The sequence below is a fragment of the Taudactylus pleione genome, unplaced genomic scaffold (genome assembly GCF_031769625.1).
Source record: "Taudactylus pleione unplaced genomic scaffold, aTauple2 ptg000802l, whole genome shotgun sequence".
NCBI lineage: Eukaryota > Metazoa > Chordata > Amphibia > Anura > Myobatrachidae > Taudactylus > Taudactylus pleione.
Genome location: NW_028285204.1, coordinates 202,392 through 346,570, shown reverse-complemented (window position 1 = coordinate 346,570; position 144,179 = coordinate 202,392). Strand labels below are relative to the sequence as shown.

At 46.8% G+C, this 144,179-nt stretch overlaps 1 protein-coding gene across 1 annotated transcript; it reads left to right on the top strand.

Annotated features, from left to right (window-relative positions):
* The first annotated feature begins 42,812 nt into the window (after nucleotides 1–42,812).
* Nucleotides 42,813–140,190, top strand: LOC148474891 (zonadhesin-like). The gene is made up of 4 exons (XM_088458024.1): nucleotides 42,813–42,993; nucleotides 108,573–108,764; nucleotides 125,470–125,649; nucleotides 140,015–140,190. The coding sequence occupies exons 1-4, from the start codon at nucleotides 42,813–42,815 to the stop codon at nucleotides 140,188–140,190; spliced, it is 729 nt and encodes a 242-aa protein (XP_088314150.1).
* The last annotated feature ends 3,989 nt before the right edge of the window (nucleotides 140,191–144,179 follow it).

Below are 144,179 nucleotides of genomic sequence, written 5' to 3'. Positions count from 1 at the left end.
TTACTTATGACACAGGCGCACGCTTGGCACTACTTTGTTGATGCACGTGCGGCTACTGCGCACACAATTCACAAACACAGAAAATAATTTTTTTTTGGTTTGGACTGGAGTGTACTTTCGGGGGTTACAGCACCCTTTAACGGTCAAGCCAGCCGGCCCTTTACTTATGACACAGGCGCACGCTTGGCACTACTTTGTTGATGCACGTGCGGCTACTGCGCACACAATTCACAAACACAGAAAATAATTTTTTTTTTGGTTTGGACTGGAGTGTACTTTGGGGGTTACAGCACCCTTTAACGGTCAAGCCAGCTGGCCCTTTACTTATGACACAGGCGCACGCTTGGCACTACTTTGTTGATGCACATGCGGCTACTGCGCACACAATTCACAAACACAGAAAATAATTTTTTTTTTGGTTTGGACTGGAGTGTACTTTCGGGGGTTACAGCACCCTTAACGGTCAAGCCAGCCGGCCCTTTACTTATGACACAGGCGCACGCTTGGCACTACTTTGTTGATGCACGTGCGGCTACTGCGCACACAATTCACAAACACAGAAAATAATTTTTTTTTGGTTTGGACTGGAGTGTACTTTCGGGGGTTACAGCACCCTTTAACGGTCAAGCCAGCCGGCCCTTTACTTATGACACAGGCGCACTCTTGGCACTACTTTGTTGATGCACGTGCGGCTACTGCGCACACAATTCACAAACACAGAAAATAATTTTTTTTTGGTTTGGACTGGAGTGTACTTTCGGGGGTTACAGCACCCTTTAACGGTCAAGCCAGCCGGCCCTTTACTTATGACACAGGCGCACGCTTGGCACTACTTTGTTGATGCACGTGCGGCTACTGCGCACACAATTCACAAACACAGAAAATAATTTTTTTTTTGGTTTGGACTGGAGTGTACTTTGGGGGTTACAGCACCCTTTAACGGTCAAGCCAGCCGGCCCTTTACTTATGACACAGGCGCACGCTTGGCACTACTTTGTTGATGCACGTGCGGCTACTGCGCACACAATTCACAAACACAGAAAATAATTTTTTTTTTGGTTTGGACTGGAGTGTACTTTCGGGGGTTACAGCACCCTTAACGGTCAAGCCAGCCGGCCCTTTACTTATGACACAGGCGCACGCTTGGCACTACTTTGTTGATGCACGTGTCGCTACTGCGCACACAATTCACAAACACAGAAAATAATTTTTTTTTGGTTTGGACTGGAGTGTACTTTCGGGGGTTACAGCACCCTTTAACGGTCAAGCCAGCCGGCCCTTTACTTATGACACAGGCGCACTCTTGGCACTACTTTGTTGATGCACGTGCGGCTACTGCGCACACAATTCACAAACACAGAAAATAATTTTTTTTTGGTTTGGACTGGAGTGTACTTTCGGGGGTTACAGCACCCTTTAACGGTCAAGCCATCCGGCCCTTTACTTATGACACAGGCGCACGCTTGGCTCTACTTTGTTGATGCACGTGCGGCTACTGCGCACACAATTCACAAACACAGAAAATAATTTTTTTTTTGGTTTGGACTGGAGTGTACTTTCGGGGGTTACAGCACCCTTAACGGTCAAGCCACCCGGCCCTTTACTTATGACACAGGTGCACGCTTGGCACTACTTTGTTGATGCACGTGCGGCTACTGCGCACACAATTCACAAACACAGAAAATAATTTTTTTTTTGGTTTGGACTGGAGTGTACTTTTGGGGGTTACAGCACCCTTAACGGTCAAGCCAGCCGGCCCTTTACTTATGACACAGGCGCACGCTTGGCACTACTTTGTTGATGCACGTGCGGCTACTGCGCACACAATTCACAAACACAGAAAATATTTTTTTTTTTGGTTTGGACTGGAGTGTACTTTCGGGGGTTACAGCACCCTTAACGGTCAAGCCAGCCGGCACTTTACTTATGACACAGGCGCACGCTTGGCACTACTTTGTTGATGCACGTGCGGCTACTGCGCACACAATTCACAAACACAGAAAATATTTTTTTTTTGGTTTGGACTGGAGTGTACTTTCGGGGGTTACAGCACCCTTTAACGGTCAAGCCAGCCGGCCCTTTACTTATGACACAGGCGCACGCTTGGCACTACTTTGTTGATGCACGTGCGGCTACTGCGCACACAATTCACAAACACAGAAAATATATTATTTTTTTAGCACTTGGGGGGAGCGCCCCTGATGGACAGAGCACCCCCTGGACAACACTACAGCTCTCCTTTAGGACTGGGACACTGCACAGGACTTTGGAGTGGACACAGCCCCTATGGAGAACTGACTGCACAACACAGTCCAGCCAGCCCCTATGGACTTTGAAGTAGTGGACACAGCCCCTATTAACAACAGCAGCACAGCACAACACAGCCAGCCCCTATGGACTTTGAAGTAGTGGACAACAGCAGCACTACACTACACTACACTACACAGCCCTAACTCCCACCCTCCCTCTTCACTGTCCACAGCCGAGTGAGAAAATGGCGCCGACGCGGGTACCTTATATAGGATCCAAAACCCGCGAGACTCGGAAGGCGGGATGATGACGTTTTGCCTCGATTTCAGATCCGAGTCAGGCGGGGAAAGTCGAGCCTGACTCGGATCGGACTCGGATCGGGGGGGCTCGGGGGGGTTCGGATTTCAGAAATCCGAACCCGCTCACCCCTACTTCATACACAGTGACTCTGGTTCTGATCAGAGATGGGCGCTATAGCGCAGCTGCTTCATCTTCATACGCAGAGACTGTGGGTCTGATCAGAGATGGGCGTGATAGCGCAGCTGCTTCATCTTCATACGCAGTGGCGGTGCGTCTGATCAGAGATGGGAGCTATAGCACAGCTGCTTCATCTTCATACACAGTGACTGTGGGTCTGATCAGAGATGGGAGTTATAGCGCAGCTGCTTCATCTTCATACACAGTGACTGTGGGTCTGATCAGAGATGGGCGCTATAGCACAGCTGCTTCATCCTCATACACAGTGACTGTGGGTCTGATCAGAGATGGGCATTATAGCGCAGCTGCTTCATCTTCATACACAGTGACTGTGGGTCTGATCAGAGATGGGCGCTGTAGCGCAGCTGCTTCACCTTCGTACGCAGTGACTGTGGGTCTGATCAGAGATGGGCACTATAGCGCAGCTGCTTCATCTTCATACACAGTGACTGTGGGTCTGATCAGAGATGGGTGCTGTAGCGCAGCTGCTTCATCTTCATACACAGTGACTGTGGGTCTGATCAGAGATGGGCGCTATAGCGCAGCTGCTTCATCTTCATACACAGTGACTGTGGGTCTGATCAGAGATGGGTGCTGTAGCGCAGCTGCTTCATCTTCATACACAGTGACTGTGGGTCTGATCAGAGATAGGCGCTATAGCGCAGCTGCTTCATCTTCATACACAGTGACTGTGGGTCTGATCAGAGATAGGCGCTATAGCGCAGCTGCTTCATCTTCATACACAGTGACTGTGGGTCTGATCAGAGATGGGCGCTATAGCGCAGCTACTTCATCCTCATACACAGGGACTGTGGGTCTGATCAGAGATGGGCACTATAGCGCAGCTGCTTCATCTTCATACACAGTGAATGTGTGTCTGATCAGAGATGGGCGCTATAGCGCAGCTGCTTCATCCTCATACACAGTGACTGTGGGTCTGATCAGAGATAGGCGCTATAGTGCAGCTGCTTCATCTTCATACACAGTGACTGTGGGTCTGATCAGAGGTGGGCGCTATAGCACAGCTGCTTCATCTTCATACACAGTGACTGTGGGTCTGATCAGAGATAGGCGCTATAGCGCAGCTGCTTCATCTTCATACACAGTGACTGTGGGTCTGATCAGAGATGGGCGCTATAGTAGCACAGCTGCTTCATCTTCATACGCAGTGACTGTGGGTCTGATCAGTGATAGGTGCTATAGCGCATCTGCTTCATCTTCATACACAGTGACTGTGGGTCTGATCAGAGATGGGCGCTATAGCGCATCTGCTTCATCTTCATACACAGTGACTGTGGGTCTGATCAGAGATGGGCGCTATAGCGCAGCTGCTTCATCTTCATACACAGTGACTGTGGGTCTGATCAGAGATGGGCGCTATAGCGTAGCTGCTTCATCTTCATACACAGTGACTGTGGGTCTGATCAGAGATGGGCGCTATAGCGCAGCTCCTTCACCTTCATACACAGTGACTGTGGGTCTGATCAGAGATGGGCACTATAGCGCAGAAGCTTCATCTTCATACACAGTGACTGAGGGTCTGATCAGAGATGGGCGCTATAGCGCAGCTACTTCATCCTCATACACAGTGACTGTGGGTCTGATCAGAGATGGGCGCTATAGCGCAGCTGCTTCATCTTCATACGCAGAGACTGTGGGTCTGATCAGAGATGGGCGCTATAGCGCAGCTACTTCATCCTCATACACAGTGACTGTGGGTCTGATCAGAGATGGGCGCTATAGCGCAGCTGCTTCATCTTCATACACAGTGACTGTGGGTCTGATCAGAGATGGGCACTATAGCGCAGCTGCTTCATCTTCATACACAGTGACTGTGGGTCTGATCAGAGATGGGCGCTATAGCGCAGCTGCTTCATCTTCTTACACAGTGGCTGTGGGTCTGATCAGAGATGGGCGCTATAGCGCAGCTGCTTCATCTTCATACACAGTGACTGTGGGTCTGATCAGAGATGGGAGCTATAGCGCAGCTGCTTCATCTTCATACACAGTGACTGTGGGTCTGATCAGAGATGTGTGCTATAGTGCAGCTGCTTCATCTTGATATGCAGTGACTGTGGTTCTGATCAGAGATGGGCACTATAGCGCAGCTGCTTCATCTTCATACACAGAGACTATGGGTCTGATCAGAGATGGGCGCTATAGCGCAGCTGCTTCATCTTCATACCTAGTGACTGTGGGTCTGATCAGAGATCGGCGTTATAGCGCAGCTGCTTCATCTTCATACACAGTGACTGTGGGTCTGATCAGAGATGGGCGCTATAGTGCAGCTGCTTCATCTTCATACACAGTGACTGTGGGTCTGATCAGAGATGGGCGCTATAGTGCAGCTGCTTCATCTTCATATTCAGTAGCTGTGGGTCTGATCAGAGATGGGCGCTATAGCGCAGCTGCTTCATCTTCATACACAGTGACTGTGGGTCTGATCAGAGATGGGTGCTATAGCCCAGCTGCTTCATCTTCATACACAGTAACTGTGGGTCTGATCAGAGATGGGCGCTATAGCGCAGCTGATTCATCTTCATACGCAGTGACTGTGGGTCTGATCAGAGATGGGCGCTATAGTGCAGCTGCTTCATCTTCATACGCAGTAACTGTGGGTCTGATCAGAGATAGGTGCTATAGCACAGCTGCATCATCTTCATACACAGTGACTGTCGGTCTGATCAGAGATGGGCGCTATAGCGCTGCAGCTTCATCTTCATACACAGTGGCTGTGGGTCTGATCAGAGATGGGCGCAATAGCGCAGCTGCTTCATCTTCATATGCAGTGACTGTGGGTCTGATCAGAGATGGGCGCTATAGCGCAGCTGCTTCATCTTCATACACAGTGACTGTGGGTCTGATAAGAGATGGGCGCTATTGCGCAGCTGCTTCATCTTCATACGCAGTGACTGTGGGTCTGATCAGAGATGGGCGCTATAGCGCAGCTGCTTCATCTTCATACACAGTGACTTTTGGTCTGATCAGAGATGGGTGCTATAGCGCAGCTGCTTCATCTTCATACGCAGTGACTGTTGGTCTGATTAGAGATGGGCGCTATAGCGCAGCTGCTTCATCTTCATACGCAGTGACTGTGGGTCTGATCAGGGATGGGCGCTATAGCGCAGCTGCTTCATCTTCATACACAGTGACTGTGGGTCCGATCAGAGATGGGCGCTATAGCGCAGCTGCTTCATCTTCATACACAGTGACTGTGGGTTTGATCAGAGATAGGCGCTATACCGCAGCTGCTTCATCTTCATACACAGCGACTGTGGGTCTGTTCAGAGATGTGCGTTATAGTCCAGCTGCTACATCTTCATACACAGTGACTGTGGGTCTGATCAAAGATGGGCGCTATAGCGCAGCTGCTTCATCTTCATACACAGTGACTGTGGGTATGATCAGAGATAGGGGCTATAGCACAGCTGCTTCATCTTCATACACAGTGACTGTGGGTCTGATCAGAGATGGGCGCTATAGCACAGCTGCTTCATCTTCATACGCAGTGACTGTGGGTCTGATCAGAGATGGGCGCTATAGCGCAGCTGCTTCATCTTCATATGCAGTGACTGTGGGTCTGATCAGAGATGGGCGCTATAGCGCAGGTGCTTCATCTTCATACACAGTGACTGTGGGTCTGATCAGAGATGGGCGTTATAGCGCAGCTGCATCATCTTCATACGCAGCGACAGTGGGTCTGATCAGAGTTGGGTGTTATAGCGCAGCTGCTTCATCTTCATATGCAGTGACTGTGGGTCTGATCAGAGATGGGTGCTATAGCGCAGCTGCTTCATCTTCATACGCAGTGACTGTTGGTCTGATTAGAGATGGGCGCTATAGCGCAGCTGCTTCATCTTCATACGCAGTGACTGTGGGTCTGATCAGGGATGGGCGCTATAGCGCAGCTGCTTCATCTTCATACACAGTGACTGTGGGTCCGATCAGAGATGGGCGCTATAGCGCAGCTGCTTCATCTTCATACACAGTGACTGTGGGTTTGATCAGAGATAGGCGCTATACCGCAGCTGCTTCATCTTCATACACAGCGACTGTGGGTCTGTTCAGAGATGTGCGTTATAGTCCAGCTGCTACATCTTCATACACAGTGACTGTGGGTCTGATCAGAGATGGGCACTATAGCGCAGCTGCTTCATCTTCATACACAGTGACTGTGGGTATGATCAGAGATAGGGGCTATAGCACAGCTGCTTCATCTTCATACACAGTGACTGTGGGTCTGATCAGAGATGGGCGCTATAGCACAGCTGCTTCATCTTCATACGCAGTGACTGTGGGTCTGATCAGAGATGGGCGCTATAGCGCAGCTGCTTCATCTTCATATGCAGTGACTGTGGGTCTGATCAGAGATGGGCGCTATAGCGCAGGTGCTTCATCTTCATACACAGTGACTGTGGGTCTGATCAGAGATGGGCGTTATAGCGCAGCTGCATCATCTTCATACGCAGCGACAGTGGGTCTGATCAGAGTTGGGTGTTATAGCGCAGCTGCTTCATCTTCATACACAGTGACTATGGGTCTGATCAGAGATGGGTGCTATAGCGCAGCTGCTTCATCTTCATACGCAGTGACTGTGGGTCTGATCAGAGATGGGCGCGATAGCGCAGCTGCTTCATCTTCATACACAGTGACTGTGGGTCTGATCAGAGATGGGCGCTATAGCGAAGCTGCTTCATCTTCATATGCAGTGACTGTGGATCTGATCAGAGATGGGCACTATAGCACAGCTGCTTCATCTTCATACACAGAGACTGTGGGACTGATCAGAGATGGGCGCTATAGCGCAGCTGCTTCATCTTCATACCTAGTGACTGTGGGTCTGATCAGAGATGGGCGTTATAGTCCAGCTGCTTCATCTTCATACACAGTGACTGTGGGTCTGATCAGAGAAGGGCGCTATAGCGCAGCTACTTCATCTTCATACGCAGTGACTGTGGGTCTGAACAGAGATGGGCGCGATAGCGCAGCTGCTTCATCTTCATACGCAGTGGCTGTGCGTCTGATCAGAGATGGGAGCTATAGCGCAGCTGCTTCATCTTCATACACAGTGACTGTGGGTCTGATCAGAGATGGGAGCTATAGCGCAGCTGCTTCATCTTCATACACAGTGACTGTGGGTCTGATCAGAGATGGGCACTATAGCACAGCTGCTTCATCTTCATATGCAGTGACTGTGGGTCTGATCAGAGATGGGCGCTATAGCACAGCTGCTTCATCTTCATACGCAGTGACTGTGGGTCTGATCAGAGATGGGCGCTATAGCGCAGCTGCTTCATCTTCATATGCAGTGACTGTGGGTCTGATCAGAGATGGGCGCTATAGCGCAGGTGCTTCATCTTCATACACAGTTACTGTGGGTCTGATCAGAGATGGGCGTTATAGCGCAGCTGCATCATCTTCATACGCAGCGACAGTGGGTCTGATCAGAGTTGGGTGTTATAGCACAGCTGCTTCATCTTCATACACAGTGACTGTGGGTCTGATCAGAGATGGGCGCTATAGCGCAGCTGCTTCATCTTCATACGCAGTGACTGTGGGTCTGATCAGAGATGGGCACGATAGCGCAGCTGCTTCATCTTCATACACAGTGACTGTGGGTCTGATCAGAGATGGGCGCTATAGCGCAGCTGCTTCATCTTCATACACAGTGACTGTGGGTCTGATCAGAGATGGGCGCTATAGCGCAGCTGCTTCATCTTCATATGCAGTGACTGTGGGTCTGAACAGAGATGGGCGCGATAGCGCAGCTGCTTCATCTTCATACGCAGTGGCTGTGCGTCTGATCAGAGATGGGAGCTATAGCGCAGCTGCTTCATCTTCATACACAGTGACTGTGGGTCTGATCAGAGATGGGAGCTATAGCGCAGCTGCTTCATCTTCATACACAGTGACTGTGGGTCTGATCAGAGATGGGCACTATAACGCAGCTGCTTCATCCTCATACACAGTGACTGTGGGTCTGATCAGAGATGGGCACTATAGCGCAGCTGCTTCATCTTCATACACAGTGACTGTGGGTCTGATCAGAGATGGGAGCTATAGCGCAGCTGCTTCATCTTCATACACAGTGACTGTGGGTCTGATCAGAGATGGGCGCTATAGCGCAGCTGCTTCACCTTCATACGCAGTGACTGTGGGTCTGATCAGAGATGGGCACTATAGCGCAGCTGCTTCATCTTCATACACAGTGACTGTGGGTCTGATCAGAGATGGGTGCTGTAGCGCAGCTGCTTCATCTTCATACACAGTGACTGTGGGTCTGATCAGAGATGGCGCTATAGCGCAGCTGCTTCATCCTCATACACAGTGACTGTGGGTCTGATCAGAGATAGGCGCTATAGTGCAGCTGCTTCATCTTCATACACAGTGACTGTGGGTCTGATCAGAGATGGGCGTTATAGCGCAGCTGCTTCATCTTCATACACAGTGACTGTGGGTCTGATCAGAGATAGGCGCTATAGCGCAGCTGCTTCATCTTCATACACAGTGACTGTGGGTCTGATCAGAGATGGGCGCTATAGCACAGCTACTTCATCTTCATACGCAGTGACTGTGGGTCTGATCAGAGATAGGCGCTATAGCGCATCTGCTTCATCTTCATACACAGTGACTGTGGGTCTGATCAGAGATGGGCGCTATAGCGCAGCTGCTTCATCTTCATACACAGTGACTGTGGGTCTGATCAGAGATGGGCGCTATAGCGCAGCTGCTTCATCTTCATAAACAGTGACTGTGGGTCTGATCAGAGATGGGCGCTATCGCGCAGCTGATTCGCCTTCATACACAGTGACTGTGGGTCTGATCAGAGATGGGCACTATAGCGCAGCTGCTTCATCTTCATACACAGTGACTGTGGGTCTGATCAGAGATGGGCGCTATAGCGCAGCTACTTCATCCTCATACAGAGTGACTGTGGGTCTGATCAGAGATGGGCGCTATAGCGCAGCTGCTTCATCTTCATACGCAGTGACTGTGGGTCTGATCAGAGATGGGCTCTATAGCGCAGCTACTTCATCCTCATACACAGTGACTGTGGGTCTGATCAGAGATGGGCGCTATAGCGCAGCTGCTTCATCTTCATACACAGTGACTGTGGGTCTGATCAGAGATGGGCACTATAGTGCAGCTGCTTCATCTTCATACACAGTGACTGTGGGTCTGATCATAGATGGGGGCTATAGTGCAGCTGCTTCATCTTCATACACAGTGACTGTGGGTCTGATCAGAGATGGGCGCTATAGTGCAGCTGCTTCATCTTCATACACAGTGACTGTGGTTCTGATCAGCGATGGGCGCTATAGCGCAGCTGCTTCATCTTCATACCTAGTGACTGTGGGTCTTATCAGAGATGGGCGCTATAGCGCAGCTGCTTCATCCTCATACCAGTGACTGTGGGTCTGATCAGAGATGGTTGTTATAGTCCAGCTGCTTCATCTTCATACACAGTGACTGTGGGTCTGATCAGAGATGTGCGCTATAGCGCAGCTGCTTCATCTTCATATGCAGTGACTGTGGATCTGATCAGAGATTTGCACTATAGCACAGCTGCTTCATCTTCATACACAGAGACTGTGGGTCTGATCAGAGATGGGCGCTATAGCGCAGCTGCTTCATCTTCATACCTAGAGACTGTGGGTCTGATCAGAGATGGGCGTTATAGTCCAGCTGCTTCATCTTCATACACAGTGACTGTGGGTCTGATCAGAGATGGGCACTATAGCGCAGCTGCTTCATCTTCATACACAGTGACTGTGGGTCTGATCAGAGATGGGTGCTGTAGCGCAGCTGCTTCATCTTCATACACAGTGACTGTGGGTCTGATCAGAGATGGCGCTATAGCGCAGCTGCTTCATCCTCATACACAGTGACTGTGGGTCTGATCAGAGATAGGCGCTATAGTGCAGCTGCTTCATCTTCATACACAGTGACTGTGGGTCTGATCAGAGATGGGCGTTATAGCGCAGCTGCTTCATCTTCATACACAGTGACTGTGGGTCTGATCAGAGATAGGCGCTATAGCGCAGCTGCTTCATCTTCATACACAGTGACTGTGGGTCTGATCAGAGAAGGGCGCTATAGCACAGCTGCTTCATCTTCATACGCAGTGACTGTGGGTCTGATCAGAGATAGGCGCTATAGCGCATCTGCTTCATCTTCATACACATTGACTGTGGGTCTGATCAGAGATGGGCGCTATAGCGCAGCTGCTTCATCTTCATACACAGTGACTGTGGGTCTGATCAGAGATAGGCGCTATAGCGCAGCTGCTTCATCTTCATACACAGTGACTGTGGGTCTGATCAGAGATGGGCGCTATAGCACAGCTGCTTCACCTTCATACACAGTGACTGTTTGTCTGATCAGAGATGGGCACTATAGCGCAGCTGCTTCATCTTCATACACAGTGACTGTGGGTCTGATCAGAGATGGGCGCTATAGCGCAGCTACTTCATCCTCATACAGAGTGACTGTGGGTCTGATCAGAGATGGGCGCTATAGCGCAGCTGCTTCATCTTCATACGCAGTGACTGTGGGTCTGATCAGAGATGGGCTCTATAGCGCAGCTACTTCATCCTTATACACTGTGACTGTGGGTCTGATCAGAGATGGGCGCTATAGCGCAGCTGCTTCATCTTCATACACAGTGACTGTGGGTCTGATCAGAGATGGGCACTATAGTGCAGCTGCTTCATCTTCATACACAGTGACTGTGGGTCTGATCATAGATGGGGGCTATAGTGCAGCTGCTTCATCTTCATACACAGTGACTGTGGGTCTGATCAGAGATGGGCGCTATAGTGCAGCTGCTTCATCTTCATACACAGTGACTGTAGGTCTTATCAGAGATGGGCGCTATAGTGCAGCTGCTTCATCTTCATACACAGTGACTGTGGTTCTGATCAGAGATGGGCGCTATAGCGCAGCTGTTTCATCTTCATACCTAGTGACTGTGGGTCTGATCAGAGATGGGCGCTATAGCGCAGCTGCTTCATCCTCATACCAGTGACTGTGGGTCTGATCATAGATGGGGGCTATAGTGCAGCTGCTTCATCTTCATACACAGTGACTGTTGGTCTGATCAGAGATGGGCGCTATAGTGCAGCTGCTTCATCTTCATACACAGTGACTGTAGGTCTGATCAGAGATGGGCGCTATAGTGCAGCTGCTTCATCTTCATACACAGTGACTGTGGTTCTGATCAGAGATGGGCGCTATAGCGCAGCTGTTTCATCTTCATACCTAGTGACTGTGGGTCTGATCAGAGATGGGCGCTATAGCGCAGCTGCTTCATCCTCATACCAGTGACTGTGGGTCTGATCAGAGATGGTTGTTATAGTCCAGCTGCTTCATCTTCATACACAGTGACTGTGGGTCTGATCAGAGATGGGCGCTATAGCGAAGCTGCTTCATCTTCATATGCAGTGACTGTGGATCTGATCAGAGATGGGCACTATAGCACAGCTGCTTCATCTTCATACACAGAGACTGTGGGTCTGATCAGAGATGGGCGCTATAGCGCAGCTGCTTCATCTTCATACCTAGTGACTGTGGGTCTGATCAGAGATGGGCGTTATAGTCCAGCTGCTTCATCTTCATACACAGTGACTGTGGGTCTGATCAGAGATGGGCACTATAGCGCAGCTGCTTCATCTTCATACACAGTGACTGTGGGTCTGATCAGAGATGGGCGCTATAGTGCAGCTGCTTCATCTTCATATGCAGTGGCAGTGGGTCTGATCAGAGATGGGCACTATTGCGCAGCTGCTTCATCTTCATACACAGTGACTGTGGGTCTTATCAGAGATGGGCGCTATAGCGCAGCTGCTTCATCTTCATATGCAGTGGCTGTGCGTCTGATCAGAGATGGGCGCTATAGCGCAGCTGCTTCATCTTCATACACAGTGACTTTTGGTCTGATCAGAGATGGGTGCTATAGCGCAGCTGCTTCATCTTCATACGCAGTGACTGTTGGTCTGATTAGAGATGGGCGCTATAGCGCAGCTGCTTCATCTTCATACGCAGTGACTGTGGGTCTGATCAGGGATGGGCGCTATAGCGCAGCTGCTTCATCTTCATACACAGTGACTGTGGGTCCGATCAGAGATGGGCGCTATAGCGCAGCTGCTTCATCTTCATACACAGTGACTGTGGGTTTGATCAGAGATAGGCGCTATACCGCAGCTGCTTCATCTTCATACACAGCGACTGTGGGTCTGTTCAGAGATGTGCGTTATAGTCCAGCTGCTACATCTTCATACACAGTGACTGTGGGTCTGATCAAAGATGGGCGCTATAGCGCAGCTGCTTCATCTTCATACACAGTGACTGTGGGTATGATCAGAGATAGGGGCTATAGCACAGCTGCTTCATCTTCATACACAGTGACTGTGGGTCTGATCAGAGATGGGCGCTATAGCACAGCTGCTTCATCTTCATACGCAGTGACTGTGGGTCTGATCAGAGATGGGCGCTATAGCGCAGCTGCTTCATCTTCATATGCAGTGACTGTGGGTCTGATCAGAGATGGGCGCTATAGCGCAGGTGCTTCATCTTCATACACAGTGACTGTGGGTCTGATCAGAGATGGGCGTTATAGCGCAGCTGCATCATCTTCATACGCAGCGACAGTGGGTCTGATCAGAGTTGGGTGTTATAGCGCAGCTGCTTCATCTTCATATGCAGTGACTGTGGGTCTGATCAGAGATGGGTGCTATAGCGCAGCTGCTTCATCTTCATACGCAGTGACTGTTGGTCTGATTAGAGATGGGCGCTATAGCGCAGCTGCTTCATCTTCATACGCAGTGACTGTGGGTCTGATCAGGGATGGGCGCTATAGCGCAGCTGCTTCATCTTCATACACAGTGACTGTGGGTCCGATCAGAGATGGGCGCTATAGCGCAGCTGCTTCATCTTCATACACAGTGACTGTGGGTTTGATCAGAGATAGGCGCTATACCGCAGCTGCTTCATCTTCATACACAGCGACTGTGGGTCTGTTCAGAGATGTGCGTTATAGTCCAGCTGCTACATCTTCATACACAGTGACTGTGGGTCTGATCAGAGATGGGCACTATAGCGCAGCTGCTTCATCTTCATACACAGTGACTGTGGGTATGATCAGAGATAGGGGCTATAGCACAGCTGCTTCATCTTCATACACAGTGACTGTGGGTCTGATCAGAGATGGGCGCTATAGCACAGCTGCTTCATCTTCATACGCAGTGACTGTGGCTCTGATCAGAGATGGGCGCTATAGCGCAGCTGCTTCATCTTCATATGCAGTGACTGTGGGTCTGATCAGAGATGGGCGCTATAGCGCAGGTGCTTCATCTTCATACACAGTGACTGTGGGTCTGATCAGAGATGGGCGTTATAGCGCAGCTGCATCATCTTCATACGCAGCGACAGTGGGTCTGATCAGAGTTGGGTGTTATAGCGCAGCTGCTTCATCTTCATACACAGTGACTGTGGGTCTGATCAGAGATGGGTGCTATAGCGCAGCTGCTTCATCTTCATACGCAGTGACTGTGGGTCTGATCAGAGATGGGCGCGATAGCGCAGCTGCTTCATCTTCATACACAGTGACTGTGGGTCTGATCAGAGATGGGTGCTATAGCGAAGCTGCTTCATCTTCATATGCAGTGACTGTGGATCTGATCAGAGATGGGCACTATAGCACAGCTGCTTCATCTTCATACACAGAGACTGTGGGTCTGATCAGAGATGGGCGCTATAGCGCAGCTGCTTCATCTTCATACCTAGTGACTGTGGGTGTGATCAGAGATGGGCGTTATAGTCCAGCTGCTTCATCTTCATACACAGTGACTGTGGGTCTGATCAGAGATGGGCGCTATAGCGCAGCTACTTCATCTTCATACGCAGTGACTGTGGGTCTGAACAGAGATGGGCGCGATAGCGCAGCTGCTTCATCTTCATACGCAGTGGCTGTGCGTCTGATCAGAGATGGGAGCTATAGCGCAGCTGCTTCATCTTCATACACAGTGCCTGTGGGTCTGATCAGAGATGGGAGCTATAGCGCAGCTGCTTCATCTTCATACACAGTGACTGTGGGTCTGATCAGAGATGGGCACTATAGCACAGCTGCTTCATCTTCATATGCAGTGACTGTGGGTCTGATCAGAGATGGGCGCTATAGCACAGCTGCTTCATCTTCATACGCAGTGACTGTGGGTCTGATCAGAGATGGGCGCTATAGCGCAGCTGCTTCATCTTCATATGCAGTGACTGTGGGTCTGATCAGAGATGGGCGCTATAGCGCAGGTGCTTCATCTTCATACACAGTTACTGTGGGTCTGATCAGAGATGGGCGTTATAGCGCAGCTGCATCATCTTCATACGCAGCGACAGTGGGTCTGATCAGAGTTGGGTGTTATAGCACAGCTGCTTCATCTTCATACACAGTGACTGTGGGTCTGATCAGAGATGGGCGCTATAGCGCAGCTGCTTCATCTTCATACGCAGTGACTGTGGGTCTGATCAGAGATGGGCGCGATAGCGCAGCTGCTTCATCTTCATACACAGTGACTGTGGGTCTGATCAGAGATGGGCGCTATAGCGCAGCTGCTTCATCTTCATACACAGTGACTGTGGGTCTGATCAGAGATGGGCGCTATAGCGCAGCTGCTTCATCTTCATATGCAGTGACTGTGGGTCTGAACAGAGATGGGCGCGATTGCGCAGCTGCTTCATCTTCATACGCAGTGGCTGTGCGTCTGATCAGAGATGGGAGCTATAGCGCAGCTGCTTCATCTTCATACACAGTGACTGTGGGTCTGATCAGAGATGGGAGCTATAGCGCAGCTGCTTCATCTTCATACACAGTGACTGTGGGTCTGATCAGAGATGGGCACTATAGCGCAGCTGCTTCATCCTCATACACAGTGACTGTGGGTCTGATCAGAGATGGGCACTATAGCGCAGCTGCTTCATCTTCATACACAGTGACTGTGGGTCTGATCAGAGATGGGAGCTATAGCGCAGCTGCTTCATCTTCATACACAGTGACTGTGGGTCTGATCAGAGATGGGCGCTATAGCGCAGCTGCTTCACCTTCATACGCAGTGACTGTGGGTCTGATCAGAGATGGACACTATAGCGCAGCTGCTTCATCTTCATACACAGTGACTGTGGGTCTGATCAGAGATGGGTGCTGTAGCGCAGCTGCTTCATCTTCATACACAGTGACTGTGGGTCTGATCAGAGATGGCGCTATAGCGCAGCTGCTTCATCCTCATACACAGTGACTGTGGGTCTGATCAGAGATAGGCGCTATAGTGCAGCTGCTTCATCTTCATACACAGTGACTGTGGGTCTGATCAGAGATGGGCGTTATAGCGCAGCTGCTTCATCTTCATACACAGTGACTGTGGGTCTGATCAGAGATAGGCGCTATAGCGCAGCTGCTTCATCTTCATACACAGTGACTGTGGGTCTGATCAGAGATGGGCGCTATAGCACAGCTACTTCATCTTCATACACAGTGACTGTGGGTCTGATCAGAGATAGGCGCTATAGCGCATCTGCTTCATCTTCATACACAGTGACTGTGGGTCTGATCAGAGATGGGCGCTATAGCGCAGCTGCTTCATCTTCATACACAGTGACTGTGGGTCTGATCAGAGATGGGCGCTATAGCGCAGCTGCTTCATCTTCATAAACAGTGACTGTGGGTCTGATCAGAGATGGGCGCTATCGCGCAGCTGATTCGCCTTCATACACAGTGACTGTGGGTCTGATCAGAGATGGGCACTATAGCGCAGCTGCTTCATCTTCATACACAGTGACTGTGGGTCTGATCAGAGATGGGCGCTATAGCGCAGCTACTTCATCCTCATACAGAGTGACTGTGGGTCTGATCAGAGATGGGCGCTATAGCGCAGCTGCTTCATCTTCATACGCAGTGACTGTGGGTCTGATCAGAGATGGGCTCTATAGCGCAGCTACTTCATCCTCATACACTGTGACTGTGGGTCTGATCAGAGATGGGCGCTATAGCGCAGCTGCTTCATCTTCATACACAGTGACTGTGGGTCTGATCAGAGATGGGCACTATAGTGCAGCTGCTTCATCTTCATACACAGTGACTGTGGGTCTGATCATAGATGGGGGCTATAGTGCAGCTGCTTCATCTTCATACACAGTGACTGTGGGTCTGATCAGAGATGGGCGCTATAGTGCAGCTGCTTCATCTTCATACACAGTGACTGTGGTTCTGATCAGAGATGGGCGCTATAGCGCAGCTGCTTCATCTTCATACCTAGTGACTGTGGGTCTTATCAGAGATGGGCGCTATAGCGCAGCTGCTTCATCCTCATACCAGTGACTGTGGGTCTGATCAGAGATGGTTGTTATAGTCCAGCTGCTTCATCTTCATACACAGTGACTGTGGGTCTGATCAGAGATGTGCGCTATAGCGCAGCTGCTTCATCTTCATATGCAGTGACTGTGGATCTGATCAGAGATGGGCACTATAGCACAGCTGCTTCATCTTCATACACAGAGACTGTGGGTCTGATCAGAGATGGGCGCTATAGTGCAGCTGCTTCATCTTCATACCTAGAGACTGTGGGTCTGATCAGAGATGGGCGTTATAGTCCAGCTGCTTCATCTTCATACACAGTGACTGTGGGTCTGATCAGAGATGGGCACTATAGCGCAGCTGCTTCATCTTCATACACAGTGACTGTGGGTCTGATCAGAGATGGGTGCTGTAGCGCAGCTGCTTCATCTTCATACACAGTGACTGTGGGTCTGATCAGAGATGGCGCTATAGCGCAGCTGCTTCATCCTCATACACAGTGACTGTGGGTCTGATCAGAGATAGGCGCTATAGTGCAGCTGCTTCATCTTCATACACAGTGACTGTGGGTCTGATCAGAGATGGGCGTTATAGCGCAGCTGCTTCATCTTCATACACAGTGACTGTGGGTCTGATCAGAGATAGGCGCTATAGCGCAGCTGCTTCATCTTCATACACAGTGACTGTGGGTCTGATCAGAGAAGGGCGCTATAGCACAGCTGCTTCATCTTCATACGCAGTGACTGTGGGTCTGATCAGAGATAGGCGCTATAGCGCATCTGCTTCATCTTCATACACAGTGACTGTGGGTCTGATCAGAGATGGGCGCTATAGCGCAGCTGCTTCATCTTCATACACAGTGACTGTGGGTCTGATCAGAGATAGGCGCTATAGCGCAGCTGCTTCATCTTCATACACAGTGACTGTGGGTCTGATCAGAGATGGGCGCTATAGCGCAGCTGCTTCACCTTCATACACAGTGACTGTTTGTCTGATCAGAGATGGGCACTATAGCGCAGCTGCTTCATCTTCATACACAGTGACTGTGGGTCTGATCAGAGATGGGCGCTATAGCGCAGCTACTTCATCCTCATACAGAGTGACTGTGGGTCTGATCAGAGATGGGCGCTATAGCGCAGCTGCTTCATCTTCATACGCAGTGACTGTGGGTCTGATCAGAGATGGGCTCTATAGCGCAGCTACTTCATCCTTATACACTGTGACTGTGGGTCTGATCAGAGATGGGCGCTATAGCGCAGCTGCTTCATCTTCATACACAGTGACTGTGGGTCTGATCAGAGATGGGCACTATAGTGCAGCTGCTTCATCTTCATACACAGTGACTGTGGGTCTGATCATAGATGGGGGCTATAGTGCAGCTGCTTCATCTTCATACACAGTGACTGTGGGTCTGATCAGAGATGGGCGCTATAGTGCAGCTGCTTCATCTTCATACACAGTGACTGTAGGTCTGATCAGAGATGGGCGCTATAGTGCAGCTGCTTCATCTTCATACACAGTGACTGTGGTTCTGATCAGAGATGGGCGCTATAGCGCAGCTGTTTCATCTTCATACCTAGTGACTGTGGGTCTGATCAGAGATGGGCGCTATAGCGCAGCTGCTTCATCCTCATACCAGTGACTGTGGGTCTGATCAGAGATGGTTGTTATAGTCCAGCTGCTTCATCTTCATACACAGTGACTGTGGGTCTGATCAGAGATGGGCGCTATAGCGAAGCTGCTTCATCTTCATATGCAGTGACTGTGGATCTGATCAGAGATGGGCACTATAGCACAGCTGCTTCATCTTCATACACAGAGACTGTGGGTCTGATCAGAGATGGGCGCTATAGAGCAGCTGCTTCATCTTCATACCTAGTGACTGTGGGTCTGATCAGAGATGGGCGTTATAGTCCAGCTGCTTCATCTTCATACACAGTGACTGTGGGTCTGATCAGAGATGGGCACTATAGCGCAGCTGCTTCATCTTCATACACAGTGACTGTGGGTCTGATCAGAGATGGGCGCTATAGTGCAGCTGCTTCATCTTCATATGCAGTGGCAGTGGGTCTGATCAGAGATGGGCACTATTGCGCAGCTGCTTCATCTTCATACACAGTGACTGTGGGTCTTATCAGAGATGGGCGCTATAGCGCAGCTGCTTCATCTTCATATGCAGTGGCTGTGCGTCTGATCAGAGATGGGAGCTATAACGCAGCTGCTTCATCTTCATAAACAGTGACTGTGGGTCTGATCAGAGATGGGAGCTATAGCGCAGCTGCTTCATCTTCATACACAGTGACTGTGGGTCTGATCAGAGATGGGCGCTATAGCGCAGCTGCTTCATCTTCATACACAGTGACTGTGGGTCTGATCAGAGATGGGCACTATAGCGCAGCTGCTTCATCCTCATACACAGTGACTGTGGGTCTGATCAGAGATGGGCACTATAGCGCAGCTGCTTCATCTTCATACACAGTGACTGTGGGTCTGATCAGAGATGGGAGCTATAGCGCAGCTGCTTCTTCTTCATACACAGTGACTGTGGGTCTGATCAGAGATGGGCGCTATAGCGCAGCTGCTTCACCTTCATACGCAGTGACTGTGGGTCTGATCAGAGATGGGCACTATAGCGCAGCTGCTTCATCTTCATACACAGTGACTGTGGGTCTGATCAGAGATGGGCGCTATAGCGCAGCTGCTTCATCTTCATACACAGTGACTGTGGGTCTGATCAGAGATGGGCGCTATAGTGCAGCTGCTTCATCTTCATATGCAGTGGCTGTGGGTCTGATCAGAGATGGGCGCTATTGCGCAGCTGCTTCATCTTCATACACAGTGACTGTGGGTCTGATCAGAGATGGGCGCTATAGCGCAGCTGCTTCATCTTCATACACAGTGACTGTGGGTCTGATCAGAGATGGTCGCTATAGCGCAGCTGCTTCATCTTCATACACAGTGACTGTGGGTCTGATCAGAGATGGGCGCTATAGCGCAGCTGCTTCATCTACATACGCAGAGACTGTGGGTCTGATCAGAGATGGGCACGATAGCACAGCTGCTTCATCTTCATACGCAGTGGCTGTGCGTCTGATCAGAGATGGGAGCTATAGCGCAGCTGCTTCATCTTCATAAACAGAGACTGTGGGTCTGATCAGAGATGGGAGCTATAGCGCAGCTGCTTCATCTTCATACGCAGTGACTGTTGGTCTGATCAGAGATGGGCGCTATAGCGCAGCTGCTTCATCTTCATACGCAGTGACTGTGGGTCTGATCTGGGAAGGGCGCTATAGCGCAGCTGCTTCATCTTCATAAACAGTGACTGTGGGTCCGATCAGAGATGGGCGTTATAGTCCAGCTGCTACATCTTCATACACAGTGACTGTGGGTCTGATCAGAGATGGGCGCTATAGCGCAGCTGCTTCATCTTCATACACAGTGACTGTGGGTATGATCAGAGATAGGGGCTATAGCACAGCTGCTTCATCTTCATACACAGTGACTGTGGGTCTGATCAGAGATGGGCGCTAAAGCACAGCTGCTACATCTTCATACACAGCGACTGTGGGTCTGATCAGAGATGGGCGCTATAGCGCAGCTGCTTCATCTTCATACACAGTGACTGAGGGTCTGATCAGAGATAGGAACTATAGCGCAGCTGCTTCATCTTCATACACAGTGACTGTGGGTCTGATCAGAGATAGGAACTATAGCACAGCTGCTTCATCTTCATACACAGTGACTGTGGGTCTGATCAGAGTTAGGCACTATAGCGCACCTGCTTCATCTTCATACACAGTGACTGTGGGTCTGATCAGAGATGGGCGCTATAGCGCAGCTGCTTCATCTTCATACACAGTGACTGTGGGTCTGATCAGAGATGGGCGCTATAGCGCAGCTGCTTCATCTTCATACACAGTGACTGTGGGTCTGATCAGAGATGGGCGCTATAGCGCTGCTGCTTCATCTTCATACGCAGTAACTGTGGGTCTGATCAGAGATGGGCGCTATAGCGCAGCTGCTTCATCTTCATATGCAGTGACTGTGGGTCTGATCAGAGATGGGCGCTATAGCGCAGCTGCTTCATCTTCATATGCAGTGACTGTGGGTCTGACCAGAGATGGGCGCTATAGCGCAGCTGCTTCATGTTCATTATGCAGTGACTGTGGGTCTGATCAGAGATGGGCGCTATAGCGCAGCTGCTTCATGTTCATACACAGTCACTGTGGATCTGATCAGAGATGGGCGCTATATCGCAGCAGCTTCATCTTCATACACAGCGACTGTGGGTCTGATCAGAGATGGGCGCTATAGCGCAGCAGCTTCATCTTCATACACAGCAACTGTGGGTCTGATCAGAGATGGGCGCTATAGCGCTGCTGCTTCATCTTCATACACAGCGACTGTGGGTCTGATCAGAGATGGGCGCTATAGCGCAGCTGTTTCATCTTCATACACAGTGACTGTGGGTCTGATCAGAGATGGGCGCTATAGCGCAGCTGCTTCATCTTCATACTAGGGGTGAGCGGGTTCGGATTTCTGAAATCCGAACCCCCCCGAGCCCCCCCGATCCGAGTCCGATCCGAGTCAGGCTCGAATTTTCCCGCCTGACTCGGATCTGACATCGAGGCAAAACGTCATCATCCCGCCTTCCGAGTCTCGCGGGTTTTGGATCCTATATAAGGTACCCGCGTCGGCGCCATTTTCTCACTCGGCTGTGGACAGTGAAGAGGGAGGGTGGGAGTTAGTGCTGTGTAGTGTAGTGTAGTGTAGTGCTGCTGTTGTCCACTACTTCAAAGTCCATAGGGGCTGGCTGTGTTGTGCTGTGCTGCTGTTGTTAATAGGGGCTGTGTCCACTACTTCAAAGTCCATAGGGGCTGGCTGGACTGTGTTGTGCAGTCAGTTCTCCATAGGGGCTGTGTCCACTCCAAAGTCCTGTGCAGTGTCCCAGTCCTAAAGGGGTGCTGTAGTGTTGTCCAGGGGGTGCTCTGTCCATCAGGGGTGCTCCCCCCAAGTGCTAAAAAAATAATATATTTTCTGTGTTTGTGAATTGTGTGCGCAGTAGCCGCACGTGCATCAACAAAGTAGTGCCAAGCGTGCGCCTGTGTCATAAGTAAAGGGCCGGCTGGCTTGACCGTTAAAGGGTGCTGTAACCCCCGAAAGTACACTCCAGTCCAAACCTAAAAAAAATTATTTTCTGTGTTTGTGAATTGTGTGCGCAGTAGCCGCACGTGCATCAACAAAGTAGTGCCAAGCGTGCGCCTGTGTCATAAGTAAAGGGCCGGCTGGCTTGACCGTTAAGGGTGCTGTAACCCCCGAAAGTACACTCCAGTCCAAACCAAAAAAAAAATTATTTTCTGTGTTTGTGAATTGTGTGCGCAGTAGCCGCACGTGCATCAACAAAGTAGTGCCAAGCGTGCGCCTGTGTCATAAGTAAAGGGCCGGCTGGCTTGATCGTTAAGGGTGCTGTAACCCCCGAAAGTACACTCCAGTCCAAACCAAAAAAAAAATTATTTTCTGTGTTTGTGAATTGTGTGCGCAGTAGCCGCACGTGCATCAACAAAGTAGTGCCAAACGTGCGCCTGTGTCATAAGTAAAGGGCCGGCTGGCTTGACCGTTAAGGGTGCTGTAACCCCCGAAAGTACACTCCAGTCCAAACCAAAAAAAAAATTATTTTCTGTGTTTGTGAATTGTGTGCGCAGTAGCCGCACGTGCATCAACAAAGTAGTGCCAAACGTGCGCCTGTGTCATAAGTAAAGGGCCGGCTGGCTTGACCGTTAAGGGTGCTGTAACCCCCGAAAGTACACTCCAGTCCAAACCCAAAAAAAAATTATTTTCTGTGTTTGTGAATTGTGTGCGCAGTAGCCGCACGTGCATCAACAAAGTAGTGCCAAGCGTGCGCCTGTGTCATAAGTAAAGGGCCGGCTGGCTTGACCGTTAAGGGTGCTGTAACCCCCGAAAGTACACTCCAGTCCAAACCAAAAAAAAAATTATTTTCTGTGTTTGTGAATTGTGTGCGCAGTAGCCGCACGTGCATCAACAAAGTAGTGCCAAGCGTGCGCCTGTGTCATAAGTAAAGGGCCGGCTGGCTTGACCGTTAAGGGTGCTGTAACCCCCGAAAGTACACTCCAGTCCAAACCTAAAAAAAAATTATTTTCTGTGTTTGTGAATTGTGTGCGCAGTAGCCGCACGTGCATCAACAAAGTAGTGCCAAGCGTGCGCCTGTGTCATAAGTAAAGGGCCAGCTGGCTTGACCGTTAAAGGGTGCTGTAACCCCCGAAAGTACACTCCAGTCCAAACCAAAAAAAAATTATTTTCTGTGTTTGTGAATTGTGTGCGCAGTAGCCGCACGTGCATCAACAAAGTAGTGCCAAGTGTGCGCCTGTGTCATAAGTAAAGGGCCGGCTGGCTTGACCGTTAAGGGTGCTGTAACCCCTGAAAGTACACTCCAGTCCAAACCTAAAAAAAAATTATTTTCTGTGTTTGTGAATTGTGTGCGCAGTAGCCGCACGTGCATCAACAAAGTAGTGCCAAGCGTGCGCCTGTGTCATAAGTAAAGGGCCGGCTGGCTTGACCGTTAAGGGTGCTGTAACCCCCGAAAGTACACTCCAGTCCAAACCTAAAAAAAAATTATTTTCTGTGTTTGTGAATTGTGTGCGCAGTAGCCGCACGTGCATCAACAAAGTAGTGCCAAGCGTGCGCCTGTGTCATAAGTAAAGGGCCGGCTGGCTTGACCGTTAAAGGGTGCTGTAACCTCCGAAAGTACACTCCAGTCCAAACCAAAAAAAAATTATTTTCTGTGTTTGTGAATTGTGTGCGCAGTAGCCGCACGTGCATCAACAAAGTAGTGCCAAGCGTGCGCCTGTGTCATAAGTAAAGGGCCGGCTGGCTTGACCGTTAAGGGTGCTGTAACCCCCGAAAGTACACTCCTGTCCAAACCTAAAAAAAAATTATTTTCTGTGTTTGTGAATTGTGTGCGCAGTATCCGCACGTGCATCAACAAAGTAGTGCCAAGAGTGCGCCTGTGTCATAAGTAAAGGGCCGGCTGGCTTGACCGTTAAAGGGTGCTGTAACCCCCGAAAGTACACTCCAGTCCAAACCAAAAAAAAATTATTTTCTGTGTTTGTGAATTGTGTGCGCAGTAGCCGCACGTGCATCAACAAAGTAGTGCCAAGCGTGCGCCTGTGTCATAAGTAAAGGGCCGGCTGGCTTGACCGTTAAAGGGTGCTGTAACCCCCGAAAGTACACTCCAGTCCAAACCAAAAAAAAATTATTTTCTGTGTTTGTGAATTGTGTGCGCAGTAGCCGCACGTGCATCAACAAAGTAGTGCCAAGAGTGCGCCTGTGTCATAAGTAAAGGGCCGGCTGGCTTGACCGTTAAAGGGTGCTGTAACCCACAAAGTACACTCCAGTCCAAACCAAAAAAAAAATTATTTTCTGTGTTTAGCCGCACGTATATATCAAATCGATATAACATAAATGGAGGACCAAACTTTCTCCGATAAAAATAAAATAGAGAAAGATCAAGAACCACTTCCTCCTAGTGCTGAAGCTGCTGCCACTAGTCATGACATAGACGATAACATGCCATCAACGTCGTCTGCCAAGGCCGATGCCCAATGTCATAGTAGAGGGCACATACAATCCCAAATGGCAAAGTTCAGGAAAATGACCTTGAAAAAGACATTTAAATCAGCTGAAGAGAAACGTAAACTTGCCAATATGCCATTTACGACACGGAGTGGCAAGGAACGGCTAAGGTCGATCCCTAGTATGTTCATGACTAGTGGTTCAGCTTCACATGATGATGGAAGCACTCCTCCCACTAAAAAAATCAAAAGAGTTAAGCTGGCAAAAGCACAGCGAAGAACTGTGCTTTCTAAGAAGATATCACAAATCCCCAAGGAGAGTCCAAGTGTGGTGGTGGTTGCGATGCCTGACCTTCCCAGCACTGGACGGGAAGAGGTGGCTCTTTCCACCATTTGCACGCCCCCTGCAAGTGCTGAAAGGAGCACCCACAGTCCACTTGCTGATATGCAAATTGAAGATGTCACTGTTGAAGTACAACAGGATGAGGATACTGGTGTAGCTGGCGCTGAGGAGGAAGTTGGCGAGGAGGATTCTGATGGTGATGTGGTTTGTTTAAATCAGGCTCCGGGGGAGACAGTTGTTGTCCGTGGGATGAAAAAGCCCATCACGGTCATGCCTGAGCAGAAGACCAAACATTCCACCTCTTTGGTCTGGCAATATTTCTATCCAAATCCGGACAACAACTGTCTTGCCATATGTACCATATGTAAAGGTGAAATAAGTAGGGGTAGGGACGTCAACCACCTAGGAACATCCTCCCTTATACGGCACCTGCAGCGCGTTCATAAAAAGTTACTGTCAAGTTCAGAAACTTTGGCTCAGACCGTAAGCAGTCCAGGGACACCTAAATCCCGTTGTCCTGTTGTATCCAAGCGCCTGCAAACCACACCGTCAACTCCCTCCTCGTCAATTTCCTCCTTAGTCAGGATCGGAAGTAGTCCTGCAGGCCATATCACTGGCATGACTGACTCTCCTATCCGGGATTCCTCCGGAGGATCCTGCATTGCTACGCCTACTGCTGCCGCTGCTGCTGTTGCTGCTGCTGCTGGGAGTCGTTCATCATCCCAGAGAGGAAGTAGGAACACCACTACTTTTACTAAACAATTGACCCTCCAACAGTCCTTAGCGAGGAGGATGAAGTACGACAGCAGTCATCCTGAAGCAAAACGTATAACTGAGGCCTTGACTGCTATGTTGGTGTTAGACGTGCGTCCGGTATCCGCCATTAGTGCAGTGGGATTTAGACAATTGATGGAGGTAGTGTGTCCCCGGTTCCAAATCCCATCTAGATTCCACTTCACTAGGCAGGCGATACCGAGACTGTACAGAAACGTCAGAAAAAGTGTCCTCAGTGTCCTGAAAAATGCCGTTGTACACAATGTCCACTTAACCACGGACATGTGGACAAGTGGAACAGGGCAGACTAAGGACTATATGACTGTGACAGCCCACTGGGTAGATGTATCACCTTACGCAGCAACAGCAGCAGCGTCACCAGTAGCAGCATCTCAGAAACGCCAGCTCGTTACAAGGCAGGCTACGCTGTGTATCACTGGTTTCAGTAAGAGGCACACCGCCGACAACCTCTTAGAGAAACTGAGGGAAATCATCGCCCAGTGGCTTACCCCACTTAGACTCTCCTGGGGATTTGTGATATCTGACAACGCCACCAATATTGTGCGGGCATTACATCTGGGCAAATTCCAGCACGTCCCATGTTTTGCTCACACAATAAACTTGGTGGTGCAGAATTTTCTGAAAAGCGACAGGGGAGTGCAGGAGACGCTTTGGGTGGCCCGAAAAATTTCTGGCCACTTTCGCCATTCAGCGACTGCGTGCCGAAGACTGGAGCGCCAGCAAACACTCTTGAACCTGCCCCGCCATCACCTGAAGCAAGAGGTTGTGACGCGGTGGAACTCAACCCTCTATATGCTTCAGAGGATGGAGGAGCAGCAAAAGGCCATACAAGCCTATACATCCACCTATGACATAGGCAAAGGAGGGGGTATGCACCTGACTCAAGCGCAGTGGAGAATGATTTCCGTGTTGTGCAAGGTTCTTCAGCCCTTCGAACTTGCCACACGTGAAGTCAGTTCAGACACTGCCAGCTTGAGTCAGGTCATTCCCCTCATCAGGCTTTTGCAGAAGCAGCTGGAGAAAGTGAAGGAGGAGCTAAGACGGAGCGATTCCGCTCGGCATGTGGGACTTGTGGATGAAGCCCTTCATTCGCTTTGCCAGGATTCCAGGGTGGTCAATCTGTTGAAATCAGACCACTACATTTTGGCCACCGTGCTCGATCCTAGGTTTAAAGCCTATGTGGTGTCTCTCTTTCCGGCCGACACAAGCCTGCAGAGGTGCAAAGACCTGCTGGTGAACACACTGTCAGCTGAAGCGGAACGTGACACGTCAACGGCTCCTTCTTCATTTTCTCCCGCAACTGGGGCTGCCAGGAAAAAACTTAGGTATCCTAAGCAACCCGCTGGCAGTGATGCAGGGCAGGCAGGACCAAGTTTGGACATCTGGTCCGGACTGAAGGACCTGGCAACAATTTCTGACATGTCTACTGTCACTGCATATGATACTGTCACCATTGACAGAATGGTGGAGGATTACATCGGTGACAGCATCCAAGTAGGCATGTCAGACAGTCCATACCTGTACTGGCAGGAAAAAGAGGCAATTTGGAGGCCCCTGTACAAACTGGCTCTATTTTACCTGAGTTGCCCCCCCTCCAGTGTGTACTCCGAAAGAGTGTTTAGTGCAGCCGGGAACCTTGTCAGCGAAAGGCGTAGGAGGTTGCTTCCACAGAATGTGGAGAAGATGATGTTCATCAAAATGAATTATCAGCTCTTCCAGGGAGACCAGCCTCCAGAACGTACAGAGGGACCTGTGGTGGTGGATTCAAGTGGGGACGAGTTAATACTTTGTGAGGATGAGGATGTACACACTGAAGAGGGTGAGGAATCGGTGGATGAGGAGGATGAGGATGACATCTTGCCTCCGTAGAGCCAGTTTGTGCAGGGACACATTAATTGCCAGCTTGTTTTGTGGGGGCCCAAACGAACCAATCATTTCAGCCACAGTTGTGTGGCAGACCCTTGCGCTGAAATGATTGATTTGTTAAAGTGTGCATGTCCTGTTTATACAACATAAGGGTGGGTGGGAGGGCCCAAGGACAATTCCATCTTGCACCTCTTTTTTTCTTTGCATTATGTACAGTTTGGGGCCTAGTTTTTCTAACTGCCATCCTGTCTGCCACTGCAGTGTCACTCCTAGATGGGTCACGTGTTTGTGCCGCCCACTCGTGTCGCTTAGCATAGTCATCCAGCTACCTCGGTGCAACCTTTTGGACATAAAAACACTATTGTGAGGTGTGAGGTGTTCAGAATAGACTGGAAATGAGTGGAAATTAAGGTTATTGAGGTTAATAATAGCATAGGAGCAGAAAAACCTACAAATTCTGTGATTTTAGCTGTTTTTATGCTTTTTTTCAAAAAAATACAGATCCAAAACACAAAACCCAGAACCCAAAACACGGAAGGGTGGTTTTGGCAAAAAAAATCCAGATCCAAAACACGAAGAAAGATCCAGATCCAAAACCAAAACACAAAACACGAAAAGTGGCCGGTGCACACCCCTACTTCATACACAGTGACTGTGGGTCTGATCAGAGATGGGCGTAATAGCGCAGCTGCTTCAACTTCATACGCAGTAACTGTTCGTCTGATCACAGATGGGCGCTATAGCGCAGCTGCTTCATGTTCATACGCAGTGACTGTGGGTCTGATCACAGATGGGCGCTATAGCGCAGCTGCTTCATGTTCATACACAGTGACTGTGGATCTGATCAGAGATGGGCGCTATAGCGCAGCTGCTTCATCTTCATACACAGTGACTGTGGGTCTGATCAGAGATGGGTGCTATAGCGCAGCTGCTTCATCTTCATACGCAGTGACTGTGGGTCTGATCAGAGATGGGTGCTATAGCGCAGCTGCTTCATCTTCATACGCAGTGACTGTAGGTCTGATCAGAGATGGGCGCTATAGCGCAGCTGCTTCATCTTCATATACAGTGACTGTGGGTCTGATCAGAGATGGGCGCAATAGCGCAGCTGCTTCATCTTCATACGCAGTGACTGTGGGTCTGATCAGAGATGGGCGCTATAGCACAGCTGCTTCATCTTCATACAGAGTGACTGTGGGTCTGATCAGAGATGGGCGCTATAGCACAGCTGCTTCATCTTCATACACGGTGACTGTGGGCCTGATAAGAGATGGGCGCAATAGCGCAGCTGCTTCATCTTCATACACAGTGACTATGGGTCTGATCAGAGATGGGCGCTATAGCACAGCTGCTTCATGTTCATACACAGCGACTGTGGGTCTGATCAGAGATGGGCGCTATAGCGCTGCTGCTTCATCTTCATACACAGTGACTGTGGGTCTGATCAGAGATGGGCGCTATAGCGCAGCTGTTTCATTTTCATACACAGTGACTGTGGGTCTGATCAGAGATGGGCGCTATAGCGCAGCTGCTTCATCTTCATACACAGTGACTGTGGGTCTGATCAGAGATGGGCGCTATAGCGCAGCTGCTTCAACTTCATACGCAGTAACTGTGGGTCTGGTCAGAGATGGGCGCTATAGCGCAGCTGCTTCATCTTCATACACAGTGACTGTGGGTCTGATCAGAGATGGGCACTATAGCGCAGCTGCTTCATCTTTATACACAGTGACTGTGGGTCTGATCAGAGATGGGCGCTATAGCGCAGCTTCTTCATCTTCATACGCAGTGACTGTGGGTCTGATCAGGGATGGGCGCTATGGCGCAGCTGCTTCATCTACATACACAGTGACTGTGGGTCTGATCAGAGATGGGTGCTATAGCGCAGCTGCTTCATCTTCATATGCAGAGACTGTGGGTCTGATCAGAGATGGGCGCTATAGCACAGCTTCTTCATCTTCATTCGCAGCGACTGTGGGTCTGATCAGAGATGGGCGCTTTTTCTCAAACCTTGAATATCCTCAGCTATTACAGTTTGTGGCCTGGTTGGTAATCCTTTGGTTGGTATTAAAATCACACTTCAAACTCTGCCAGTTTGCTTGCCTATAGGCTCACTATGGCCCTCATTCAGAGCCGCTCGTTAGCGGCAGTACGCTCGTTCCGAGCGATGTTTGCACATCTGCGCATGCGTACGCTTTTTATTACGCATGCGCGAACCAGTCAGTGCGGCCGAAAATCGTTTGTACGCTATATAGCGAGTGCCTGCTATTTTGAGTGACAGAATGAGGCGTATGTGGGTGGTAACAGGGGAAGGTGCTTGAAAATGGGGAGTGGAGATCCGTACGCAGGCGTGCTTAAAGGTCAAAACGGGCGTTTTATGGGTGTGTATATTTAAAACAGCAGCGTCAATGACCACGTCACTGGGTTATTTTAGAGCCAGAACTGCTCGCAAATTTGTGGTAGCAAACACCAACCACAAGAATAGCGAGCAGTTCATACGCTGGTCGATGTACTCGATTAATCTAATAAATAGCGGACATGACGTATGGTGCGAGCGGCCAGGGGGCGTTTTTAACAAATAAACGAGCGTATGTTTTGCTCGTTCGTTCAGACTTAGAGGTGTGAACAGACTGCAATGTGCGTACGGATCATTTGAATAGCCACCCCTTGTTTTTAAACGAACGACCGCAAATAGCGAACGGCTCTGAATGAGGGCCTATATTCCAAGCATTTAACCTTTTTCCTGATACCTGTCCCACAGTTCCTCTTATTCTGGGCCATCCATGGCTTCTTCACCATAAATTCACCATCAAATGGAATTTAGGTGACATTGTCCATTGGAGTACAGGATGTGCTGCCACCTATTAATCCTTACCGGTTCGGGTTCTTCATCATACTCCCGAAGACCTTCCTCATCCTTATTATGATTATTTGGACAATTTCTCTGAAAGCAAAGCACACTCCTTGCCTCTGTAACAGAGTTATGATTGCACCATTGATCTAATTCCAGGGCCAAATTACCTAAAGGGAGCCTCTATGCCTTGTCAGATCTGGAGAATAAGACTATAGATGAATATATTGAGGATAACCTCCATAAAGGGTTTATTAGGCCTTCCGAATCCACCACTGGCGCAGGGTTCTTTTTGTTTCCAGAAAAGATGGGAGTTTGCGACCATGCATTGATTACAGAGATCTGAATAAATACTGTTAAAAATAGCTACCCTTTACTTATGATCTCAGTTCTCTTTGACCAACTTAAGGGCACCACCAACTTCTCCAAGATTGATCTCTGTGGAGCCTACATCCTTATTCGCATCAAGGAGGGTAATGAGTGGAATACACCTTTTAATACCCAATCAGGCGATTATGAATATTTGGTCATGCCCTTTGAGCTAAGTAATGCTCCAACAGTCTTTCAGGACTTAAAAAATGATTTTCTATGAGATTTTCTTGGAAAATTCATCGTCATATTGCTAAATGATATCTTGATTTATTCACGGCCCACAGATCTCCATTGTTGCCATGTTACACAGCATCATCTGCTCACTAAGCTAGAAAAATGCAAATTCAAAGTTTGACAGGTCGCATTCCTGAGATATTCCATCACCCCAGAGGGCTTTGCCATGGACCCAAGCAAACTTCAGGCTATATTTTATTAGGTTCTTCCCACAAATTGAAATGCAATCTAGATATTCTTAGGGTTCACTAACTTTTATAGGCTATTTATTTGCTCTTTTTCTGTTCTTGTTGCTCCCATTACTGCTCTAACTAAAAAAAGCAGACATCTCCAGTTGGCCTCTTCAAGCTTTTGAAGTCTTTGATAACTTGAAATGAGCCTTTGTTTTAGCCCCTGTATTACAGCCTCCAAATCCAGAGTTACCTTTTATTGTTGAAGTAGATGCCTCTCAGGTGGGGGTCAGAGCTATTCTTTCTTAAAGAGATGTCTTCAATGATAAGTTGCATCCTCTTGTTTTTCCTCTCCTGCATGTTTTCTTCTGCTGAGCCCAACTCTAATAAGTTGGCCTTCATAGACTAGGGTCGCTGGTTAGAAGGAGCTATGCCTACAATCATCACTGATCATAAAAATCTACTTTATATTGAGTCAGACAAAAGAGTCAACTCCAGACAGGCATGTTGGTCATTGTTTTCTATGCAGCTTAAATTTGTGATAACCTATAGACACTGCTCTGTCCTGCAGTTTTCTTCCTAGTCATGCTTCTACCCAAGGGCATATTTTAATGGGTGCAGGGTGTGCGGGGCACATGGGCCCCTGGGTCCAGGGGGGCCGCACTGCATACCCTGCACCCATAAAATGTACCTCTATGGAGTCCCACATCGTTTCCGGTGTCTGCGCCTGTAAAAATGGCTGGAAAATGGCTGCAATGGCCATTTTCCCATTGTTTGTGCATGCGCAGTACAGGGACAATGGGTGCCATGGCCATTTTCCCGGTGACCTGCGCATGTGCTATAGACTCTGGGCACACTCTAGTGCCCAGCCAGCCTCCAGACAGAGAGGAGGTGGCTCATGATGGAGACTGCACACGGGCCCCCTCCTCTCTAGAAATGCCCCTGCTTCTACCTCAATTAATCTGCCTATTGTTCCTGTCTCAGCCATTCACGCTGGCCTGGCATTGGACTTCTCTTCACAACTCTCTCATATTCAGGATCATGTTCCTCCAGATGCTTCTACTGGATTAATGTTTGTTCCTGAATGATTTATGGGTTCTGTTTTGTCTGATTTCCACTCAAGTAAAGCATCAGGGAATCCTGGAATTTCCAAGACTCAAGAACTCCTGGATTCTTCTGCATGGTGACCTACCATTATTTAAGAGGTTAAAGAATTTGTTCAAGCATGTGAAGTCTATGCCAGAAACAAATCACTCAGAAGCACACATCTCAGTCAAGTTTTGCTCATGTCAATACCTAGAAGACCTTGGACCGATGTCTCAAAGGATTTTATTGTTGACTTACCTGTCACTACCGGTCATAATACTATCTGGGTTGGAGTTGACCAATTCAGTAAACTAGCTCATTTAATTCCTCTCACCCAGTAACCCCATGCTCAGTTATTGGCCTCACTATTCATCCAACACATCTTCAGATCACACAATCAGCCTGTTGATATTGTCTCTGATAGAGGTTTCACAGACTTCCATGATCCTTAAGAATTCCCAATATCTTGTTGGTCCTACTGTCCTAAGAAGTTGCCTCCAGTTGTGATTGATTTGATGAACATAAAATATATATTGTAGAAAAGATTCTGGATTCTAAGAAAGTACAAGGCCAAATTCACTTCCTAGTCTACTGGAAGGGCTATGGACCAGAAGTGAAGACTTGGGTTCCAGAGAGGCATTTACATGAATACATACTAAAATAGGCCTTTTTCAAGTCTTTACCTGATAAACATGTACCTTAATGCCTCCTCAAAGTGGAGGTCTACCGTTATGAGCCCCTTGCTGGCCATGACAACTCACACTTTCCACCTTGCCCTGGCCATTGGTAGGCGACCAGGATGCTGTGTGGCACTGCACTACATCAGTTGCACTGGGCTTCTGTTCCCAGCTGTTGCCTAGCAGTCAGGATGCTGGACGGCTGTGGTATAGTTACACCCAGGTGTCTATATGATTAGTAGGCTGCTGATTGGTGCCTGTGCAGGTAAAAGGTAAGGAGGCCTAGCCTCCTTGCTGGTTAGGGCATCCTTGCCTGACCTGTTGCATGAAACCTCTTGCAATTGTTGATGACATCCAGAACTCCCAGTCATATTTTTACTCAGCCTACATGCTGATTCCGGTCCCTGCTCCTAGTCCCTGATTAGCTGTACTAGTTTCTGGACTTAGGTTACTTTGCTGCCTGATACCTACTCCAGCCTAACTCACTGCTGCCATTTGGTTTCCTACATAAGCTTCTATATTCTTGAGTATAAGTCCTGGGATCATCCAAGTACCTGTGAAAGCAAACATCTCTTTGGGAATGGTGGCTGCTATAGGTGAAGACCTCTGTAGCCTGATTCTAGGAGCTCATGTGGTTTTCTGGGTGTGTCACAGATCTATTAAGTAAACTTTTCCCTGACATTCCAGATCCACTTCTTCTTTTATTCATCATTTCCCCAAGGCTAGAAATGCAACTAAGGGGGAGGGGGGGCATACCCCATAATAAGATTGAACTATTACAGTGTAAAGGAAGTGGTCCTCAAGGCATCTTTAAATTCAACATTAGGGTTGGGAGAACTGCAAATTTACAGCGATGTCTAGAAAGCTACATTGACCAAGAAACTTTTTTTTTTAACATCACGATGGCCTTGAGAAAAGGACTGATCCCATATTGGTGACACTTCTCTACCAAACTATATTTATGGGTCCATTTGGATCTAATAGTTGGTTACATAGGCTTGGTGTATTATGCATCTCTATCTAAATCATGTGTTAAAGATTATGGCAGCAGGGAGAAAACTGCAGGACAGAGCATTGGCTTTGAGAACCTTAGATCCGTGTCTATAGGTGATCACAAATATAAACTGCATAGAAAACAATGACCAAATGTGTTTACATGCAATTCAAAACCAGCGTTCGTTTTTTAAATCTGAGTTCCAAACTGACTGCAAAACCGAACCGGGACTCGGTTCACCTTGGAACCCCTAAGTTTTGGTGTGTTTGTATTTCAGGAAAACTGAACCGTATATCTCTACTTTACAGTATTTTCAGAGGATTTGCCTTTCCGTGGTCTTATCAAGCCAGAAAAGTTTCTCATCAGACACAAAACTGTCTACTTATGCATTATTATAGGGCTGCAAATTCAGGATCTGAATATATACACTGATGACCTAGAGCAATGCACAGCTTCCTGAATGTTTGCTACAAACAACATCTCAGGGCATTATGACCCATTCTAGGATCATTCCAGGTTTAATTCATGTAGATACATTGGATTGTACCAATGCTCAGCTGTAGAAGGGGGCAGGTGTGTGTGTTTTTTGTTTAGATGCTCTAGAAAAAAAGGTTAGTACTTAGCTGTTTGTGGAGCTCTCTGAGTGGTGTGTTTATGTCTCTAGATGGATTAGTGATTATAGTTTTATTCCTCTTAATTCCATTATAATATCAATGCAACTTCTTCAAATGCTTTAACATTTTCACTTATCCTTTCCTCAACGCTCATCTACTCTATTTACTACCGTAAATCTCCTTTCTTATGCCCTTATCTACTTAGCACTGCAACTATTACATAAGCTTCCAGTTTGGTTCATATAGAGATTGATGCACGTTTGCACTGAACATAAGCAGGAGAAGGTGCACGCATAAAAAATTCCACTTCATGAATGCAATCAGATGTATGTAATGATTTGTCACTGGCATATGTGCAAGTTTTGTGTTAGAAGTAGAGCGTACGGATAATGCAGAGATCGTGTAGGGAATGAGGATTCACAAGAGCAAATGCAAAAGTCACATTACCCTAATTGTACAAATTATAAGTTTTGATATATGCTAACCCTTAACCCTAACCATAAAATATTAATAAAACTAGAGATGTGAGTTGATCCCCTGTGTTTTTGTTTTAATTTTGGATCACGATTTATATTCTTGTTTTGGTTTTAGTTTTAAAAAAACACCCTAAGGAATTGGTTTTGGATCTGTATTTTGTGTAAAAAACAATTATAAAAACAGCTAAAATCAAGTAGTTTTGGCCTGTTATTGTTCCTATTAACCTCAATTTCCAGTAATTTCCAATCAATTTTGATTACAACAAAATTGTTCACTAATATTGTCCAAAAGCTGGCTGGCTAAACTAAGCAACAGAGCAGCAACACAAACACACAACAGTTTAAAAGAGTATAGAACATATATGACACATTATCATATAGCAGTGGCAGAGAGGATGGCAGTTTAATAAACTATATGACCCCATAGAAGGAATGTTTTCATTAATCAAGAACTAGATCAGAGGCCCAAAGACAGTATATTGAAATGGAGGTGGATTATGTATGTAGTGGAAGGCAGGTAAAGGAAGGAATGATTAGTTAGTTAATTTTTTTATTTTATATTTTTATTATGACTCTTTAGCACACAAAGAGAAGTAATATACAATTTTGTACATTTATATAAGTAGAACACATAACATCCCCGTACAGCATATAATAAAATTTTGATACCATACAAAATTCCAACAGTAAAACATAGCACATAACTTTGATAGTTATTTTTTTTTCAGTTTCTATACTAGCAGATTACAATTATTAAATCTTGCCACCGTGCGGATAGAGGCCCCCTCCCTTTACATCAATATTGGTGGGTCATTATCCACCATTCTTAGTTCGAACCATGATGTAGGAGAAAAGCATTTGTGAAGCATCTGCCTTGTACTCAGTGGCAGAGTGTTCACATAGCTCTCCCACATTTCAAAAAACCTACCAACCCTACTCTCCCTCTCCAGGGAAGCCTCTATCCAGTCCATCCTGAAAAGATAGAACAACTTCTCTCGAAACAGACTAAAAGGAGGGTTTTCAGGCTGAATCCACATCTGAAAGATAGTTTTCTTTGCTGCGGCACTTATTGCCAAAAGAAGTTTCCGCCCTCCCCTAGATATCCTCTGATCTGCTGGTAATATGCCCAATATGGCCCACTCCGCAGTAAAGGGTAAAAAGTTCACTAGGTGGTCAATTGCAAATTTCCTGACACCCAACCAGAAGATTCTCACTAGAGGGCATGCCCAGAGACAGTGAAATATATCTGCATTGTCTTCCTGGCATCTATAACATCTGTGTGAAGAGGAAGACCCCATCAAAAAACTTCTGTAAGGGCTTATATATGTCCTATGAAATATATTCAAAAATAATTCTCTGTAAGAACTAGCAGGTATGAAATAACAAGATTTTTCTAATGCAGTAAGTAAATCATCAGTTGACAATTCCGGAAAATGGTCCAACCAATGAGATAGCTCTGTTTGAATATTCTCATAATCAAGATTTACTCGTAGAAAATTATAGTGAATAGAGATGGCCTTAGATATGGGTGGAGGATTGGCCAATAAGGGGTCAAAAGAATTGGACCAATCTTGTGCAGAAAAAAAACTAATAGTTTCACTAACGTAATGTTGGGCTTGATAGTATGCAAATGGAAAAGATAAGAGAAAATTATATTTACCCACCGCCTGTTGGAACGTGAGAGGCCTCTTTGTATTATAGTCTAATAAACATCCAACTGATCCAAGTCCATTTGACGCCCATGTGGTAAATGGGTGGCCAGCCTGACCTCGTTGAAACTCAGGACTAAGCACAAAAGAGTTAAAAGTTGATCTGTTAGCATTTAAATTTGATATGTGTCTCAAAATACTCCACAGTTTGCGCGTGCTCCATAGAAGAGTATTTTCCCTCAAGTTGGGAAGGATCTCATGGTCTGACATGTGTAGGAAAGATACCAAATTACAATCAGGGAGGAAGCCACCCTACAAATAAGAGTTAGTATATGTGTCTGTGCAATGCAGCCAATCTCGGAGATGACGTAAAATAGCCATGTGGTTATATTGAGTAACATTACGGAAGTTTATTCCTCCATTTGATTTCAATTGTTGTAAACGGACAAGGCCTATTCTACGATGCCCCTTATTCCAAATAAAATTTACAAACTCTGTATTTATCTTCTTGGTATCCTCTAAAGACAGCAGGAGAGGAAGGGACTGCAGAAGATACATTATCCTAGGAAAGGACACCATTTTTAGCAGACTAGCCATGCCCAAGTAAGAGAGCTGGAGACTACCCCACCCTCCCAACTCTCTGCGGAGTCCCGTTAGAGCTCTAGTGATGTTCATACTGTAAAGAGATGCAGGATTTTTGGTGATCTGAACTCCCAAATACATAAAGCTCTTTTTTGCACACACAAAAGGGGTATTAGCATGCCAAGAGGGGCGCATGTAGCCCTGCCGAAGATATAAGGCAGTCGATTTTTCTGAGTTAATCTGCAAACCCGACACAATTCCAAAATCTTGAAGCAAATTCAGTAGATGATTTAAAGAAGAAGAGGGTCTAGAGATATATAACAATATATTATCTGCAAAAGCAGTAATTTTCAATTCTCGGTTGCCTATCAAAATACCCCGGATATCTAAATTTTGTTGAATTAGCCATAATAGCGGATCAAGGGATAGATTAAAGAGAAGGGGGGATAGGGGGCAACCCTGATGGGTTCTCCTAAACATTTCCACTGTTCCCCCACGCACCCCATTTACTAGTAAAGAAGTCTTAGGAGATGAATAAAAATAGCGAATTAAATCTATGAAGTCCTGGCCAAAAACTCGTTGTGCCAAGACTCCACAAAGGTGAGGCCAGATAACAGTGTCAAACGCCTTATGACAGTCTAGGCTGAGGACCATATTATTGGAGGATGGGTTACCAGAGGAGACTACTGTAGCTGCTATCGCTGCTCTTATGCCCTTTACGGAATGCCTACCCTGTGCAAAGCCTAGCTGGTGAGGAGTAAGGAGATCAGGAAGTATACTTTGCAATCGTGTGGCCATTATTTTGGCCAATATTTTAAAATCAACGTTAAGCAACATGATTGGTCTATAAGAGGCCACTAACTGGGGATCTTTATCTGGCTTAGGTAGGAAGATTTTATATGCTGAGTTAAAAGTAGCATATAAAGGAGCATGTTTGTGTATACGCCTATAAAGTTCCAATAGTGTGGGGGCTATATTATGGTATTTTTAGTATTCTCCTGAAAGACCATCTGGGCCCGGAGTCTTGTGAGTTTTAAGGCTTGAGATAGTATCATTGATCTCAGTAGGAGATATGTCTCTATCCAGCTTATCTTTCTGCTCTCTGGTCAGTCTAGGGAGGCGTGCTTCACTCAGTAGTCTATCTTGAAGACTCAAGTCAATAGGTCTGTCTTCTTAAAGGTGTTCATAATATTTCTGAAATTGTTTAGAGATTAAATCTGTTTGAGAATATGAGATCCCAGAGGTTGGATCCCTAATCATATGTATGAAGCTCCTCCCACCTCTAGCCCTGGACATGGTGGGCCAGCAGTTTTCCTGGTCTATTTCCCCATCAAAAATATTTATTTTTGGCGTAGTCTAATTTACATTTGGCTTGGGTAAGTAAGAAGGATTCCATCAGTTTACGTGCCTGTTTATAGATCTCGAAAGTCTCTCTGACTGGATTAAAAATATATAGTTGGAAGGCCGAGGACATGGCCGCTTGTAGAGAGTTATGTTGAATATTAGCTTCTTTACATTGTTTAGAGACATAATTAATAATATGGCCCTGCATCACCACCTTTGAAGCCTCCCAAAAGAGCACAGGGTCATCCCAATGCTCTATATTGTCATCAAGATATTCATTCCACTTGGTTGTTAAGAAATGACGAAAATCTTCTGATTTGGACAAGTATGTGGGGAAGCGTCAAAGGCGGGAGGCAGCTACCAGAGATGTATTATACAGGGAAATACTGATTGGGGCATTATCGGAAATGACTATATAACCCAAGTTTATGTTTTGTATTTTTTAAAATAATGCATCCGCCACTAAAATATAGTCAATATGGGATAGAGTTCTGTGGGCTGCAGATAGATGTGTATAAGTTCTATCAGTAGGATTTAGGATCCTCCATGGGTCAATTAGGCTATGGAGAGATTCAAATTGTGCCAGATGTTACCAATAAGCTGAGAGAGGTCTCACCGGAGGGGTAGATCTATCCAATATTGTGTCCGCAACTGTATTGAAATCACCTCCCACTATTAAATTCGGAGTATTTCTTGTCAGTAGAAATTGAGAAAGATCATTTATAAAGTCGGCCGGAGTGTTAGGTGTGTAAAGATTCCGTATAGTATTTTTAGTGTGTAAGATAGAGATGTCTAGAAGGATAAAACGCCCCCTGGATCCAAGTATTTATAATGGATCACATACGGTAAGGCCCGGTGTAATAATATTTCTATCCCTCGTGATTTATTTCTAAAGGGAGCAGATATACACTCATTTATCCAGGAATCTCTCAACATGGAATCGTCTCCAGCCCTCCAGTGCGTCTCCTGCAAAAACACTTTAGAAGGTTTAAGCTTTTTAAGAAATGTAGTAACCCTCTTTCTTTAATAGGTGTATTGAGGCCTCCCACATTCCAAGAAATTATCTTTAAAGTATTATCTATCTGGGGAGGTGAAAGCAAGTGTGACGCCATAAACCTATACCTAATACATAATATATAATATATAATACATATACAATATATAATACATAATAAGAAAAACAAACATCTCCCCATCCCAGCCTTTGAGGATATATCGTTGAGGGGGGCCGTCCGCATGGTAGACCAAACATTTGCAAAAATACATCACATTCAATATAAACAAAACATAAAAAAATTTGCTGTACAATATAATCAAAAAACAAATAAATATATGTGCCTTTGAGTCATCATTTTTTTCTTTTTTCCTTCCATAACCTTTTGTACATTCTCCAAAAGAGGGAAACATACCGAAAAAAATAGCAATAGAAATGAAGATTACCAATAATATCAGTTTACACAATTTCTGCGGACCAATAAGGAATGCCAGTAATAGTCAGCGAACACGGGGACCAGCCACAAGTTAATCCAAACAATTGTTAACCCAATACACCCTTCATACTTCTCTAAGGTCTTTGATTTGGAGACCTCAAAGGAGAGTGCCTATTTAGAAAATGAGCCTTGGCCTTGTCAGGATCATCAAAGAACATAGTGCGGCCATCTACTTCTACACGCAATTTAGCAGGAAACATGAGGGCAAAGCGTTGATTATTCTCCACCAGGAAGCTGCAAACTGGAGAAAAGGCTTTCCGTTTTTGAGCCACAGAAGCAGAAAAGTCCTGGAAAATCAAAATTCTGGTATCATCTACTTGTAGCTGAGGAGACTTTCGATAGGCCATGAGAATCTGCTCTTTGACTCTAACATCCAAGAATCGGGTAATGACCGGCCTTGGGCGACCTGCAGCATCATCTCTCTGGTCCAATCCTGTGGGCCCTTTCTATTTGTGGTGGGGCAGATCAGGAGATAGTTTCAGAGTCCATGGCAGGGTGGTAGAAAGATATTCCATCAGACATTGACCTTTCACCGTTTCAGGAACTCCGATAAATCTTAGGTTGTTGCGCCTATTTCCGTTCTCGAGATCATCCAATTTCTCCACCAGTGCCCCCGAGGAGCGAGAGCAGGCATCAAGGCTAACTTGCAAAGAATGAATTGTGTCCTCCGCATCGCTCAACCTCTGCTCCATTCCAGAGATACGGGAGGTATTGGCATCAATCTTTGCATGACATCAAATTTTTTGTCAATCTGGGGTAGAATTGTTCTGGAAATTGCCTCGATCATATTAGCAATAGACGTCTGGGCTACTATAACCCCCTGCTCATGACAGGAGATGTCTAATGGGCCTGACAGGGTCTCTGAGATTCCATTTGGCATGGAGGAGGACTTGCTCCCCACTGGTCTATCTCTACCCATCTTAGAAGGAGTAGGTTGTGAAGAGTCTCCCGACTGTGGTGATCTATCCAAATATCTGTCCATTACCCGACAGTCAAAAATTAAGAAAGAGGCTTACATAAAAATAGTAATGGGTATTACAATATGCAATATTCTACGAGTAGATTATACCCAGTGGAATATACACACTAAAAACCTGTGGCTAGGTCCCCTTGCACACCGAAAATAATCACATATATCCACAAAAGTCACCCATTAAGAATATACTGCCACAAGATTCCGATTAAAGAAAACTACCACTAGGTGGCAACAGTACTTAAAATATAACAGCAGAAAATGGTATCACACAGCCTGAGATTTCTAATCGGCAGCTAGCAATGTTAACAGATAATATAAGACTTAATCCACAATATGAAACAGAATTAAGCAGTTGTAAATAAAATTGTATTTAAGTGAAAAGGAGTGACTCAGTTAAATAACCACAGGGTGTTCAAAATAAGCAGATAGGATTAGTTTGTCACATAGAGTTTGCAGTGTCCTACAATAGTAGTATTCATTTAGAGCGTCCCCATACACTCTTATTAATTAAGGGTGACTGTATAGTTGCAAGGATAGGGGAGTGAACAAGGAGAAGATAAAGAGACTGGGGACGGTATAGGTGGGTAATGGAATGAAGAATGGGACATACAATAGGAGGGGACAGAACCAAGAAAGGAGATAGAAACAGGGATGAGTCAGAAATACAGAATATTAAGGGAGGGGGAAAAAATAAGATGATATATACAAAATTAGTACCGGGGGTAGCAATGTAGATCAGCAAATTCACAGTCTGGCAGAGAGGCAACTCCAGGAGTCAGCGTTTTTTTTTCTTTTTCCAAGCAAGCATCAGCCATCTTCGGTAAACAGGAGTCGTGGTATTAAAGCAGGGAGAACAATTGTGTAGGGAAGCAGCCACCAGGTGACTGAGAAGCCAACCAGCAATCACCTCCGTCTATCCTTAAGGGGAAGCCACACACCTCAGCTCACACAGGTAGGAAAAAGATAACACCAAGCAGCTGGCTCTCAGCAAAAGGAAGTATCCAGCCTCTATAGAGAAAAATCTTCAGCCGCACGGGGGCCATGTAGAGCAGCTCCAACCGGCAGATAGCAGCAAGCGTCAGGTCACACAACTCCCTTCCACAGCAACCTCTGCAGGAGAGGTAAGTGAATCAGGCTCCCAGCTGTGTTAGACAGGTCTCCTCCTCCAGCCAGAGACACCGCGCGGGGGCACAGCTATCGGCCACAGTTAGGGATACAGGGGCAAAGAGTTCTCTGCAACGGAGATATGAGTGCCCTGCAGCAGGTCCACCGGTTTCAATGTCTCCGACACTCTTTAGAGACAGATGCTGTGAACACTGCTATTGAGGGCCGTGTGGCCACAAGTTCACCTCTATGACAGTGGCCGTAGGAAAGTGCCAATGGACAACTCCAAAGGTCAGCGTCCCCTCACCAGCCAGTGCGGGCTGCCCCCACCGAGCAAGACACACAGAGTCAAAGCAGGGAGGACAGTCAGTGAAGGGAAGCAGCCACCAGGCGTCTACACAGCAGACCTGCGGTCACCACTATCAATCCCCAAGGGGGTCCCCCCGCACAGGAAAGCGGAGTATACCACAGACTGCTGGCACTCTATGGGGGAGAAGTCCGTTCTCAGTGGAGATTATAAGTTCACAGCCGCATGGGGCTATGCAGGACAGACTCTCCCAGCAGACAGCAGCGATCAACGGGGCTCACAGTTCCTACCAACACCGAGTCCCAGCAAGAGATTGCCGTCCAGCAGTATAACAGCCCAGGGATCTCCAGTATCAGAGGGCCATTGAGGACGCCGCCTCCAGGGGACACAGAAGGGTCTGTAGCAGGTAACTCTGCCATATAGAGGGTGGGAAAGTCGGGACACCAGCTCCAATAGGTAGTTCTCCCTCAATTAGAGACACTGCAAGGGGTCCTGAGCAGCAACTGTGGCAATAATAAAGGAGTAAGTTTCCTTAAATCCGCTACGGCGCCAAATTTGCGTGCCAAAACGCAGCGGGACTCCGGGGCTAAAATAATGGGCTACTCTTCTGCCCACAAGAATATATTTTTGAATCTGCAGAATTCCAACAGCCAAATCCACTGTTTCTGTCTCGAATTAGAGCCTTTAGTTGCAGGATGGCAACAAATTTTAAGAGGACAGAGAAGAGCCTCAGTAAGATGCGGCCATCTTGGATGGAACTGCCTAGTTAGTTAATTTAAGTTGTTTAATTGATTGACTAAGACATTTTTTTTAGTGAGGAGAGGGGTAATATGGCCAGCAGGTCAAACTCCTAATAATGTGTTCTCCAACCCTTGTTGGGAATCTTTGGTTATTAACATTGCATTATTATTATTATTTCATTTTCAAAAAATGTGTAGTGATGTATTAGAGCAATAACCAATAAAAATGTTTGTCTATGCAAAAAAGACTGTCACTAATCCACCCATTTATTTATTTACATATTTATTACCAGTTATTTATATAGAACACACATATTCTGCATCTCTTTACAGAGAATACTTTTATAGAGATATTCACTATATCAGTCCCTGTCCCAGTTGAGCTAAAAATCTATATTTCCTTTCATATGCTTACACACATACACACTAGGGTTATTTTGTTGGGAGGAAATTAACCTATAAGTATATTTTTGGGGTGTGGGAAGAAACTGGAGTACCCGGAGGAAGCCCATGCAAGCACAGGGATCATATACAAACTCCACACAACTGTAGTGGGAATCAAACCCACACCCTCAGTGCTGTGAAGCAGTAATGCTAACCATTACACCATCTGTGCTTATGAAAAGAAAAGTGATGCTAGATGGATTTTTCCTTTGGGACCTCGCACCCACCCCTATGTTAATTTTTAATAAGGACATGCACAGTTTTTCAAACCAAGCATTTCAGTGACAGGGGCTGGGGCTGAAGTCCTTGGTTTTGTTGGGCCCCCACAAAATATTTTTTGGAAGGACTACTGCCAATTATTAATGAGGAGTTTGGTTATGAAAGTGTTGGTAGTGGAGATTGCATGTGCTGGTCTAACTGCTGGAAGCTGAAATTGGAATGCTTGTTATTATTTTACAAATTATTATAATTCTGTTAAATACATTGCATGAACTTGCTGCAAATGAAATAGCAGGGAGGAGGAAGTTTATGTCTCTACCTCTACTAACTTTGGCCTCACAAATGGTACAGATGTCTTCACAAATGTTGGGAGGATTTGGGTAAAAATAATTCCACATCCAAGAGGTGGATTTTCTGGTCTTATGCCCAGGCAGGACAATGGCTTTCTTTATATCATGAACTGCTGCCAATGGTAGCTGATTTACACAAACAACATCCACATCATCAATATCCTCATTAGTGTCAGGAAGGACACAAATGTCCCCCTCGCCCTACTTCCACACTACAATCCTCATTTTCTATTATGTCACCATATTTATTTGTACTGCTCATCCCCACATTTGCAGAGTGTGCAGAAATTGTGGAAGGAGGCTTCTTTAAGAGTACAGTGTAAGATATGTCAGACTCACACATAGCTAATGTGAACACCACTAGATGCTTCAGGAATTTGTGAACACAGAGTTTGTTCTTCAGCCTTAGTGTTCTTATTTTTCGGGGGTGGCACTGATTTGTTTATTTATAGAAGACTCCTCTACTAGACTCAAAGCGAGAAGGTGTTGCAGTATCACCATATTATGAGATTACAGAAGAAGATGCCTGTCTGCGTTTGGCCCCGGCTCCCACAATAGGCATTCTTCTAGTGCATGAAACAGCAGGAGCACTAGCAGGGCCACCCCTTGCAAATAAAGGTCGTGGCCTGAGCATTTCCTTCTCACTGCATGTGGTATATGGCATGTTGAAAATGAAAAAAATGTTTACACAAATATTTTGCTTTTTTATTAGAGGTGCTGTTTTCTTTAACACTGTGAAATATTTAGATTTCAGGTTCCCTTTTTTATACTTTGTGTCCCCTGGACCACCTTTAGTAGATGTTGACGTACTATAATAACTGGCTGCAGCCACAGCACTAGTACTGGGTTGGTGATCCTGCTATTCTATCAACTAATCCATGTCGACTCACAGTGCTCCGAGTAATGGACGGTGGCATGGTACCTACTGAACATTATTTTTTAACACAGTGTCACTGCCTGAACACACACAAGAATTATTACCTTTTATTGACAAGAGTCACAGTGCTTATATTAATGGTGGCACACTGGCACCTAATAAACATTATTATTTTACAATACGATGCCTGAACTTCAACAACTCACACATTGTTTTATATTTATTTTTTTACAAACTGCTGCAACATAATATCATTTAAATTTTTTAACATGGAGCCAGCACTGAATAACACTGTACCTCATAGTGCTTACACCCCCCAGCCCTTCACTGACACAGTCTTAGTGCTACAGCCCATAGCCCCTCACCCTACCCTTCAGTTTCCTATGTGAAATGGTGCCGCGATTATGAGGGAGGGACTTTTATCAAATCCTAATCACGTGAGATCTGGCGCTGGGAAGATCAAGTTTCGGCGGGAAGACCTGAGCCAGCAGGGAGTTGGCGGGAAATAAACGTGTTCAAAATCCAGAAATCGGAACCAGCACATCTCTGATTACATCCAAACATAAATACAAAAGAAAAACAAATTAAATTAAATTCAAGATTAAGGTTTTTTTCCCACTTTAAAAATAAACTGGGAATTAGCTAGAGGGGTTTATCCTCAATAAATCAGATAGCGGCAGTGTATCTGTGTGTGTAATGCTATAGGGGCAGTGTGTCTGTGTGTGTGAGGCTATAGGGGCAGTGTGTCTGTGTGTGTAATGCTATAGGGCAGTGTGTCTGTGTGTATGAGTCTATGGGGCAGTGTATCTGTGTGTGTAAGGCAATAGGGCAGTGTGTCTGTGTGTGTGAGGCTATGGGGGCAGTGTGTCTGTGTGTGTGAGGCTATGGGAGCAGTGTGTGTATGAGACTATGGAAGTAGTGTGTGTGTGTGTGTGTGTGTGTGTGAGGCTATGGGGGCAGTGTGTCTGTGTGTGTGAGGCTATGGGGCAGTGTATCTGTGTGTGTATGAGGCTATGGGGGCAGTGTGTGTGTGTGTGTGTGTGTGTGTGTGTGTGTGTGTGTGTGTGTGTGTGTGTGTGTGAGGCTATGGGGGCAGTGTGTCTGTGTGTGAGGCTATGGGGCAGTGTATCTGTGTGTGTGAGGCTATGGGGCAGTGTGTCTGTGTGTGTGAGGCTATGGGGCAGTGTATCTGTGTGTGTGAGGCTATGGGGGCAGTGTGTCTGTGTGTATGAGGCTATGGGGGCAGTGTGTCTGTGTGTATGAGGCAATGGGGGCAGTGTATCTGTGTGTGTGAGGCTATAGGGCAGTGTGTGTGTGAGACTACAGAAGCAGTGTGTGTATAAAGGCTGCTATGGGGCAGTGTGTGTGTGTGTGTGTAAGGCTATGGGGGCAGGGTGTCTCTGTGTGTGTGTGTGCGTTTATGTGTGTGTGTGTGTATGAGGCAATGGGGGCAGTGTATCTGTGTGTATGAGGCAATGGGGGCAGTGTATCTGTGTGTGTGAGGCTATGGGGGAAGTGTATCTGTGTGTATGAGGCTAGGGGGCAGTGTGTCTGTGTGTGTATGAGGCTATGGGGGCAGTGTGTCTGTGTGTATGAGGCTATGGGGGCAGTGTGTCTGTGTGTATGAGGCAATGGGGGCAGTGTATCTGTGTGTGTGAGGCTATAGGGGCAGTGTGTGTGTGTGTGTGTGTAAGGCTATGGGGGCAGGGTGTCTCTCTGTGTGTGTGTGCGTTTAAGTGTGTGTGTGTGTGTGTATGCGTGTGTGTGTGTGTGTGTGTGTGTGTGAAGATATGGGGTAGTATGTGTGTGAGACTATGGAAGCAGTTTGTATATAAAGGCTGCTATGGGGGCAGAGTGTGTGTGTGTGAGGCAATGGTGTCAGTGTGTCTGGGTGTATAAGGCTATGGGGGCAGTGTGTGTGTGTGTGTGTGTGTGTGAGGCTATGGGGGCAGTGTATCTGTGTGTGTGAGGCTATGGGGCAGTGTATCTGTGTGTGTGAGGCAATGAGGGCAGTGTGTCTGTGTGTGTGATGCTATGGGGGCAGTGTATCTGTGTTTGTGAGGCTATGGGGGCAGTGTGTCTGTGTGTTTGAGGCTATGGGGGCAGTGTGTATGTGTGTTTGAGGCTATGGCGCATTGTATCTGTGTGTGTGAGGCTATGGGACAGTGTGTCTGTGTGTGTGTGAGGCTATGGGGGCAGTGTGTCTGTGTGTGTGAGGCAATGGGGCAGTGTATCTGTGTGTGTGAGGCTATGGGGCAGTGTGTCTGTGAGTGAGGCTATGGGGGCAGTGTGTCTGTGTGTGTAAGGCTATAGGGGCAGTGTGTCTGTGTGTGTGAGGCTATGGGGGCAGTGTGTCTGGGTGTATGTGGCTATGGGAGCAGTGTGTCTGTGTGTGAGTCTATGGGGCAGTGTGTCTGTGTTTGAGGCTATGGGGGCAGTGGCTCTTTTTGTGTGAGTCTACGGGGCAGTGTGTCTGTGTGTGAAATGCTATGGGGGCAGTGTATCTGTGTGTGTGAGGCTATGGGGGCAGTGTATCTGTGTGTGTAATGCTATAGGGCAGTGTATCTGTGTGTGAGGCTATAGGGGCAGTGTGTCTGTGTGTGTAATGCTATAGGGCAGTGTATCTGTGTGTGAGGCTATAGGGGCAGTGTATCTGTGTGTGTAATGCTATAGGGCAGTGTATCTGTGTGTGAGGCTATAGGGGCAGTGTGTCTGTGTGTGTGAGGCTATGGGAGCAGTGTGTGTATGAGACTATGGAAGTAGTGTGTGTATAAAGGCTGCTATGGGGGCAGTGTATCTGTGTGTGTGAGGCTATGTGGCAGTGTATCTGTGTGTGTGAGGCTATGTGGCAGTGTATCTGTGTGTGAGGCTATGGGGCAGTGTATCTGTGTGTGAGGCTATGGGGGCAGTGTGTCTGTGTGTGTATGAGGCTATGGGGGCAGTGTGTGTGTGTGTGTGTGTGTGTGTGAGGCTATGGGGGCAGTGTGTCTGTGTGTGAGGCTATGGGGGCAGTGTATCTGTGTGTGTGAGGCTATGGGGCAGTGTGTCTGTGTGTATGAGGCAATGGGGGCAGTGTGTCTGTGTGTGTATGAGGCTATGGGGGCAGTGTGTGTGTGTGTGTGTGTGTGTGTGTGTGTGTGTGTGTGTCTGTCTGTGTGTGTGTGTGTGTGTGTGTGTGTGTGTGTGTGTGTGTGTGTGTGTGTGTGTGAGGCTATGGGGGCAGTGTGTCTGTGTGTGAGGCTATGGGGGCAGTGTATCTGTGTGTGTGAGGCTATGGGGCAGTGTATCTGTGTGTGAGGCTATGGGGGCAGTGTGTCTGTGTGTATGAGGCTATGGGGGCAGAGTGTCTGTGTGTGTGAGGCTATGGGGCAGTGTGTCTATGTGTGTATGAGGCTATGGGGGCAGAGTGTCTGTGTGTGTGAGGCTATGGGGGCAGTGTATCTATGTGTGTGAGGCTATGGGGGTAGTGTATCTGTGTGTATGAGGCTATGGGGGCAGTGTATCTGTGTGTGTGAGGCTATGGGGGAAGTGTATCTGTGTGTATGAGGCTATGGGGCAGTGTGTCTGTGTGTCTATGAGGCTAGGGGGCAGTGTGTCTGTGTGTGTATGAGGCTATGGGGCAGTGTGTCTGTGTGTGTGAGGCTATGGGGCAGTGTATCTGTGTGTGTGAGGCTATGGGGGCAGTGTGTCTGTGTGTATGAGGCTATGGGGGCAGTGTGTCTGTGTGTATGAGGCAATGGGGGCAGTGTATCTGTGTGTGTGAGGCTATAGGGCAGTGTGTGTGTGAGACTACAGAAGCAGTGTGTGTATAAAGGCTGCTATGGGGCAGTGTGTGTGTGTGTGTGTGTAAGGCTATGGGGGCAGGGTGTCTCTCTGTGTGTGTGTGCGTTTATGTGTGTGTGTGTGTATGAGGCAATGGGGGCAGTGTATCTGTGTGTATGAGGCTATGGGGGCAGTGTATCTGTGTGTGTGAGGCTATGGGGGAAGTGTATCTGTGTGTATGAGGCTATGGGGCAGTGTGTCTGTGTGTCTATGAGGCTAGGGGGCAGTGTGTCTGTGTGTGTATGAGGCTATTGGGGCAGTGTATCTGTGTGTGTGAGGCTATGGGGGCAGTGTGTCTGTGTGTATGAGGCTATGGGGGCAGTGTGTCTGTGTGTATGAGGCAATGGGGGCAGTGTATCTGTGTGTGTAAGGCTATAGGGGCAGTGTGTCTGTGTGTGTAAGGCTATGGGGGCAGGGTGTCTCTCTGTGTGTGTGTGCGTTTAAGTGTGTGTGTGTGTGTGTATGCGTGTGTGTGTGTGTGTGTGTGTGTGTGTGTGAAGATATGGGGTAGTATGTGTGTGAGACTATGGAAGCAGTTTGTATATAAAGGCTGCTATGGGGGCAGAGTGTGTGTGTGTGAGGCAATGGTGTCAGTGTGTCTGGGTGTATAAGGCTATGGGGGCAGTGTGTGTGTGTGTGTGTGTGTGTGTGAGGCTATGGGGGCAGTGTATCTGTGTGTGTGAGGCTATGGGGCAGTGTATCTGTGTGTGTGAGGCAATGAGGGCAGTGTGTCTGTGTGTGTGATGCTATGGGGGCAGTGTATCTGTGTTTGTGAGGCTATGGGGGCAGTGTGTCTGTGTGTTTGAGGCTATGGGTGCAGTGTGTATGTGTGTTTGAGGCTATGGCGCATTGTATCTGTGTGTGTGAGGCTATGGGGCAGTGTGTCTGTGTGTGTGTGAGGCTATGGGGGCAGTGTGTCTGTGTGTGTGAGGCAATGGGGCAGTGTATCTGTGTGTGTGAGGCTATGGGGCAGTGTGTCTGTGAGTGAGGCTATGGGGGCAGTGTGTCTGTGTGTGTAAGGCTATAGGGGCAGTGTGTCTGTGTGTGTGAGGCTATGGGGGCAGTGTGTCTGGGTGTATGTGGCTATGGGAGCAGTGTGTCTGTGTGTGAGTCTATGGGGCAGTGTGTCTGTGTGTGAGGCTATGGGGGCAGTGGCTCTTTTTGTGTGAGTCTACGGGGCAGTGTGTCTGTGTGTGAAATGCTATGGGGGCAGTGTATCTGTGTGTGTGAGGCTATGGGGTCAGTGTGTCTGTGTGTGTGAGGCTATGGGGTCAGTGTGTCTGTGTGTATGTGTGTGTGTGTGTGTGTGTGTGTGTGTGTGTGTGTGTGTGTGTGTGTGAGGCTATGGGGTCAGTGTATCTGTGTGTGTGAGGCTATGGGGGCAGTGTATCTGTGTGTGAGGCTATTCGGTCAGTGTATCTGGGTGTGTGAGGCTATGGGGGCAGTGTGTGTGTGTGTGAGAGAGGCTATGGGGCAGTGTGTCTGTGTGTGAGGCTATGGAGGCAGTGTGTCTGTGTGTGTGATGCTATGGGGGCAGTGTATCTGTGTTTGTGAGGCTATGGGGGCAGTGTTTCTGTGTGTTTGAGGCTATGGGGGCAGTGTGTCTGTGTGTGTGAGGCTATGGGGGCAGTGTATCTGTGTGTGTGAGGCTATGGGGGCAGTGTTTCTGTGTGTGTGTGAGGCTATGGCGCATTGTATCTGTGTGTGTGAGGCTATGCGGGCAGTGTGTCTGTGTGTGTGTGAGGCTATGGCGCATTGTATCTGTGTGTGTGAGGCTATGGGGGCAGTGTGTCTGTGTGTGTGAGGCTATGGGGCAGTGTATCTGTGTGTGAGTCTATGGGGCAGTGTGTCTGTGTGTGAGGCTATGGGGGCAGTGTGTCTGTGTGTGTGAGGCTATGGGGCAGTGTGTCTGTGTGTGTGTGGCTATGGGGGCAGTGTATCTGTGTGTGTGAGGCTATGGGGGCAGTGTATCTGTGTGTGTGAGGCTATGGGGGCAGTGTGTCTGTGTGTGTGAGGCTATGGGGGCAGTGTATCTGTGTGTGTGAGGCTATGGGGGCAGTGTTTCTGTGTATGTGTGAGGCTATGGCGCATTGTATCTGTGTGTGTGAGGCTATGCGGGCAGTGTGTCTGTGTGTGTGTGAGGCTATGGCGCATTGTATCTGTGTGTGTGAGGCTATGGGGGCAGTGTGTCTGTGTGTGTGAGGCTATGGGGCAGTGTATCTGTGTGTGAGTCTATGGGGCAGTGTGTCTGTGTGTGAGGCTATGGGGGCAGTGTGTCTGTGTGTGTGAGGCTATGGGGCAGTGTGTCTGTGTGTGTGAGGCTATGGGTCAGTGTATCTGTGTGTGAGTCTATGGGGCAGTGTGTCTTTGTGTGAGGCTATGGGGGCAGTGTGTCTGTGTGTGTAAGGCTATGGGGGCAGTGTGTCTGTGTGTGTGAGGCTATGGGGGCAGTGTGTCTGGGTGTATGTGGCTATGGGGGCAGTGTGTCTGTGTGTGAGTCTATGGGGGCAGTGTGTCTGTGTGTGAGGCTATGGGGGCAGTGGCTCTTTTTGTGTGAGTCTACGGGGCAGTGTATTAATGTGTGTGAAATGCTTTGGGGGCAATGTATCTGTGTGTGTGAGGCTATGGGGTAAGTGTGTCTGTGTGTGTGAGGCTATGGGGTCAGTGTGTCTGTGTGTGTGTGTGTGTGTGTGTGTGTGTGTGTGTGTGTGTGTGTGTGTGTGTGTGTGTGTGTGTGTGAGGCTATGGGGGTAGTGTATCTGTGTGTATGAGGCTATGGGGGCAGTGTATCTGTGTGTGTGAGGCTATGGGGGAAGTGTATCTGTGTGTATGAGGCTATGGGGCAGTGTGTCTGTGTGTCTATGAGGCTAGGGGGCAGTGTGTCTGTGTGTGTATGAGGCTATGGGGCAGTGTGTCTGTGTGTGTGAGGCTATGGGGCAGTGTATCTGTGTGTGTGAGGCTATGGGGGCAGTGTGTCTGTGTGTATGAGGCTATGGGGGCAGTGTGTCTGTGTGTATGAGGCAATGGGGGCAGTGTATCTGTGTGTGTGAGGCTATAGGGCAGTGTGTGTGTGAGACTACAGAAGCAGTGTGTGTATAAAGGCTGCTATGGGGCAGTGTGTGTGTGTGTGTGTGTAAGGCTATGGGGGCAGGGTGTCTCTCTGTGTGTGTGTGCGTTTATGTGTGTGTGTGTGTATGAGGCAATGGGGGCAGTGTATCTGTGTGTATGAGGCTATGGGGGCAGTGTATCTGTGTGTGTGAGGCTATGGGGGAAGTGTATCTGTGTGTATGAGGCTATGGGGCAGTGTGTCTGTGTGTCTATGAGGCTAGGGGGCAGTGTGTCTGTGTGTGTATGAGGCTATTGGGGCAGTGTATCTGTGTGTGTGAGGCTATGGGGGCAGTGTGTCTGTGTGTATGAGGCTATGGGGGCAGTGTGTCTGTGTGTATGAGGCAATGGGGGCAGTGTATCTGTGTGTGTAAGGCTATAGGGGCAGTGTGTCTGTGTGTGTAAGGCTATGGGGGCAGGGTGTCTCTCTGTGTGTGTGTGCGTTTAAGTGTGTGTGTGTGTGTGTATGCGTGTGTGTGTGTGTGTGTGTGTGTGTGTGTGTGTGTGAAGATATGGGGTAGTATGTGTGTGAGACTATGGAAGCAGTTTGTATATAAAGGCTGCTATGGGGGCAGAGTGTGTGTGTGTGAGGCAATGGTGTCAGTGTGTCTGGGTGTATAAGGCTATGGGGGCAGTGTGTGTGTGTGTGTGTGTGTGTGTGAGGCTATGGGGGCAGTGTATCTGTGTGTGTGAGGCTATGGGGCAGTGTATCTGTGTGTGTGAGGCAATGAGGGCAGTGTGTCTGTGTGTGTGATGCTATGGGGGCAGTGTATCTGTGTTTGTGAGGCTATGGGGGCAGTGTGTCTGTGTGTTTGAGGCTATGGGTGCAGTGTGTATGTGTGTTTGAGGCTATGGCGCATTGTATCTGTGTGTGTGAGGCTATGGGGCAGTGTGTCTGTGTGTGTGTGAGGCTATGGGGGCAGTGTGTCTGTGTGTGTGAGGCAATGGGGCAGTGTATCTGTGTGTGTGAGGCTATGGGGCAGTGTGTCTGTGAGTGAGGCTATGGGGGCAGTGTGTCTGTGTGTGTAAGGCTATAGGGGCAGTGTGTCTGTGTGTGTGAGGCTATGGGGGCAGTGTGTCTGGGTGTATGTGGCTATGGGAGCAGTGTGTCTGTGTGTGAGTCTATGGGGCAGTGTGTCTGTGTGTGAGGCTATGGGGGCAGTGGCTCTTTTTGTGTGAGTCTACGGGGCAGTGTGTCTGTGTGTGAAATGCTATGGGGGCAGTGTATCTGTGTGTGTGAGGCTATGGGGTCAGTGTGTCTGTGTGTGTGAGGCTATGGGGTCAGTGTGTCTGTGTGTATGTGTGTGTGTGTGTGTGTGTGTGTGTGTGTGTGTGTGTGTGTGTGTGTGTGTGAGGCTATGGGGTCAGTGTATCTGTGTGTGTGAGGCTATGGGGGCAGTGTATCTGTGTGTGAGGCTATTCGGTCAGTGTATCTGGGTGTGTGAGGCTATGGGGGCAGTGTGTGTGTGTGTGAGAGAGGCTATGGGGCAGTGTGTCTGTGTGTGAGGCTATGGAGGCAGTGTGTCTGTGTGTGTGATGCTATGGGGGCAGTGTATCTGTGTTTGTGAGGCTATGGGGGCAGTGTTTCTGTGTGTTTGAGGCTATGGGGGCAGTGTGTCTGTGTGTGTGAGGCTATGGGGGCAGTGTATCTGTGTGTGTGAGGCTATGGGGGCAGTGTTTCTGTGTGTGTGTGAGGCTATGGCGCATTGTATCTGTGTGTGTGAGGCTATGCGGGCAGTGTGTCTGTGTGTGTGTGAGGCTATGGCGCATTGTATCTGTGTGTGTGAGGCTATGGGGGCAGTGTGTCTGTGTGTGTGAGGCTATGGGGCAGTGTATCTGTGTGTGAGTCTATGGGGCAGTGTGTCTGTGTGTGAGGCTATGGGGGCAGTGTGTCTGTGTGTGTGAGGCTATGGGGCAGTGTGTCTGTGTGTGTGTGGCTATGGGGGCAGTGTATCTGTGTGTGTGAGGCTATGGGGGCAGTGTATCTGTGTGTGTGAGGCTATGGGGGCAGTGTTTCTGTGTGTGTGTGAGGCTTTGGCGCATTGTATCTGTGTGTATGAGGCTATGGGGGCAGTGTGTCTGTGTGTGTGTGAGGCTATGGCGCATTGTATCTGTGTGTGTGAGGCTATGGGGGCAGTGTGTCTGTGTGTGTGAGGCTATGGGGCAGTGTATCTGTGTGTGAGTCTATGGGGCAGTGTGTCTGTGTGTGAGGCTATGGGGGCAGTGTGTCTGTGTGTGTGAGGCTATGGGGCAGTGTGTCTGTGTGTGTGAGGCTATGGGTCAGTGTATCTGTGTGTGAGTCTATGGGGCAGTGTGTCTTTGTGTGAGGCTATGGGGGCAGTGTGTCTGTGTGTGTAAGGCTATGGGGGCAGTGTGTCTGTGTGTGTGAGGCTATGGGGGCAGTGTGTCTGGGTGTATGTGGCTATGGGGGCAGTGTGTCTGTGTGTGAGTCTATGGGGGCAGTGTGTCTGTGTGTGAGGCTATGGGGGCAGTGGCTCTTTTTGTGTGAGTCTACGGGGCAGTGTATTAATGTTTGTGAAATGCTTTGGGGGCAATGTATCTGTGTGTGTGAGGCTATGGGGTAAGTGTGTCTGTGTGTGTGAGGCTATGGGGTCAGTGTGTCTGTGTGTGTGTGTGTGTGTGTGTGTGTGTGTGTGTGTGTGTGTGTGTGTGTGTGTGTGTGTGTGTGTGTGAGGCTATGGGGGCAGTGTATCTGTGTGTGTGAGGCTATGGGGGCAGTGTATCTGTGTGTGAGGCTATTGGGTCAGTGTATCTGGGTGTGTGAGGCTATGGGGGCAGTGTATCTGTGTGTGTGTGAGAGAGGCTAAGGGGCAGTGTGTCTGTGTGTGAGGCTATGGAGGCAGTGTTTCTGTGTGTGTGAGGCTATGGGGGCAGTGTATCTGTGTGTGTGAGGCTATGGGGGCAGTGTATCTGTGTGTGTGAGGCTATGGGGTCAGTGTGTCTGTGTGTGTGAGGCTATGGGGGCAGTGTGTCTGTGTGTGTGTGAGGCTATTGGGGCAGTGTGTCTGTGTGTGTGAGGCTATGGGGTCAGTGTGTCTGTGTGTGTGAGGCTATGGGGGCAGAGTGTCTGTGTGTGTGTAAGGCTTTAGGGCAGTGTGTGTGTGTGTAAGGCTATGGGGGCAGTGTGTGTGTGTGTGTGTGTGTGTGTGTGTGTGTGTGTGTGTGTGTGTGTGTGTGTGTGTGTGTGTGTAAGGAAATGGGGCAGTGTGTGAGTGTGAGACTATGGAAGCAGTGTGTATAAAGGCTGCTATGGGGGCAGTGTGTCTGTGTGTATGAGTCTATGGGGCAGTGTATCTGTGTGTGTAAGGCTATAGGGCAGTGTGTGTGTGTAAGGATATGGGGCAGTGTGTGAGTTAGACTACAGAAGCAGTGTGGGTATAAAGGCTGCTATGGGGCAGTGTGTGTGTGTCTGTGTGTGTGTAAGGCTATGGGGCAGTGTATCTGTGTGTGAGGCTATAGGGCGAGGTGTGTGTGTGTGTGTTTGTGTGTGTGTGTGTGAGGATATGGGGTAGTGTGTGTGTGTGGCTATGGGGGCAGTGTATCTGTGTGTGTGAGGCTATGGGGGCAGTGTATCTGTGTGTATGAGGCTAAGGGGGCAGTGTGTCTGTGTTTGTGAGGCTATGGGGCAGTGTGTCTGTGTGTGTAAGGCTATGGGGCAGTGTGTCTGTGTGTGTGAGGCTATGGGGCAGTGTGTGTGTGAGGCTATGGGGGCAGTGTGTCTGTGTGTGTGAGGCTATGGGGCAGTGTGTCTGTGTGTGTGAGGCTATGGGGCAGTGTGTCTGTGTGTGTGAGGCTATGGGGTCAGTGTGTCTGTGTGTGTGAGGCAAGGGGGGCAGTGTATCTGGGTGTGTGAGGCTATGGGGGCAGTGTGTGTGTGTGTGTGTGTGTGTGTGTGTCTACGTGTGTAAGGCTATGGGGCAGTGTGTTTTTGATACTATGGAACCAGTGTGGGTATAAAGGCTGCTATGGGGGCAGTGTGTGTGTGTGTGTGTGTGTGTGTGTGTGTATCTCTGTGTGTAAGGCTATAGGGCAGTGTGTATATAAAGGCTGCTATGGGGGAAGTGAGTCTGTGTGTGAGGCTATGGGGGCAGTGTGTCTGTGTGTGTGAGGCTATGGGGCAGTGTGTCTGTGTGTGTGAGGCTATGGGGCAGTGTGTCTGTGTGTGTGTGGCTATGGGGGCAGTGTGTGTGTGAGGCTATGGGGGCAGTGTGTCTGTGTGTGTGAGGCTATGGGGGCAGTGTGTCTGTGTGTGTGAGGCTATGGGAGCAGTGTGTCTGGGTGTGTGAGGCTATGGGGTCAGTGTGTCTGTGTGTGTGAGGCTATGAGGGCAGTGTGTGTGTGTGTGTGTGTCTGTGTGTGTAAGGCTATGGGGCAGTGTGTTTTTGAGACTATGGTAGCAGTGTGTGTATAAGGGCTGCAATGGGGGCAGTGTGTCTGTGTGTATGAGTCTATGGAGCAGTGTGTCTGGGTGTGTGAGGCAAGGGGGGCAGTGTATCTGGGTGTGTGAGGCTATGGGGGCAGTGTGTGTGTGTGTGTGTGTGTGTGTGTGTGTGTGTGTCTGCGTGTGTGTGTGTGTGTGTGTGTGTGTCTGCGTGTGTAAGGCTATGGGGCAGTGTGTTTTTGATACTATGGAACCAGTGTGGGTATAAAGGCTGCTATGGGGGCAGTGTGTGTGTGTGTGTGTGTGTGTGTGTGTGTGTGTGTGTGTGTGTGTGTGTGTATCTCTGTGTGTAAGGCTATAGGGCAGTGTGTATTTAAAGGCTGCTATGGGGGAAGTGAGTCTGTGTGTGAGGCTATGGGGGCAGTGTGTCTGTGTGTGTGAGGCTATGGGGCAGTGTGTCTGTGTGTGTGAGGCTATGGGGCAGTGTGTCTGTGTGTGTGTGGCTATGGGGGCAGTGTGTGTGTGAGGCTATGGGGGCAGTGTGTCTGTGTGTGTGAGGCTATGGGAGCAGTGTGTCTGGGTGTGTGAGGCTATGGGGTCAGTGTGTCTGTGTGTGTGAGGCTATGAGGGCAGTGTGTGTGTGTGTGTGTCTGTGTGTGTAAGGCTATGGGGCAGTGTGTTTTTGAGACTATGGTAGCAGTGTGTGTATAAGGGCTGCAATGGGGGCAGTGTGTCTGTGTGTATGAGTCTATGGGGCAGTGTGTCTGTGTGTGTGAGGCTATAGGGCAGTGTATCTGTGTGTATGAGGCTATGGGGGCAGTGTGTCTATGTGTGTGAGGCTATGGGGCAGTGTGTCTGTGTGTGTGTGGCTATGGGGCAGTCTGTGTGTGTGAGGCTATGGGGGCAGTGTGTCTGTGTGTGTGAGGCTATGGGGGCAGTGTATCTGTGTGTGTGAGGCTATGGGGGCAGTGTGTCTGTGTGTGTGAGGCTATGGGGGCAGTGTGTCTGTGTGTGTGAGGCTATGGGAGCAGTGTGTCTGGGTGTGTGAGGCTATGGGAGCAGTGTATCTGGGTGTGTGAGGCTATGGGGGCAGTGTGTGTGTGTGTTTGTGTCTGTTTGTGAAAGGCTATATGGCAGAGTGTTTTTGAGACTATGGAAGCAGTGTGTGTATAAAGGCTGCTATGGGGCAGTGTGTGTGTGTGTGTGTGTGTGTGTGTGTGTGTGTGTGTAAGGCTATGGGGGCAGTGTATCTGTGTGTGTGAGGCTATAGGGCAGGGTGTGAGTGTGTGTGTGTGTGTGTGTGTGTGTGTGTGTGTGTGTGTGTGTGTGTGTGTGTGTGTGTGTGTGTGTGTGTGTGTGTGTGTGTGTGTGTGTGTGTGTGTGTGTGTGTGTTTGAGGATATGGGGGCAGTGTGTCTGTGTGTGTGGCTATGGAGTCAGTGTGTCTGTGTGTGTGAGGCATGGGGGCAGTGTATCTGGGTGTGTGAGGCTATGGGGTAGTGTGTGTGTGAGGCTATGGGGGCAGTGTGTCTGTGTGTGTGAGGCTATGGGGGCAGTGTGTCTGTGTGTGTGAGGCTATGGAGTCAGTGTGTCCGTGTGTGTGAGGCATGGGGGGCAGTGTATCTGGGTGTGTGAGGCTATGGGGCAGTGTGTGTGTGTGTAAGGCTATGGGGCAGTCTGTTTTTGAGACTATGGAAGCAGTGTGTGTATAAAGGCTGCTATGGGGGCAGTGTGTGTGTGTGTGTGTGTGTCTGTGTGTGTGTGATGCTATGGGGGCAGTGTGTCTGTGTGTGTGAGGCTATTGGGGCAGTGTATCTGTGTGTATGAGGCTATGGGGGCAGTATGTCTGTGTGTATGAGGCTATGGGGTCAGTGTGTCTGTGTGTGTGAGGCTATGGGGGCAGTGTATCTGTGTGTGTGAGGCTATGGGGCAGTGTATCTGTGTGAGTGAGGTTTTGGGGTCAGTGTGTCTGTGTGTGTGAGGCTATGGGAGTAGTGTGTCTGGGTGTGTGAGGCAAGAGGGGCAGTGTATCTGGGTGTGTGAGGCTATGGGGGCAGTGTGTGTGTGTGTGTCTGTGTGTGTAAGGCTATGGCGCAGTGTGTTTTTGAGACTATGGAAGCAGTGTGTGTATAAAGGCTGCTATGGGGGCAGTGTGTCTGTGTGTAGGAGTCTATGGGGCAGTGTATCTGTGTGTGTAAGGCTATAGGGCAGTGTGTGTATAAAGGCTGCTATGGGGGAAGTGAGTCTGTGTGTGTGAGGCTATGGGAGCAGTGTGTCTGTGTGTGTGAGGCTATGGGAGCAGTGTGTCTGGGTGTGTGAGGCTATGGGGTAGTGTGTGTGTATGTGTGTTTGTGTGTGTCTGTGTGTGTAAGGCTATGGGGCAGTGTGTTTTTGAGACTATGGTAGCAATGTGTGTATAAAGGCTGCTATGGGGGCAGTGTGTCTGTGTGTATGAGTCTATGGGGCAGTGTATCTGTGTGTGTAAGGCAATAGGGCAGTGTGTCTGTGTGTGAGGCTATGGGGGCAGTGTGTCTGTGTGTGTGAGGCTATGGGGGCAGTGTGTGTATGAGACTATGGAAGTAGTGTGTGTATGTGTGTGTGTGTGTGAGGATATGGGGTAGTGTGTGTGTGAGGCTATGGGGGCAGTGTATCTGTGTGTATGAGGCTATGGGGCAGTGTGTCTGTGTGTGTGAGGCTATGGGGCAGTGTGTCTGTGTGTGTAAGGCTATGGGGCAGTGTGTCTGTGTGTGTGAGGTTATGGGGTCAGTGTGTCTGTGTGTGTGAGGCTATGGGGGCAGTGTATGTGTGAGGCTATGGGGTCAGTGTGTCTGTGTGTGTGAGTCTATGGGGTAGTGTGTGTGTATGTGTGTTTGTGTGTGTCTGTGTGTGTAAGGCTATGGGGCAGTGTGTTTTTGAGACTATGGTAGCAGTGTGTGTATAAAGGCTGCTATGGGGGCAGTGTGTCTGTGTGTATGAGTCTATGGGGCAGTGTATCTGTGTGTGTAAGGCAATAGGGCAGTGTGTCTGTGTGTGTGAGGCTATGGGGGCAGTGTGTCTGTGTGTGTGAGGCTATGGGGGCAGTGTGTGTATGAGACTATGGAAGTAGTGTGTGTATGTGTGTGTGTGTGTGAGGATATGGGGTAGTGTGTGTGTGAGGCTATGGGGGCAGTGTATCTGTGTGTATGAGGCTATGGGGCAGTGTGTCTGTGTGTGTGAGGCTATGGGGCAGTGTGTCTGTGTGTGTAAGGCTATGGGGCAGTGTGTCTGTGTGTGTGAGGTTATGGGGTCAGTGTGTCTGTGTGTGTGAGGCTATGGGGGCAGTGTATGTGTGAGGCTATGGGGTCAGTGTGTCTGTGTGTGTGAGTCTATGGGGTAGTGTGTGTGTATGTGTGTTTGTGTGTGTCTGTGTGTGTAAGGCTATGGGGCAGTGTGTTTTTGAGACTATGGTAGCAGTGTGTGTATAAAGGCTGCTATGGGGGCAGTGTGTCTGTGTGTATGAGTCTATGGGGCAGTGTATCTGTGTGTAAGGCAATAGGGCAGTGTGTCTGTGTGTGTGAGGCTATGGGGGCAGTGTGTCTGTGTGTGTGAGGCTATGGGGGCAGTGTGTCTGTGTGTGTGAGGCTATGGGGCAGTGTGTCTGTGTGTGTGAGGCTATGGGAGCAGTGTGTGTATGAGACTATGGAAGTAGTGTGTGTATAAAGGCTGCTATGGGGGCAGTGTGTGTGTGTGTGTGTGTGTGTGTGTGTGTGTGTGTGTGTGTGAGGCTATGGGGGCAGTGTGTCTGTGTGTGAGGCTATGGGGGCAGTGTATCTGTGTGTGTGAGGCTATGGGGCAGTGTATCTGTGTGTGAGGCTATGGGGGCAGTGTGTCTGTGTGTATGAGGCTATGGGGCAGTGTGTCTGTGTGTGTATGAGGCTATGGGGGCAGAGTGTCTGTGTGTGTGAGGCTATGGGGGCAGTGTATCTATGTGTGTGAGGCTATGGGGGAAGTGTATCTGTGTGTATGGGGCTATGGGGGCAGTGTATCTGTGTGTGTGAGGCAATGGGGGAAGTGTATCTGTGTGTATGAGGGTATGGGGGCAGTGTATCTGTGTGTGTAAGGCTATGGGGGAAGTGTATCTGTGTGTATGAGGCTATGGGGCAGTCTGTCTGTGTGTCTATGAGGCTAGTGGGCAGTGTGTCTGTGTGTGTGAGGCTATGGGGCAGTGTATCTGTGTGTGTGAGGCTATGGGGGCAGTGTGTCTGTGTGTGTGAGGCTATGGGGGCAGTGTGTATGTGTGTATGAGGCAATGGGGGCAGTGTATCTGTGTGTGTGAGGTTATGGTGGCAGTGTGTCTGTGTGTGTGAGGTTATGGGGGCAGTGTGTCTGTGTGTGTAAGGCTATAGGGCAGAGTGTGTGTGAGACTACAGAAGCAGTGTGTGTATAAAGGCTGCTATGGGGCAGTGTGTGTGTGTGTGTGTGTGTGAGGCTATGGGGGCAGTGTATCTGTGTGTGTGAGGCAATGGGGGCAGTGTATCTGTGTGTGTGAGGCTATAGGGTCAGTGTGTGTGTGTGTGTGAGGCTACGGGGCAGTGTGTCTGTGTGTGTGAGGCTATGGGGGCAGTGTGTCTGTGTGTGTGAGGCTATGGGGGCAGTGTATCTTGGTGTGTGAGGCTATGGGGGCAGTGTGTCTGTGTGTGTGAGGCTATGGGGGCAGTGTGTCTGTGTGTGTGAGGCTATGGGGGCAGTGTGTCTGGGTGTATGTGTCTATGGGGGCAGTGTGTCTGTGTGTGAGTCTATGGGGCAGTGTGTCTGTGTGTGTGAGGCTATGGGGGCACTGTGTGTGTGAGGCTATGGGGGCAGTGGCTCTTTTTGTGTGAGTCTACGGGGCAGTGTATTTGTGTGTGTGAAATGCTATGGGGGCAGTGTATCTGTGTGTGTGAGGCTATGGGGTCAGTGTGTCTGTGTGTGTGAGGCTATGGGGCAGTGTATCTGTGTGTGAGGCTATTGGGTCAGTGTATCTGTGTGTGAGGCTATGGGGGCAGTGTGTGTGTGTGAGAGAGGCTTTGGGGCAGTGTGTCTGTGTGTGAGTCTATGGGGCAGTGTGTCTGTGTGTGAGGCTATGGGGGCAGTGTGTCTGTGTGTGTGAGGCTATGGGGGCAGTGTGTCTGTGTGTGAGGCTATGGGGGCAGTGTATCTGTGTGTGTGAGGCTATGGGGCAGTGTATCTGTGTGTGAGGCTATGGGGGCAGTGTGTCTGTGTGTATGAGGCTATGGGGCAGTGTGTCTGTGTGTGTATGAGGCTATGGGGGCAGAGTGTCTGTGTGTGTGAGGCTATGGGGGCAGTGTATCTATGTGTGTGAGGCTATGGGGGAAGTGTATCTGTGTGTATGGGGCTATGGGGGCAGTGTATCTGTGTGTGTGAGGCAATGGGGGAAGTGTATCTGTGTGTATGAGGGTATGGGGGCAGTGTATCTGTGTGTGTAAGGCTATGGGGGAAGTGTATCTGTGTGTATGAGGCTATGGGGCAGTCTGTCTGTGTGTGTGAGGCTATGGGGCAGTGTATCTGTGTGTGTGAGGTTATGGGGGCAGTGTGTCTGTGTGTGTGAGGTTATGGGGGCAGTGTGTCTGTGTGTGTAAGGCTATAGGGCAGAGTGTGTGTGAGACTACAGAAGCAGTGTGTGTATAAAGGCTGCTATGGGGCAGTGTGTGTGTGTGTGTGTGTGTGAGGCTATGGGGGCAGTGTATCTGTGTGTGTGAGGCAATGGGGGCAGTGTATCTGTGTGTGTGAGGCTATAGGGTCAGTGTGTGTGTGTGTGTGAGGCTACGGGGCAGTGTGTCTGTGTGTGTGAGGCTATGGGGGCAGTGTGTCTGTGTGTGTGAGGCTATGGGGGCAGTGTGTCTGTGTGTGTGAGGCTATGGGGGCAGTGTGTCTGGGTGTATGTGGCTATGCGGGCAGTGTGTCTGTGTGTGTGTGAGGCTATGCGGGCAGTGTGTCTGTGTGTGTGTGAGGCTATGGCGCATTGTATCTGTGTGTGTGAGGCTATGGGGGCAGTGTGTCTGTGTGTGTGAGGCTATGGGGCAGTGTATCTGTGTGTGAGTCTATGGGGCAGTGTGTCTGTGTGTGAGGCTATGGGGGCAGTGTGTCTGTGTGTGTGAGGCTATGGGGCAGTGTGTCTGTGTGTGTGTGGCTATGGGGGCAGTGTATCTGTGTGTGTGAGGCTATGGGGGCAGTGTATCTGTGTGTGTGAGGCTATGGGGGCAGTGTTTCTGTGTGTGTGTGAGGCTTTGGCGCATTGTATCTGTGTGTATGAGGCTATGGGGGCAGTGTGTCTGTGTGTGTGTGAGGCTATGGCGCATTGTATCTGTGTGTGTGAGGCTATGGGGGCAGTGTGTCTGTGTGTGTGAGGCTATGGGGCAGTGTATCTGTGTGTGAGTCTATGGGGCAGTGTGTCTGTGTGTGAGGCTATGGGGGCAGTGTGTCTGTGTGTGTGAGGCTATGGGGCATTGTGTCTGTGTGTGTGAGGCTATGGGTCAGTGTATCTGTGTGTGAGTCTATGGGGCAGTGTGTCTTTGTGTGAGGCTATGGGGGCAGTGTGTCTGTGTGTGTAAGGCTATGGGGGCAGTGTGTCTGTGTGTGTGAGGCTATGGGGGCAGTGTGTCTGGGTGTATGTGGCTATGGGGGCAGTGTGTCTGTGTGTGAGTCTATGGGGGCAGTGTGTCTGTGTGTGAGGCTATGGGGGCAGTGGCTCTTTTTGTGTGAGTCTACGGGGCAGTGTATTAATGTGTGTGAAATGCTTTGGGGGCAATGTATCTGTGTGTGTGAGGCTATGGGGTAAGTGTGTCTGTGTGTGTGAGGCTATGGGGTCAGTGTGTCTGTGTGTGTGTGTGTGTGTGTGTGTGTGTGTGTGTGTGTGTGTGTGTGTGTGTGTGTGTGTGTGTGTGTGTGTGTGAGGCTATGGGGGCAGTGTATCTGTGTGTGTGAGGCTATGGGGGCAGTGTATCTGTGTGTGAGGCTATTGGGTCAGTGTATCTGGGTGTGTGAGGCTATGGGGGCAGTGTATCTGTGTGTGTGTGAGAGAGGCTAAGGGGCAGTGTGTCTGTGTGTGAGGCTATGGAGGCAGTGTTTCTGTGTGTGTGAGGCTATGGGGGCAGTGTATCTGTGTGTGTGAGGCTATGGGGGCAGTGTATCTGTGTGTGTGAGGCTATGGGGTCAGTGTGTCTGTGTGTGTGAGGCTATGGGGGCAGTGTGTCTGTGTGTGTGTGAGGCTATTGGGGCAGTGTGTCTGTGTGTGTGAGGCTATGGGGTCAGTGTGTCTGTGTGTGTGAGGCTATGAGGGCAGTGTATCTGTGTGTGTGAGGCTATGGGAGCAGTGTGTCTGGGTGTGTGAGGCTATGGGGTCAGTGTGTCTGTGTGTGTGAGGCTATGGGGGCAGAGTGTCTGTGTGTGTGTAAGGCTTTAGGGCAGTGTGTGTGTGTGTAAGGCTATGGGGGCAGTGTGTGTGTGTGTGTGTGTGTGTGTGTGTGTGTGTGTGTGTGTGTGTGTGTGTGTGTGTGTGTAAGGATATGGGGCAGTGTGTGAGTGTGAGACTATGGAAGCAGTGTGTATAAAGGCTGCTATGGGGGCAGTGTGTCTGTGTGTATGAGTCTATGGGGCAGTGTATCTGTGTGTGTAAGGCTATAGGGCAGTGTGTGTGTGTAAGGATATGGGGCAGTGTGTGAGTTAGACTACAGAAGCAGTGTGGGTATAAAGGCTGCTATGGGGCAGTGTGTGTGTGTCTGTGTGTGTGTAAGGCTATGGGGCAGTGTATCTGTGTGTGAGGCTATAGGGCGAGGTGTGTGTGTGTGTGTTTGTGTGTGTGTGTGTGAGGATATGGGGTAGTGTGTGTGTGTGGCTATGGGGGCAGTGTATCTGTGTGTGTGAGGCTATGGGGGCAGTGTATCTGTGTGTATGAGGCTAAGGGGGCAGTGTGTCTGTGTTTGTGAGGCTATGGGGCAGTGTGTCTGTGTGTGTAAGGCTATGGGGCAGTGTGTCTGTGTGTGTGAGGCTATGGGGCAGTGTGTGTGTGAGGCTATGGGGGCAGTGTGTCTGTGTGTGTGAGGCTATGGGGCAGTGTGTCTGTGTGTGTGAGGCTATGGGGCAGTGTGTCTGTGTGTGTGAGGCTATGGGGTCAGTGTGTCTGTGTGTGTGAGGCAAGGGGGGCAGTGTATCTGGGTGTGTGAGGCTATGGGGGCAGTGTGTGTGTGTGTGTGTGTGTGTGTGTGTGTGTGTGTCTACGTGTGTAAGGCTATGGGGCAGTGTGTTTTTGATACTATGGAACCAGTGTGGGTATAAAGGCTGCTATGGGGGCAGTGTGTGTGTGTGTGTGTGTGTGTGTGTATCTCTGTGTGTAAGGCTATAGGGCAGTGTGTATATAAAGGCTGCTATGGGGGAAGTGAGTCTGTGTGTGAGGCTATGGGGGCAGTGTGTATGTGTGTGTGAGGCTATGGGGCAGTGTGTCTGTGTGTGTGAGGCTATGGGGCAGTGTGTCTGTGTGTGTGGCTATGGGGGCAGTGTGTGTGTGAGGCTATGGGGGCAGTGTGTCTGTGTGTGTGAGGCTATGGGGGCAGTGTGTCTGTGTGTGTGAGGCTATGGGAGCAGTGTGTCTGGGTGTGTGAGGCTATGGGGTCAGTGTGTCTGTGTGTGTGAGGCTATGAGGGCAGTGTGTGTGTGTGTGTGTGTCTGTGTGTGTAAGGCTATGGGGCAGTGTGTTTTTGAGACTATGGTAGCAGTGTGTGTATAAGGGCTGCAATGGGGGCAGTGTGTCTGTGTGTATGAGTCTATGGAGCAGTGTGTCTGGGTGTGTGAGGCAAGGGGGGCAGTGTATCTGGGTGTGTGAGGCTATGGGGGCAGTGTGTGTGTGTGTGTGTGTGTGTCTGCGTGTGTGTGTGTGTGTGTGTGTGTGTCTGCGTGTGTAAGGCTATGGGGCAGTGTGTTTTTGATACTATGGAACCAGTGTGGGTATAAAGGCTGCTATGGGGGCAGTGTGTGTGTGTGTGTGTGTGTGTGTGTGTGTATCTCTGTGTGTAAGGCTATAGGGCAGTGTGTATTTAAAGGCTGCTATGGGGGAAGTGAGTCTGTGTGTGAGGCTATGGGGGCAGTGTGTCTGTGTGTGTGAGGCTATGGGGCAGTGTGTCTGTGTGTGTGAGGCTATGGGGCAGTGTGTCTGTGTGTGTGTGGCTATGGGGGCAGTGTGTGTGTGAGGCTATGGGGGCAGTGTGTCTGTGTGTGTGAGGCTATGGGAGCAGTGTGTCTGGGTGTGTGAGGCTATGGGGTCAGTGTGTCTGTGTGTGTGAGGCTATGAGGGCAGTGTGTGTGTGTGTGTGTGTCTGTGTGTGTAAGGCTATGGGGCAGTGTGTTTTTGAGACTATGGTAGCAGTGTGTGTATAAGGGCTGCAATGGGGGCAGTGTGTCTGTGTGTATGAGTCTATGGGGCAGTGTGTCTGTGTGTGTGAGGCTATAGGGCAGTGTATCTGTGTGTATGAGGCTATGGGGGCAGTGTGTCTATGTGTGTGAGGCTATGGGGCAGTGTGTCTGTGTGTGTGTGGCTATGGGGCAGTCTGTGTGTGTGAGGCTATGGGGGCAGTGTGTCTGTGTGTGTGAGGCTATGGGGGCAGTGTATCTGTGTGTGTGAGGCTATGGGGGCAGTGTGTCTGTGTGTGTGAGGCTATGGGGGCAGTGTGTCTGTGTGTGTGAGGCTATGGGAGCAGTGTGTCTGGGTGTGTGAGGCTATGGGAGCAGTGTATCTGGGTGTGTGAGGCTATGGGGGCAGTGTGTGTGTGTGTTTGTGTCTGTTTGTGAAAGGCTATATGGCAGAGTGTTTTTGAGACTATGGAAGCAGTGTGTGTATAAAGGCTGCTATGGGGGCAGTGTGTCTGTGTGTGTGTGAGGCTATGGGGGCAGTGTGTGTATAAAGGTTGCTATGGGGCAGTGTGTGTGTGTGTGTGTGTGTAAGGCTATGGGGGCAGTGTATCTGTGTGTGTGAGGCTATAGGGCAGGGTGTGAGTGTGTGTGTGTGTGTGTGTGTGTGTGTGTGTGTGTGTGTGTGTGTGTGTGGTGGGTGTGTGTGTGTGTGTGTGTGTGTGTGTGTGTTTGAGGATATGGGGGCAGTGTGTCTGTGTGTGTGGCTATGGAGTCAGTGTGTCTGTGTGTGTGAGGCATGGGGGGCAGTGTATCTGGGTGTGTGAGGCTATGGGGCAGTGTGTGTGTGAGGCTATGGGGGCAGTGTGTCTGTGTGTGTGAGGCTATGGAGTCAGTGTGTCCGTGTGTGTGAGGCATGGGGGGCAGTGTATCTGGGTGTGTGAGGCTATGGGGCAGTGTGTGTGTGTGTAAGGCTATGGGGCAGTCTGTTTTTGAGACTATGGAAGCAGTGTGTGTATAAAGGCTGCTATGGGGGCAGTGTGTGTGTGTGTGTGTGTGTGTGTGTGTGTGTCTGTGTGTGTGTGTGATGCTATGGGGGCAGTGTGTCTGTGTGTGTGAGGCTATTGGGGCAGTGTATCTGTGTGTATGAGGCTATGGGGGCAGTATGTCTGTGTGTATGAGGCTATGGGGTCAGTGTGTCTGTGTGTGTGAGGCTATGGGGCAGTGTGTGTGTGTGTAAGGCTATGGGGCAGTCTGTTTTTGAGACTATGGAAGCAGTGTGTGTATAAAGGCTGCTATGGGGGCAGTGTGTGTGTGTGTGTGTGTGTCTGTGTGTGTGTGATGCTATGGGGGCAGTGTGTCTGTGTGTGTGAGGCTATTGGGGCAGTGTATCTGTGTGTATGAGGCTATGGGGGCAGTATGTCTGTGTGTATGAGGCTATGGGGTCAGTGTGTCTGTGTGTGTGAGGCTATGGGGGCAGTGTATCTGTGTGTGTGAGGCTATGGGGCAGTGTATCTGTGTGAGTGAGGTTTTGGGGTCAGTGTGTCTGTGTGTGTGAGGCTATGGGAGTAGTGTGTCTGGGTGTGTGAGGCAAGAGGGGCAGTGTATCTGGGTGTGTGAGGCTATGGGGGCAGTGTGTGTGTGTGTGTCTGTGTGTGTAAGGCTATGGCGCAGTGTGTTTTTGAGACTATGGAAGCAGTGTGTGTATAAAGGCTGCTATGGGGGAAGTGAGTCTGTGTGTGTGAGGCTATGGGAGCAGTGTGTCTGTGTGTGTGAGGCTATGGGAGCAGTGTGTCTGGGTGTGTGAGGCTATGGGGTAGTGTGTGTGTATGTGTGTTTGTGTGTGTCTGTGTGTGTAAGGCTATGGGGCAGTGTGTTTTTGAGACTATGGTAGCAATGTGTGTATAAAGGCTGCTATGGGGGCAGTGTGTCTGTGTGTATGAGTCTATGGGACAGTGTATCTGTGTGTGTAAGGCAATAGGGCAGTGTGTCTGTGTGTGTGAGGCTATGGGGGCAGTGTGTCTGTGTGTGTGAGGCTATGGGGGCAGTGTGTGTATGAGACTATGGAAGTAGTGTGTGTATGTGTGTGTGTGTGTGAGGATATGGGGTAGTGTGTGTGTGAGGCTATGGGGGCAGTGTGTCTGTGTGTGTGAGGCTATGGGGGCAGTGTATGTGTGAGGCTATGGGGTCAGTGTGTCTGTGTGTGTGAGTCTATGGGGTAGTGTGTGTGTATGTGTGTTTGTGTGTGTCTGTGTGTGTAAGGCTATGGGGCAGTGTGTTTTTGAGACTATGGTAGCAGTGTGTGTATAAAGGCTGCTATGGGGGCAGTGTGTCTGTGTGTATGAGTCTATGGGGCAGTGTATCTGTGTGTGTAAGGCAATAGGGCAGTGTGTCTGTGTGTGTGAGGCTATGGGGGCAGTGTGTCTGTGTGTGTGAGGCTATGGGGGCAGTGTGTGTATGAGACTATGGAAGTAGTGTGTGTATGTGTGTGTGTGTGTGAGGATATGGGGTAGTGTGTGTGTGAGGCTATGGGGGCAGTGTATCTGTGTGTATGAGGCTATGGGGCAGTGTGTCTGTGTGTGTGAGGCTATGGGGCAGTGTGTCTGTGTGTGTAAGGCTATGGGGCAGTGTGTCTGTGTGTGTGAGGTTATGGGGTCAGTGTGTCTGTGTGTGTGAGGCTATGGGGGCAGTGTATGTGTGAGGCTATGGGGTCAGTGTGTCTGTGTGTGTGAGTCTATGGGGTAGTGTGTGTGTATGTGTGTTTGTGTGTGTCTGTGTGTGTAAGGCTATGGGGCAGTGTGTTTTTGAGACTATGGTAGCAGTGTGTGTATAAAGGCTGCTATGGGGGCAGTGTGTCTGTGTGTATGAGTCTATGGGGCAGTGTATCTGTGTGTGTAAGGCAATAGGGCAGTGTGTCTGTGTGTGTGAGGCTATGGGGGCAGTGTGTCTGTGTGTGTGAGGCTATGGGGGCAGTGTGTCTGTGTGTGTGAGGCTATGGGGCAGTGTGTCTGTGTGTGTGAGGCTATGGGAGCAGTGTGTGTATGAGACTATGGAAGTAGTGTGTGTATAAAGGCTGCTATGGGGGCAGTGTGTGTGTGTGTGTGTGTGTGTGTGTGTGTGTGTGTGTGTGTGTGTGAGGCTATGGGGGCAGTGTGTCTGTGTGTGAGGCTATGGGGGCAGTGTATCTGTGTGTGTGAGGCTATGGGGCAGTGTATCTGTGTGTGAGGCTATGGGGGCAGTGTGTCTGTGTGTATGAGTCTATGGGGCAGTGTGTCTGTGTGTGTATGAGGCTATGGGGGCAGAGTGTCTGTGTGTGTGAGGCTATGGGGGCAGTGTATCTATGTGTGTGAGGCTATGGGGGAAGTGTATCTGTGTGTATGGGGCTATGGGGGCAGTGTATCTGTGTGTGTGAGGCAATGGGGGAAGTGTATCTGTGTGTATGAGGGTATGGGGGCAGTGTATCTGTGTGTGTAAGGCTATGGGGGAAGTGTATCTGTGTGTATGAGGCTATGGGGCAGTCTGTCTGTGTGTCTATGAGGCTAGGGGGCAGTGTGTCTGTGTGTGTGAGGCTATGGGGCAGTGTATCTGTGTGTGTGAGGCTATGGGGGCAGTGTGTCTGTGTGTGTGAGGCTATGGGGGCAGTGTGTATGTGTGTATGAGGCAATGGGGGCAGTGTATCTGTGTGTGTGAGGTTATGGGGGCAGTGTGTCTGTGTGTGTGAGGTTATGGGGGCAGTGTGTCTGTGTGTGTAAGGCTATAGGGCAGAGTGTGTGTGAGACTACAGAAGCAGTGTGTGTATAAAGGCTGCTATGGGGCAGTGTGTGTGTGTGTGTGTGTGTGAGGCTATGGGGGCAGTGTATCTGTGTGTGTGAGGCAATGGGGGCAGTGTATCTGTGTGTGTGAGGCTATAGGGTCAGTGTGTGTGTGTGAGGCTACGGGGCAGTGTGTCTGTGTGTGTGAGGCTATGGGGGCAGTGTGTCTGTGTGTGTGAGGCTATGGGGGCAGTGTATCTTGGTGTGTGAGGCTATGGGGGCAGTGTGTCTGTGTGTGTGAGGCTATGGGGGCAGTGTGTCTGTGCGTGTGAGGCTATGGGGGCAGTGTGTCTGGGTGTATGTGGCTATGGGGGCAGTGTGTCTGTGTGTGAGTCTATGGGGCAGTGTGTCTGTGTGTGTGAGGCTATGGGGGCACTGTGTGTGTGAGGCTATGGGGGCAGTGGCTCTTTTTGTGTGAGTCTACGGGGCAGTGTATTTGTGTGTGTGAAATGCTATGGGGGCAGTGTATCTGTGTGTGTGAGGCTATGGGGTCAGTGTGTCTGTGTGTGTGAGGCTATGGGGGCAGTGTATCTGTGTGTGTGAGGCTATGGGGCAGTGTATCTGTGTGTGAGGCTATTGGGTCAGTGTATCTGTGTGTGAGGCTATGGGGGCAGTGTGTGTGTGTGAGAGAGGCTTTGGGGCAGTGTGTCTGTGTGTGAGTCTATGGGGCAGTGTGTCTGTGTGTGAGGCTATGGGGGCAGTGTGTCTGTGTGTGTGAGGCTATGGGGGCAGTGTGTCTGTGTGTGAGGCTATGGGGGCAGTGTATCTGTGTGTGTGAGGCTATGGGGCAGTGTATCTGTGTGTGAGGCTATGGGGGCAGTGTGTCTGTGTGTATGAGGCTATGGGGCAGTGTGTCTGTGTGTGTATGAGGCTATGGGGGCAGAGTGTCTGTGTGTGTGAGGCTATGGGGGCAGTGTATCTATGTGTGTGAGGCTATGGGGGAAGTGTATCTGTGTGTATGGGGCTATGGGGGCAGTGTATCTGTGTGTGTGAGGCAATGGGGGAAGTGTATCTGTGTGTATGAGGGTATGGGGGCAGTGTATCTCTGTGTGTAAGGCTATGGGGGAAGTGTATCTGTGTGTATGAGGCTATGGGGCAGTCTGTCTGTGTGTGTGAGGCTATGGGGCAGTGTATCTGTGTGTGTGAGGTTATGGGGGCAGTGTGTCTGTGTGTGTGAGGTTATGGGGGCAGTGTGTCTGTGTGTGTAAGGCTATAGGGCAGAGTGTGTGTGAGACTACAGAAGCAGTGTGTGTATAAAGGCTGCTATGGGGCAGTGTGTGTGTGTGTGTGTGTGTGAGGCTATGGGGGCAGTGTATCTGTGTGTGTGAGGCAATGGGGGCAGTGTATCTGTGTGTGTGAGGCTATAGGGTCAGTGTGTGTGTGTGTGTGAGGCTACGGGGCAGTGTGTCTGTGTGTGTGAGGCTATGGGGGCAGTGTGTCTGTGTGTGTGAGGCTATGGGGGCAGTGTGTCTGTGTGTGTGAGGCTATGGGGGCAGTGTGTCTGGGTGTATGTGGCTATGGGGGCAGTGTGTCTGTGTGTGAGTCTATGGGGCAGTGTGTCTGTGTGTGTGAGGCTATGGGGGCAGTGTGTGTGTGAGGCTATGGGGGCAGTGGCTCTTTTTGTGTGAGTCTACGGGGCAGTGTATTTGTGTGTGTGAAATGCTATGGGGGCAGTGTATCTGTGTGTGTGAGGCTATGGGGTCAGTGTGTCTGTGTGTGTGAGGCTATGGGGGCAGTGTATCTGTGTGTGTGAGGCTATTGGGCAGTGTATCTGTGTGTGAGGCTATTGGGTCAGTGTATCTGTGTGTGAGGCTATGGGGGCAGTGTGTGTGTGTGAGAGAGGCTTTGGGGCAGTGTGTCTGTGTGTGAGGCTATGGTGGCAGTGTTTCTGTGTGTGTGAGGCTATGGGGGCAGTGTATCTGTGTGTGTGAGGCTATGGGGGCAGTGTATCTGTGTGTGTGAGGCTATGGGGTCAGTGTGTCTGTGTGTGTGAGGCTATGGGAGCAGTGTGTATGGGTGTGTGAGGCTATGGGGGCAGTGTGTCTCTGTGTGTGTGAGGCTATGGGGGCAGTGTGTCTGTGTGTGTGAGGCTATGGGGTCAGTGTGTCTGTGTGTGTGAGGCTATGGGGGCAGTGTGTCTGTGTGTGTGTGAGGCTATGGGGGCAGTGTGTCTGTGTGTGTGAGGCTATGGGGGCAGTGTGTCTGTGTGTGTGAGGCTATGGGGTCAGTGTGTCTGTGTGTGTGAGGCTATGGGGCAGTGTATCTGTGTGTGTAAGACTTTAGGGCAGTGTGTGTGTGTGTGTTTAAGGCTATGGGGGCTGTGTGTGTGTGTGTGTGTGTGTGTGTGTGTGTGTGTGTGTGTGTGTGTGTGTGTGTGTGTGTGTGTGTGTAAAGCTATGGGGCAGTGTGTGAGTGTGAGACTATGGAAGCAGTGTGTATAAAGGCTGCTATGGGGGCAGTGTGTCTGTGTGTATGAGTCTATGGGGCAGTATATCTGTGTGTGTAAGGCTATAGGGCAGTGTGTGTGTGTAAGGATATGGGGCAGTGTGTGTGTTAGACTACTGAAGCAGTGTGCGTATAAAGGCTGCTATGGGGGCAGTGTGTCTGTGTGTGTGAGGCTATGGGGTAGTGTGTGTATAAAGGCTGCTATGGGGCAGTGTGTGTGTGTGTCTGTGTGTGTGTAAGGCTATGGGGGCAGTGTATCTGTGTGTGAGGCAATAGGGCGGGGTGTGCGTGTGTGTGTGTGCGTGTGTGTGTGTGTGTTAGGATATGGGGTAGTGTGTGTGTGAGGCTATGGGGGCAGTGTATCTGTGTGTATGAGGCTATGGGGCAGTGTGTCTGTGTGTGTGAGGCTATGGGGCAGTGTGTCTGTGTGTGTGAGGCTATGGGGCAGTGTGTCTGTGTGTGTGAGGTTATGGGGTCAGTGTGTCTGTGTGTGTGAGGCTATGGGAGCAGTGTGTCTGGGTGTGTGAGACTAAGGAAGCAGTGTGTGTATAAAGGCTGCTATGGGGGCAGTGTGTCTGTGTGTGTGTGGCTATGGGGGCAGTGTGTCTGTGTGTATGAGCCTATGGGGTCAGTGTGTCTGTGTGTGTGAGGCTATGGGAGTAGTGTGTCTGGGTGTGTGAGGCAAGGGGGCAGTGTATCTGGGTGTGTGAGGCTATGGGGGCAGTGTGTGTGTGTGTGTGTGTCTGTGTGTGTAAGGCTATGGGGCAGTGTGTTTTTGAGACTATGGAAGCAGTGTGGGTATAAAGGCTGCTATGGGGGCAGTGTGTCTGTGTGTATGAGTCTATGGGGCAGTGTATCTCTGTGTGTAAGGCTATAGGGCAGTGTATCTGTGTGTATGAGGCTATGGGGCAGTGTATCTGTGTGTGTAAGGCTATAGGGCAGTGTATCTGTGTTTATGAGACTATGGGGGCAGTGTGTCTGTGTGTGTGAGGCTATGGGGGCAGTGTGTCTGTGTGTGTGAGGCTATGGGGGCAGTGTGTCTGTGTGTGTGAGGCTATGGGGGCAGTGTGTCTGTGTGTGTGAGGCTATGGGGCAGTGTGTCTGTGTGTGTGAGGTTATGGGGTCAGTGTGTCTGTGTGTGTGAGGCTATGGGAGCAGTGTGTCTGGGTGTGTGAGACTAAGGAAGCAGTGTGTGTATAAAGGCTGCTATGGGGGCAGTGTGTCTGTGTGTGTGTGGCTATGGGGGCAGTGTGTCTGTGTGTATGAGCCTATGGGGTCAGTGTGTCTGTGTGTGTGAGGCTATGGGAGTAGTGTGTCTGGGTGTGTGAGGCAAGGGGGCAGTGTATCTGGGTGTGTGAGGCTATGGGGGCAGTGTGTGTGTGTGTGTGTGTCTGTGTGTGTAAGGCTATGGGGCAGTGTGTTTTTGAGACTATGGAAGCAGTGTGGGTATAAAGGCTGCTATGGGGGCAGTGTGTCTGTGTGTATGAGTCTATGGGGCAGTGTATCTCTGTGTGTAAGGCTATAGGGCAGTGTATCTGTGTGTATGAGGCTATGGGGCAGTGTATCTGTGTGTGTAAGGCTATAGGGCAGTGTATCTGTGTTTATGAGACTATGGGGGCAGTGTGTCTGTGTGTGTGTGGCTATGGGGCAGTCTGTCTGTGTGTGTGAGGCTATGGGGGCAGTGTGTCTGTGTGTGTGAGGCTATGGGGGCAGTGTGTCTGTGTGTGTGAGGCTATGGGGCAGTGTGTCTGTGTGTGTGTGGCTATGGGAGCAGTGTGTCTGGGTGTGTGCGGCTATGGGAGCAGTGTATCTGGGTGTGTGAGGCTATGGGGCAGTGTGTGTGTGTGTGTGTGTGTCTGTTTGTGTAAGGCAATGGGGCAGTGTGTTTTTGAGACAATGGAAGCAGTGTGTGTATAAAGGCTGCTATGGGGGCAGTGTGTCTGTTTGTATGAGTCTATGGGGCAGTGTATCTGTGTGTGTAAGGCTATAGGGCAGTGTGTGTGTGTAAGGACATGGGGCAGTGTGTGTGTGAGACTACAGAAGCAGTATGTGTATAAAGGCTGCTATGGGGGCAGTGTGTGTCTGTGTGTGTGAGGCTATGGGGGTAGTGTGTGTATAAGGCTATGGGGCAGTGTGTGTGTGTGTGTGTGTGTGTGTGTGTGTGTGTGTGTGTGTGTGTGTGTGTGTGTGTGTGTGTGTGTAAGGCTATGGGGGCAGTGTATCTGTGTGTGTGAGGCTATAGGGCAGGGTGTGAGTGTGTGTGTGTGTGTGTGTGTCTGTGTGTGAGGCTATGGGGGCAGTGTGTCTGTGTGTGTGTGGCTATTGGGTCAGTGTGTCTGTGTGTGTGAGGCTATGGAGTCAGTGTGTCTGTGTGTGTGAGGCATGGGGGGCAGTGTATCTGGGTGTGTGAGGCTATGGGGCAGTGTGTGTGTGTGTTTGTGTGTGTGTGTGTGTGTGTGTGTGTGTGTGTGTGTGTGTGTGTGTAAGGCTATGGGGCAGTCTGTTTTTGAGACTATGGAAGCAGTGTATGTATAAAGGCTGCTATGGGGCAGTGCGTGTGTGTGTGTGTGTGTGTCTGTGTGTGTGTGTGAGGCTATGGGGGCAGTGTGTCTGTGTGTGTGAGGCTATTGGGGCAGTGTATCTGTGTGTGTGAGGCTATGGGGGGCAGTGTATCTGTGTGTATGAGGCTATGGGGGCAGTGTGTCTGTGTGTATGAGGCTATGGGAGCAGAGTGTCTGTGTGTGTATGGCTATGGGAGCAGTGTGTCTTTGTGTGTATGAGGTTATGGGGTCAGTGTGTCTGTGTGTGTGAGGCTTTGGGGGCAGTGTATCTGTGTGTGTGAGGCTATGGGGCAGTGTATCTGTGTGAGTGAGGTTATGGGGTCAGTGTGTCTGGGTGTGTAAGGCTATTGGGGCAGTGTGTGTGTGTGTGTGTGTGTGTGTGTGTGTGTGTGTGTGAGAGGCTATGGGGCAGTGTGTCTGTGTGTATGAGGCAATGAGGTCAGTGTGTCTGTGTGTGTGAGGCTATGGGGCAGTGTGCCTGTGTGTGTGAGGCTATGGGGCAGTGTGTCTGTGTGTGTGAGGCTATGGGGCAGTGTGTCTGTGTGTGTGAGGCTATGGGAGCAGTGTGTCTGGGTGTGTGAGGCAAGGGGGGCAGTGTATCTGGGTGTGTGAGGCTATGGGGGCAGTGTGTGTGTGTGTGTCTGTGTGTGTAAAGCTATGGGGCAGTGTGTTTTTGAGACTATGGAAGCAGTGTGTGTATAAAGGCTGCTATGGGGGCAGTGTGTCTGGGTGTATGAGTCTATGGGGCAGTGTATCTGTGTGTGTAAGGCTATAGGGCAGTGTGTGTATAAAGGCTGCTATGGGGGAAGTGAGTCTGTGTGTGAGGTTATGAGGGCAGTGTATCTGTGTGTGTGAGGCTATGCGGGCAGTGTATCTGTGTGTATGAGGGTATGGGGGCAGTGTGTCTGTGTGTGTGAGGCTATGGGGTCAGTGTGTCTGTGTGTGTTAGGCTATGGGGTCAGTGTATCTGTGTGTGTGAGGTTATGAGGGCAGTGTATCTGTGTGTGTGAGGCTATGGGGGCAGTGTGTCTGTGTGTGTGTGGCTATGGGGCAGTGTGTCTGTGTCTGTGAGGCTATGGGGCAGTGTGTCTGTGTGTGTGAGGCTATGGGGCAGTGTGTCTGTGTGTGTGAGGCTATGGGGCAGTGTGTCTGTGTGTGTGTGGCTATGGGGGCAGTGTATCTGTGTGTGTGAGGCTATGGGGCAGTGTATCTGTGTGTATGAGGCTATGGGAGCAGTGTGTCTGGGTGTGTGAGGCTATGGGGGCAGTGTGTGTGTGTGTGTGTGTGTGTCTGTGTGTGTAAGGCTATGGGGCAGTGTGTTTTTGAGACTATGGTAGCAGTGTGTGTATAAAGGCTGCTATGGGGGCAGTGTGTCTGTGTGTATGAGTCTATGGGGCAGTGTATCTGTGTGTGTAAGGCTATAGGGCAGTGTATCTGTGTGTATGAGGCTATGGGGCAGTGTGTCTGTGTGTGTGTGGCTATGGGGTAGTGTGTCTGTGTGTGTGAGGCTATGGGGCAGTGTGTCTGTGTGTGTTTGGCTATGGGGCAGTGTGTCTGTGTGTGTGAGGCTATGGGGGCAGTGTGTCTGTGTGTGAGGCTATGGGGGCAGTGTGTCTGTGTGTGTGAGGCTATGGGGCAGTGTGTCTGTGTGTGTGAGGCTATGGGGTCAGTGTGTCTGTGTGTGTGAGGCTATGGGGTCAGTGTATCTGTGTGTGTGAGGTTATGGGGGCAGTGTATCTGTGTGTGTGAGGCTATGGGGGCAGTGTGTCTGTGTGTGTAAGGCTATGGGGTCAGTGTGTCTGTGTGTGTGAGGCTATGGGGGCAGTGTGTCTGTGTGTGTGAGGCTATGGGGTCAGTGTGTCTGTGTGTGTGAGGCTATGGGAGCAGAGGGTCTGTGTGTGTGTGTGGCTATGGGGGCAGTGTGTGTGTGTATGTCTGTGTGTGTGAGGCTATGGGGGCAGTGTATCTGAGTGTGTGAGGCTATAGGGGCAGTGTGTCTTTGTGTGTATGAGGCTATGGGGTCAGTGTGTCTGTGTGTGTATTCGGGGTGAGCGGGTTCGGATTTCTGAAATCCGAACCCCCCCGATCCGAGGCCGATCCGAGTCAGGCTCCACTTTTCCCGCCTGACTCGGATCTGAAATCTCGCGGGTTTTGGATCCTATATAAGGTACCCGCATTGGTGCCATTTTCTCACTCGGCTGTGGACAGTAATAGGGAGGGTGGGAGTTAGGGCTGGCTGGGCTGTGTAGTGTAGTGCAGAGTAGTGTTGTGCTGTGCTGTGCTGTGCTGCGCTGTGCTGCTGTTGTCCACTACTTCAAAGTCCATAGGGACTGGCTGTGTTGTGCTGTGCTGTGCTGTGCTGTGCTGTGCTGTGCTGCTGTAGTTAATAGGGGCTGTGTCCACTACTTCAAAGTCCATAGGAGCTGGCTGGACTGTGTTTTGCAGTCAGTTGTCCATAGGGGCTGTGTCCACTCCAAAGTCCTGTGCAGTGTCCCAGTCCTAAAGGGGTGCTGTGGTATTGTCCAGGGGGTGCTCTGTCCGTCAGGGGTGCTCCCCCCAAAGTGCTAAAAAAAATATATTTTTTCTGTGTTTGTGAATTGTGTGCACAGTAGCCGTACGTGCATCAACAATGTAGAGCCAAGCGTGCGCCTGTGTCATAAGTAAAGGGCCGGCTGGCTTGACCGTTAAAGGGTGCTGTAACCCCCAAAGTACACTCCAGTCCAAACCAAAAAAAAAATTATTTTCTGTGTTTGTGAATTGTGTGCGCAGTAGCCGCACGTGCATCAACAAAGTAGTGCCAAGTGTGCGCCTGTGTCATAAGTAAAGGGCCGGCTGGCTTGACCGTTAAAGGTTGCTGTAACCCCCAAAGTACACTCCAAACCAAATAAAAAAATATTTTCTGTGTTTGTGAATTGTGTGCGCAGTAGCCACACGTGCATCAACAAAGTAGTGCCAAGCGTGCGCCTGTGTCATAAGTAAAGGGCCGGCTGGCTTGACCGTTAAAGGGTGCTGCAACCCTAAAGTACACTCCAAACCAAATAAAAAAATATTTTCTGTGTTTGTGAATTGTGTGCGCAGTAGCCGCACGTGCATCAACAAAGTAGTGCCAAGTGTGCGCCTGTGTCATAAGTAAAGGGCCGGCTGGCTTGACCGTTAAAGGTTGCTGTAACCCCCAAAGTACACTCCAAACCAAATAAAAAAATATTTTCTGTGTTTGTGAATTGTGTGCGCAGTAGCCACACGTGCATCAACAAAGTAGTGCCAAGCGTGCGCCTGTGTCATAAGTAAAGGGCCGGCTGGCTTGACCGTTAAAGGGTGCTGCAACCCTAAAGTACACTCCAAACCAAATAAAAAAATATTTTCTGTGTTTGTGAATTGTGTGCGCAGTAGCCGCACGTGCATCAACAAAGTAGTGCCAAGCGTGCGCCTGTGTCATAAGTAAAGGGCAGGCTGGCTTGACCGTTAAAGGTTGCTGTAACCCCCAAAGTACACTCCAGTCCAAACCAAATAAAAAAATATTTTCTGTGTTTGTGAATTGTGTGTGCAGTAGCCGCACGTGCATCAACAAAGTAGTGCCAAGCGTGCGCCTGTGTCATAAGTAAAGGGCCGGCTGGCTTGACCGTTAAAGGGTGCTGTAACCCCCAAAGTACACTCCAAACCAAATAAAAAAATATTTTCTGTGTTTGTGAATTTTGTGCGCAGTAGCCGCACGTGCATCAACAAAGTAGTGGCAAGCGTGCGCCTGTGTCATAAGTAAAGGGCCGGCTGGCTTGACCGTTAAAGGGTGCTGTAGCCCCCAAAGTACACGCCAATCCAAATAAAAAAATATTTTCTGTGTTTGTGAATTGTGTGCACAGTAACCGCACGTGCATCAACAAAGTAGTGCCAAGCGTGCACCTGTGTCATAAGTTAAGGGCCGGCTGGCTTGACCGTTAAAGGGTGCTGTAACCCCCAATGTACACTCCAAACCAAATAAAAAAATATTTTCTGTGTTTGTGAATTATGTGCGCAGTAACCGCACGTGCATCAACAAAGTAGTGCCAAGCGTGCGCATGTGTCATAATTAAAGGGCCGGCTGGCTTGACCGTTAAAGATTGCTGTAACCCCCAAAGTACACTCCAAATCAAATAAAAAAATATTTTCTGTGTTTGTGAAATGTGTGCGCAGTAGCCGCACGTGCATCAACAAAGTAGTGCCAAGCGTGCGCCTGTGTCATAAGTAAAGGGCCAGCTGGCTTGACCGTTAAAGGGTGCTGTAACCCCCAAAGTACACTCCAAACCAAATAAAAAAATATTTTCTGTGTTTGTGAATTGTGTGCGCAGCAGCCGCACGTGCATCAACAAAGTAGTGCCAAGTGTGCGCCTGTGTCATAAGTAAATGGCTGGCTGGCTTGACCGTTAAAGGGTGCTGTAACCCCCAAAGTACACTCCAAACCAAATAAAAAATATTTTCTGTGTTTGTGAATTGTGTGCGCAGTAGCCGCACATGCATCAACAAAGTAGTGCCAAACGTGCGCCTGTGTCATAAGTAAATGGCTGGCTGGCTTGACCGTTAAAGGGTGCTGTAACCCCCAAAGTACACTCCAAACCAAATAAAAAAATGTTTTCTGTGTTTGTGAATTGTGTGCGCAGTAGCCGCACGTGCATCAACAAAGGAGCAGCGCCAAGCGTGCGCCTGTGTCCCATTAGTAAAGAGCCGGCTGGCTCATTTCTTAAAGGGTGGTGTAACCCACAAGTGCTCTACTCTGCAGCAAAAATAAAAAAATATTTTCTGTGTTTGTGTGCGCCTTAGCCGCACGTATATCTCAAATCGATATAACATAAATGGAGGACCAAACTTTCTCCGATAAAAATAAAATATAGAAAGATCAAGAACCACTTCCTCCTAGTGCTGAAGCTGCTGCCACTAGTCATGACATAGACGATAACATGCCATCAACGTCGTCTGCCAAGGCCGATGCCCAATGTCATAGTAGAGGGCACATACAATCCCAAATTGCAAAGTTCAGGAAAATGACCTTGAAAAAAACATTTAAATCATCTGAAGAGAAACGTAAACTTGCCCATATGCCATTTATGACACGGAGTGGCAAGGAATGGCTAAGGTCTTTCCCTATGTTCATGACTAGTGGTTCAGCTTCACATGACGATGGAAGCCCTCCTCCCACTAAAAAAATCAAAAGAGTTAAGCTGGCAAAAGCACAGCAAAGAACTGTGCGTTCTAAGAAGATATCACAAATCACCAAGGAGAGTCCAAGTGTGGTGGTGGTTGCGATGAATGACCTTCCCAGCACTGGACGGGAAGAGGTGGCTCTTTCCACCATTTGCACGCCCCCTGCAAGTGCTGAAAGGAGCACCCACAGTCCACTTGCTGATATGCAAATTGAAGATGTCACTGTTGAAGTACAACAGAATGAGGATACGGGTGTTGCTGGCGCTGAGGAGGAAGTTGGCGAGGATGATTCTGATGGTGATGTGGTTTGTTTAAATCAGGCTCCGGGGGAGACAGTTGTTGTCCGTGGGATGAAAAAGCCCATCACGGTCATGCCTGGGCAGAAGACCAAACATTCCACCTCTTTGGTCTGGCAATATTTCTATCCAAATCCGGACAACAACTGTCTTGCCATATGTACCATATGTAAAGGTGAAATAAGTAGGGGTAGGGACGTTAACCACCTAGGAACATCCTCCCTTATACGGCACCTGCAGCGCGTTCATAAAAAGTTACTGTCAAGTACAGAAACTTTGGCTAAGACCGTAAGCAGTCCAGGGACACCTAAATCCCGTTGTCCTGTTGTATCCAAGCGCCTGCAAACCACACCGTCAACTCCCTCCTCGTCAATTTCCTCCTTAGTCAGGATCGGAAGTAGTCCTGCAGGCCATGTCACTGGCATGACTGACTCTCCTATCCGGGATTCCTCCTGAGGATCCTGCATTGCTACACCTCCTGCTGCCACTGCTGCTGTTGCTGCTGCTGGGAGTCGTTCATCATCCCAGAGAGGAAGTAGGAACACCACTACTTTTACTAAACAATTGACCCTCCAACAGTCCTTAGCGAGGAGGATGAAGTACGACAGCAGTCATCCTGAAGCAAAACGTATAACTGAGGCCTTGACTGCTATGTTGGTGTTAGACGTGCGTATTGGTATCCGCCATTAGTGCAGTGGGATTTAGACAATTGATGGAGGTAGTGTGTCCCCGGTTCCAAATCCCATCTAGATTCCACTTCACTAGGCAGGCGATACCGAGACTGTACAGAAACGTCAGAAAAAGTGTCTTCAGTGTCCTGAAAAATGCAGTTGTACCCAATGTCCACTTAACCACGGACATGTGGACAAATGGAACAGGGCAGACTAAGGACTATATGAAAGTGACAGCCCACTGGGTAGATGTATCACCTTACGCAGCAACAGCAGCAGCTTCACCAGTAGCAGCATCTCAGAAACGCCAGCTTGTTCCAAGGCAGGCTACGCTGTGTATCACCGGTTTCAGTAAGAGGCACACTGCCGACAACCTCTTAGAGAAACTGAGGAAAATCATCGCCCAGTTGCTTACCCCACTTAGACTCTCCTGGGGATTTGTGATATCTGACAACGCCACCAATATTGTGCGGGCATTACATCTGGGCAAATTAAAGCACGTCCCATGTTTTGCTCACACAGTAAACTTGGTGGTGCAGAATTTTCTGAAAAGCGACAGGGGCGTGCAGGAGACGCTTTAGGTGGCCCGAAAAATTTCTGGCCACTTTCGCCATTCAGCGACTGCGTGCCGAAGACTGGAGTGCCAGCAAACACTCTTGAACCTGCCCCGCCATCACCTGAAGCAAGAGGTTGTGACGCGGTGGAACTCAACCCTCTGTATGCTTCATAGGATGGAGGAGCAGCAAAAGGCCATACAAGCCTATACATCCACCTATGACATAGGCAAAGGAGGGGGTATGCACCTGACTCAAGCGCAGTGGAGAATGATTTCCGTGTTGTGCAAGGTTCTCCAGCCCTTCGAACTTGCCACACGTGAAGTCAGTTCAGACACTGCCAGCTTGAGTCAGGTCATTCCCCTCATCAGGCTTTTGCAGAAGCAGCTAGAGAAAGTGAAGGAGGAGTTAAGACGGAGCGATTCCGCTCAGCATGTGGGACTTGTGGATGAAGCCCTTCATTCGCTTTGCCAGGATTCCAGGGTGGTCAATCTGTTGAAATCAGACCACTACATTTTGGCCACCGTGCTCGATCCTAGGTTTAAAGCATATGTGGTGTCTCTCTTTCCGGTCGACACAAGCCTGCAGAGGTACAAAGACCTGCTGGTGAACACACTGTCAGCTGAAGCGGAACGTGACACGTCAACAGCTCCTTCTTCATTTTCTCCCGCAACTGGGGCTGCCAGGAAAAAACTTAGCTATCCTAAGCAACCCGCTGGCGGTGATGCAGGGCAGGCAGGACCAAGTTTGGACATCTGGTCTGGACTGAAGGACCTGGCAACAATTTCTGACATGTCTACTGTCACTACATATGATACTGTCACCATTGACAGAATGGTGGAGTATTACATCGGTGACAGCATCCAAGTAGGCATGTCAGTCAGTCCATACCTGTACTGGCAGGAAAAAGAGGCAATTTGGAGGCCCCTGTACAAGCTGGCTATATTTTCCCTGAGTTGCCCCCCCTCCAGTGTGTAAGGACGACATCTTGCCTCCGTAGAGCCAGTTTGTACAAGGACAGATTAATTGCCAGCTTGTTTTGTGATGGCCCAAACAAACCAATCATTTCAGCCACAGTCGTGTGGCAGTCCCTGGTGCTGAAATGATTGGTTTGTGAAAGTGTGCATGTCCTGTTTATATAACATAAGGGTGGGTGGGAGGGCCCAAGGACAATTCCATCTTGCACCTCTTTTTTCTCTTTGCATTATGTACTGTTTTGGGGCCTAGTTTTTCAAACTGCCATCTTGTATGCCACTGCAGTGTCACTCCTAGATGGGCCACGTGTTTGTGCCAGCCACTCGTGTCGCTTAGCATAGTCATCCAGTTACCTCGGTGCAACCTTTTGGACATGAAAACACTATTGTGAGGTGTGAGGTGTTCAGAATAGACTGGAAATTAGTGGAAATTAAGGTTATTGAGGTTAATAATTTCATAGGAGCAGAAAAACACACAAATTCTGTGATTTTAGCGGTTTTTATGCTTTTTAAAAAAAAAAATACAGATCCAAAACACAAAACCCAGAACCCAAAACACGGAAGGGTGGTTTTGGCAAAACCAATCCAGATCCAAAAAACGAAGAAAGATCCAAAACACAAAACACAAAAAGTGGCCGGTGCACACCCCTAATATATATATATATATATATATATATATATATATATATATATATATATAAAACATTTAAGGCGGCTCTCAGGGATCATATGAAGGTATCAAAATAGAGCAATATGGTTTATTGCCACAAAATTATCATCGACGTTTCGGGGCAACACGCCCCTTCATCAGGATGTCAAGAACAACATGAACAGACATACAAAAACATTTAAATACCTTACCTTGTATGAATGTTTGTGTATGTCTGTTCATGTTGTTCTTAATATCCTGATGAAGGGGCGTGTTGCCCCGAAACGTCGATGATTATTTTGTGGCAATAAACCATATTGCTCTTTTTTGATACCTTCATATGATCTCTGAGTGCCGCCTTATATGTTTTCTATATAGCAGGGACCCTATTCTCTGGTTAGGAAGACATCAGGGCAAGTATTCATCATTCATTGCCAATGAGTGCCAGATCATTGTGTATCATATATATATATATACATATATATATATATATATATATATATATATATATATATATATATATGTGTGTGTGTTTGAGAAGGAGATATACACATCCACTAATTTGCTCTAATTATATTTTGGCCAGAGTAACATCAGACACATTCCTACCATATAGCTAGGATGGAGTAAAAGTGTTTTCAATAGAACTATATGCATGTTACTAGCAGACATTTAACCTGTGAAAATAAATGATTTACTGTGTCTGACATCTGCCTGTGGTTATAAATATATATCAAAAGACTATCAGTGTGAAAAGTGAAAAAATTATCAAGTGCTCTAAACATTATTAAGGGTATCTAGGCACCCCAGGACAATATAGTAAGGGTATCTAAGCCCCCATGAGAATATAGTAAGGGTATCTAATCACCCCATGGGAATATAGTAAGGGTATCAAAGCCCCACATGAGAATATAGTAAGGGTATCTAATCACCCCATGAGAATATAGTAAGGTATCTAATCACCCCTTGGGTATATAGTAAGGGTATCTAAGCCCCACATGAGAATATAGTAAGGGTATCTAATCACCCCATGAGAATATAGTAAGGTATCTAAGCACCCCATGGGAATATAGTAAGGGTATCTAAGCACCCCATGAGAATATAGTAAGTGTATCTAAGCACCCCAGGAGAATATAGTAAGGGTATCTTAGCCCCCATGAGAATATAGTAAGTGTATCTAAGCCCCCATGAGAATATAGTAAGGGTATATAATCACCCCATGGGAATACAGTAAGGGTATCTAATCACCCCATGGGAATATAGTAAGGGTATCTAAGCCCCCATGAGAATATAGAAAGGGTATTTAATCACCCCATGGAAATATAGTAAGGGTATCTAAGCCCCACTTGAGAATATAGTAAGGGTATCTAATCACCCCATGGGAATATAGTAAGGGTATCTAATCACCACATGGGAATATAGTAAGGGTATCTAAGCCCCCATGAGAATATAGTAAGGGTATCTAATCACCCCATGGGAATATAGTAAAGGGTATCTAAGCACCCCATGAGAATATAGTAAGGGTATCTAATCACCAATGAGAATGAAGTAAGGGCATCTAAGCACCCCATGAGAATATAGTAAGGGTATCTAATCACCCCATGAGAATATAGTAATGGTATCTAAGCACCCCATGGGAATATAGTAAGGGTATCTAATCACCCCATGAGAATATAGTAAGGGTATCTAAGCCCCCATCACAATATATAGTAAGGGTATCTAAACACCCCATGAGAATAGAGTAAGGGTATCTAATCACCCCATAAGAATATAGTAAGGGTATCTAAGCACCACATGAGAATATAGTAAGGGTTTCTAAGCTCCCCATGAGAATACAGTAAGGGTATCTAATCACCCCATGGGAATATAGTAAGGGTATCTAATCAGCCCATGAGAATATAGTAAGGGTTTCTAAGCACCCCATGAGAATATAGTAAGGGTATCTAATCACCCCATGGGAATATAGTAATGGTATCTAATCACCCCATGAGAATATAATAAGGGTATCTAATCACCCATGAGAATATAGTAAGGGTATCTAAGCCCCCATAAGAATATATTAAGTGTATCTAAACCCCCATGAGAATATAGTAAGGGTATCAAAGCCCCCATGACAATATAATAAGTGTATATAAGCCCCCATGAGAATATAGTAAGGGTATCTAAGCACCCCATAAAAAATATAGGAAGAGTATCTAAGCACCCTATAAGAATATAGTAAGGGTATCTAAGCCCCCATGAGAATAAAGTAAGGGTATCTAAGCACACCATAAGAATATAGTAAGGGTATCTAATCACCCATGAGAATATAGTAAGGGTATCTAATCACCCATGAGAATATAGTAAGGGTATCTAAGCACCCCATGAGAATATAGTAAGGGTATCTAAGCCCCCATGAGAATAAAATAAGGGTATCTAAGCACCCCATAAGAATATAGGAAGAGTATCTAAGCACCCCATAAGAATATATTAAGGGTATCTAAGCCCCCATGAGAATATAGTAAGAGTATCTAAGCACCCCATAAGAATATAGTAAGGGTATCTAAGCACCCCATGAGAATATAGGAAGAGTATCTAAGCACCCCATAAGAATATAGTAAGGGTATCTAAGCCCCCATGAGAATATAGGAAGAGTATCTAAGCACCCCATGGGAATAAAGTAATGGTATCTAAGCACCCCCATGAGAATATAGTTAGAGTATCTAAGCACCCCATAAGAATATAGTAAGGTATATAAGCACCCCATGAGAATATAGTAAGGGTATCTAAGCAGCCCATGAGAATATAGTAAGGGTATCTAAGCCCCCCATGAGAATATAGGAAGAGTATCTAAGCCCCCCATGAGAATATAGGAAGAGTATCTAAGCACCCCATGGGAATATAGTAAGGGTATCTACGCACCCCATAAGAATATAGTAAGAGCATCTAAGCACCCCATGATAATATAGTAAGAGTATCTAAGCACCCCATGAGAATATAGGAAGAGTATCTAAGCACCCCATAATAATATAGTAAGGGTATCTAAGCCCCATGAGAATATAGTAAGAGTATCTAAGCACCCCATGGGAATATAGTTAGAGTATCTAAGCACCCCATAGGAATATAGTAAGGTATCTAAGCACCCCATGAGAATATAGTAAGGGTATCTAAGCACCACATGAGAATATAGTAAGGTATCTAAGCACCCCATGAGAATATAGTAGGGGTATCTAAGCACCCCATGAGAATATAGTAGGGGTATCTAAGCCCCCCATGAGAATATAGGAAGAGTATCTAAGCACACCCTTGGGAATATTGTAAGGTTATCTAAGCACCCCATTAGAATATAGTAAGGGTATCTAAGCCCCCATGAGAATAAAGTAAGGGTATCTAAGCACCCCATAAGAATATAGTAAGGGTATCTAATCACCCCCATGATAATATAGTTAGAGTATCTAAGCACCCCATAAGAATATAGTAAGGTATCTAAGCACCCCATGAGAATATAGTAAGAGTATCTAAGCACCCCATGGGAATATAGTAAGGGTATCTAAGCACCCCCATGAGAATATAGTTAGGGTATTTAAGCACCCCATGAGAATATAGTAAGGGTATCTAAGCACCCCATAAGAATATAGGAAGAGTATCTAAGCACCCCATAAGAATATATTAAGGGTATCTAAGCCCCCATGAGAATATAGTAAGAGTATCTAAGCACCCCATAAGAATAAAGTAAGGGTATCTAAGCACCCCATGAGAATATAGGAAGAGTATCTAAGCACCCCATAAGAATATAGTAAGGGTATCTAAGCCCCCCATGAGAATATAGGAAGAGTATCTAAGCACCCCATAAGAATATAGTAAGGTATCTAAGCACCCCATGAGAATATAGAAAGGGTATCTAAGCAGCCCATGAGAATATAGTAAGGGTATCTAAGCCCCCCATGAGAATATAGGAAGAGTATCTAAGCCCCCCATGAGAATATAGGAAGAGTATCTAAGCACCCCATGGAAATATAGTAAGGGTATCTAAGCACCCCATAAGAATATAGTAAGGTATCTAAGCACCCCATGAGAATACAGTAGGGGTATCTAAGCCCCCCATGAGAATATAGGAAGAGTATCTAAGCACCCCATGGGAATATAGTAAGGGTATCTAAGCACCCCATAAGAATATAGTAAGGGTAACTAAGCCCCCTTGAGAATAAAGTAAGGGTATCTAAGCACCCCATAAGAATATAGGAAGAGTATCTAAGCACCCCATAAGAATATAGTAAGGGTATCTAAGCACCCCATGAGAATATAGTAAGAGCATCTAAGCACCCAATGAGAATATAGTAAGAGTATCTAAGCACCCCATGAGAATATAGGAAGAGTATCTAAGCACCCCATAATAATATAGTAAGGGTATCTAAGCCCCATGAGAATATAGTAAGAGTATCTAAGCACCCCATGGGAATATAGTTAAGAGTATCTAAGCACCCCATAAGAATATAGTAAGGTATCTAAGCACCCCATGAGAATATAGTAAGGGTATCTAAGCACCCCATGAAAATATAGTAAGGTATCTAAGCACCCCATGAGAATATAGTAAGGGTATCTAAGCACCCCATGAGAATATAGTAGGGGTATCTAAGCCCCCCATGAGAATATAGGAAGAGTATCTAAGCACCCCATGGGAATATTGTAAGGTTATCTAAGCACCCCATTAGAATATAGTAAGGGTATCTAAGCCCCCATGAGAATAAAGTAAGGGTATCTAAGCACCCCATAAGAATATAGGAAGAGTATCTAAGCACCCCATAAGAATATAGTAAGGGTATCTAAGCCCCCATGAGAATATAGTAAGGGTATCTAAGCCCCCATGAAATTATAGTAAGGGTATCTAAGCCCCATGAGAATATAGTGAGGGTATCTAAGCACCCCATAAGAATATAGTAAGGTATCTAAGCACCCCATGAGAATACAGTAAGAGTATCTAAGCACCCCATGGGAATATAGTTAGGGTATCTAAGCAGCCCCATGAGAATATAGTTAGGGTATTTAAGCACCCCATGAGAATATAGTAAGGGTATCTAAGCACCCCATGAGAATATTGTTAGAGTATCTAAGCCCCCATGAGAATATAGTAAGGGTATCTAAGCCCCATGAGAATATAGTAAGAGTATCTAAGCACCCCATAAGAATATAGTAAGGGTATCTAAGCCCCCATGAGAATACAGTAAGAGTATCTAAGCACCCCATGAGAATATAGGAAGGGTATCTAAGCACCCCCATGAGATTATAGTTAGAGTATCTAAGCACCCCATAAGAATATAGTAAGTTATCTAAGCACCCCATGAGAATATAGTAAGGTTATCTAAGTACCCCATAAGAATATAGTAAGAGTAAGTGTCCCATGAGAATATTATACACATGAAATTGTACGGATACTTTCACACTGGCCTTAGTCTATAACTGTAGTGTGATAACCTACTGGCTCACACACAATTGAAGTGTGTAACAGTTAAACATCTGGTTTATTCAACACAGATTGTTGAACAGTATGACTGAATTACACAGGACTTACTTGTCATTGTAGAATGATACTGCAGGCAGACATACACTATTTGTACCTATACAGAGAGAGGGCTGAATAAGTCAATTGATTTGACCTTTTGTGGATAACAGATGATTCCTTGCTGAGAACAGATTGACCAGCAGTGGACACTGATCCCAGTTACACAATGATCAGCAACTTTGTAACAGAAAAAATAGTCACTACGTCTAGTTACATGACATTTTCGGGAAACAGTCGGGAAGCCGGAGGATGCAATAAAACCGCCAGCTTCCTGACTGCTGAATCTCAGCAAGGGGTTAAATGACAGGCGTCAAACTCTCAACGCCTGTCATTTCACCTATGCCGAGACACCGGCGCCTGGCATCCCGATTGATGGGGGGGAGGGATAGGTTTTGGGCTCCTGGGGGGGGACAGAGTTAGGCACCCCCCCTGGAGGTCAGGGTCATGCTAGGGGAAGGGAGGGTTAGGGTTAGGCCCCCCAGGGGGAGGTTCAGGTTAGGCACCCCCGGGGGGAGGGTAGGGTTAGGCACCCCCTCAGGAGACTTAGGTTAAGGTGGTGGGGAAGGGGGACTTAGGTTTAGGCACTTAGAGGGGGGATTAGAGTTAGGCACTTGGGGGGATGTTAGGGTTAGGCACCCCTAAGAGAGTGTTAGGATAAGGGGGTAGAATAGGTTAGTTTATACCTACCTTCCGACATTCGGGATTTCCACCTGTGTTGGGCTGCTGCTTCCGGGATTTGAACCGCCGGCCATGCAGCTGGCGGTAAATCATACTGATTCCGACATTTTCATACTACTAACCAGCAGGATTCAGAATATACTGTATAAGAGCCACTAGCGGACAGTAGTGTATTTTCAGGTATAAAGGGTTTGGAGAGGTATCCACCAATTAATTGAGGTTGACAATTGACCTGGATAATAATATACCTCCAATACCAAAAGCTGCATTCTAGCTCAAGGTCCACATTCCAAGGACTGGGGTGAATACACTATATTTGAGGTGTCCATTTTTTAACTGACAATATAACATACATGTTTCAAGTACATATCACTTCACATTTTGGTTGTATAATTCGCTTTTAATTTATGTAATAAAGATTACATTTTAGGAGATACTGCTTTTTAAGATTAGTATAAATTAAGAAGGGTACATAATAATAAACAGTTGAGTCACTTTCTGCTGGATGATGCACTTTGGACGCGATGGGCTAAATGTAGTAGAGTGTGAGTTGTATTGCAAGATCACACTCTCACCTACTCGAACAGTTTGTCTCACAACTCGCAAATGTAATCGGGTTGAATTTGTGGGTTATACTGGTATGTGAGTGCATGTGAGTTAAACTGCAGGTAAATTCGCACCTTGTAATGTGAGTTTCATTACAAGATTCAAGGTTGAGAGAAACATGCACAGATCAGCGACAAATGTGTAAAAGTTAAAAATAAGAGTAAAAAAATCAGCGTAGGTTCCCCCCTCCAAAAGCGTAACCATTGGCTTCAATGGTGGGAACTGCGAGGTTACTAAAGTGCATCCCCACCATTAATGTCAATGGGGGAACTGCTCATTGGCTGAGAGGTGGGGACTCGCCTCTCTTAGCCAATGAACGTTTAGTCAATGCATTTCTATGTGAAATCAGAATACCCAGTGGGTCCACGCTTCTCATTTTAAAAAAAAGATGATGTTATCTCCACATGGGTGCAGTGTGAATGGCGTCAACCCAGGGTGAAACCGGGTCATTTCACAGTGTGAAAGGGGCAGTCCCAGGTCTGACACCATTTGGAACCATATTCCAAATCCCAGAGCTTTAATGTAAAAGGGGTATTAGAGAGAAGACAGCCCATAAGGGTCTTACCAAGTCCCCACATTGCAGGAATTTAAGAACACCAAAATTACTCTGGGTTTTGTTTAAAACACACACCAATAGTATATGGGAAGCCAGAGCCGTAACTAGACTTTTTGGTGCCCTGTGCCAGAAAGAGCATTGGTGCCCCCTCATTTTTCAAAGGGACATAATACACCCAAAAAAGGGCCATGGCCTCATGGGGAAGGGCCAAGGAAGAGATAGAGGAGGCCAGGAGATGCTGGGGATAAATAGGGACATAAGATAGTGCACCTGAGAGAGGGCCATGGCTTCATGGGGAAGGGCCAGGGAAGAGATAGGGGAGGCCAGGAGATGCTGGGGATAAATAGGGACATAAAATAGTGCACCTGAGGAAGGGCCAGGGAAGAGATAGGGGAGGCCAGGAAATGCTGGGGATAAACAGGGACATAATATAGCGCACCTGAGGAAGGGCCAGGGAAGAGATAGGGGAGGCCAGGAGATGCTGGGGATAAATAGGGACATAATATAGTGCACCTGAGGAAGGGCAAGGGAAGAGATAGGGGAGGCCAGGAGATGCTGGGGATAAATAGGGACATAATATAGTGCACCTGAGAGAGGGCCATGGACTCATGGGGAAGGGCCAGAGAAGAGATAAGGGAGGCCAGGAGATGCTGGGGATAAATATGGACATAATATAGTGCACCTGAGAGAGGGCTATGGCCTCATGGGGAAGGGCCAGGGAAGAGATATGGGAGGCCAGGAGATGCTGGGGATAAATAGGGACATAATATAGTGCACCTGAGAGAGGACCATGGCCTCATGGGGAAGGGCCAGGGAAGAGATAGGGGAGGGCCAGGAGATGCTGGGGATAAATAGGGACATAATATAGTGCACCTGAGAGAGGGCCATGGCCTCATGGGGAATGGCCAGGGAAGAGATAGGAGAGGTCAGGAGATGCTGGGGATAAATAGGGACATAATATAGTGCACCTGAGAGAGGACCATGGCCTCATGGGGAAGGGCCAGGGGAGAGATAGGGGAGGCCAGGAGATGCTGGGGATAAATAGGGACTTAATATAGTGCACCTGAGAGAGGGCCATGGCCTCATGGGGAAGAGATAGGGGAGGCCAGGAGATGCTGGGGATAAATAGGGACATTATATAGTGCACCTGAGAGAGGGCCATGGCCTCTTGGGGAAGGGCCAGGGGAGAGATAGGGGAGGCCAGGAGATGCTGGGGATAAATAGGGACTTAATATAGTGCACCTGAGAGAGGGCCATGGCCTCATGGGGAAGAGATAGGGGAGGCCAGGAGATGCTGGGGATAAATAGGGACATATTATAGTGCACCTGAGAGAGGGCCATGGCCTCATGGGGAAGGGCCATGGAAGAGATAGGGGAGGCCAGGAGATGCTGGGGATAAGTGAAGAGGCAGCTACAAGCAAGAATGATAATAAACAGAAATGTGACAGGCCCAAACAGAGCCCCCTGCCCTGCTGTGCCCTGTGCCGTGGCACCGGCTGCACTACCCTAGCTACGGCCCTGTGGGAAGCTATAATTTTATTGTCTTTTCTTTCTAATGTATTTTTCTTTATAACACTTTGTTATATGTGCTGGTCACTATTTCTTGGTTCTTGCGTGTCAGCTGCGCAGGGGGAGTGGCACAATTGCTGTTATCACCACAGTGACCTGAGCCTAAAATTGGATATTTCCCTCCAATGGATAGATCAGCAGAATGACTTAATCAATTTACACATCAGACAGCTCATTGTTACAGCATCCATGAAGCAGAACTAATTAACCCCGTAGACAATGCTTGGACATTAAGACTAACAGCTGGCAAATGACTCAGCGCTCAGTAATATACTGTATGATTATTGCTACACCCCAGGTGAAATGTTCCAGTTCTGCTCAGGAAGGAAACAATGGTAGGTCATACAAAACGTAGCAATTCTTCATATTTCTTAGACTTTATATAAATTTAAAGAAATGATATAATATGTAAGCTTTATATGTATATTCTGCAGCTGAAAGTGGTTATTAAAATTGTAAAGCACTGAGGAAGTTGTGGTATTATAAATACTTGATAGATCGTTAATAAGCAATAACATACATATTACCTTATGTCTTTATAGGATGTAACGATGATAGAAAACTGCTCCTTACATTGATTTTAGCGAACGTCTGTACACAATGTCTGTGAGTTTTATTTAGCTGCTGTACAGAATACTGAAACTATGAAATAACTGCGATATAACCAAACATGTACTAAACATATATCAGGAAGATAATGGGATATTTCCTTCTTTATATATTGATGTCAGATATTGAAGGACGCTGTATGGTATTATCAGGCAAATCACAGCCACTGTACAGTCAGATTAATTCATCAACTAATGGAATCGAGATTCAAATTAAAATCATTATTACGCAGTATTACATTTATAGTGCCCATAGTGTAGTATATTCTGATAGCTGTCAGGTGTAGTAAATATAGACAGAGAGACTGATATGCAGAGTAGTAGTTTTGCAGTGGACCTGCGCACTCAGTGTAAATGGTAATGGCTACTGATTTCTGTGCTGCTGCACTTATGGATGTCTGACTGCATCCGTTCTGGGTACAGAATTATAGGGTTCAAGTGCTGCGCACAACCTATATCTATTTAGAACTGGGAGGGCTAAAGATATAATAAATGTAAATGTAGCCAAAAGCTCTGCCTGACCATTATGATACTCATACACAATGTGTAGGAAGTGATGCTGGACACAATAAATATAGATATGATATTATACCTAAACTCTGAAAATACATGAAATAATATGCAACAATATATATATATAAAATATCAATAGCAACTGTGAATCAGTACAATATGGTAGGTGCACAATCCAATCCGCACTTGAACCCTTTCATTCGATATGCAGAGTATACAAACTGCTCTCTCTTTTATGTTTCCCAGGACAAAGCCATGAAGATATGGAGGATCTATTACTGGCTCTATATATTTGGTAAGAACAAACTAACAAACTTATTATAAACCACAGAAACTTTTGGTTTTGGTTTTGAATCTGGATTCCCAATTTAATTATCTGCGCTAATTGGAATGAATGGAAAATATGGCTAAAAATAAAAATAATTTATAGAAAAATTTAATATCAGACAGACATTAGTACAATATATCAATTTGACCGATCAAAATAAAACAAAAATATATATATATGCATATACAATGAAATATTTGAAAAAAGAACATCAAAGTGTCATCTACACTATAAATACTATGAAAAAAATAACATATAATAGCTTCAATATATCTAAAGGAGGTGGATCCTACAAAAGAACTGGTATACCAGTAATCAAGAGTTATAATCCGCCCCTGCAGTATGACCAGAGTCATAGTAATGTACTTGGTAGTATGTCTCTACATGTCATACATAATAATTGGATGGATCGGCTTCCAGACCAAATCACATGAAGTCATGCACTCAGGAGAAATAGAGAAGAAATAAATTGAACACTTTCACTTCTCCAGTGGGAGGTATCCGGCAACAATAGTGGATGTTGCTAGTGGTAACCGCTCAAGCTGGACATAAGTACATGTGAGGGAGGCAATATCTCCAATGGGAGGATCGGGGGCCACCACTACCTTGCATATGTGAAGAGTCCTGTAGCTCGCGTTGCATCCCCACCTCGACCTCAGTTCTAAGTGAGCGTCCGATTAAGCTGTGTGGTGTAAGTCTCTCCAGATCTCCTGGGGTAATGGCAGGTGACTGCGGATAACAAATTTGGGTCCAGTGTCCCAGCTCTGACTAGTTCACACCGCTATTTGGTGGCTTTTTCAAAGAGTGATGTTCTTCTCTATATGGACCCTTTTTATATCCAAACAAGTTCCTTCTAATTAGTGCTTTAATTAATTGCACCTGTTGAGAAAGTGCTAGTAGATAACAAAAACAGAAAATTTGAGAGAGAAAATAGAGATTATAAACATGACAAAGTTAGAACATATAGAAACATACTATTTCCATTCCCAGACCAAATGACGATACTGGTATAGACCAAGGTACCCCTAGGATGTACGGACCAAGGGACCCCTAGGATGTACAGGATTCAGGAAGTAGGGAATGGATATAGTCAACAATTCACAAAGAGGAGTAATCCATGGAGAAATATGACAACTAAATGGGAACAATTACCCAAAGATGGTACGCCTTCAAATAAACCCCACCACTTTTTGGACAATAGACAATAGAGCTGGCAGGTTTCACCATCAGAATGAGACCACTACCCTTAAAAAGGTTTATTTAGAAGAGAGCAGACTGGGGATATAAAAACACAGAACAGATTCCTCCCTCTAACCAGGGATACCCCCAAAAGATTAAGAGTACTAGAGGAAGAAGAGGGGAGCAGAAATTACATAAGAAGACCAAGACTGCACTAAATCAGAATGGAATATTCAATTTGACAGACAAGGTATTGACTAATGATCAAATTAAACTCTTACAGAAGGGCCTCAATTTTGCTCCAACGCAGGGCCCTAACCTTTTTGATCTGTTTGTGGAATTGAATTATTTAATTCGAGATCTCTGTAGAAAGAGATACTTTGCTTCTAAAAAATTAAAAGATGATTTTGTATCCCCAGTTATCTTGGACAACATGGATTTAGATGCATTATTTACATTGTAGGAGTTATGGGTAGAGAATAATACAACTGATGATAAGACATTAGAACATTTTTTTGATATTAGAAATTCTATGGATCAATCTAAAAGAACATTTTTTAAAAGTAAATCAAAATTTTACCCTGTCAAGCACAAGTTGCATACTATTCTCTATAAAACAAAACTTTGGATGACTTCCAAAAAGTCTGTGCAAAAAAAACAAATTGGCCTAATCTAACAAAAAATCAACAAATAGCTTTAAGACAATTGGAAAAAGATCAATCAATTGGGATAAAAAGTGCCTATTGCAACGCTATAATGAAGATTTTTATCAAATATTAAGTAAGGATCCCTCTTCTGAGTATTTATCACAATTTAAATTATTATTAAATGAGGCCTTTGAAGGAGGGGTCGTATCCAAGGATGAATACACATTTTTATTTGTTGAGTTTCCTGTTATTCCCTTGTTTTAACACCTACCCAAAATCCACAAGTCCCTCACGTCACCCCCGGGATGCCCTATTATCTCTGCCATAAATTCCCTCACTTCTAATTTATCCCAATTTATTGATCACTTTTTAAAGAAATATGTAGTTTCCCTAAAATCCCACATCTGAGATACTACATTGTTAATAAATTTAATTAAAGATATAGGTTGAAGATCAAACTATGCTTTTTTGTCACTAGATGTTCAGGCATTATATACACACATTCCCCATGATAGAGGAACTGAAGCTAAAGAATGGTACCTAAATAATGATGTAGGGATTTCAGGGGAATTCAAACACTTTCTACTTTCAGCTATTTTGTTTATATTAGAGCACAATTATTGTATTTTTGAGGGGGAATTTTTTCTTCAGGTGTTGGGCACGGCCATGGGCACTAGGATTGCAAATCTATATATGGGTCACATTGAACAAGAGTATATATGGGAGGGAGCATTTAGCGCAAACCTAGTGTACTATGGCTGGTATATTGATTTATTTATTATTTGGGATGGTGAAGAGCACACAGCACTTGATTTTGTTTCACATCTTAAAAATATTAATTATAATTTAAAATTTACACATACATTTAATCGTGTATCTGTCAATTTCCTGGATTTTACCATTTCCAACTTAGGGCAAAATATTGTTACAAATTTTTTTTAAAAAACAGTCGACACAAATAATTTTCTGCACTACACAAGCAGTCACTATAGACCCTGGCTCAAAAATGTCCCTTTCAGCCAATTCGGGAGGTTACGCTGAAATTGCTCCTCTTTGGAAGATTTTAAGATACAAGCGACTACTATGTTTCAAGATTTTGCACAAAGAGGTTATCCTCAATCCTGATTATGGGCAGCTTATAGCAGAGTGGAGAAGAGTGATAGATCTGAATTGATCAAAATAAAACCAAAAGTCTCAGAAAGCAATAAAAACTATAAAGAATTAGAATCTACTCAAATGTAATTTATTTCAAAATTTAAGTCAGTCTATCACTATTAAAAATATATTGAAGGAGAACTTTAAGATTCTGCAACATGATCCAATTTTACAATCTGCTCTTGCACCAAAAGTAAAAGTAACCTTTAAGAAAAATAAGAACTTAAAAAATATATTAGCTCCTTGTATGTTGAGGAAAGTATAAACAGATGCCATTAACAGTAAGATCCATATGTGGTTACCTAGTCCAAGTGTGCGATGCTATAAATGTGGGAGGACAAGTTGTTTAGCCTGTGGATACATCTCTAGTAGAGCTGTAAAAGTGACATCATATATCACTAAAGAAAAATTTCCCATACGAGAATTTATAAATTGTGATACTTTGTATTGTATCTACGTACTACAATGCCCTTGTGGCTTGCAGTACGTGGGAAGAACCACTTGTCACTTAATAGATTTAGGGAGCACAAACTTAATATCTTGAAAGGATACTCCCGACATTATAAAACATAATTGTAATCCAGAGGGTTTGTCCCTGATGGGTGTGCACCATGTTGCAAAAACTATAAGAAGAGGGGGATAGATTTAGAAATCTTTGTGCAGCTGAAGCACTATGGATTTTTAAACTTAAAACATTATTCCCCTCAGGATGAAATGATAATATGGAGTTTGAGTTATGTGCACATTAAATCATGCATGATACTAGTTTTCTGGTTTATACCCTCTAGTTGCGCTTATATATCTATTATATACTTTTTTGATAGATACAGTGTATTGATAATTTAGTGGGGTAGTTAGGTGTCCATCTACCATTGTCCTCTATTTAACTATTCTAGAATGGTTTAGGATTACTAACTATATTGTTTATTGTTTCATGTTTTCCTGTTTAATATTGGGGATATATCTGATTGCAATGGTGAGAGTGTGCCTTCTGTTATAATAATGTAGGTACTGTAGTCTGTTTGTTTTCTCTTAATATCAAGAGGTTTTTTAAGTGGAGAGTATAATGTTTATTATTGATAGCTTATACTACAACTCTTATGGGGTAAGCTATCGGACTATGATCCTTCATGGCTCTAGGTTCAACTCCCACTAGATATAGTCAGTTAGATTTATGTCTATTGTGTGTCTATTTATTATCATATATATAGACAATTACGGAGATTTTCCCAGTAACTGGGTTAGAGTAGAGGTAGAGTAATGGACTGATATCCCAAATTTCCTGGATTCTGTTCCCACTAAATCTAGTTCTTATATATAGATTTTTATTATATATTAATTATAATTTTATTTACTTGTATTACTTTAGAAATATCTTATGCATTATTAAATGTTGAAATAAACCTGATGGAATAGATCATTTGGTGAAGAAGGAATATATGTATATATAAGTTGAGTACTTTTTAGACACATGCTAAATTATTAGGAGTCTAGAGGAGGTGGAATTCCAACAGGTGCAATTAATTAAAGCACTAATGAGAAGGAACTTGTTTGGATATAAAATGGGTCCATATAGAGAAGCACATCTCTCTTTGAAAAAGCCCCCAAATAGCGGTGTGAAACTAGTCAGAGCTGGGACACTGGACCCAAATTTGTTATCCGCATTCACCTGCCATTACCCCAGGAGATCCCGGAGAGACTTACACCACACAGCTTAATCGGGCGCTCACTTAGCACTGAGGTCGAGGCGTCGATGTAGACGCAAGCTACAGGACTCTTCACATATGCAAGGTAGTAGTGGCCCCCGATCCTCCCATTGGAGATATTGCCTCCCTCACATGTAATTATGTCCAGCTTGAGCAGTTACCACTAGCAACATCCACTATTGTTGCCGGATACCTCCCAATGGAGAAGTGAAAGTGTTCAATTTATTTCTTCTCTATTTCTCCTGAGTGCATGACTTCATGTGATTTGGTCTGGAAGCTGATCCATCCAATTATTATGTATGACATATAGATACATACTACCAAGTACATTACTATTTGAATGAGACTCTGGTCATACTGCAGGTGCGGATTATAACTCTTGATTACTGGTTTATACCAGTTCTTTTGTAGGATCCACTTCCTTTAGATATATTGAAGCTATTATCTGTGATTTTTTTTCATAGTATTTATAGTGTATATGACACTTTTATGTTCTTTTTAAAATATTTCATTGTATATGCATATATATATTTTTTTTGATTTAGTTTGACCGGTCAAATTGATATATTGTACTAATGTCTGTCTGATATTACATTTTTTTTATAAATTATTTTTATTTCTGTTGGGGGTGCTATCACCAGTACACTGCTGCTGTATTTAAAATTCACTAATTTATTTATATATATATATATATTTCTCATGATATATAATTTTTCTTATATATTACTAGCGCTCGGGGTATTTTTCTCTATAATCTGAATTCACCTAAAAAATTAATCAAAAAAACAGCTAAATTCATGTCATTTGGACCTGTGTGCTGCAATTCAAAACCCAAGTTCAGTTTTTAAATCTGAGTTCAGAGTGGAATGTGAAAGTGAGCCAGGACACGGTTCGACTCGGAACCTCTAAATTCAGTTGTTCTCGGGAATATATATATATAGAATCCATTTGGTGTGGCACTCCACGCTACTGAAATAAATCACTCACTCGGCTTGAGATGTCAACGTTTGAATGCCAATAAGAAAGCATTTTCATCAGGACTGCTTTCTTATTGGCATTGAAACGTTGACATCTCAAGCCGAGTGAGTGATTTATTTCAGTAGCGTGGAGTGCCACACCTAATGGATTCTATATCTTCAAACTTTGTGGGGGCAACCAGCTAAGTATCTATTGTTACACCGAGTGCCGGACCCATGTGTTGCATATATATATATATATATCTTGAAAGTTACTGCCAGAAAGGAGACACTATGTTTTGCATCTATTAATCAGTATTTGTAGATATTATTCATAATGAATATAGAAGCTGGGTGGATCCTACAGCACATATTAGATTCAGTAGTGTTTTGAGGTCACGTATTACGTTTAGCTGTAGTCATTTTGTGCTGTTTGCTTACAGACTCCTATAAATCCTATAATTATATCATTGGTAAATTGTGTCATTCATTCTGTTAACCTATATTTTCATGGATTTGATTTTCTGCACTGTTTATGCAGTTCAGCGATTATTGGTCGTCTGCACATTTTCATTGACTTTCGCAATTAGGATTGACGCGCAAAGTGATTGACAGGCAGAGATCATTTGTGGGTGGCAGCGAGGGGGTGGTGACTGGAACATAGATCCGCTGCAGCCATTATAGGGGCGTGTCTCAGTCTGCAGCTGCCGTCCCATATGCAGGGAAATTGGTTCTAGTGTCTCATTACTGGCGGCCATTCTGCGCAATTGTAGGGTTACTCAGAAGATAATCAGCTGATCTGCGCCCAATGCTGAGTCTTTGTACACAGACACTTGGATTTGTGAAGCCGCCGGTGAGCGTCTCTGTACATATAATGGCGGCTGCAACATTTGTATGTTTTCAAACAGATAAGCTGCATACACACACAACGATTTTCTGAACGATTATCTGTCAGATTTTTTAAAGTGTAATAAATGATTTTTTTGAACTACAAACGATTTTTGCATATTCCCTTAATGAAAATCGTTGAGTTGGCCAGTCTGACTGAACTACAAACTACAAACGTGAACGTGCATGAACGATAAACGTTCATCGTTTTAACTTAGAAACTGAACGATTTTTTCAACAATTGAATGATAAATGATATCGTTAACGATAATTGTTCAATAAATCGTTGTGTGTGTATGCACCTTCAGTGACTCAAATTCGCAGCGTCATTACCGCCATCTCTGAGTCCGGCCCTGTGTTCATGGGTAATGCCCCCAATATGTTGTGTCATGCTTTATTTAGCATTGTGTCTATGTGGTGATGTGTTGTGTCATGCTTTATTTATCATTGTGTCTATGTGGTGATATGTTGTGTCATGCTTTATTTAGCATTGTGTCTATGTGGTGATGTGTTGTGTCATGCTTATTTAGCATTGTGTCTATGTGGTGATATATTGTGTCATGCTTTATTTAGCATTGTGTCTATGTGGTGATGTGTTGTGTCATGCTTTATTTAGCATTGTGTCTATGTGGTGTTATGTTGTGTCATGCTTTATTTAGCATTGTGTCTATGTGGTGATGTGTTGTGTCATGCTTTATTTATCATTGTGTCTATGTGGTGACCTGTTGTGTCATGCTTTATTTAGCATTGTGTCTATGTGGTGTTGTGTTGTGTCATGCTTTATTTATCATTGTGTCTATGTGGTGATATGATGTGTCATGCTTTATTTAGCATTGTGTCTATGTGGTGATGTGTTGTATCATGCTTATTTAGCATTGTGTCTATGTGGTGATATGTTCTGTCATGCTGTATTTAGCATTGTGTCTATGTGGTGATATGTTGTGTCATGCTTTATTTAGCATTGTGTCTATGTGGTGATGTGTTGTATCATGCTTATTTAGCATTGTGTCTATGTGGTGATATGTTTTGTCATGCTGTATTTAGCATTGTGTCTATTTGGTGATATATTGTGTCATGCTTTATTTAGCATTGTGTCTATGTGGTGATGTGTTGTGTCATGCTTTACTTAGCATTGTGTCTATGTGGTGACATGTTGTGTCATGCTTTATTTAGCATTGTGTCTATGTGGTGATATGTTGTGTCATGCATTATTTAGCATTGTGTCTATGTGGTGACATGTTGTGTCATGCTTTATTTAGCATTGTGTCTATGTAGTGATATGTAGTGTCGTGCTTTATTTATCATTGTGTCTATGTGGTGGTATGTTGTGTCATGCTTTATTTATCATTGTGTCTATGTGGTGACCTGTTGTGTCATTCTTTTTTTTAGCATTGTGTCTATGAGGTGTTGTGTTGTGTCATGCTTATTTAGCATTGTGTCTATGTGGTGATATGTTCTGTCATGCTGTATTTAGCATTGTGTCTATTTGGTGAAATATTGTGTCATGCTTTATTTAGCATTGTGTCTATGTGGTGATGTGTTGTGTCATGCTTTACTTAGCATAGTGTCTATGTGGTGACATGTTGTGTCATGCTTTATTTAGCAATGTGTCTATGTGGTGATATGTTGTGTCATGCTTTATGTATCATTGTGTCTATGTGGTGACGTGTGTCATGCTTTATTTATCATTGTGTCTATGTGGTGATATGTTGTGTCATGCTTTATTTATCATTGTGTCTATGTGGTGACGTGTCATGCTTTATTTAGCATTGTGTCTATGTGGTGACGTGTTGTGTCATGCTTTATTTATCAATGTGTCTATGTGGTGACGTGTTGTGTCATGCTTTATTTATCAATTTGTCTATGTGGTGACATGTCATGCTTTATTTATCATTGTGTCTATGTGGTGACATGTTGTTTCCTGCTTTATTTATCATTGTGTCTATGTGGTGGCATGTTTTGTCATGCTTTATTTATCATTGTGTCTATGTGGTGGCATGTTTTGTCATGCTTTATTTATCATTGTGTCTATGTGGTGATGTGTGTCATGCTTTATTTAGCAATGTGTCTATGTGGTGATATGTTGTGTCATGTTTTATTTATCATTGTGTCTATGTGGTTACATGTTGTTTCATGCTTTATTTATCATTGTGTCTATGTGGTGATATGTTGTGTCATGCTTTATTTAGCATTGTGTCTATGTGGTGACGTGTCATGCTTTATTTAGCATTGTGTCTATGTGGTGTTGTGTTCTGTCATGCTGTATTTAGCATTGTGTCTATGTGGTGATATGTTGTGTCATGCTTTATTTAGCATTGTGTCTATGTGGTGTTGTGTTCTGTCATGCTGTATTTAGCATTGTGTCTATGTGGTGATATGTTCTGTCATGCTGTATTTAGCATTGTGTCTATGTGGTGACCTGTTGTGTCATGCTTTATTTAGCAATGTGTCTGTGGTGACATGTTGTGTCATGCTTTATTTAGCATTGTGTCTATGTGGTGACATGTTGTGTCATGCTTTATTTAGCAATGTGTCTATGTGGTGACATGTTGTGTCATGCTTTATTTATCATTGTTTCTATGTGGTGATATGTTGTGTCATGCTTTATTTATCATTGTGTCTATGTGGTGACATGTTGTGTCATGCTTTATTTAGCATTGTGTCTATGTGGTGTTATGTTGTGTCATGCTTATTTAGCATTGTGTCTATGTGGTGATGTGTTGTATCATGCTTATTTAGCATTGTGTCTATGTGGTGACCTGTTGTGTCATGCTTTATTTAGCATTGTGTCTATGTGGTGTTATGTTGTGTCATGCTTATTTAGCATTGTGTCTATGTGGTGATGTGTTGTATCATGCTTATTTAGCATTGTGTCTATGTGGTGACATGTTGTGTCATGCTTTATTTAGGATTGTGTCTTTGTGGTGACATGTTTGTTGTAAGTATGCACATAATCATTTATTAATGCATGCTATAATACCATCTTTTACAGGTCTGCCCTGTCTCCTTTCCTATGTACTTAGAGGTAAGAATTGGAGGGGTCTGGGATCGATGAGAGGGTAGGCTACAAGTTTCTTTTAATTAAAGCTAAAGTGATGACATCCAGACTCACTGGTAATATATTATGCACAGATTATACATAAGATAATGTTTACTAGCCCATAAATTATAAAGATATTAGACATCGCAGAGAAAGTACAAGGCTGCAAGAATGCAAAGGGCCATCCAATATTTAAAATATATATAACATTAGGTGCAGAATTTATTATAATACATAATGAACAATTTCCTAATTAACATTGTAAAGTAATAACCTCACTATTCACTTTTTCCAAGAATTTACATTATAATTTCCAATTTTTACATATATTATTAGAGTTTACACATATGTAGTAAGCACTTTTGTATTATAACTTTATAATTCACATGTTCATGGGGGAAATTTATTTAGAAACAGTCTTTTCCGTGTGGCTTAAGCTCCTGGGTAAAGTGCCTGGAGCTATTCAATTAAGAGCCTGTGACTAGCCATGGGTCAGCTTTAATGCAGATTTCTGCTTGAACCTCCAGAAGATGTGAGCAGAAATAGTGTCTCTCTCATTACCACCTGCATACCTGTCTCATTGCCCCTCCATACCTGTCTCACTTCCCCTCCATATCTCTCTCACTGCCCCCTCCATATCTCTCTAACTGCCCCTCCATATCTCTCTCACTGCTCCCTCCATATCTCTCTCACTGCTCCCTCCATATCTCTCTCACTGCCTCCTCCATATATCTCTCACTGCCCCTCCCTGTCTCTCTCACTGCCACTCTATATCTCTCTCACAGCCCCTCCATATCTCTCTCACTGCCTGCTATATCTCTCTCACTGCCCCTCCATCTCTCTCACTGCCCCTCCATCTCTCTCACTGCCCCTCCATATTTCTCTCACTGCCCTTCCATATCTCTCTCACTGCCCCCTCCATATCTCTCTCACTGCCCCCTCCATATCTCTCTCACTGCCCCCTCCATATCTCTCTCACTGCTTCCTCCATATCTCTCTCACTGCTCCCTCCATATCTCTCTCACTGCTCCCTCCATATCTCTCTCACTTCTCCCTCCCTATCTCTCTCTCTGACCCTCCCTATCTCTGTCACTGCCCCTCCATATCTCTGTCACTGCCCCTCTATATCACTCTCACTGCTTCCTCCATATCTCTCTCACTGCCTCTCCATATCTCTCTCACTGCCTCTCCAAATCTCTCTCACTGCCTCCTCCCTGTCTCTCTCACTGCCCCTCCATATCTCTCTCACTGCCCCTCCATATCTCTCTCACTGCCTGCTATATCTCTCTCACTGCCCCTCCATATCTCTCTCACTGTCCCTACATATTTCTCTCACTGCCCCTCCATATCTCTCTCACTGCTCCCTCCATATCTCTCTCACTGCTCCCTCCATATCTCTCTCACTGCTCCCTCCATATCTCTCTCACTGCTCCCTCCATATCTCTCTCACTGCCCCTCAATATCTCTCTCACTGCTCCCTCCATATCTCTCTCACTGTTCCCTCCATATCTCTCTCACTGCCCCTCCATATCTCTCTCACTGCCTCCTCCATATCTCTCTCACTGCCCCTCCCTAACTCTCTCACTGCCCCTCCCTATCTCTCTCACTGCCCCCCCTATCTCTCTCACTGCCCCTCCCTATCTCTCTCACTGCCCCTCCCTATCTGTCACTGCCCCTCCCTATCTGTCACTGCCCCTCCCTATCTCTGTCACTGCCCCTCCCTATCTCTATCACTGCCCCTCCCTATCTCTGTCACTGCCCCTCCCTATTTCTGTCACTGCCCCTCTATATCTCTGTCACTGCCCCTCTATATCTCTCTCACTGCCCCTCCATTTCTCTCTCACTGCTCCCTCCATAACTCTCACTGCCCCTCCATAACAACCAATCAGCTCCTAGCTGTCAGTTAGCATGTACATTATATGATTAGATAGCTAGAAGCTGATTGGATGATTTCCATTGACAAATTCTTCATCTGTCTTTAGAAGATTTTATACATCTCTCCCAAACAGCGCAGTATGTGGACAGGTTATACTTTACATTAGGTCTGTGGTAAAGCTCTGATCACTTGTACAATGTATTAAGCCTAAATGTGATGCATTATTAAATGCTGTGACCCCTATACTACCATAATGTATGTTGTTTCAAGTCTATGCTTTTATTAAATACCAAATGGCCACAAAGATCTTCTGTTCCGAATTACTCTTTAAAATTTGAAACACAATAAGTTTTTTAATGAAAGGATTTTACATCTATGGAGAATTTAATAATAGGAAACATAAACAAATGCATGAGGATGATGGTTCTTGGATCGCGCACAGGGCGTGATTCAGAGCCGCTCGTTAGCGGCCGCTCGTTCGCTCCGAGCGATGTTCGCACATCTGCACATGCGTATGGGTCTTAATGCGCATGCGCCAACCAGTCAGTGCGGTCGGAAATCGTGTGCTCGCAAAATAGCAAGTGCCTGCTAATTTTAGTGACAGAATGAGGCGTTTGTGGGTGGTAACAGGGGAAGGTGCTTGAAAACGGGGAGTGGTGATCCGAACGCAGGCGTGCTTAAAGGTCAAAACGGGCATTTAAGGGTGTGCATAATTAGTAAAGCAGCGTCATCGGCCACGTCACTTGGTTGTCTTTTAGCCTGAACTGGTCGCATGATTGCTGTAGGAAAATCCAACCACAAGCACTGCGAGCAGTTCAGACGCCTTTCGATGTACTCGATTAATCTAATAAATAGCGGAGATGACGTATGATGCGAATGGCCAGGGGGCGTCTTTACAAAATAGCGAGCGCATATTTAGCTAGCTCAGACATAGAGGCATCAACAGACCGCAAAGAGCGAGAGCTCAAATATCCGGCCCCTTTTTCTGAACGAGCGAGCACAAATAGCATCCGGCTCTGAATCAGGCCCACAGTGTACTGTCCTGAATGTGACTTTAAAGTGCAAGTGTCATATGTATGGATGATCAATCAACCACTTGAATCCTTCCAATAAGAGGAGGCAGCAGTCCCTTCCGTATGTCTGTATGGCAGTCAGACGAAATAGTAATCTGGAGAGTGGGGTGGAAAGGACAAGCGCCAAATAGTGTGATAAATTAAAAATAAATGTGCCCGTGCTCAAATAAAAATGTGCGTACCAAAAGTAAATTCTTTAAGGCTTATCTGAAAATCCTGTTGGTGGATGAATGAACAAGGCCGGACCCGGGTTGCTGGTGCCAGAAAGGACCTTGATGAGAAGAGGCTCTTGACAGAGCCAGATGGAAAAGAAAAATAATATAGTGTAGTATTTCCAATATAGGGAACCTCGTATTAGTGGTTATGCGTACCCAATATATTCTTGTATGAGTGTATAGAGTAATATCCTTGTTTGCTCATCCAAATTTCTTTTTCCTTTCAGCCCCAGAGGTACTCACATACAGTGGTGATGGGCTTCAAATGAAACAAATACCCATCATCAGCAGTGGTGTACTTAAAACAGGGGGACTTTATTACATAAACGGAGTTACAAGCAAAATATAGGACAAATTAACACAAGGAATTAATTAAAAAAGCTTATCTGTGAGGTGGTATCAAATTTTTCTGAGAGCGGCTGGCAGTGCCCACAGTGTTTCGTCCTTTGGACTTCCTCAGGGGTGGAAATATAGGTGTAAATGTACAGCCTTGTATACCCTATGGTGGAGGTAATCAATAACCTTTGAAATTGGCGCTGATTGCCGTTTAGCGCATGCGCAGTGTGCCGTGGCCATCTTGGTGACATCATCCGTGATATCAGAAGTATCCCAAAATGCAGCGCGGGTTGCACCGCGCATGCGCGACTCGCAGGTAAACAGCGGCTTATAGTGATAAGTCCCGCTTTGTATGCCGTGTACATGAATCGGGGAACCCAGCAACAAGTGTGCAAACAAACTAGATAATCAGGGTACAACGCAGTGCTCCTGATAAATACTATGAACGGTGGCCATTTTGTTGGTTATCCAAAGATGAGTGGATAACGGGCGGCCATTTTGTTGGTTGGTAACAGGCACATCAAGTGACACAATTCAGACGGTGGCCATTTTGTTGGTTATGCGAATACACAGTAACTTCAGAAAGTCAGTTGTAAACCTGAATATATACTAAAATAACAAAATAAAAGATAAATGGAATATTAATAAAATATTCATGGTAAAACATGGTCATAAGATAATAAAAAATATAAATCTTTTATTTTGTTATTTTAGTCCATTTTACCTTTGATCTTATTCTATTTTATTCTACATTATTTTTTCTAGTGTCAATATTTGTGGAAATATTAACCAAGTTAATATCTGTCTGAGTGATGTACTAAGTATCTTAACTTATATGTCTATTAACTTATTATGTCAACATGACACTGATCAAGATCACTACACTGTCATAGAATAGGTTCTGATTATATATTCAGGTTTACAACTGACTTTCTGAAGTTACTGTGTATTCGCATAACCAACAAAATGGCCACCGTCTGAATTGTGTCACTTGATGTGCCTGTTACCAACCAACAAAATGGCCGCCCGTTATCCACTCATCTTTGGATAACCAACAAAATGGCCACCGTTCATAGTATTTATCAGGAGCACTGCGTTGCACCCTGATTATCTAGTTTGTTTGCACACTTGTTGCTGGGTTCCCCGATTCATGTACGCGGCATACAAAGCGGGACTTATCACTATAAGCCGCTGTTTACCTGCCGCGAGTCGCGCATGCGTGGTGCATCCCGCGCTGCATTTTGGGATACTTCTGACATCACGGATGATGTCACCAAGATGGCCACGGCGCACTGCGCATGCGCTAAACGGCGATTAGAGCCAATTTCAAAGGTTGTTGATTACCTCCACCATAGGGTATACAAGGCTGTACATTTACACCTATATTTCCACCCCTGAGGAAGTCCAAAGGACGAAACGCATTGGGCACTGCCAGCCGCTCTCAGAAAGATTTGATACCACCTCACAGATAAGCTTTTTTAATTCATTCCTTGTGTTAATTTGTCCTATATTTTGTTTGTAACTCCATTTATGTAATAAAGTCCCCCTGTTTTAAGTACACCACTGCTGATGATGGGTATTTGTTTCATTCGAAGCCCATCACCACTGTATGTGAGTACCTCTGGGGCTGAAAGGAAAAAGAAATTTGGATGAGCAAACAAGGATATTACTCTATACCCTCATACAAGAATATATTGGGTACGCATAACCACTAATATGAGGTTCCCTATATTGGAAATACTACACTATATTATTTTTCTTTTCCATCTGGCTCTGTCAAGAGCCTCTTCTCATCAAGGTCCTTTCTGGCACCAGCAACCCGGGTCCGGCCTTGTTCATTCATCCACCAACAGGATTTTCAGATAAGCCTTAAAGAATTTACTTTTGGTACGCACATTTTTATTTGAGCACGGGCACATTTATTTTTAATTTATCACACTATTTGGCGCTTGTCCTTTCCGCCCCACTCTCCATAAACAAATACATAATCATACTTTTTTTTAGCTTTCCAAGCAATGACCATATGTAACATTAACGTTATCCACAGATCTAAATCCGATCGTCTGTCCCCCTGGTACAGAAACATCAAACTGTACAGGCTGCTGGTCCGAGTGTCCAGTTATAGGACGGTTATGTAACAGTGAATGTAAAAATGGCTGCGCGTGTAAGGAGAAGGGATATGTTATACATAATAAGGGATGTATTCCCCTCCCTGACTGTCCATACATTCCCAAGACCGGTAAGTCATTTCCTACTTATGGTTTTCTATTTTGTGGCTGTTTTTTTTTTTTTTCTTAACCTTATAGAGAACACAAAGTATTTCATCCTGTTTGTGTGGGATTTGTGGCCTGTTATAGATAAAAGACAATGGTCTGCGCTGAACGAGGTTGTGCTTCCGGTAGGGATAAACCTTAATCACACCAGATAAAAACAATATATAGTAGTGTTTGGGCATATAATGTGTGTGTATATAATGCATTACTTACCGGTGCAGGAGGAGAGTACTCTGCGCTGTCTTCTCTTCTGCGATGCCTGGACCCCCTAGTGCCGACCCAAGTACGCTACTGCGTATGTGCGACATCTCCACCCATCTTCACTTTCATTTCCATAGAGGGAGGACGTGCCACTGATAATCTCCACAATGAGACTGCCTTCTAGTACAGGAGACACCCTGCGGACTCCACTGTGGCGCCACCGCTGTGTGTAAGGTGGCACATACTCCATTGCCATCACTGTGTATATACTTTATATACGGGGCACTCACTTCCACATACACACACATCACCTGTATTATCCCCCACATCTTCCTGGCTGGATCTACACAACCTACTGTATTGTGTACTTATTGTGGTAACCCTGTGTTATCCTGAAACAGATTCTAACTAGGGGTGTGCACAGGCCACTTTTCGTGTTTTGTGTTTTGGTTTTGGATCTGGATCTTTCTTTGTATTTTGGATCTGGATTGGTTTTGCCAAAACCACCCTTCCGTGTTTTGGGTTCTGGGTTTTGTATTTTGGATCTGTATTTTTTTGAAAAAAAGCATAAAAACAGCTAAAATCACAGAATTTGTGGGTTTTTCTGCTCCTTTGCTATTATTAACCTCAATAACCTTAATTTCCACTCATTTCCAGTCTATTCTGAACACCTCACACCTCACAATAGTGTTTTTATGTCCAAAAGGTTGCACCGAGGTAGCTGGATGACTATGCTAAGAGATACGAGTGGGCGGCACAAACACGTGGCCCATCTAGGAGTGGCACTGCAGTGGCAGACAGGATGGCAGTTTGAAAAACTAGGCCCCAAACAGTACATAATGCAAAGAAAAAAAAGAGGTGCAAGATGGAATTGTCCTTGGGCCCTCCCGCCCACCCTTATGTTGTATAAACAGGACATGCACACTTTAACAAACCAATCATTTCAGCGCCAGGGTCTGCCACACGACTGTGGCTGAATTGATTGGTTCGTTTGGGCCCCCACAAAACAAGCTGGCAATTAAACTGCCCCTGCACAAACTGGCTCTACGGAGGCAAGATGTCATCCTCATCCTCCTCATCCACCGATTCCTCACCCTCTTCAGTGTTGTGTACATCCTCATCCACACAGAGTATTAATTCGTCCCCGCTGGAATCCACCACCACAGGTCCCTCTGTAGGTTCTGGAGGCTGGTCTCCCTGGAAGAGTTGATAATTCATTTTATTGAACATGATCTTCTCCACATTTTATGGAAGCACCCTCCTACACCTTTCGCTGACAAGGTTCCCGGCTGCATAAACACTCTTTTGGAGTACACGCTGGAGGGGGGCAACTCAGGTAAAATAGAGCCAGTTTGTACAGGGGCCTCAAAATTGCCTCTTTTTCCTGCCAGTACAGGTATGGACTGTCTGATATGCCTACTTGGATGCTGTCACCGATGTAATCCTCCACCATTCTGTCAATGGTTACAGTATCATATGCAATGACAGTAGACATGTCAGAAATTGTTGCCAGGTCCTTCAGTCCGGACCAGATGTCCAAACTTGGTCCTGCCTGCCCTGCATCACTGCCAGCGGGTTGCTTAGGTTACCTAAGTTATTTCCTGGCAGCCCCAGTTGCGGGAGAAAATGTAGAAGGAGCTGTTGACGTGTCATGTTCCTCTTCAGCTGACAGTGTTTTCACCAGCAGGTCTTTGCACCTCTGCAGGCTTGTGTCAGACAGAAAGAGAGACACCACATAGGCTTTAAACCTAGGATCAAGCACGGTGGCCAAAATGTAGTGGTCTAATTTCAACAGATTGACCACCCTGGAATCCTGGCAAAGCGAATGAAGGGCTTCATCCACAAGTCCCACATGCCGAGTGGAACAGCTCCATCTTAGCTCCTCCTTCACTTTCTCCAGCTGCTTCTGCAAAAGCCTAATGAGGGGATGACCTGACTCAAGCTGGCAGTGTCTGAACTGACTTCACGTGTGGCAAGTTCGAAGGGCTGGAGAACCTTGCACAACACTGAAATCATTCTCCACTGCGCTTGAGTTAGGTGCATACCCCCTCGTTTGCCTATGTCATAGGTGGATGTATAGGCTTGAATGGCCTTTTGCTGCTCCTCCATCCTCTGAAGCATATAGAAGGTTTAGTTTCACCGCTTCACAGCCCCTTGCTTCAGGTGATGGTGGGGCAGGTTCAAGAGTGTTTGCTGGCGCTCCAGTCTTCGGCACACAGTCGCTGAATGGCGAAAGTGGCCAGGAATTTTTCGGGCCACCCAAAGCGTCTCCTGCACGCCCCTGTCACTTTTCAGAAAATTCTGCACCACCAAGTTTATTGTGTGAGCAAAACATGGGACATGCTGGAATTTGCCCAGATGTAATGCCCGCACAATATTGGTAGCGTTGTCAGATATCACAAATCCCCAGGAGAGTCTAAGCGGGGTAAGCCATTTGGCAATGATTTCCCTCAGTTTCTCTAAGAGGTTGTCGGCAGTGTGCCTCTTACTGAAACCGGTGATACACAGTGTAGCCTGCCTTGGAACGAGCTGGCGTTTCTGAGATGCTGCTACTGGTGATGCTGCTGTTGTTGCTGCGTAAGGCGATACATCTACCCAGTGGGCTGTCACAGTCCTTAGTCTGCCCTGTTCCACTTGTCCACATGTCCGTGGTTAAGTGGACATTGGGTACACCTGCATTTTTCAGGACACTGAGGACACTTTTTCTAACGTTTCTGTACAGTCTCGGTATCGCCTGCCTAGTGAAGTGGAATCTAGACGGGATTTGGAACCGGGAACACACTACCTCCATCAATTGTGTAAATCCCACTGCCACTAATGGCGGATACCGGAAGCACGTCTAACACCAACATAGCAGTCAAGGCCTCAGTTATACATTTTGCTTCAGGATGACTGCTGTTGTACTTCATCCTCCTCGCTAAGGACTGTTGGAGGGTATATTGTTTAGTAAAAGTAGTGGTGTTCCTACTTCCTCTCTGGGATGATGAACGACTCCCAGCAGCAGCAACATCAGCAGCGGCAGCAGTAGGCGATCCTCTGGAGGAATCCCGGATAGGAGAGTCAGTCATGCCAGTGACATGGCCTGCAGGACTACTTCCGATCCTGACTAAGGAGGAAATTGACGAGGAGGGAGTTGACGGTGTGATTTGCAGGCGCTTGGATACAACAGGACAACGGGATTATGTGTCCCTGGACTGCTTACGGTCTTAGCCAAAGTTTCTGAACATGACAGTAACTTTTTATGAACGCGCTGCAAGTGCCATATAAGGGAGGATGTTCCTAGGTGGTTAACGTCCCTACCCCTATTTATTTCACCTTTACATATGGTACATATGGCAAGACAGTTGTTGTCCGGATTTGGATAGAAATATTGCCAGACCAAAGAGGTGGAATGTTTGGTCTTCTGCCCAGGCATGACCGTGATGGGCTTTTTCATCCCACGGACAACAACTGTCTCCCCCGGAGCCTGATTTAAACAAACCACATCACCATCAGAATCCTCCTCGCCAACTTCCTCCTCAGCGCCAGCTACACCAGTATCCTCATCCTGTTGTACTTCAACAGTGACATCTTCAATTTGCATATCAGCAAGTGGACTGTGGGTGCTCCTTTCAGCACTTGCAGGGGGCGTGCAAATGGTGGAAAGAGCCACCTCTTCCCGTCCAGTGCTGGGAAGGTCAGGCATCGCAACCGCCACCACACTTGGACTCTCCTTGGGGATTTGTGATATCTTCTTAGAACGCACAGTTCTTCGCTGTGCTTTTGCCAGCTTAACTCGTTTGATTTTTTTTAGTGGGAGGAGGGCTTCCATCGTCATGTGAAGCTGATCCACTAGTCATGAACATAGGGAAAGACCTTATCCGTTCCTTGCCACTCCGTGTCGTAAATGGCATATTGGCAAGTTTACGTTTCTCCTCATATGATTTAAATGTTTTTTTTAAGGTCATTTTCCTGAAATTTGTCATTTGGGATTGTATGTGCCCTCTACTATGACATTGGGCATTGGCCTTGGCAGACGACGTTGATGGCATGTTATCGTCTATGTCATGACTAGTGGCAGCAGCTTCAGCACTAGGAGGAAGGGTTCTTGATCTTTCCCTATTTTATTTCTATTGGAGAAAGTTTGGTCCTCCATTTATGTTATATTGATATATACGTGCGGCTAAGATGCACACAAACACAGAAAATTATTTTTCATTTTTGTTGGAGACTTGTGCACTTTGTGGGTTACACCACCCTTTAAGAAATGAGCCAGCCAGCCCTTTACTTATGGGAAACAGGCGCACGCTTGGTGCTGCTCCTTTGTTGATGCACGTGCGGCTACTGCGCACACAATTCACAAACACAGAAAAAATATTTATTTTTTTTGCACTTGGGGGGAGCACCCCTGATGGACAGAGCACCCCCTGGACAACACTACAGCACACCTTTAGGACTGTGACACTGCACAGGACTTTGGAGTGGACACTGGGCCTGATTCAGAGCTGGATGCTCTGATCAGAGCGCTCGCTCTGAATCAGGGCCAGGCTACCTAAAATTGGAGCGGCCTCTTGGACGCTCGCATAGCTGTGGGTGACCACCCACAGCTTATGTGAGCGTCCATGATGATGGTCGCGATGGTTAAGACCATCACGACCATCGGGCTTGCGATGAGACCCCGCGGTAGGGTCTTATTGCCGGAAGCCCTGGAGTGATTTTGGCTCTATCAGAGCCAAAATCACTCCCACTGACATCACTAGTGATGTCAGTGGGACCGGACCCATGGGAACGCCTCCGTCTGTGCAGCCACGCCTGGCACGCCCACCAAATGGGGTGTGCTGTCACTCACCATCGACAGCACGCCCCCTTTGCTGCGAGACCCCGAGCGACGGCTTCCCCGTCGCTCGCCGGGTCTCCCGCATGCGCACGACGGAGTAGCCTCCATGCGCATCTGGGTACCATCGATCCGCTTGCGAGCATCCTGCGCTCGCGAGCGGTTCTGAATGAGACCCACAGCCCCTATGGACAGCTGACTGTACAACACAGTCCAGCCAGCCCTTATGGACTTTGTAGGAGTGGACACAGCCCCTATGGACAACAGCAGCACAACACAGCACAAAACTACACTGCACTACACTACACTGCACAACACAGCCAGCCCTTATGGACTTTGTAGGAGTGGACACAGCCACAATGGACAACAGCAGCACAGTGCAGCACAACACAGCCAGCCCTTATGGACTTTGTAGGAGTGGACACAGCCACAATGGACAACAGCAGCACAGTGCAGCACAACACTACACTACACAGCCCAGCCAGCCCTAACTCCCACCCTCCCTCTTCACTGTCCACAGCCGAGTGAGAAAATGGCGCCGACGCGGGTACCTAATATAGAATCCAAAACCCGCGAGACCCGGAAGGCGGGATGATGACGTTTTGCCTCGATTTCAGATCCGAGTTAGGCAGGAAAAGTCGAGCCTGACTCGGATCGGGGGGGTTCGGATTTCAGAAAGCCGAGCCCGCTCGCCCCTAATTCTAACTGGTTAATAAAGCACAACTTGGTAAAGTTACCATCACACACTGCTGGCACCTATATCAATACCTATAGGATCTGCCATTTAATGGTTCACAATGGTGATATAAAATGTAATTTATGTCCCTGTAGGTAACCTATCACATGCTGGCGTGGCGTGCATGTCACCACTGGCTTTTTTTAGGGGAATGAGTAGAGACTGGGGCTTCACAACACTGCTATGATGCTGGTAAAATGCACAATTTAAGTCACACCTATATTCATTTACAGTTACAGGTGAGATTAGTTTTAACAGGTTACAAAACTTTCAGTAACAATAAATGGAAAAAAAATCTTCCAAATGTTACTTGAACCACTATATGGCGATTAGTTTAACGAGCTGTAAACTGACTTGGAATTGTACCCGGCAGGTTTATAATTTAATTCTGTGAGTGTTTTATATACTTTTATGTCTGGATCTTAAGTCTCCACTGCTGAATTGCTTCCTAATGTTCTGTTCACATGTCTGTCCTTCACCCTTCATTTATATGCAAACCTCTGGGCTGAAGTCACCAGTATTCTCTAATGTAATTATCTGTATCTCTTCTTGTTATTGCATTGGCATATATACATGCTAACATACATACACATATATACTAGGGGTGAGCGGGTTCGGATTTCTGAAATCCGAACCCCCCCGAGCCCCCCCGATCCGAGTCCGATCCGAATCAGGCTCGACTTTTCCCGCCTGACTCGGATCTGAAATCGAGGCAAAACTTCATCATCCCGCCTTCCGAGTCTCGCGGGTTTTGGATCCTATATAAGGTACCCACGTCGGCGCCATTTTCTCACTCGGCTGTGGACAGTGAAGAGGGAGGGTGGGAGTTAGGGCTGTGTAGTGTAGTGTAGTGTAGTGCTGCTGTTGTCCACTACTTCAAAGTCCATAGGGGCTGGCTGTGTTGTGCTGTGCTGCTGTTGTTAATAGGGGCTGTGTCCACTACTTCAAAGTCCATAGGGGCTGGCTGGACTGTGTTGTGCAGTCAGTTCTCCATAGGGGCTGTGTCCACTCCAAAGTCCTGTGCAGTGTCCCAGTCCTAAAGGAGTGCTGCAGTGTTGTCCAGGGGGTGCTCTGTCCATCAGGGGTGCTCCCCCCAAGTGCTAAAAAAATAATATATTTTCTGTGTTTGTGAATTGTGTGCGCAGTAGCCGCACGTGCATCAACAAAGTAGTGCCAAGCGTGCGCCTGTGTCATAAGTAAAGGGCCGGCTGGCTTGACCGTTAAGGGTGCTGTAACCCCCGAAAGTACACTCCAGTCCAAACCAAAAAAAAAAATATTTTCTGTGTTTGTGAATTGTGTGCGCAGTAGCCGCACGTGCATCAACAAAGTAGTGCCAAGCGTGCGCCTGTGTCATAAGTAAAGGGCCGGCTGGCTTGACCGTTAAGGGTGCTGTAACCCCCGAAAGTACACTCCAGTCCAAACCAAAAAAAAAATTATTTTCTGTGTTTGTGAATTGTGTGCGCAGTAGCCGCACGTGCATCAACAAAGTAGTGCCAAGCGTGCGCCTGTGTCATAAGTAAAGGGCCGGCTGGCTTGACCGTTAAGGGTGCTGTAACCCCCGAAAGTAAACTCCAGTCCAAACCGAAAAAAAAATTATTTTCTGTGTTTGTGAATTGTGTGCGCAGTAGCCGCACGTGCATCAACAAAGTAGTGCCAAGCGTGCGCCTGTGTCATAAGTAAAGGGCCGGCTGGCTTGACCGTTAAGGGTGCTGTAACCCCCGAAAGTACACTCCAGTCCAAACCAAAAAAAAAATTATTTTCTGTGTTTGTGAATTGTGTGCGCAGTAGCCGCACGTGCATCAACAAAGTAGTGCCAAGCGTGCGCCTGTGTCATAAGTAAAGGGCCGGCTGGTTTGACTGTTAAGGGTGCTGTAACCCCCGAAAGTACACTCCAGTCCAAACCAAAAAAAAAATTATTTTCTGTGTTTGTGAATTGTGTGCGCAGTAGCCGCACGTGCATCAACAAAGTAGTGCCAAGCGTGCGCCTGTGTCATAAGTAAAGGGCCGGCTGGCTTGACCGTTAAGGGTGCTGTAACCCCCGAAAGTACACTCCAGTCCAAACCAAAAAAAAAATTATTTTCTGTGTTTGTGAATTGTGTGCGCAGTAGCCGCACGTGCATCAACAAAGTAGTGCCAAGCGTGCGCCTGTGTCATAAGTAAAGGGCCGGCTGGCTTGACCGTTAAGGGTGCTGTAACCCCCGAAAGTACACTCCAGTCCAAACCAAAAAAAAAATTATTTTCTGTGTTTGTGAATTGTGTGCGCAGTAGCCGCACGTGCATCAACAAAGTAGTGCCAAGCGTGCGCCTGTGTCATAAGTAAAGGGCCGGCTGGTTTGACTGTTAAGGGTGCTGTAACCCCCGAAAGTACACTCCAGTCCAAACCAAAAAAAAAATTATTTTCTGTGTTTGTGAATTGTGTGCGCAGTAGCCGCACCCGCATCATCAAAGTAGTGCCAAGCGTGCGCCTGTGTCATAAGTAAAGGGCCGGCTGGCTTGACCGTTAAGGGTGCTGTAACCCCCAAAAGTACACTCCAGTCCAAACCAAAAAAAAAATTATTTTCTGTGTTTGTGAATTGTGTGCGCAGTAGCCGCACGTGCATCAACAAAGTAGTGCCAAGCGTGCGCCTGTGTCATAAGTAAAGGGCCGGCTGGCTTGACCGTTAAGGGTGCTGTAACTCCCGAAAGTACACTCCAGTCCAAACCAAAAAAAAAATTATTTTCTGTGTTTGTGAATTGTGTGCGCAGTAGCCGCACGTGCATCAACAAAGTAGTGCCAAGCGTGCGCCTGTGTCATAAGTAAAGGGCCGGCTGGCTTGACCGTTAAGGGTGCTGTAACCCCCGAAAGTACATTCCAGTCCAAACCAAAAAAAAAATTATTTTCTGTGTTTGTGAATTGTGTGCGCAGTAGCCGCACGTGCATCAACAAAGTAGTGCCAAGCGTGCGCCTGTGTCATAAGTAAAGGGCCGGCTGGCTTGACCGTTAAGGGTGCTGTAACCCCCGAAAGTACACTCCAGTCCAAACCAAAAAAAAAATTATTTTCTGTGTTTGTGAATTGTGTGCGCAGTAGCCGCACGTTAATCAACAAAGTAGTGCCAAGCGTGCGCCTGTGTCATAAGTAAAGGGCCGGCTGGCTTGACCGTTAAGGGTGCTGTAACCCCCGAAAGTACACTCCAGTCCAAACCAAAAAAAAAATAATTTTCTGTGTTTGTGAATTGTGTGCGCAGTAGCCGCACGTGCATCAACAAAGTAGTGCCAAGCGTGCGCCTGTGTCATAAGTAAAGGGCCGGCTGGCTTGACCGTTAAGGGTGCTGTAACCCCCGAAAGTACACTCCAGTCCAAACCAAAAAAAAAATTATTTTCTGTGTTTGTGAATTGTGTGCGCAGTAGCCGCACGTGCATCAACAAAGTAGTGCCAAGCGTGCGCCTGTGTCATAAGTAAAGGGCCGGCTGGCTTGACCGTTAAAGCGTGCTGTAACCCCCGAAAGTACACTCCAGTCCAAACCCAAAAAAAATTATTTTCTGTGTTTGTGAATTGTGTGCGCAGTAGCCGCACGTGCATCAACAAAGTAGTGCCAAGCGTGCACCTGTGTCATAAGTAAAGGGCCGGCTGGCTTGACCGTTAAGGGTGCTGTAACCCCCGAAAGTACACTCCAGTCCAAACCAAAAAAAAAATTATTTTCTGTGTTTGTGAATTGTGTGCACTGTGGCTGCACGTGCATCAACAAAGGAGCAGCGCCAAGCGTGCGCCTGTGTCCCATAAGTAAAGAGCCGGCTGGCTCATTTCTTAAAGGGTGGTGTAACCCACAAAGTGCACTACTCTCCAGCAAAAATAAAATAATATTTTCTGTGTTTGTGTGCGCTTTAGCCGCACGTATATATATCAATATAACATAAATGGAGGACCAAACTTTCTCCGATAAAAATAAAATAGGGAAAGATCAAGAACCACTTCCTCCTAGTGCTGTTGCTGCTGCTGGGAGTTGTTCATCATCCCAGAGAGGAAGTAGGAACATCACTACTTTTACTAAACAATTGACCCTCCAACAGTCCCTAGCGATGAGGATGAAGTACGACAGCAGTCATCCTGAAGCAAAACGTATAACTGAGGCCTTGACTGCTATGTTGGTGTTAGACGTGCATCCGGTATCCGACATTAGTGCAGTGGGATTTAGACAATTGATGGAGGTAGTGTGTCCACGGATCCAAATCCCGTCTAGATTCCACCTGCATCCTCAAAGCAGCAGCGACAAGCGTGCGTCTGTCTGTTAAAGGGTGGTGACACCCTCAAAGTGTGCTACACAAACAATTAAAATATTGTTCTTTTTTTTTCTGTCTTTGTGAATTGTGTGGGCTGTAGCCGCACCTGCATCCTTAAAGCAGCAGCGACAAGCGTGCGTCTGTCTGTTAAAGGGTGGTGACACCCTCAAAGTGTGCTACACAAACAATTAAAATATTGTTCTTTTTTTTTCTGTCTTTGTGAATTGTGTGGGCTGTAGCCGCACCTGCATCCTTAAAGCAGCAGCGACAAGCGTGCGTCTGTCTGTTAAAGGGTGGTGACACCCTCAAAGTGTTCTACACAAACAATTAAAATATTGTTCTTTTTTTTTCGGTCTTTGTGAAATGTGTGGGCTGTAGCCGCACCTGCATCCTTAAAGCAGCAGCGACAAGCGTGCGTCTGTCTGTTAAAGGGTGGTGTAACTATCAAAGTGTTCCAAAAAATAAAAAACTATTTTTTTAATGTGTTTGTGACTTGTGTGCGATGTAGCCACACTTGCATCCTCAAAGCAGCAGCGACAAGCGTGCGTCTGTCTGTTAAAGGGTGGTGACACCCTCAAAGTGTGCTACACAAACAATTAAAATATTGTTCTTTTTTTTTTGGTCATTGTGAAATGTGTGGGCTGTAGCCGCACCTGCATCCTTAAAGCAGCAGCGACAAGCGTGCGTCTGTCTGTTAAAGGGTGGTGACACCCTCAAAGTGTTCTACACAAACAATTAAAATATTGTTCTTTTTTTTTCGGTCTTTGTGAAATGTGTGGGCTGTAGCCGCACCTGCATCCTTAAAGCAGCAGCGACAAGCGTGCGTCTGTCTGTTAAAGGGTGGTGTAACTCTCAAAGTGTTCCAAAAAATAAAAAACTATTTTTTTAATGTGTTTGTGACTTGTGTGCGATGTAGCCACACTTGCATCCTCAAAGCAGCAGCGACAAGCGTGCGTCTGTCTGTTAAAGGGTGGTGACACCCTCAAAGTGTGCTACATAAACAATTAAAATATTGTTCTTTTTTTTTCTGTCTATGTGAATTGTGTGGGCTGTAGCCGCACCTGCATCCTTAAAGCAGCAGCGACAAGCGTGCGTCTGTCTGTTAAAGGGTGGTGACACCTCAAAGTGTTCTACACAAACAATTAAAATATTGTTCTTTTTTTTTTGGTCTTTGTGAAATGTGTGGGCTGTAGCCGCACCTGCATCCTTAAAGCAGCAGCGACAAGCGTGCGTCTGTCTGTTAAAGGGTGGTGACACCCTCAAAGTGTGCTACACAAACAATTAAAATATTGTTCTTTTTTTTTCTGTCTATGTGAATTGTGTGGGCTGTAGCCGCACCTGCATCCTTAAAGCAGCAGCGACAAGCGTGCGTCTGTCTGTTAAAGGGTGGTGACACCTCAAAGTGTTCTACACAAACAATTAAAATATTGTTCTTTTTTTTTTGGTCTTTGTGAAATGTGTGGGCTGTAGCCGCACCTGCATCCTTAAAGCAGCAGCGACAAGCGTGCGTCTGTCTGTTAAAGGGTGGTGACACCTCAAAGTGTTCTACACAAACAATTAAAATATTCTTCTTCTTTTTTCTGTCTTTGTGAATTGTGTGGGCTGTAGCCGCACTTGCATCCTCAAAGCAGCAGCGACAAGCGTGCGTCTGTCTGTTAAAGGGTGGTGTAACCCTCAAAGTGTGCTCCACAAACAATAAAAATATTCTTTTTTTTTCTGTCTTTGTGAATTGTGTGGGCTGTAGCCGCACTTGAATCCTCAAAGCAGCAGCGACAAGCGTGCGTCTGTCTGTTAAAGGATTACATCGGTGACAGCATCCAAGTAGGCATGTCAGACAGTCCGTACCTGTACTGGCAGGAAAAAGAAGCAATTTGGAGGTCCCTGTACAAACTGGCTCTATTTTACCTGAGTTGCCCCCCCTCCAGTGTGTACTCCGAAAGAGTGTTTAGTGCAGCCGGGAACCTTGTCAGCGAAAGGCGTAGGAGGTTGCTTCCACAAAATGTGGAGAAGATGATGTTCATAAAATGAATTATCAACTCTTCCAGGGAGACCAGCCTCCAGAACATACAGAGGGACCTGTGGTTCCAGCAGGGACGAATTAATACTCTGTGAGGATGAGGATGTACACACTGAAGAGGGTGAGGAATCGGTGGATGAGGAGGATGAGGATGACATCTTGCCTCCGTAGAGCCAGTTTGTGCAGGGACAGATAAATTGCCAGCTTGTTTTGTGGGGGCCCAAACGAACCAATCATTTCAGCCACAGTTGTGTGGCAGACCCTGGCGCTGAAATGATTGGTTTGTTAAAGTGTGCATGTCCTGTTTATACAACATAAGGGTGGGTGGGAGGGCCCAAGGACAATTCCATCTTGCACCTCTTTTTTTTCTTTGCATTATGTACAGTTTGGGGCCTAGTTTTTCAATGCCATCCTGTCTGCCACTGCAGTTTCACGCCTAGATGGGTCACGTGTTTGTGCCGCCCACTTGTGTCGCTTAGCATAGTCATCCAGCTACCTCGGTGCAACCTTTTGGACATAAAAACACTATTGTGAGGTGTGAGGTATTCAGAATAGACTGGAAATGAGGGGAAATTAAGGTTATTGAGGTTAATAATAGCATAGGAGCAGAAAAACCTACAAATTCTGTGATTTTAGCTGTTTTTATGCTTTTTTTCAAAAAAATACAGATCCAAAACACAAAACCCAGAACCCAAAACACGGAAGGGTGGTTTTGGCAAAACCAATCCAGATCCAAAACACGAAGAAAGATCCAGATCCAAAACCAAAACACAAAACACGAAAAGTGGCCGGTGCACACCCCTAATATATACACACTAACATACATACACATATATACATAAACATACACACTAACATACATACACTAACATACATACTCATGTATACACATGATAACATAACATTACACATACATACACATGTATACCCATTATAGCATACATACACATATTTACATAACCACTTACATACATACACTAACATACATACACATGATAACATAACATTATACATACATACACATGTATACCATAACACTACACATACACATTATAACATAACATAACATAACAGTACACATACATACACATGATAACATAACATTACACATGCATACACATGATATAACATTACACATACATACACATGTATACCCATTATAGCATACATACACATATTTACACTTTTGATTCAGCAGCTGCTGGTTGCTAGTGGGGACGGGCACCTTGCATTGTTAGGCCCCGCCCCCTCACAAAGTAATGCTGCTATTTGCTTTGAAATTGGGGGTGGGGCTTGTTATGTTGGCTCCGCCCCCATTGTGGCCAGCTAGCTGTAGAAGGAAATCATATTGTTACGGGGGGTTTCTAGGTATTCTGAAACCCTCCCTGCATGCACCAGTGGCCCACAGCTGATTAATTACCTGGCCTGAGTCCTGGCAGAGCCGCTCCCTAGGACCCTCATCAGCGTCATGGATGTGATGCATCACGTGACACTGATGAGGGGACTCGGGAGCCGCTCTCTGCTATATGCAGCACTGACTGTGCCCCTGTTTACATTAGTACTCAGAGTGGCAGCAGATGAGCTCCCATCCGGGATCAGCTGCCACCGGTCACCTGCTCTCAACAGGGTTACACTGACGCTGTGTAGGGCCCCTTTGTGTGTTGGGGCCCAGGGATGATCTGACCTTTCGCACCCTCCCCTAATCCAGCCCTGTCTGACATGCAATGTATTCTGGAATGGTTTGTGACTAAGCTAACCACTGCCCAGGACAGTGCTCTACAACTACCTCCTGGACACAAACCAACCAGTTCAGTCTATCCAGACAAGAAACTAAGCCACACACATGGGTTTGTGAGGAGAGAATTTACTTAGTCAAAAGGAGAAACCTTCAGAAACCTCTACTTATACTGTATGACATCCTAAAACCCCACCGAGAACTTTCCGATTAGATGCTAACACATACCCAGAACATCACCAAATCCGTTTAGCTATTCACAACACGAGACCCCTATATCCTATGCCAGGACCCAACCTCTACCTCTTATCTGCTAAGTATAATAGAGCCTTCCATTCTGTTTATGGCTTGTAAAGGACCAAACAATAATACATTTTAGCTGTTTACAACACAGATCAGGAAATCAGAAGATTCTCAGCTAAATGTCCCTCCTACCTCTCATACCAGCCTCCCATGTATAAATCTTCTCTTACTAGCCTCCCATGTATAAATCCTCTCTTACCAGCCTCCCATGTATAAATCCTCTCATACCAGCCTCCCATGTATAAATCTTCTCTTTCTAGCCTCCCATGTATAAATCCTCTCTTACCAGCCTCCCATGTATAAATCCTCTCTTACCAGCCTCCCATGTATAAATCCTCTCTTACCAGCCTCCCATGTATAAAGCCTGTCTTACCAGCCTCCCATGTATAAATCCTGTCTTACCAGCCTCCCATGTATAAATCCTACCTTTCATACCAGCCTCCCATGTATAAATCCTATCTTACTAGCCTCCCATGTATAAATCCTATCTTACCAGCCTCCCATGTATAAATCCTCTCTTACCAGCCTCCCATGTATAAATTCTATCTTAATAGCCTCTCATGTATAAATCCTCTCTTACCAGCCTCCCATGAATAAATCCTGTCTTACCAGCCTCCCATGTATAAATCCTGTCTTACCAGCCTCCCATGTATAAATCCTGTCTTACCAGCCTCCCATGTATAAATCCTCTCTTACCAGCCTCCCATGTATAAATCCTACCTTTCATACCAGCCTCCCATGTATAAATCCTATCTTACTAGCCTCCCATGTATAAATTCTATCTTACTAGCCTCCCATGTATAAATCCTGTCTTACCAGCTTCCCATGTATAAATCCTACCTCTCATACCAGCCTCCCATGTATAAATCCTATCTTACCAGCCTCCCATGTATAAATCCTATCTTACCAGCCTCCCATGTATAAATTCTATCTTACTAGCCTCTCATGTATAAATCCTCTCTTACCAGCCTCCCATGTATAAATCCTATCTTACCAGCCTCCCATGTACAAATCCTATCTTACCAGCCTCCCATGTACAAATCCTGTCTTACCAGCCTCCCATGTATAAATCCTGTCTTACCAGCCTCCCATGTATAAATCCTATCTTACCAGCCTCCCATGTATGAATCTTCTCTTACCAGTCTCCCATGTATAAATCCTCTCTTACCAGCCTCCCATGTATAAATTCTCTCTTACCAGCCTCTCATGTATAAATCCTCTCTTACCAGCCTCCCATGTATAAATCCTATCTTACCAGCCTCCCATGTATAAATCCTATCTTACCAGCCTCCCATGTATAAATTCTATCTTACTAGCCTCTCATGTATAAATCCTCTCTTACCAGCCTCTCATGTATAAATCCTCTCTTACCAGCCTCCCATGTATAAATCCTCTCTTACCAGCCTCCCATGTATAAATCCTCTCTTACCAGCCTCCCATGTATAAATCCTCTCTTACCAGCCTCCCATGTATAAATCCTATCTTACCAGCCTCCCATGTATAAATTCTATCTTACTAGCCTCTCATGTATAAATCCTCTCTTACCAGCCTCCCATGTATAAATCCTCTCTTACCAGCCTCCCATGTATAAATCCTATCTTACCAGCCTCCCATGTATAAATCCTATCTTACCAGCCTCCCATGTACAAATCCTGTCTTACCAGCCTCCCATGTACAAATCCTGTCTTACCAGCCTCCCATGTATAAATCCTGTCTTACCAGCCTCCCATGTATAAATCCTATCTTACCAGCCTCCCATGTATGAATCTTCTCTTACCAGTCTCCCATGTATAAATCCTCTCTTACCAGCCTCCCATGTATAAATCCTCTCTTACCAGCCTCCCATGTATAAATTCTATCATACCAGCCTCTCATGTATAAATCCTCTCTTACCAGCCTCCCATGTATAAATCCTATCTTACCAGCCTCCCATGTATAAATCCTATCTTACCAGCCTCCCATGTATAAATTCTATCTTACTAGCCTCTCATGTATAAATCCTCTCTTACCAGCCTCTCATGTATAAATCCTCTCTTACCAGCCTCCCATGTATAAATCCTCTCTTACCAGCCTCCCATGTATAAATCCTCTCTTACCAGCCTCCCATGTATAAATTCTATCTTAATAGCCTCCCATGTATAAATCCTGTCTTACCAGCCTCCCATGTATAAATCCTGTCTTACCAGCCTCCCATGTATAAATCCTGTCTTACCAGCCTCCCATGTATAAATCCTGTCTTACCAGCCTCCCATGTATAAATCCTGTCTTACCAGCCTCCCATGTATAAATCCTACCTTTCATACCAGCCTCCCATGTATAAATCCTGTCTTACCAGCCTCCCATGTATAAATCCTGTCTTACCAGCCTCCCATGTATAAATCCTGTTTTACCAGCCTCCCATGTATAAATCCTGTCTTACCAGCCTCCCACGTATAAATCCTGTCTTACCAGCTTCCCATGTATAAATCCTACCTCTCATACCAGCCTCCCATGTATAAATCCTCTCTTACCAGCCTCCCATGTATAAATCCTCTCTTACCAGCCTCCCATGTATAAATCCTCTCTTACCAGCCTCCCATGTATAAATCTTCTCTTTGGCATTTTTTAGGTGATCCATGTCCAAGAAAAATGAAGTGGCTTTCCTGCTCAGGTTGTGAGAATTACTGCCCAGTAAAAGGACGCAAATGTGTAAACGTCTGCAGGACGGGTTGTGTGTGTAAGAAGAAGTATCTCATGCATTTTGGGAAATGCATTTATAGAGCAACTTGTCCAAAAAGTAATGTTCATGGTAAGGAGTCTCTTCAGTTACAGGAAACAATGAAAAAAAGCCAACCTCGGTCCTCAAGGCACACTAACAGTCCTGGCATTAGTGATATCCATGCTTGAGCACAGATGGTTATATCAAAATAACTGAGGTACTAATTACAGTAAGTCACCTGTGCTCAAATATGGTTATCCTTAAAACCTGGTCTGTTAGTGTGTCTTGAGGACCATAGCTGGGAACCAATGCACGAGTATCCAGATGTCTTTAATGTTCCTGATCAACAAAGAACTATATAGGATTATATTAACACTTGGAATTCAGCTCTGGAACAGCAATTGGACACTTTGCAGCGATTGAACATTTACTAACACTTAAAAATCTATATAAAAAATTATCTGTTACACCCCATTCACACTTACATGTAAATCCCGGGTGTTTGCACAAGCACGCTCATCGACCTGGGATTCAGGTAAGTGTGAACCCAGGACTCTTTACCAGGGTCGAGCTGAGAATTGGGAAATTGCCAGCTCTCATACCTGAAAGGGGAATTCGTAAATGTGTGATTTAGCCCCTAAAGTCACAACATCGATGTTAATTGATTTAGATTGATTATTAAAATGATTAAAGCCTACCTTTAGTGAACTTACCCCTAGGTGTACAAGGGCACATCTGTGTTCCTACATCAGGATATGTTATTCGCAACTGAATATTAAAGTAATAAATAAAATAATAATAATAATGAATAAATGACAACAAACGTTATAAGCAATAAAAGCTGACTAGCGAGCCACCAAGGGCCTGATTCAGAGCCGGACGCAAGTGGCTGCTTGTTCGCTCTGAGCGATGTTTGCCCCACTGCACATGCGTACGGATCGTAATACGCATGCGCGAACCAGTCATTGCGGCCGAAAATCGTGTGCTCGCTAAATAGCGAATGCCTGATATTCTGAGTGACAATGAGGCGTATGTGGGTGGTAACAGGGGAAGGTGCTTGAAAACGGGGAGTGGAGATCCGAACGCAGGCGTGCTTAAAGGTCAAAGCGGGCGTTTTATGGGTGTGCATAATTACTACAGCAGCGTCATTGACCGCGTCACTGGGTTATTTTATAGTCTGAACTGCTCGCAATATTGTGGTTGAAAAAACCAACCACAAGAATAGCGAACGGTTCATACCCTGTTCGATGTACTCGATTAATCTAATAAATAGCGGACATGACGTATGATGCGAGCGGCCAGGGGGCATAGTTTCCCAAAAAACGACCGCAAGTTTTGTTCGCTCGTTCAGACCTAGAGGCGTGAACAGGCCGCAAACAGCGAACGGTTCATTTGAATAGCCACCCCTATTTTCTGGACGAGCGAGCGCAAATAGCGACCGGCTCTGAATCAGGCCCCAAATATCTTTCTAGGACGCCATGTATCTGAGCCATTATCTTATGTCCCACCAATGACTGGAAATCACTTATTGTATATTACACCTGGGCTAGGGCCTGATTCTGCATTACACGTTATTGCAATCTCAGCTGCGATCTCGCTCGCTATGTGTGTGTGATAATGTGGTAATGTCTGCGCACAGACCCCCGCCTGAGATAGTGTACGACAGACTGAGCAAATGCTATTACACCCACTTCCCCTGTCTGCGCTGCGTGCTGATCCTCCGGGGGTATGTCCTGAGTAAGTCCTGGGCTGCGCAGATTCCTGATCTACTTTCTCTAACAATAAGACTGTGAGACTGTGGTTCTGCGATCGGGAAAGCAGCCGTCAGCGCAGACATCCCCCCTGGGTTTCTCATAACACGCCCACGGACCGGTCTCTTTTTGCGAATACTATCGGCCACCTACCTAACTCCTCCCAGGAATGCCCATTATTTGCAGTGATCTGCTCAGGACGTTGGGATCGTATAGACAATGCGAATGGCGTGTAAAACTACAGCTCGCAGGTGCGCACTGAGGCATTCCTCACATTTCGTGCTTGAACAAAAAATGGCTCAAATGCATGAACATCGGCAAAGTGTACACCTCTGACCCTACGGCAAAAACGCACGGGGCGATGCAGAATGAAGGCGATATTGCGGATGTGTCCGGCATGTGTTCATTCCGGAGCTGAGAGTCTGGAGCAATGGATAATGCTGACATGGAGATGACTCAGCCACATCGGCACTTGTATAAGAACTAGGGGTGTGCACCAGCCACTTTTCGTGTTTTGTGTTTTGGTTTTGGATCTGGATCTTTCTTCGTGTTTTGGATCTGGATTGGTTTTGCCAAAACCACCCTTCCGTGTTTTGGGTTCTGGGTTTTGTGTTTTGGATCTGTATTTTTTTAAAAAAAGCATAAAAACAGCTAAAATCACAGAATTTGTAGGTTTTTCTGCTCCTATGCTATTATTAACCTCAATAACCTTAATTTCCACTCATTTCCAGTCTATTCTGAACACCTCACACCTCACAATAGTGTTTTTATGTCCAAAAGGTTGCACCGAGGTAGCTGGATGACTATGCTAAGCGACACGAGTGGGCGGCACAAACACGTGACCCATCTAGGCGTGAAACTGCAGTGGCAGACAGGATGGCAGTTTGAAAAACTAGGCCCCAAACTGTACATAATGCAAAGAAAAAAAAGAGGTGCAAGATGGAATTGTCCTTGGGCCCTCCCACCCACCATTATGCTGTATAAACAAGACATGCACACTTTAACAAACCAATAATTTCAGCGCCAGGGTCTGCCACACAACTGTGGCTGAAATGATTGGTTCGTTTGGGCCCCCACAAAACAAGCTGGCAATTAATCTGTCCCTGCACAAACTGGCTCTACGGAGGCAAGATGTCATCCTCATCCTCCTCATCCACCGATTCCTCACCCTCTTCAGTGTGTACATCCTCATCCTCACAGAGTATTAATTTGTCCCTGCTGGAACCACAGGTCCCTCTGTACGTTCTGGAGGCTGGTCTCCCTGGAAGAGTTGATAATTCATTTTATGAACATCATCTTCTCCACATTTTGTGGAAGCAACCTCCTACGCCTTTCGCTGACAAGGTTCCCGGCTGCACTAAACACTCTTTCGGAGTACACACTGGAGGGGGGGCAACTCAGGTAAAATAGAGCCAGTTTGTACAAGGACCACCAAATTGCTTCTTTTTCCTGCCAGTACAGGTACGGACTGTCTGACATGCCTACTTGGATGCTGTCACCAATGTAATCCTTTAACAGACAGACGCACGCTTGTCGCTGCTGCTTTGAGGATGCAGGTGCGGCTACAGCCCACACAATTCACAAAGACAGAAAAAAGAAGAAGAATATTTTTATTGTTTGTGTAGCACACTTTGAGGGTGTCACCACCCTTTAACAGACAGACGCACGCTTGTCGCTGCTGCTTTGAGGATGCAGGTGCGGCTACAGCCCACACAAGTCACAAAGACAGAAAAAAGAAGAAGAATATTTTTATTGTTTGTGTAGCACACTTTGAGGGTGTCACCACCCTTTAACAGACAGACGCACGCTTGTCACTGCTGCTTTGAGGATGCTGGTGGAATCTAGACGGGATTTGGAACCGAGGACACACTACCTCCATCAATTGTCTAAATCCCACTGCACTAATGTCGGATACCGGACGCACGTCTAACACCAACATTGCAGTCAAGGCCTCAGTTATACGTTTTGTTTCAGGATGACTGCTGTCGTACTTCATCCTCATTGCTAGGGACTGTTGGAGGGTCAATTGTTTAGTAAAAGTAGTGATGTTCCTACTTCCTCTCTGGGATGATGAACATCTCCCAGCAGCAGCAACAGCACTAGGAGGAAGTGGTTCTTGATCTTTCCCTATTTTATTTTTATCGGAGAAAGTTTGGTCCTCCATATATGTTATATTGATATATACGTGCGGCTAAAGCGCACACAAACACAGAAAACATTTTTTTATTTTTGCTGGAGAGAAGTGCACTTTGTGGGTTACACCACCCTTTAAGAAATGAGCCAGCCGGCTCTTTACTTATGGGACACAGGCGCACGCTTGGCGCTGCTCCTTTGTTGATGCACGTGCAGCCACAGTGCACACCAGTCACAAACACAGAAAATATATATTATTTTGTTTTGGAGTGTACTTTGGGGGTTACAGAACCCTTTAACGGTCAAGCCAGCCGGCCCTTTACTTATGACACAGGCGCATGCTTGGCACTACTTTGTTGATGCACGTGCGGCTACTGCGCACACAATTCACAAACACAGAAAATACATTTTTTTTTGGTTTGGACTGGAGTGTACTTTCGGGGGTTACAGCACCTTTTAACGGTCAAGCCAGCCGGCCCTTTACTTATGACACAGGCGCACGCTTGGCACTACTTTGTTGATGCACGTGCGGCTACTGCGCACACAATTCACAAACACAGAAAATAATTTTTTTTTTGGTTTGGACTGGAGTGTACTTTCGGGGGTTACAGCACCCTTAACGGTCAAGCCAGCCGGCCCTTTACTTATGACACAGGCGCACGCTTGGCACTACTTTGTTGATGCACGTGCGGCTACTGCGCACACAATTCACAAACACAGGAAATATTTTTTTTTTTGGTTTGGACTGGAGTGTACTTTCGGGGGTTACAGCACCCTTTAACGGTCAAGCCAGCCGGCCCTTTACTTATGACACAGGCGCACGCTTGGCACTACTTTGTTGATGCACGTGCAGCTACTGCGCACACAATTCACAAACACAGAAAATAATTTTTTTTTTGGTTTGGACTGGAGTGTACTTTGGGGGTTACAGCACCCTTTAGTGGTCAAGCCAGCCGGCCCTTTACTTATGACACAGGCGCACGCTTGGCACTACTTTGTTGATGCACGTGCGGCTACTGCGCACACAATTCACAAACACAGAAAATAATTTTTTTTTTGGTTTGGACTGGAGTGTACTTTGGGGGTTACAGCACCCTTTAATGGTCAAGCCAGCCGGCCCTTTACTTATGACACAGGCGCACGCTTGGCACTACTTTGTTGATGCACGTGCGGCTACTGCGCACACAATTCACAAACACAGAAAATATTTTTTTTTTTGGTTTGGACTGGAGTGTACTTTGGGGGTTACAGCACCCTTTAACGGTCAAGCCAGCCGGCCCTTTACTTATGACACAGGCGCACGCTTGGCACTACTTTGTTGATGCACGTGCGGCTACTGCGCACTCAATTCACAAACACAGAAAATATATTATTTTTTTAGCACTTGGGGGGAGCACCCCTGATGGACAGAGCACCCCCTGGACAACACTACAGCACCCCTTTAGAACTGGGACACTGCACAGTACTTTGGAGTGGACACAGCCCCTATGGAGAACTGACTGCACAACACAGTCCAGCCAGCCCCTATGGACTTTGAAGTAGTGGACACAGCCCCTATTAACAACAGCAGCACAACACAGCCAGCCCCTATGGACTTTGAAGTAGTGGACAACAGCAGCACTACACTACACTACACTACACAACCCTAACTCCCACCCTCCCTCTTCACTGTCCACAGCCGAGTGAGAAAATGGCGCCGACGTGGGTACCTTATATAGGATCCAAAACCCGCGAGACTCGGAAGGCGGGATGATGACGTTTTACCTCGATTTCAGATCCGAGTCAGGCGGGAAAAGTCGAGCCTGACACAGATCGGACTCTGATCGGGGGGGTTCGGATTTCAGAAATCCGAACCCGCTCACCCCTAATAAGAACGGGGGTAACAGGACACGTACTATAAGTGCAGAGAGAGTGCTGACAGCATTGCAGAGCAGAGTTGTGTGTACAAATACTATAAGTGCAGAGAGAGTGCTGACAGTATTGCTGAGCAGAGTTGTGTGTACACGTACTATAAGTGCAGAGAGTGCTGACAGTATTGCTGAGCAGAGTTGTGTGTACACGTACTATAAGTGCAGAGAGAGTGCTGACAGTATTGCTGAGCAGAGTTGTGTGTACACGTACTATAAGTGCAGAGAGAGTGCTGACAGCATTGCTGAGCAGAGTTGTGTGTACACGTACTATAAGTGCAGAGAGAGTGCTGACAGTATTGCTGAGCAGAGTTGTGTGTACACGTACTATAAGTGCAGAGAGAGTGCTGACAGTATTGCTGAGCAGAGCTTTGTGTACACGTACTATAAGTGCAGAGAGTGCTGACAGTATTGCTGAGCAGAGTTGTGTGTACACGTACTATAAGTGCAGAGAGAGTGCTGACAGTATTGCTGAGCAGAGTTGTGTGTACACGTACTATAAGTGCAGAGAGAGTGCTGACAGTATTGCTGAGCAGAGTTGTGTGTACACGTACTATAAGTGCAGAGAGAGTGCTGACAGTATTGCTGAGCAGAGTTGTGTGTACACGTACTATAAGTGCAGAGAGAGTGCTGACAGCATTGCTGAGCAGAGTTGTGTGTACACGTACTATAAGTGCAGAGAGAGTGCTGACAGCATTGCTTAGCAGAGTTGTGTGTACACGTACTATAAGTGCAGAGAGAGTGCTGACAGTATTGCTGAGCAGAGTTTTGTGTACACGTACTATAAGTGCAGAGAGAGTGCTGACAGTATTGCTGAGCAGAGTTGTGTGTACACGTACTATAAGTGCAGAGAGAGTGCTGACAGTATTGCTGAGTAGAGTTGTGTGTACACGTACTATAAGTGCAGAGAGAGTGCTGACAGTATTGCTGAGCAGAGTTGTGTGTACACGTACTATAAGTGCAGAGAGAGTGCTGACAGCATTGCTGAGCAGAGTTGTGTGTACACGTACTATAAGTACAGAGAGAGTGCTGACAGCATTGCTGAGCAGAGTTGTGTGTACACGTACTATAAGTGCAGAGAGTGCTGACAGTATTGCTGAGCAGAGTTGTGTGTACACGTACTATAAGTGCAGAGAGAGTGCTGACAGTATTGCTGAGCAGAGTTGTGTGTACACGTACTATAAGTGCAGAGAGAGTGCTGACAGCATTGCTGAGCAGAGTTGTGTGTACACGTACTATAAGTGCAGAGAGAGTGCTGACAGCATTGCTGAGCAGAGTTGTGTGTACACGTACTATAAGTGCAGAGAGAGTGCTGACAGTATTGCTGAGCAGAGTTGTGTGTACACGTACTATAAGTGCAGAGAGAGTGCTGACAGTATTGCTGAGCAGAGTTGTGTGTACACGTACTATAAGTGCAGAGAGAGTGCTGACAGTATTGCTGAGCAGAGTTGTGTGTACACGTACTATAAGTGCAGAGCGTGCTGACAGTATTGCTGAGCAGAGTTGTGTGTACACGTACTATAAGTGCAGAGAGAGTGCTGACAGTATTGCTGAGCAGAGTTGTGTGTACACGTACTATAAGTGCAGAGAGAGTGCTGACAGCATTGCTGAGCAGAGTTGTGTGTACACGTACTATAAGTGCAGAGAGAGTGCTGACAGTATTGCTGAGCAGAGTTGTGTGTACACGTACTATAAGTGCAGAGAGAGTGCTGACAGTATTGCTGAGCAGAGTTGTGTGTACACGTACTATAAGTGCAGAGAGAGTGCTGACAGTATTGCTGAGCAGAGTTGTGTGTACACGTACTATAAGTGCAGAGAGTGCTGACAGCATTGCTGAGCAGAGTTGTGTGTACACGTACTATAAGTGCAGAGAGAGTGCTGACAGTATTGCTGAGCAGAGTTGTGTGTACACGTACTATAAGTGCAGAGAGAGTGCTGACAGTATTGCTGAGCAGAGTTGTGTGTACACGTACTATAAGTGCAGAGAGTGCTGACAGCATTGCTGAGCAGAGTTGTGTGTACACGTACTATAAGTGCAGAGAGAGTGCTGACAGTATTGCTGAGCAGAGTTTTGTGTACACGTACTATAAGTGCAGAGAGAGTGCTGACAGTATTGCTGAGCAGAGTTTTGTGTACACGTACTATAAGTGCACAGAGAGTGCTGACAGTATTGCTGAGCAGAGTTGTGTGTACAAATACTATAAGTGCACAGAGAGTGCTGACAGCATTGCTGAGCAGAGTTGTGTGTACACGTACTATAAGTGCAGAGAGAGTGCTGACAGTATTGCTGAGCAGAGTTGTGTGTACACGTACTATAAGTGCAGAGAGTGCTGACAGCATTGCTGAGCAGAGCTTTGTGTACACGTACTATAAGTGCAGAGCGTGCTGACAGCATTGCTGAGCAGAGTTGTGTGTACACGTACTATAAGTGCAGAGAGAGTGCTGACAGTATTGCTGAGCAGAGTTGTGTGTACACGTACTATAAGTGCAGAGAGAGTGCTGACAGTATTGCTGAGCAGAGTTGTGTGTACACGTACTATAAGTGCAGAGAGAGTGCTGACAGCATTGCTGAGCAGAGTTGTGTGTACACGTACTATAAGTGCAGAGAGAGTGCTGACAGTATTGCTGAGCAGAGTTGTGTGTACACGTACTATAAGTGCAGAGAGAGTGCTGACAGTATTGCTGAGCAGAGTTGTGTGTACACGTACTATAAGTGCAGAGAGAGTGCTGACAGTATTGCTGAGCAGAGTTGTGTGTACACGTACTATAAGTGCAGAGAGTGCTGACAGTATTGCTGAGCAGAGTTGTGTGTACACGTACTATAAGTGCAGAGAGAGTGCTGACAGTATTGCTGAGCAGAGTTGTGTGTACACGTACTATAAGTGCAGAGAGAGTGCTGACAGTATTGCTGAGCAGAGTTGTGTGTACACGTACTATAAGTGCAGAGAGAGTGCTGACAGTATTGCTGAGCAGAGTTGTGTGTACACGTACTATAAGTGCAGAGAGAGTGCTGACAGTATTGCTGAGCAGAGTTGTGTGTACACGTACTATAAGTGCAGAGAGAGTGCTGACAGCATTGCTGAGCAGAGTTGTGTGTACACGTACTATAAGTGCAGAGAGAGTGCTGACAGTATTGCTGAGCAGAGTTGTGTGTACACGTACTATAAGTGCAGAGAGAGTGCTGACAGTATTGCTGAGCAGAGTTGTGTGTACACGTACTATAAGTGCAGAGAGAGTGCTGACAGCATTGCTGAGCAGAGTTGTGTGTACACGTACTATAAGTGCAGAGAGAGTGCTGACAGCATTGCTGAGCAGAGTTGTGTGTACACGTACTATAAGTGCAGAGAGAGTGCTGACAGTATTGCTGAGCAGAGTTGTGTGTACACGTACTATAAGTGCAGAGAGAGTGCTGTCAGTATTGCTGAGCAGAGTTGTGTGTACACATACTATAAGTGCAGAGAGAGTGCTGACAGCATTGCTGAGCAGAGTTGTGTGTACACGTACTATAAGTGCAGAGAGAGTGCTGACAGTATTGCTGAGCAGAGTTGTGTGTACACGTACTATAAGTGCAGAGAGAGTGCTGATAGTATTGCTGAGCAGAGTTGTGTGTACACGTACTATAAGTGCAGAGAGAGTGCTGACAGTATTGCTGAGCAGAGTTGTGTGTACACGTACTATAAGTGCAGAGAGAGTGCTGACAGCATTGCTGAGCAGAGTTGTGTGTACACGTACTATAAGTGCAGAGAGAGTGCTGACAGCATTGCTGAGCAGAGTTGTGTGTACACGTACTATAAGTGCAGAGAGAGTGCTGATAGTATTGCTGAGCAGAGTTGTGTGTACACGTACTATAAGTGCAGAGAGAGTGCTGACAGTATTGCTGAGCAGAGTTGTGTGTACACGTACTATAAGTGCAGAGAGAGTGCTGACAGCATTGCTGAGCAGAGTTGTGTGTACACGTACTATAAGTGCAGAGAGAGTGCTGACAGCATTGCTGAGCAGAGTTGTGTGTACACGTACTATAAGTGCAGAGAGAGTGCTGATAGTATTGCTGAGCAGAGTTGTGTGTACACGTACTATAAGTGCAGAGAGAGTGCTGACAGTATTGCTGATCAGAGTTGTGTGTACACGTACTATAAGTGCAGAGAGAGTGCTGACAGCATTGCTGAGCAGAGTTGTGTGTACACGTACTATAAGTGCAGAGAGAGTGCTGACAGTATTGCTGAGCAGAGTTGTGTGTACACGTACTATAAGTGCAGAGAGAGTGCTGACAGTATTGCTGAGCAGAGTTGTGTGTACACGTACTATAAGTGCAGAGAGAGTGCTGACAGTATTGCTGAGCAGAGTTGTGTGTACACGTACTATAAGTGCAGAGAGAGTGCTGACAGTATTGCTGAGCAGAGTTGTGTGTACACGTACTATAAGTGCAGAGAGAGTGCTGACAGTATTGCTGAGCAGAGTTGTGTGTACACGTACTATAAGTGCAGAGAGAGTGCTGACAGCATTGCTGAGCAGAGTTGTGTGTACACGTACTATAAGTGCAGAGAGAGTGCTGATAGTATTGCTGAGCAGAGTTGTGTGTACACGTACTATAAGTGCAGAGAGAGTGCTGACAGCATTGCTGAGCAGAGTTGTGTGTACACGTACTATAAGTGCAGAGAGAGTGCTGACAGTATTGCTGAGCAGAGTTGTGTGTACACGTACTATAAGTGCAGAGAGTGCTGACAGCATTGCTGAGCAGAGCTTTGTGTACACGTACTATAAGTGCAGAGCGTGCTGACAGCATTGCTGAGCAGAGTTGTGTGTACACGTACTATAAGTGCAGAGAGAGTGCTGACAGTATTGCTGAGCAGAGTTGTGTGTACACGTACTATAAGTGCAGAGAGAGTGCTGACAGTATTGCTGAGCAGAGTTGTGTGTACACGTACTATAAGTGCAGAGAGAGTGCTGACAGCTTTGCTGAGCAGAGTTGTGTGTACACGTACTATAAGTGCAGAGAGAGTGCTGACAGTATTGCTGAGCAGAGTTGTGTGTACACGTACTATAAGTGCAGAGAGAGTGCTGTCAGTATTGCTGAGCAGAGTTGTGTGTACACGTACTATAAGTGCAGAGAGAGTGCTGACAGTATTGCTGAGCAGAGTTGTGTGTACACGTACTATAAGTGCAGAGAGTGCTGACAGTATTGCTGAGCAGAGTTGTGTGTACACGTACTATAAGTGCAGAGAGAGTGCTGACAGTATTGCTGAGCAGAGTTGTGTGTACACGTACTATAAGTGCAGAGAGAGTGCTGACAGTATTGCTGAGCAGAGTTGTGTGTACACGTACTATAAGTGCAGAGAGAGTGCTGACAGTATTGCTGAGCAGAGTTGTGTGTACACGTACTATAAGTGCAGAGAGAGTGCTGACAGTATTGCTGAGCAGAGTTGTGTGTACACGTACTATAAGTGCAGAGAGAGTGCTGACAGCATTGCTGAGCAGAGTTGTGTGTACACGTACTATAAGTGCAGAGAGAGTGCTGACAGTATTGCTGAGCAGAGTTGTGTGTACACGTACTATAAGTGCAGAGAGAGTGCTGACAGTATTGCTGAGCAGAGTTGTGTGTACACGTACTATAAGTGCAGAGAGAGTGCTGACAGCATTGCTGAGCAGAGTTGTGTGTACACGTACTATAAGTGCAGAGAGAGTGCTGACAGCATTGCTGAGCAGAGTTGTGTGTACACGTACTATAAGTGCAGAGAGAGTGCTGACAGTATTGCTGAGCAGAGTTGTGTGTACACGTACTATAAGTGCAGAGAGAGTGCTGTCAGTATTGCTGAGCAGAGTTGTGTGTACACGTACTATAAGTGCAGAGAGAGTGCTGACAGTATTGCTGAGCAGAGTTGTGTGTACACGTACTATAAGTGCAGAGAGAGTGCTGACAGCATTGCTGAGCAGAGTTGTGTGTACACGTACTATAAGTGCAGAGAGAGTGCTGACAGCATTGCTGAGCAGAGTTGTGTGTACACGTACTATTAGTGCAGAGAGAGTGCTGATAGTATTGCTGAGCAGAGTTGTGTGTACACGTACTATAAGTGCAGAGAGAGTGCTGACAGTATTGCTGAGCAGAGTTGTGTGTACACGTACTATAAGTGCAGAGAGAGTGCTGACAGCATTGCTGAGCAGAGTTGTGTGTACACGTACTATAAGTGCAGAGAGAGTGCTGACAGCATTGCTGAGCAGAGTTGTGTGTACACGTACTATAAGTGCAGAGAGAGTGCTGATAGTATTGCTGAGCAGAGTTGTGTGTACACGTACTATAAGTGCAGAGAGAGTGCTGACAGTATTGCTGAGCAGAGTTGTGTGTACACGTACTATAAGTGCAGAGAGAGTGCTGACAGCATTGCTGAGCAGAGTTGTGTGTACACGTACTATAAGTGCAGAGAGAGTGCTGACAGTATTGCTGAGCAGAGTTGTGTGTACACGTACTATAAGTGCAGAGAGAGTGCTGACAGCATTGCTGAGCAGAGTTGTGTGTACACGTACTATAAGTGCAGAGAGAGTGCTGACAGTATTGCTGAGCAGAGTTGTGTGTACACGTACTATAAGTGCAGAGAGAGTGCTGACAGCATTGCTGAGCAGAGTTGTGTGTACACGTACTATAAGTGCAGAGAGAGTGCTGACAGTATTGCTGAGCAGAGTTGTGTGTACACGTACTATAAGTGCAGAGAGAGTGCTGATAGTATTGCTGAGCAGAGTTGTGTGTACACGTACTATAAGTGCAGAGAGAGTGCTGACAGTATTGCTGAGCAGAGTTGTGTGTACACGTACTATAAGTGCAGAGAGAGTGCTGACAGCATTGCTGAGCAGAGTTGTGTGTACACGTACTATAAGTGCAGAGAGAGTGCTGACAGTATTGCTGAGCAGAGTTGTGTGTACACGTACTATAAGTGCAGAGAGTGCTGACAGCATTGCTGAGCAGAGTTGTGTGTACACGTACTATAAGTGCAGAGAGAGTGCTGACAGCATTGCTGAGCAGAGTTGTGTGTACACGTACTATAAGTGCAGAGAGAGTGCTGACAGTATTGCTGAGCAGAGTTGTGTGTACACGTACTATAAGTGCAGAGAGTGCTGACAGCATTGCTGAGCAGAGTTGTGTGTACACGTACTATAAGTGCAGAGAGAGTGCTGACAGCATTGCTGAGCAGAGTTGTGTGTACACGTACTATAAGTGCAGAGAGAGTGCTGACAGCATTGCTGAGCAGAGTTGTGTGTACACGTACTATAAGTGCAGAGAGAGTGCTGACAGTATTGCTGAGCAGAGTTGTGTGTACACGTACTATAAGTGCAGAGAGAGTGCTGACAGTATTGCTGAGCAGAGTTGTGTGTACACGTAAAAACTCCCGTCTTTTTCACCATGTAAGGGATTGGCGCAGTTGCGTACTGATTATTATGGGCCTGATGCAGAGATAAACACTATTACACAGAAGCTGCGTCTTTGGATGCGCCCATTGTACAGCAATATCCTTATGCTGGACGAGGCATCTTGTGTCCATAGACGGCTCCTGTGATCCCTTAATTATTTTTTCCTCACAAGAAAGCAAAAAACGAGACCAGAAAACGGGTTATTGGGGCGCACGTAAACAAAATAATTCATCAAAGAATAGTCATTAAGGCTGTGAAATATAATTTTTAATGGATACTACGCTTTTAAATAGTTTAAAGGTTTAAAAGTTGGGGTATATCGAAAATAATGGGTCAATAAAATAAGTATTAAATATTACTGGGTTCTGCAAAGTATCAAATGATTTCCCTTTCAGTACTAATACTAAAGTCTTTATTAGATATGTTCAAATTATGATTATATAATAGGTGTAGTGACAAGAACAAAGAGTAATTGTTCATTCTAACAATAATCACCTATACTCCACCTACTAGGGAAATCAACTAATGCCACTCACAGTACAGTACCTCCTAAATCAATTTCATCTGCATCAAATATATCTCATGTACGATCAATTATAACCTAAACTAGAATAATATCCATTGGTATGTTTAACATAGGGGCCCCAGGGCAACTAAGATGTGGGTGCCCCCTCCAAGCCAGACGGTGCCTGTGCCTTCCACCCACTCCCCCCCCCCCCGCAGCCACACGGCGCCTGTTCCTTCCATTCCCCCCGCAGTCACACAGAGCTGTGTCACTGGTCCTGCACCCCCTCCAGCCTCTCTTACCTTAAATGTCCCGGCTGCCGCAGCTGCTCCTGGGTTCCCTCTTCAGCGTCACGGACATGTGTCCCATGATGCCGATGAGAGGTTTCAGGAGCCGGCCCGCTCAGAGTCTGTGCTGCATCCAATAGAACATCCGCGGCTTCTGAGCCTGGCCCCCCGTCCGAGAACAGGTTCCGCTGGACACCTGGGATGAACAGGGTCAGATCGACCCTGTGTGGGGGCCCAGGGCGACCGCCCCTGTCGCTCCCCCCCTAATCCGGCCGTGGAGTTCAAACAATATTACCTCAAAGCTGATTAGTTGCTATGGGCAACTTCTCCACATTTCTACTGTTTATACTGTAAATCGTTATATTTTAAGCAATATCACAGGTATAGTCTGCATACCGTACATCCTATTACCGACTGTCTCTGAATTTTACAGACGCACGTTCCTAATACATCTCCCATTGTGTTTATTGACAGTACCGTCCTGTTCTAAAGACACCTGGTGGCATGAATGTGCTAAATGTGAAGCATTCTGTTACCCCCATAACAACTGCAACAAGGAGTGTACACGGAGCTGTGTATGCAGGAACGAGAGCCTGGTATTCCATGAGGGAAAGTGCATGGCGTACAGAGATTGTCCTAAACTTACCTAAGGGGTAAGTACCATACTCACTGCAGGACCAAACCTCCCGCTCATCGCTCGTCTTTGCCGCTTGTAGAGGGGCAGTCAGTTTAGCTAATTAACCCTTCAGTAACCAGCAGAAGGAGTGACAGGTATAACTTAGTATGATTATGACTATTTTTACATTTAACCACTATTTTTTCTGAGGTTAAAAATGTCTACTCAGTATATGTTTATTATTAAAGATTTTAATCTTTACAATATCCATAGAGCACTGTACACACTGGACCTCATTCAGAGTCGGTCGTTGCGGCCGCATGGTCGTACGCCACCGATGTTCGCTGAACTGCACATGCGTAAAGTTCGCAATGCGCGTGCGCAAACTAGCTGCTACGATCAGAAATTTTTCTCTCCATGAACACAGCCAGGTCGGTAGTTTGAGTGACAGGAGGAGGCGTTTGTGGGTGGTAACAGGGGAAGGTGCTTGAAAACGGGGGAGTGGAGATCCGAACGCAGGCGTGCCTCATTATGCGAACAGCGTTTTATGGGAGTGCTTACGGATTATGGGAGTGCATAATTAACAAAGTAGTGTCATGGCACACGTGACATGGGAGGTTTGTACACTGACCTGATCGTAGTGCTTAAGAGAGGGTATGGTCAACCTTAAGCTCTACGACCAGCTCCGATGGTTCCCGATGGTCTCGATTAATCCTTATATGCCCGGAGATGACGTGTAATGCGTATGAGAAGGGGGCGTATTTTTTGTCTTCCGGCCGCTTCCTTCCCTTGGTCGGCCAGATAACGATCCGATCTTATGGACGCAACTTGCGAGGGAATCATTTGCATATCCGGCCCCTTTTCCCGTACGACCGTGCGGCCACAACGACCGACTCTGAATGAGGTCCACAGTCTTTTAAAAACCCAGGTCCGACCCCATTTACACTGCATCTTCGATCTGGGTTACTCCCAGATCCCTGTTCACACTGAACTCAGGTATGCCCTGCTGTGAGGTCATAAAAAGTGGGAGGTGACTGCTCCACAACCACCAATCAGCTCATTGTAGGCATGACCCAGGTCAGATAACCCGGGTTGCACCGTTTACACTGCACCATTACCCGGGTCCATCCTGGGTCCAACCCTGGTAGCTACCTGGGTTGGACTGCTGGGTCACTTGACCTGGGTTATTTTTCAGGGACCCTTTTACACTGAGCTGAGACCCGGGTAGACCCAGCAAAAACCCAGGTTTTTGCTCTGGTGTAAAAGGGGTATAATTGTGTTTTATCTAATTTAGGTATTTTCCCCACCTAAATTTTTCACCAGTATCGCAGAGATATTTTAATTTACCTCATTCTTTACCAAATATCCTTCCTATTCTTTATTTTCTTTTAAATTATACTGTACAGTAAATACTTTCTGACTTCCTGTAGTAATTAGATGTTTCTGAAGCTTTACATGAGATAATGTACTGCATGGCCATTACTGTGATCTATACAAGAAAAAAGGGGAAATAACTATGTCTAACCTTGGTAACAATTTACTATGCTTTAATTAGGGGTGAGCGGGTTCGGATTTCTGAAATCCGAACCCCCCCGAGCCCCCCCGATCCGAGTCCGATCCGAGTCAGGCTCGACTTTTCCCGCCTGACTCGGATTCTGAAATCGAGGCAAAACGTCATCTTCCCGCCTTCCGAGTCTCGCGGGTTTTGGATCCAATATAAGGTACCCACGTCGGCGCCATTTTCTCACTCGGCTGTGGACAGTGAAGAGGGAGGGTGGGAGTTAGGGCTGTGTAGTGTAGTGTAGTGTAGTGCTGCTGTTGTCCACTACTTCAAAGTCCATAGGGGCTGGCTGTGTTGTGCTGTGCTGCTGTTGTTAATAGGGGCTGTGTCCACTACTTCAAAGTCCATAGGGGCTGGCTGGACTGTGTTGTGCAGTCAGTTCTCCATAGGGGCTGTGTCCACTCCAAAGTCCTGTGCAGTGTCCCAGTCCTAAAGAGGTGCTGTAGTGTTGTCCAGGGGGTGCTCTGTCCATCAGGGGTGCTCCCCCCAAGTGCTAAAAAAATAATATATTTTCTGTGTTTGTGAATTGTGTGCGCAGTAGCCGCACGTGCATCAACAAAGTAGTGCCAAGCGTGCGCCTGTGTCATAAGTAAAGGGCCGGCTGGCTTGACCGTTAAAGGGTGCTGTAACCCCCGAAAGTACACTCCAGTCCAAACCAAAAAAAAAATATTTTCTGTGTTTGTGAATTGTGTGCGCAGTAGCCGCACGTGCATCAACAAAGTAGTGCCAAGCGTGCGCCTGTGTCATAAGTAAAGGGCCGGCTGGCTTGACCGTTAAGGGTGCTGTAACCCCCGAAAGTACACTCCAGTCCAAACCAAAAAAAAAATTATTTTCTGTGTTTGTGAATTGTGTGCGCAGTAGCCGCACGTGCATCAACAAAGTAGTGCCAAGCGTGCGCCTGTGTCATAAGTAAAGGGCCGGCTGGCTTGACCGTTAAGGGTGCTGTAACCCCCGAAAGTACACTCCAGTCCAAACCAAAAAAAAAATTATTTTCTGTGTTTGTGAATTGTGTGCGCAGTAGCCGCACGTGCATCAACAAAGTAGTGCCAAGCGTGCGCCTGTGTCATAAGTAAAGGGCCGGCTGGCTTGACCGTTAAAGGGTTCTGTAACCCCCAAAGTACACTCCAAACCAAAAAAATATATATTTTCTGTGTTTGTGACTTGTGTGCACTGTGGCTGCACGTGCATCAACAAAGGAGCAGCGCCAAGCGTGCGCCTGTGTCCCATAAGTAAAGAGCCGGCTGGCTCATTTCTTAAAGGGTGGTGTAACCCACAAAGTGCACTACTCTCCAGCAAAAATAAAAAAATATTTTCTGTGTTTGTGTGCGCTTTAGCCGCACGTATATATATCAATATAACATAAATGGAGGACCAAACTTTCTCTGATAAAAATAAAATAGGGAAAGATCAAGAACCACTTCCTACTAGTGCTGTTGCTGCTGCTGGGAGTTGTTCATCATCCCAGAGAGGAAGTAGGAACATCACTACTTTTACTAAACAATTGACCCTCCAACAGTCCCTAGCGATGAGGATGAAGTACGACAGCAGTCATCCTGAAGCAAAACGTATAACTGAGGCCTTGACTGCTATGTTGGTGTTAGACGTGCGTCCGGTATCCGACATTAGTGCAGTGGGATTTAGACAATTGATGGAGGTAGTGTGTCCTCGGTTCCAAATCCCGTCTAGATTCCACCTGCATCCTCAAAGCAGCAGCGACAAGCGTGCATCTGTCTGTTAAAGGGTGGTGACACCCTCAAAGTGTGCTACACAAACAATTAAAATATTGTTCTTTTTTTTTCTGTCTTTGTGAAATGTGTGGGCTGTAGCCGCACCTGCATCCTTAAAGCAGCAGCGACAAGCGTGCGTCTGTCTGTTAAAGGGTGGTGACACCCTCAAAGTGTGCTACACAAACAATTAAAATATTGTTCTTTTTTTTCTGTCTTTGTGAATTGTGTGGGCTGTAGCCGCACTTGCATCCTCAAAGCAGCAGCGACAAGCGTGCGTCTGTCTGTTAAAGGGTGTTGTAACTCTCAAAGTGCTCCAAAAAATCAAAAATTTTTTTTTAATGTGTTTGTGACTTGTGTGCGATGTAGCCACACTTGCATCCTCAAAGCAGCAGCAACAAGCGTGCGTCTGTCTGTTAAAGGGTGGTGACACCCTCAAAGTGTGCTACACAAACAATAAAAATATTCTTCTTCTTTTTTCTGTCTTTGTGAATTGTGTGGGCTGTAGCCGCACCTGCATCCTTAAAGCAGCAGCGACAAGCGTGCGTCTGTCTGTTAAAGGGTGGTGACACCCTCAAAGTGTGCTACACAAACAATTAAAATATTGTTCTTTTTTTTTCTGTCTTTGTGAATTGTGTGGGCTGTAGCCGCACTTGCATCCTCAAAGCAGCAGCGACAAGCGTGCGTCTGTCTGTTAAAGGGTGTTGTAACTCTCAAAGTGCTCCAAAAAATCAAAAA

What these genes read in the sequence shown, in the direction of transcription:
- LOC148474891 (XM_088458024.1), top strand. Translation starts at nt 42,813, where the DNA reads ATGGGGCTATGCAGGACAGACTCTCCCAGCAGACAGCAGCGATCAACG. An exon ending in CACAGAAGGGTCTGTAGCAG is followed by an intron (nt 42,994 to 108,572) that starts GTAACTCTGCCA and finishes CGTTATCCACAG; the next exon opens with ATCTAAATCCGATCGTCTGT. An exon ending in TCCAAAAAGTAATGTTCATG is followed by an intron (nt 125,650 to 140,014) that starts GTAAGGAGTCTC and finishes GTTTATTGACAG; the next exon opens with TACCGTCCTGTTCTAAAGAC.